This window comes from Salmo salar, chromosome 19 (genome assembly GCF_965601325.2).
Source record: "Salmo salar chromosome 19, fSalSal1, whole genome shotgun sequence".
NCBI classification, from domain to species: domain Eukaryota; kingdom Metazoa; phylum Chordata; class Actinopteri; order Salmoniformes; family Salmonidae; genus Salmo; species Salmo salar.
In genome coordinates, this window is record NC_138309.1 from 70,020,416 (window position 1) to 70,164,594 (window position 144,179).

Consider the following 144,179-nt stretch of genomic DNA (forward strand, 5'->3'; position numbering starts at 1 on the left):
CACACTGAACTTTACTACACTGTTCATGCTATATTATTTTTGTATGTTACTTTTACCATAACATTTTTGTTGAACACCCAGTTGTCTTGAACTAGCATTAAATAGTGTAAACACCCCTGTATTTTAGATTGACAAATTGGATATCTGAATGTCTAGCATCTGTTTGATGCTACAGAGCCCTCTACAGCATATATAAATATATTCTGTGAATCCCTCAAGGCAGACACATTTAATTTAAGATTGATATACAGTGCATTCAGAAAGTATTCATACCCCTTGACTTTTTCCACTTTCATTACAGCCTTATTCTAAAATTGATTAAATCCCCCCCTCCAATCTACACACTACCCAATAAAGACAAAGCAAAAACAGGTTTAGGAAATTTTAGCAAATGTATTCATAATAAAAACTGGAAATATTACATTTACATAAGTATTCAGACCCTTTACTCAGTACTTTGTTGAAGCACCTCTGGCAGTGATTACAGTCTTGAGTCTTCTTGGGTATGACGCTACAAGCTTGCCACACCTGTATTTGGGGAGTTTCCCATTCTTCTCTGCAGATCCTTTCAAGCTCTGACAGGTTGGATGGGGAGCGTCGCTACACAGCTATTTATAAGTCTCTCCAGAGATTTTAGATCGGGTTCAAGTCTGGGCTCTGGCTGGGCCACTCAAGAACATTCAGAGACTTGTCCCAAAGCCACTCCTGCGTTGTCATGGCTGTGTGCTTAGGTTCGTTGTCCTGTTGGAAGGTGAACCTTCGCCCCAGTCTGAGGTCCTGAGCACTTTGGACCAAGTTTTCATCAAGGATCTCTCTGTACTTTGCTCCGTTCATCTTTCCCTTGATCCTGACTAGTCTCCCAGTTCCTGCCGCTGAAAAACATCCCCACAGCAAGATGCTGCCACCACCATGCTTCACCGTAGGGATGGTGCCAGGTTTCTTCTAGGCGTGACGCTGACTTCAGTCTTGGTTTCATCAGACGAGAGGATCTTTTTTCTCATGGTCTGAGAGTCTTTAGGTGCCTTTTGTCTAACTACAAGCGGGCTGTCATGTGCCTTTCACTGAGGAGTGGATTCCATCAGGCCACTACAATAAAGGCCTGATTGGTGGAGTGCTGCAGGGATGGTTGTCCTTCTGGAAGGTTCTCCCATCTCCACAGAGGAACTCTTGAGCTCAGTCAGAGTGACCATCTGGTTCTTGGTCACCTCCCTGACCAAGGCCCTTCTCCCCCGATTGCTCAGTTTGGCTGGGCGGCCAGCTCTAGGAAGAGTCTTGGTGGTTCCAAACTTCTTCCATTGAAGAATGATGGCCAGTGTGTAGTTGGGGACCTTCAATGCTGCAGAATTTGTTTGGCAACCTTCCCCAGATCTTTTTTTTAGTTAACCTTTATTTAACTAGGCAAGTCAGTTAAGAACTAATTCTTATTTTACAATGACGGTCTGCCCCGGACAGATAAAAAAAAAAAAAAAGGGAATATCTACATAGGTGTACAAAAGGTACAAATGCCCATTATCAGCAACCATCACTCCTGTGTTCCAATGGCACATTGTGTTAGCTAATCCAAGTTTATCATTTTAAAAGGCTAATTGATCATTAGAAAACACTTTTGCAATTATGTTAGCACAGCTGGAAACTGTTCTGATTAAAGAAGCAATAAAACTGGCCTTCTTTAGACTAGTTGAGTATCTGGAGCATCAGCATTTGTAGGTTCAATTACTGGCTTAAAATGGCCAGAAACAAAGAACTTTATTTTGAAACTCGTCTGTTTATTCTTGTTCTGAAAAATGAAGGCTATTCCATGTGAGAAATTGCCAAGAAACTGAACTTGTTCAACGCTGTGTACTACTCCCTTCACAGAACAGCGCAAACTGGCGCTAACCAGAATAGAAAGGGGAGTGGGAGGCCCGGTGCACAACTGAGCAAGAGGACAAGTACATTAGAGTGTCTAGTTTGAGAAACAGATGCCTCACAAGTCCTCAACTGGCAGCTTCATAAAATAGTACCCGCTAAACACCAGTCTCAACGTCAGCAGTGAAGAGGCGACTCCGGGATTCTGAAAGTGCTTTGTTTCTGGCCATTTTGAGCCTGTAATTGAACCCACAAATGCTTATGCTCCATACACTCAACTAGTCTAAAGAAGGCAAGTTTTATTGCTTCTTTAATAAGCACAAATTTCCAGCAGTGCTAACTAAAATTATAAACTTGGATTAGCTAACACAACGTGCCATTGGAACACAGGAATGATAGTTGCTGATAATGGGCCTCTGTATGCCCAAGTGACCCCAAACTTTTGAACGGTAGTGTGTGTGTGTGTATATATATATAATATAATATATATATATATATATATATATATATATATATATTATTATTATTTTTATTTTTTATAATGTATTTTATGTAGGTTCTACATCAGGGCTCTCGAACCCTGTTCCTGTAGAGCTACAGTCCTGTAGGTTTTCACTCCAGCCCTAATCTAGCACATCTGATTCTAATAATTAGCTGGTTGATAACCTGGTTCAGTTTATTTACAAAACCCTTGTTCTACATGGTCTTATGCTGAGCTACACTGGCTGTGTTTACACAGACAGCCAGCCCCATTCTGATATTTTTTCCACTAACTGGTCTTAATCACAAGATTTCTTCACATCAGATCTTATTCAGAACTGATCTGATTGGTCAAAAGACCAATTAGTGAGAAAAAAAAATTCAGAATTGGGCTGTCTGTGTAAACACAGCCATAGTCCTTTATCTGGCTTTGGTACACTGGAAATGGTGTTTGGCATGGCGAGCTGGGGAAGCTGAGATTCTTTGTGCTTATGGCGAATGGTCTTGTCCTGTCTGTGATGAACAGCCAGCTGGATAAGACTCTGCTGAAAGTGGTGTAGGGCTTCATAACCACCAACTGTTTGGTTCTCTTGCAGAAGATTTGCTGGTACTGCATGTCTCCTGGAAAGACATGGCTGTGGTGTTAGCGTTTTATACTTTTTGTGGAAGGGATGTAGGGTAGCACGCCTTTGTTGGTAAAGGTGTTAACCGAATGGGACAGGCTAGGGTATTGTTTTGGGACTTTGGGAGCTGCTTTTGAGAGAAAAGATCAGTCAACAAAGTGAATAGGCTGGGCTGGGGGGGGGGGGGGGGGGGGGCTCAAAAAGTTGTGAAAAGTCTTACACAGTATGAATTGCTGTGAATGGGAGATTTAAGAAATGGCACTTTCAATCGGTCTGATACACAATACATGTACTGTCTAAGCACAACCCTGCACTACCAAAACCCTCTTCCTCATCTCAAAGTACTGTCTGTAAACCTCTCCCAACCCATTGACTTTGACAGATCATTCTTGTCAATAGTAGCTTTTTTGCAGGGGATTTTTGTAGACATGTCTTTTGTATTTCGTTTTGAGAATTCACAGAGAGAAGAATGAGGTGATTGTGTCATTACTGTTGTAGTCTTGTATATTTGAACATGTTGGGTGGGACAGACATTCAAAAATGAAATGTAGCTATTTATTTCCTACCTATAACATTTTTTTGCCATTTTGTATTATCAGAGTGGAAGAGGGGCCCAACTCGATGGGAAATATGTCTCCCTCCAACAGGTGGCGGTTTTTCTTTGTTTTGCCCACCAAGCAAGGCGTTTTTGTATGGAGGTCAATGAGTGTTGAATTTAGTCAACAAAAACATATGGCTAATTTTCTGAGTGAGGTTTATTTGATCGAATAGAAGTTTAGTAATGCTACAGTTGTTACGAGTATGCTGATATAAGTAGGCCACGTGACATTGACACTTTATATCAACATTGTCTCGAGATGGCATATTCATGTAATGAAGTAAGTAGCATAGCGTCACTCTCCATTGAATACCGGCAGTTGATGTCAACAACCCTTATCGATATAAAAAAATATATATATTACAATAATTAGATGTATTACTAATCCAGAGAAATGATAGGCACAGCCCGCCGTGCCGCTTTGTGGACAACTACTACCATTGTTAGGACACGGTCTTTCGTATCATTTAATCAGTTGTCCTATGTCGCATGGCATTTCTGAGTGTGTTTGTAAATTCAATCTGGAGTGCCAGAGTGCGCTCTGGGCGTTCGTAAATTCAGTGTTGTCAGATTGTCGTTTCATAAATTCAGAGCGTTTCGCGTTCAGCGCGCACACGCGACGCTCTTGCAGAGAGTAGAGTTGATTCGAGCGTTCTGACCTCACAACGACAGTCAAGCACCCAAGTTAATTGGCTAGCTACTTCCAGATACAAATGAGAGTCCACCTCACTCTGAACATTTTACCCACCCTGCCTAGTAGAGCTGATTAGGCTGTTTTCATGTTATCCAGAGCGTTGGTGACTGTAACTGTGCTGTTGGCAACAATATAATTACGTTTTTTGCCAATGTTTACTGACACCGGCCATATTCAACTGGTGTTGAGCATTCGTAAATTCAGCAGTTATTCTGCGGTCTGGCACACTCAGGCGAGAGTGCTCTGAAATCGGAGTAGATAGCTAGAGTGAATTTATGAACGCATCCTATGTGTCCCATTGTTCCAACTATAGGGTTCCAACAAATTTAGAGTACCATCTGCTGGTCTCATGTCAAAATGCAGGGAAGCTATTGTACAATATTAAAATGGTAAAAAAAGTATATATTTAAATTTGATTTCCAGGGCTATCTGACATGTAGGCTATTCAATTAATTAAATACGTATCTATTTTCACAGGGGTAGTAGAGGAATTGGACATAACATTTTGCTGACAAGGTAAAAATCTGTCATTCTGCCCCTGAACAAGGCAGTTAACCCACTGTTCCTAGGCTGTCATTGAAAATAAGAAGTTGTTCTTAATTCTTAACTGGCTTGGCTAGTTAAATAAAGGTAAAATAAATAAAATACAAATTGAATGTACAACACTGATGAGGCCTGGTAAAAAATGACTTAATACATTTTAAGTTTGAGTAATAATATTATTGTTTACCTACAAAACAAAGGTTTTGAACAATATCTGCCCAACAGTCTGGATGAATAGGTATCTGGATTTTTAGACTATACAAATATTAAATTGTAGAGTTTGAATGGCAAATATCCATCTTAAATCTATGAGCTTTGTTTTTTGTTTGTTATATGTTCATTTGTAACAAACAAAACAAAAACAATATTGTTTGCGAGACCTAAACAACCGGTGAATGGAGGACAGAAAAAAAAACAGATTGCGCGTGTGCTTGAGCGATGTGAGTGAGGGGAGGGAGGGAGAAAAGAGAGCGAGCCAGCCGCCTTCAAACATGGCGTCTTCATAGGAAAATAACAAAAAACATAAAAAAGAGGCCTACTTCTACCGTCTTCATTGATTTTCGGAATTTAGATTATGGTTTCCAGACCTCGCGATATCGTCGTTATCACTATTTTCTAATGTAAAAAGAGAAGGAAGCGTAGTAGGCTTTATAAATAGTAAATCCGTTTTATTTTGATGCGTCGACAGGGCTAGCTAGCATCTGCTAATGTAGCCCACAACAATTTTAGGGTGGGAAGGTATTTTGCATGCTAAAGAAAATCACGATAATATGATATCTTATCGTTTGATACATTTTGCAACAATCGTGAGATATCGATGGTAGTTTTATAAATCTCGGAATTTGTTCAGTAGATAAAATAAAGGGGATGAGATACGGCAGGAAAGGACGCGTTTGATCAAATGTTTCTGTGCAACTTATCGATGATTGACAAATACAAAAGTGTTATCATGATCATGCATAACTTCGTTGCAAATTGGCAATTGTGGAAATGATATTTGGAGAAAGTGTAGGAAAGGACAGACTGATTTGAGGTGGTTAGAGTACACCCCCAGACCCCCCTTTTTTTCATCCAGATTTCTTCTCCCCTTCATTTCTCTTTCAATATGCTGTTTTCCATGGCCAAGGACTTGTTTATGACAAGGGGGGAATAGTCTAAAATCGATCACGGGGAAGACGGTTACCCCACTTCTGTCATAATTGCGTTCGTCCTTGTCACACACCTCGTAAATTCAAAATGGATAGAAATTACCCGGGAACAGGGTTCGGTGATTTGGGCGCAGGATGGAGTTACGAAAGATCCGCGAAAGCAAGGTAAGCAACTGATTCAGTCCATATAATGTTTACACACTAGCTAATATATTACATTCTCTTAGCTTTTTTTGTAATCGATTGGGCGTTAATTTGGTACATTGACGTCGATCTGTATGCTGCTTATTGGCAGCATCGCGATGTTGTTACTATTATAAACAGCAGGGAATGGAACAAGCGGTGTGGAAGGACTACTAGCAAGCAGAACTCTTGACAATGCGATTGACAGACAAGATGCGTGGTTTTAGGTATACAGACAGGAAGGGAGCGAAAGGGGATGGGTTGGAGCTAGCTGCTCTTAGCAACGCAGGTGTATTTACATACACTAGTGTTGCTTTCAATTATATTGGGTTGCACAAAACAGTCCGCGGGAAGGCAGAAATGTAATACAATTCCATTTCAATTTACTGTGCCGGTGGGCAGGACATTTCTTCATTATGACGGGGAAATCTGAGAAAAATATCTTTGATCGTATTATTAAATAGTATTTCCAAACGTGGGTCTGTTGTAGGGTCACTTCCTATCTGATTACCTCATGTCAAAATAAGTCCTGTATGTGCGCCATGTGTACAAAAAAAATATAACTTGTGTGGGACGTTTATTTAGAATAGCTTGATGCCCAATTTGTATCTGACCAGTTTTCTCATGTGACATTGCATGATACATTTGTTTCACATAGTAAGAGAGATCCCTCAGCCTGTGAAGTATCAAAAGTTTACAATGTAACATTTTTAAGTGGCAAGTGATTACCATTAGGTCGATTACCTAAAAACACACCACTTCGACACAGTTATGACCGGAAGTGACTTTTTCGTTGCAGGTCAGGAGAATTAGGAAAGGTTAAGGTTAGCGAAAATGCTCTTCTAATCTGCTATGAAAAGTCACTTCTGGTCGTAGCTTGCCTTTAGGGAGTCACAGCACGAGGTGCCAGTGGTCAAATGTTGGCAACTCTTATGCTATGAAGAATGATAATGATAGTCAACACATTGACTCCTTAAATAACATCACAACATTAGGTTATTGTGGTTAAGTAAATTACAATGCATTACACCCAGTCTTGCTAGTGACCAAAATACTTTAGTTAAGTATTTATTTCAATTTCTCTTATCAGTGTTTTCAACATATTGCCATCAATCCAATAGACCATATGACTGGACAGGAAAAAGCATCAACTGAATGTTAAATGTGTTTCCTCTCAGGTATTTTAATTGTCTGTATTGTCTACTTGTTGAATGTTTGTGAAGACTTGATTTGTGGTTGTTTGTAATGTCATGTTAATTGGTGTTGGACCCCAGGAAGATTAGCTAGAGTTACAGCGTTATCTAATGTGGATCCTAATAGAAATTACCAGAAAATTACAATAATCCATAGGGATCTACTATGATTTGGATTGCTAGCTAGGCTACCTAATGACTAGGGCTGACCCCATTTAGTGGACTGGTCAATTGTTTGGTCGATAGGTTGTTGGTCAACAGATTTCTTTAGTCGAGCAGTAGCATAAAAGACACCTGTACAAGACATCTGTCTGATTTACGCCTGTCTAAGTGGACTGATCCATTGTGGAGACCTTGGGGATGGCACAGTCCATCAGTTTAAGACATGTGCTACTGAAATTGTATATTGTTATATTATGTAAGAACAATGGAGCAACACAAATACAAATATTATTTTATAACAAATGCGCTTTCTCCAGCGTTGGATAGTGGTCGCAGTTCTGAAACATCAATGCGCTGTTGAATTGGTGCCTTTTTCTAGACCATGTTGCTATGTGCATAGTAGCAAAGTTAACCAGCATGTTGGTGTTGAGAACAATGTGGTGGAGGCGGCAGCAGCAGAGTTAGGCAACGAGAAAACAGCCCTTTGCTTAATTTCTAAGAAAAGTGAGAAGAGAGGAAACCACAATTTAGTTAGGCTATTGATTATAGACCTAACTGTTAAATGTGCCTGACTTCATAAATCATCCATATACACTACCGTTCAAAAGTTTGGGGTCACTTAGAAATGTCCTTGTTTTTTAAAGAAAAAACATTTTTGTTCATTTAAAAGGACATCAAATTGATTAGAAAAGATGATTGTCATCACGAGGGCTGTTGCGTTGCCCATATTACTGGCAGTCATGACTGCAGTAAAATTCTACATGACTGCTGAGTCATGGTAGTCTCCTCTTATGCACTCTGGACATACATTAGTAGTACCCAACTCGCCTGGTACTCAGGCCTCTATTGTCTTTCTAACCAGTCTGACATCAATGCAATCAAAAATCACATCAAACACTTATCATCAAAACAGTATGTGTTTTTAAAACTCACCTCACTGTGATTGATCAATTTTAAAGAAAGAAGTTATACAACAGGTTGCAACTGAGTGGAAAACATGGTCGTTATGGATGTTGTTTCAAAGCCTAACACACGAAATGGACAGCACTTTCTACGGTGATGGTTAATTCAAAACACCCATATGTATGCATATTAGAGCAGTTCTGAACAAAAATAGTAAAAACTCAGGGACAACTAGAAAAAGCTCAAACCAAGTTTATTCACCCACTTGGTCATACAGCTAGAAAGACAGTTTTACACAAGCACATATATTTATACCCTCCTACTAGGTACAGTCAACTCCTTACACATCTAGACAGCCAATACATCTTTGTTGTTAGTCAGGGACTTAATTGGTTCCTCTCACTAGCGACGTTAGTGCTGACTAGTTTCTATGGAGTGAAGCTGGCCCCTTTTCCCAACGAGGTTTTATGTGAAATGTTACATGCATAACTGGACACAGCGACAGTGTGCACCGAGGAAGAGGCCACGACATGAGCATGGTGGTGGCAGCATCATGCTGTTGGGATGTTTTTCAGTGGCAGGAACTGGGAGACCAGTCAGGATTGAGGGAAAGATTAACGGAGAAAATTATAGAGAGATACTTGATAAACATCTGCTCAGGACCTCAGACTGGGGCGAAGGTTCACCTTCCAACAGGACAACGACCCTAAGCACACAGCCAAGACAACACAGGAGTGGCTTCGGGACAAGTCTCTGAATGTCCTTGAGTGCCCCAGCTATAGCCTGGAATTGAACCCGATTTGAACATCTCTTGTGAGACCTCAAAATAACTGTGCAGTGACACTCCCCATCCAACCTGACGGAGCTTGAGGATCTGCTGAGAAGAATGGGAGAAACTCCCCAAATACAGGTGTGCAAAGCTTGTAGTGTCATACCCAAGAAGACTCAAGATTGTAAACGCTGTCAAAGGTTTTTAAACAAAGTACTGACTAAAGGGTCTGAATACTTATGCAAATGTGATATTTCAGTTTTCATTTTAATATATTAACAAAAATGGTTAAACTTTTTTTTGCTTGGTGATTTTGTGTGGAGACTGATGAGAGGGGGGGAAGTCAAGGGGTCTGAGTTTTTTCCCAATGCACTGTAGGTGTTAAGATTTCAGGTGGATAGGTGATTTTGTATAAAACCTGTTTGGTCCAATGATGTTATCTGTTGAATAATTGTCTCGAAACGTTGGGTTAGGACTTTACATAAAGTCTTTGCGTCCATATTATTTAAGGATATGGGGCGATAGGAACTACATTCACATGAGTCTTTTTATTTGGTTTTAACAGTAATGAGATGCATGCTTGGTTCATTGATGGAGGAAGTAATTTGTTTTCAAAAGATTCATAGTAAACTGCATGCAAAGTAGGAGCAAGTTGGACATCACTTTTTGTTGTTGTTATTAAAGTCAGATTGGAAGCCGTCAGGTCCAGGTTACTTTTTAGTTTGCATTGACTTAATTATAAAAAATATATATATTTCATTGACAGTTAGCTCGTTGTTCAGTACACTACATGACCAAAAGTATGTGGACACCTGCTCGTCAAACATCTCATTGCAAAATCATTGGCATGAATATTTGTGATGCACCGATATGCATTTTTGGCTGATACTATTTTCCTTGCCAAAACCCCCCCGATATTTAACATTTTCGGGCCTTTTAACCGTTCTAGTACAGTTAAATAGTTAACACACACACATGGACGCAGCGGACTAAGGCACTGCATCTCAGTGCAAGAGGCGTCACTACAGTCCCTGGTTCGAATCCAGGTTGTATCACATCCGGTCGTGATTGGGAGTCCCATAGGGCAGCGCACAATTGGCCCAGCGTCGTCCGGGGTAGGCCGTCATTGTAAATAAGAAGAATTTGTTCTTAACTGACTTGGCTAGTTAAAGGTTACAAACACACACTGAGCAAAAAGTTATTTTGTTGGCATTTACGCATGTCCCCATTACCAGTAAAACATAAGTGAAAGAAATAGGTTTTGATTACTTGCTGTGCTGTTTCGTTGTTCATTTGTTCAGTCGTTTCATTCTCATCCAGGATTTCTCATACTATGGAACGCCGTTTGGGTCTTTGTGTATTTCTTTTGACACACAGTCAAATAGTGTTATTTGCCGAGTATCTTTTTTGACACTCAAATAAGCTTGTTGACCAATCAGGACCTGAATATGACTGCACGTCACATAATTGAACACGTTCATAAATTTTTTACATAGTTATTACACATTGATTACACCGTCTCTCGTATTTCATATGTCACAACGATTCATCGATACATATGCTATGATGCTGGTAAGGTTGTCTCGTGCACCTACAGTGCTGGTCATAAAAAAAGCTAGCTAGCTCATGGATGCAAACAATGTTCTTCCCCAAAACCAGCAAAATGACATCTGTTTCACGAGCTATATAGTTAGCTAGCTAATGTGTCATCAAAAATAACCCTAATTTATAAGACACTTATTATTTGATTAATTGTGGTTGGAGCCATCTGTGAAGCTAGCCACACTAAGGATGAGCCACAATAGTGGACTTTGCGGTTAGCCTTCAAAATAAAAGTATGTCATTGACAGTGATACAAATAGTATAATTATGCCATAATTGAATAGAGCATGCTAAACAAGGTTGGAATGTTTTATATAAAATCAACAAAATACTATAATTCGTTTTTGACAATCTGTTGAAATCACACTGGATGTATTATACTTTAGAATTGCGTTGGGGGCATACTTATTTCGCTGTACAGCCTTACCTACGGATTGTGGATCAATTACATGGGGTATCAGTCTACTCAGTGACACCCAGAGAACATTAGCGTCATAGCTCTTATTGCGAGGACTCTGAAACAACTGTGAATTGAGCCACATTTGTCAACCTATATGTATTGAACACTATTCCTGAGGAAAAACAATACTGTGTGGATGTTTTGGAGTCTGATAACTCTGAGGAGGACTTTGGGAAAAGATATCTTGGTTATTGATTAGACCGATACCACATTTCATTGATCCCCAATCCTTAGGTAAAGCTGTACAGTGCAATATGAATGTCAATACACAATAGGCTGACTGGGGAGGTGATTTCACACTGTCACAGTCCCGCGATAAGAGCAACAACGCTAATATTTGTGTACATTTCATCAGTTGTTTTCTGTGTGTATCACCGAGTAGACTGATACCCCATTTCATTGCTTCACATTCCAACCTTTTTTAACATGATCTAGTCTAAATATGGCATGATTTCACCAATTGTAACTTTCTGCATCACTTTTAAAGAGGTACTTTTATTTTGAAGGCAAACCGCAAATTCCACTATTGTGCCTAATCCTTATTGTGGCTAGCTTCACAACACACAACCCGGTCCGGTCGAGCGTCACTAGCCAGATGAAGCTAGCTGGCTGCTTATAATGTTAGCTTTGGGCAACATCGTTAAGTAGCTGGCTAGCTAATTATTTTGCATAAACTGAAGTTCAATTTCAATAGGCGAACAACAAGTGACTACCTAGCTAATACTTATTCACAAGGATTGCTAAGAATGAGAATGACAGCAGTTTCTACTGGTCATTATTTTCAGGCTCGTTGTATTGGTGCTAGCTAGGTACTAAGCTAAAGCTAGCTACCCCAGAAGTTGCGGTAGAACAAATAGTGCTGTATTACCAACGCAATAATGTAAACACATCGTTCGTGGCCAGTGTTTGCTTGTTTGCAGACTTTTTCTGTACAGCTTTGACAGTGCTACTGATTAGTAGTGGTGGCGCTTGGCTTGCAGGTTCAAATTCAGAACACACAGCATTCTATAATATAACTGTTATTTGATGTGTCAAATTAAAAGCTTATTTAACGCATCAAATAGTGTTATTTAACTTGTATCTTTTTTGACACGCAAAGACCAAAACGGTGTTCCATAGTATGTTGTGAAGCTAATAGCGGTGATGCTATAACTGTAACTCCGGTAGGGCAACATCTGAAAAATAGCGCACTTGGTAGTGTGTACCGGTGCTCGACCAGTCGGCGAAAGCCAACATCACCCATGACAGAGAACGGTTGATTGTCAAGGGCAATGAATTCCATTATCTTGGCGTTAATGTATTTCGCCTTTTGAGTTCTCGCTGAAAGGCTCTTACGCTTTCAAATGACTGCTCGACTTGTTGACTGCTCGATCCACACGGCAGACATTGTGGGATAGGTTAGGAATGCTGTGTTGCACGTGCAGCTCAATTTTAAATGGCGTCATTACGTCATGTACCTATGCTACCGTTCAAAAGTTTTGGGTCAATTTGAAATTTCCTTGTTTTGTCCATTTTGAAATAACATCAAATTGATCAGAAATACAGTGTAGACATTGTTAATGTTGTAAATGACTGTTGAAGCTGGAAACAGCAGATTAAAAAAATTAAAAATGATGGAATATATACAGTCGTACAGAGGCCCATTATCAGCAACCATCACCCCTGTGTTCCAATGGCACGTTGTGTTAGCTAATCCAAGTTTATAATTTTAAAAGGCTAATTGATCATTAGAAACCCTTTTTGCAATTATGTTAGCACAGCTGAAAACTGTTGTTCTGATTATAGAAGCAATAAACCTGGCCTTCTTTCAACTAGTTGAGTATCTGGAGCATCAGCATTTGTGGTTTCGATTACAGGCTCAAAATGGCTGGAAACAAAGACCTTTTTTCTGAAACTCGTCAGTTTATTCTTGTGCTGAGAAATGAAGGCTATTCCAGGCGAGAAATTGCCAAGAAACTGAAGATCTCGTACAACGCTGTGTACTACTCCCTTCACAGAACAGCACAAACTGGCTCTAAACAGAATAGAAAGAGGAGTGGGAGGCCCCGGTGCACAACTGAGCAAGAGGACAAGTACATTAGAGTGTGTAGTTTGAGAGAGACTCCTCACAAGTCCTCAACAGGCAGCTTCATTAAATAGTACCTGCAAAACATCAGTCTCAACGTCAGCAGTGAAGAGGCGACTCTGGGATGCTGGCCTTCTAGGCAGAGTTGCAAAGAAAAAGCTATATCTCAGACTGGCCAATAAAAAGAAAAGATTAAGATGGGCAAAAGAACACAGGCACTGGACAGAGGAATATTGGAAAAAAAGTGTTATGGACAGACAAATCTAAGTTTTGAGGTGTTCGGATCATAAAGAAGAACATTCGTGAGACGCAGAACAAATTAAAAGATGCTGGAGGAGTGCTTGATGCCATCTGTCATGCTTGGTGGAGGCAATGTAATGGTCTGGGGGTGCTTTGGTGGTGGTAAAGTGGGAGATTTGTACAGGGTAAAAGGGATCTTGAAGAAGGGAGTCAATCACTCCATTTTGCAACACCATGCCATACCCTGTGGACGGCGCTTAATTGCAGCCAATTTCCTCTTACAACAGGACAATGACCCAAATCACAACTCCAAACTATGCAACAACTCTTTAGGGAAGAAGCAGTCAGCTGGTATTCTGTTTATAATGGAGTGGCCAGCACAGTCACCGGATCTCAACCCTATTGAGCTGTTGTGGGAGCAGCTTGACCCTATGGTACATAAGAAGTGCCCATCAATCCAACTTGTGGGAGGTGCTTCAGGAAGCATCGGGTGAAATCTCTTCAGATTACCTCAACAAATGGACAACGAGAATGCCAAAGGTCTGCAAGGCTGTAATTGCTGCAAATGGAGGATTCTTTGATGAAAAGTTTGAAGGACACTTATTTCAGTTAAAAATCATTATTTATAACCTTGTCAACGTCTTGACTATATTTCCTATTGATTTTGCAACTAATTTCATGTATGGTTTCATGGAAAACAAGGACATTTAAGTGACCCCAAACCTTTTAATGGTAGTGGATGTCATTATGTCATGTACCTGTGTTTTATATCGGTATGCACGTCAGTTTTGACAGTGATTTTGCACATAGGCATTAAACTAGACATCGGGCCGATTCCGAAATGTTCACAGATATGGTGTATCCCTAATTAATATGGAGTTGGTCCCCCCCTTGCTCCTATAACAGCCTCCACTATTCTTGGAAGACTTTCCACTAGATGTTGGAAGATTGCTGAAGGGACTTGCTTCTGATGTTAAGCGACTTAGGCCTGGCTCGCAGTCGGTGTAACAATTCATCCCTAAGGTGTTTGATGGTGTAGATGTCAGGGCTCTGTGCAGGCCAGTCAAGATCTTCCACACCGATCCCTACCAACCATTTATGTATAGACCTCGATTTGTGCACAGGGGCATTATCGTGCTGAAACAGGAAAGGGCCTTCTCCCAACTCTTGCCACAAAGTTGGAAGCACAGAATCGTCATTGTATGATGTAGTGTTAATATTTCCCTTCACTGGAACTAAGGGGCCTAGCCGAACCATGAAAAACAGCGCCAGACCATTATTCCTCCTCCAAACTTTACAGTTGGCACTATGCATTGGCGAATGTAACGTTCTCCTGGCATCTGCCAAACCCAGATTCGTCAGTCAGACTGCCAGTTGGTGAAGCATGATTCATCACTCCAGAGAAGGCGTTTCCACTGCTCCAGAGTTCAATGGCGGCGAGCTTTACACCACTCCAGCCGATGATTAGCGTTGCGCATGGTGATCTTAAGCTTGTGTGCAGCTGCTCAGCCATGGAAACCCATTTCATGAAGCTCCCAACAAACCGTTGTGTTGACTTTGCTTCCAGAGGCAGTTTTGAACTCGGTAGTGAGTGTTGCAATCAAGGAGAGACGATTTTTAGGTGCTACACGCATCAGCACTCTGTGGTCCCATTCTGTGAGCTTGTGTGTGCCTACCACTTCGCGGCTGAGCAGTTGTTGCTCCTAGATATTTCCACTTCACAATAACAGCACTTACAGTTGACCGGGGCAGCTCTAGCAGGGCGGAAATTTGACCAACTGACTTGTTGGAAAGGTGTCATCCTATGATGGTTCCATGTTGAAAGTCACTGTTCTCTTCAGTAAAGCCCTGGAGATTGCATGGCAGTGTGCTCGATTCTATACACCTGACAGCAACAGGTGTGCTGAAATAGCCAAATCCACTAATTTGAAGGGGTGTCCACATACGTTTGTGTTAATATATAGTGTACATTTTATACACCAGACTCCAATATTGCTTGTTCTAATATTTCTTAATTCCATTCTTTTACTTTTAGATTTGTGTATATTAGATATTACTGCACTGTTGGAGCTTGGAACAAGTGTTTCACCACACCCGCAATAACATCTGCTAAATATGTGTATGGGTCCAATAAAATTTGATTTGAATGCACAGAGATACCGTGACGTGCCATTCATTACCTAATGTTTCAGCATGACAATGCTCAGCCCCATGTCGCAAGGATCTGTATACAATTCCTGTAAGCTGAAAATGTCCAATTCTTCCATGGCTTGCATACTCACCAGACATGTCACCCATTGAGCATGTTTGGGATGCTCTGGATCGACGTGTACGATGGCGTGTTCCTGCCAATATCCATCGACTTCGCACAGCCATTGAAGAGGAGTGGGCCAACATTCCACATGCCACAGCCCCCAAGTCCAGAACAGACTATGGGAGGCACACAGTACTACATAGAGGTCGACCGATTAATTGGAATGACCGATTAATTAGGGCCGATTTCAAGTTTTCCTAACAATCGGAAATCGGTATTTTTGGACACCGATTTGGCCGATTTTTATTTCTTAAAAAAAAAAAAAATAATAATTACACCTTTATTTAACTAGGCAAGTCAGTTAAGAACACATTTATTTTCAATGACGGCCTAAGAACGGTGGGTTAACTGCCAGGGGCAGAACGACAGATTTTTACCTTGTCAGCTCGGGGATTTGTTTTTGCAACCTCCGGTTACTAGTCCAACGCTCTAACCACCTGCCTTACATTGCACTCCACGAGGAGCCTGCGTGGCAGGCTGACTACCTGTTACGCGAGGGCAGCAAGAAGCCAAGGTAAGTTGCTAGCTAGCATTAAACTTATAAAAAACAATCAATCTTCACATAATCACTTAACTAAACATGGTTGATGATATTACTAGTTTATCTAGCGTGTCCTGTGTTGCATATAATCGATGCGGTGCCTGTTAATTTATCATCGAATCACAGCCTACTTCGCCAAACGGGTGGTGATTTAGCACTGTCGTGGCACCAAACCTAACCATAAACATCAATGCCTTTCTTTAAAATCAATACACAAGTATATATTTTTAAACCTGCATATTTAGTTAATATTGCCTGCTAACGTGAATTTCTTATAATTAGGGAAATTGTGTCACTTCTCTTGCGTTCCGTGCAAGCAGTCAGGGTATATGCAGCAGTTTGGGCCGCCTGGCTTGTTATGAACTGTGTGAAGTCCATTTATTCCTAACAAAGACCGTAATTAATTTGCCAGAATTGTACATAATTATGACATAACATTGAAGGTTGTACAATGTAACAGCAATATTTAGACTTAGGGATGCCACCCATTAGATAAAATACGGAACAATTCCGTATTTCACTGAAAGAATAAACGTTTTGTTTTCGAAATTATAGTTTCCGGATTCGACCATATTAATGACCAAAGCCTCGTATTTGTGTGTTATGTTATAATTAAGTCTATGATTTGATATTTGATAGAGCAGTCTGACTGAGAGATGGTAGGCAGCAGCAGGCTCGTAAGCATTCATTCAAACAGCACTTTCGTGCGTTTGCCAGCAGCTCTTCGTAATGCTTCAAGCATTGAGCTGTTTATGACTTCAAGTCTATCAACTCCCGAGATTAGGCTGGTGTAACCGATGTGAAATGGCTAGCTAGTTAGCGGGGTGCGCGCTAATAGCGTTTCAATCAGTGACGTCACTCGCTCTGAGACTTGGAGTTGTTGTTCCAATTGCTCTGCAAGGGCCGCGGCTTTTGTGGAGCGATGGGTAACGATGCTTCGAGGGTGGCTGTTGTCGATGTGTTCCTGGTTCGAGCCCAGGTAGGGGCGAGGAGAGGGACGGAAGCTATACTGTTACACTGGCAATACTAAAGTGCCTATAAGAACATCCAATAGTCAAAGATGTATGAAATACAAATGGTATAGAGAGAAATAGTCCTATAATAACTACAACCTAAAACTTCTTACCTGGGAATATTGAAGACTCATGTTAAAAGGAACCACCAGCTTTCATATGTTCTCATGTTCTGAGCAAGGAACTTAAACGTTAGCTTTTTTACATGGCACATATTGCACTTTTACTTTCTTCTCCAACACTTTGTTTTTGCATTATTTAAACCAAATTGAACATGTTTCATTATTTATTTGAGGCTAAATTGATTTTATTGATGTATTATATTAAGTTAAAATAAGTGTTCATTCAGTATTGTTGTAATTGTCATTTTTACAAATTAAAAAAATAGCGAGAAAAAAAGAAAAGAAAATGTTAAAAGAAAAACCCACCAAAAAACGGCCGATTAATCGGCAGCGGCTTGTTTTGGTCCTCCAATAATCGGTATCGGCGTTGAAAAATCATAATCGGTCGACCTCTACTACATGGAACTCTATTCCACATCAGGTAACTGATGCAAGCAGTAGAATCAGATTTAAAAAGCAGGTAAAAACACACCTTATGGAACAGCGGGGTCTGGGAAGTAACACAAACAGACACATGCATACACACACATAACATGCGTACTATACACACACGTACACATGGATTTTGTGTTGTAGAGTACTATGGGCCTAAGTCACACACTTGTGTTATGAATTCTGTAATGAATGTATTGTAATGTTTTTGAAATTGTATAACTGGCTTAATTCTGCCGGATCCCAGGAAGAGTAGCTGTTGCCTTGGCAACAGCTAATGGGGATCCATAACAAATACAAATCAACAGCCTGATCAACTCTATGCGAAGGAGATGTGTCACTCTGCATGAGGCAAATGGTGGTAACACCAGATACTGACTGGTTTAATGATCCACGTGCCTACCTTTTTTTTTTTTTAAGGCATCTTTGACCAACAGATGCATATCTGTATTCCCAGTCTTGTGAAATCCATAGATTATGGCCTAATGAATTTATTTCAACTGACTGATTTTCTTCTATGAATAGTAACACAGTAAACATTTTGAAATTGTGGCATGTTGCGTTTTTATGTTTGTTCTAGCTTATAGGCTGGATGTTTTAACAAGAATGCGCCATTCTATCAATCTACTTTAATTCTTGAAATTTGCTTGTTTAGCCCACACTTAATGAGGTATTATGCATCATAATAATAATAATAATAATAATAACATCCCTAGGAGGGGGTACAGGCATAAAGTAGTGTTGGTAAAATATCACAGATAAGAATTCTGGATAAAGAAGTCTACAACAGGCTTTAAGATCTTTTTGTTGTTGTTGATAATGCTAATTGATTATCTTGTTACTGATTTTGTGTAATCCATAGCCACGTTTTTTACAATGTCAAGAATGGTGACCTACAGTAATTATGCCATGTTCCTTTTTATTAGGATGGAGATGCACTCTAAGTTGACTGTATCTGAATAACTTTTAATACGATTGCAGTTTTCTGAACAGAGTGTTGTACTTTGTCATGACAAACAATCCACTTAGTATTTACATAGTCGTTGAATACATTTCAATTTCACAGCCTCTCCCAAAGGTCACCCATTGGACATTTTTTATATGAAAATGGACTTGAACAGTTAAATTAATTACCTCTTCTCCTCCTCCCCAGTCTCGTCTATGGGAGCTCCAGATCATCACACCCTGAGTCAGAGCTTCTCCATCGACAAGCCTACGGCACTCCTCACCCTCTGCAGGGCTATGCCACCAATCACCACCCGGGCAGCTCTGGCCAAGGAGGTGCTTGGGGAGCAGGACGGAGTTTGGGTGAGAGACATGTCACACACCTTATTACTTTGTCCCCACTTGCCACAGTACAGGGCTTTCGGACTGATATATGACGGGCCATGCTTTTAGTAGTAAGGTTGCAGCCACTGACAAATGCATTTCACAGAATTATATTGAAGGCAGTTTCTATGGAAGCCACTTGTGTGGGGGGTTAAAACTATTTGTTTTTACCGAATAACATATAGGGCCACATTTTATTTATAACGTCTGTTAGGCCCACGTATTATGGTGTAATGGACACTCCTTGACCTATTCAGTACAGTTATACAATTCTATAACAGGTATAGCTGTCTTTTGTTAATGCCCTGTGCCCGGTTTCCTGAAAGAGGTGGAACTTAGGCTTACAAGTGTTTTTAACGATGCATTGTTCCTACAATGTCTGAAGATGTAACATGCATTTCCCAAAACACCCCGCAGAGAGAATGTTCGCTAAGTACGTTGCTGGAGCATGTGTCGATACTGATAGGATCGAAAGAAGGCAGCGCTGCTCTCGGATCAGCTTTCTCCATTCAAATCTTACCTTAAAGTGGCAGTGTGTTTAATGAGATTTTCCTGTTTTTTTTTAATGGTATTTCCACACTGAGGTCAAAAACACTGAAATTGTGAAAATTATGATAATACCCTTTTTGTGTAAGAGCTGTTTGCAAAAATGGCTTGGAATTTCCGTCTGTTCAGGTGGGATGTAGTTTTTGGGCCGCCGCATATTACACAGCGATCTGATTCTAATAGACCAATTCATTTGTTATTTGCATATCCTCCTACACTGCTGTTGGCCACGCCCGGTCATATTGACATTCCATTCCTCAATGTTGGCAGCGTGCAGTGATAATTCCTACTTCAAAGCAATGAGCAAAAGGAAGAGAAATTGTGTAGTATCTGGCTGCAAGGCAGCAAATGTTTCTTTGTACTGTCTTCCACCTGAAAAGTCACTTTGTCTGATTTGGCCAGAGAAGTTCAGTCCATTGTTATGAGCACACTTTACATTGGACTGCATTGCAAATCAGGCTATGTACAGTGCATTGGGAAAGTATTCAGACCCCATGACTTTTTCCACATTTTGTTACGTTACAGCCGTATTCCTTAAATGAATTAAAAAAAATTCCCTCAATCTCCTCACAAAACCCCATAATGACAAAACAAATACAGGTTTTTAGAAAATAAATACAATTTCATTTACATAAGTATTCAGACTTGGGGCTCCAGAGTGGCGCAGTGGTCTAAGATATTGCATCTCAGTGCTAGAGGCATCACTACAGACAACCTGGTTCGAATCCAGGCTGTATCACAACCGGCCGTGATTGGTAATTCCATAGGGCGCCGCACAATTGGCCCAGCGTCGTCCGAGTTTGGCCGGTGTAGGCCATCATTGTAAATAAAGACCTTTTACTCTACTTGGTTGAAGCAATTTGACCAGTGATTAGACCCTCAAGTTTTCTTTGGCACACCTGTATTTAGGGAGTTTCTCCCATTCTCTGCAGATCCTTTCAAGCTGTCAGGTTGGATGGGGAGTGTCGCTGCACAGCTAATTTTAGGCCTCTCCAGAGATGTTCAATTGGATTCAACTCCGGGCTTTGGCTGGGCCACTCAAGAACACTCCTGTGTTGTTTTGGCTGTGTGCTTAGGGTCGTTGTCCTGTTGGAAGGTGAACGTTCACCCCAGTCTTAGTTCCTGAGTGCTCTGGACCAGGTTTTCATGAAGGATCTCTGTACTTTGCTCCGTTCATCTTTGCCTCGATCCTGCCTAGTCTCTGAGTCCCTGCCGATGAAAACAATCCACACAGCATGATGCTGCTGCCACCATGCTTCACCATAGGGATGATGCCAGGTTTCCTCCAGATGCAACACTTGGCATTCAGGCCAAAGAGTTCTATCTTGGTTTCATCACACCAGAGAAGCTTGTTTCTCATGGTCAGAATCCTTTAGGTGCCTTTTGGCAAACTCCAAGCGGGCTGTCATGCGTCTTTTACTGAGGAGTGGCTTCCGTCTGGCCACTCCAAATCGTGTCCAATCAATTGAATTTACCACAGGTGGACTCCAATCAAGTTGTAGAAACAGCTCAAGGATGATCAATGGAAACAGGATGCACCTGAGCTCAATTTCGAGTCTCATAGCAAAGGGTCTGAATACTTGTGTAAATAATGTATTTCTGTCTGCAAAAATGTCTAAAAACCTGTTTTCGCTTTGTCATTATGGGGTATTGAGTGTTGATTGAGGTGAACAATTAATTTAATACATTTTACAATAATGCTATAACAATGTGGGAAAGGTCAAGGGGTCTGAATACTTTTCGATTGCACTCTACACACGTGGATTTGCCAGCAGCTTGTTCCTCCACTCCCATGCATCTTGCACCTGGCAGCGGCAGCAACCATTCAAGAAGTGTCTAGATAGAAGACTAACTATTATTAAAAGGACATGCTATTCATGGATTGCACGTTTCGTTTTGAATGTTCTTTTGAAGACTGAAAGCTAACTTTAGCATCGCTAACCTCAGCTTTTTCTGACAAACTTGGCTAGCTAATGGTAACATTGTCATCTCTCAAGTAAATTTGATGACATAATGGTGGCATAGTTGTTTCCTACTAATTATGACTACTTTAGCAATCTCATCCTGTTTCCAGGTCACTATAGTGTAATTTAGATGAAGCAGTCATTAGCTAGCAGCAGCAAAACTGGCTAGTTAGCTAGCTATGTTTTAGCAGCAGCATTATCAATGCTAAATTGATAACTTGATGAAAAGTTCATTTACAGTTGCTGTAACTTAGTTATAACTTGTTTACTACTTACAGTACCAGTCAGAAGTTTGACATACCTACTCATTCTGGGGGTTCTCTTATATATATTTTTTTACTGTTTTCTACATTGTAGAATAATAGTGAAGACATCAAAACTATGAAGTAACACATTGAATCATGTAGTAACCAGGTAAGTGTTAACCTGTTAGGGCTAGGGGGCAGTATTGACACGGCTGGATAAAAAACGTACCCGATTTAATCTGGTTACTACTCCTGCCCAGTAACTAGAATATGCATATAATTATTGGCTTTGGATAGAAAACACTCCAAAGTTTCTAAAACTGTTTGAATGGTGTCTGTGAGTATAACAGAACTCATATGGCAGGCAAAAACCTGAGAAGATTCTGTACAGGAAGTACCCTGTCTGACCATTTCTTCCCCTTCTTGATTATCTCTATCCATTACAAAGGATCTCTGCTGTTACGTGACACTTCCTACGGCTGCCATAGGCTCTCAGAAGGCGGCAAAAAGCTGAATCGTGGCTTTGCAGGCTCTGGCTGAAACAAAGTAGCGCGTTTGGATAGTGGCTGGTTACAGTACTGTGAGACTCAGGCTCGTGCCCACGTCGACCGAAAGCTTTGTTTTCTTTCCTCTGTTTACCTAAAAGGAGATTCCCGGTCGGAATATTATCGCTTTTTTACGAGAAAAATGGCATAAAAATGGATTTTAAACAGCGGTTGACATGCTTCGAAGTACGGAAATGGAATATTTACAATTTTTTTGTCACGAAATGCGCCATGCTCGTAACCCTTATTTACCCTTTCAGATAGTGTCTTGAACGCACGAACAAAACGCCGCTAGTTGGATATAACTATGGATTATTTTGAACCAAACCAACATTTGTTATTGAAGTAGAAGTCTTGGGAGTGCATTCTGACGAAGACAGCAAAGGTAATAACATTTTTCTTATAGTAAATCTGACTTTGGTGAGTGCTAAACTTGCTGGGTGTCTAAATAGCTAGCCCTGTGATGCCGGGCTATCTACTGAGAATATTGCAAAATGTGCTTTCACCGAAAAGCTATTTTAAAATCGGACATATCGAGTGCATAGAGGAGTTCTGTATCTATAATTCTTAAAATAATTGTTATGCTTTTTGTGAACGTTTATCGTGAGTAATTTAGTAAATTCACCGGAAGTTTGCCCCCCGTATGCTAGTTCTGAACATCACATGCTAATGTAAAAAGCTGTTTTTTTTAATATAAATATGAACTTGATTGAACAAAACATGCATGTATTGTATAACATAATGTCCTAGGTGTGTCATCTGATGAAGATCAAAGGTTAGTGCTGCATTTAGCTGTCTTCTGGGTTTTTGACATTATATGCTAGCTTGAAAAATGGGTGTCTGATTATTTCTGGCTGGGTACTCTGCTGACATAATCTGTTTTGCTTTGGTTGTAAAGCCTTTTTGAAAATCGGACAGTGTGGTTAGATTAACGAGACACTTGTCTTTAAAATGCTGTAAAATAGTCATATGTTTGAGAAATTGAAGTAATAGCATTTCTAAGGTATTTGAATAACGCGCCACTGGATTCCACTGGCTGTTACGTAGGTGGGACGATTTGGTGCCACCTACCCTAGAGAGGTTAACAAACTATAGTTTTGGCAAGTCGGTTAGGACATCTACTTTGCACGACACAAGTAATTGTTCCAACAACTGTTTACAGACAGATTATTTCACTTATAATTCACTGTATCACATTTCCAGTGGGTCAGAAGTTTACATACACTAAGTTGACTGTGCCTAAACAGCTGGGAAAATTCCAGAAAAGGGTGTCATGGCTTTAGAAGCTTCTGATAGGCTAATTAACATCATTAGAGTCAATTGGAGGTGTAACTTAATGTATTTGAAGGCCTACCTTGACCTTGCTTGACATCATGGGAAAATCAAAAGAAATCAGCCAAGACCTCAGAAAAATAATTTTAGACCTTCACAAGTCTGGTTCATCCTTGGGAGCAATTTTCAAACGCCTGAAGGTACCACGTTCATCTGTACAAACAATAGTACGCAAGTATAAACGCCATTGGACCACGCACCCGTCATACCGCTCAGGAAGGAGACGTGTTCTGTCTCCTCGAGATGAGCGTACTTTGGTGCGAAAAGTGCAAATCAATCCCAGAACAACAGCAAAGGACCTTGTCAAGATGCTGGAGGAAACCTGTACAAAAGTATCTATATCCACAGTAAAACGTGTCCTATATCAACATAACTTGAAAGGCCACTCGGTAAGGATGCTGTACTGTACTCGGTTCACTGCTCCAAAACCGCCATAAAAAAGCCAGACTACGGTTTGCAACTGCACATGGGGAGAAAGATCTTACTTTTTGGAGAAATGTCTGATGAAACAAAAATAGAACTGTTTGGCCATAATGACCATCGTTATGTTTGGAGGAAAAAGGTGGAGGCTTGCAAGCCGAAGAACACCATCCCAACCGCGAAGCACGGGGGCGGCAGCATCATGTTGTGGGGGTGCTTTGCTGAAGGAGGGACTGGTGCACTTCACAAAATAGATGGCATCATGAGGTAGGAAATTATGTGGATATATTGAAGCAACATCTCAAGACATCAGTCAGGAAGTTAAAGCTTGGTCGCAAATGGGTCTTCCAAATGGACAATGGCCCCAAGCATACTTCCAAAGTTGTGGCAAAATGGCTTAAGGACAACAAAGTCAAGGTATTGGAGTGGCCATCACAAAGCCCTGACCTCAGTCCTATAGAAAATTTGTGGGCAGAACTGAAAAAGCGTGTGTGAGCAAGGAGGCCTACAAACCTGACTCGGTTACACCAGCTCTGTCAGGAGGAATGGGACAAAATTCACCCAACTTATTGTGGGAAGCTTGTGGAAGGCTACCTGAAACGTTTGACCCAAGTTAAACAATTTAAAGGCAATGCTACCAAATACTAATTGAGTGTATGAAAACTTCTGACCGACTGGGAATGTGATGAAAGAAATAAAAGCTGAAATAAACAATTCTCTGTTATTTTAACATTTCACTTAAAATAAGACAGAATTTTTACAAGGATTAAATGTCAGGAATTGTGAAACACTGAGTTTAAATGTGTATGTAGGTTTATTTAAAGTTTCGACTTCAACTATAATCAATGAGAAACGATACTCCATCATTACTTTAATACAAAGGTCACTCAATACGGAACATTTCAATAACTTTGAATGTTTCTTCAAGTGCAGACGCAAAAAACATCAAGCGCTATGATGAAGCTGGCTCTCATGGGGACCGCTACAGGAAAGGAATACCCAGAGTTACCTCTGCTGCAGAGGATAAGTTCATTAGACTTACCAACCTCAGAAATTGCAGCCCAAATAAATGCTTCACATAGTTCAAGTAACAGACACATCCCAACATCAACTGTTCTGTGGAGACTGCATGAATCAGGCCTTCATGGTCGATTTGCTGCAAAGAAACCACTACTAAAGGACACCAATAATAAGAAGAGACTTGCTTTTGCCAAGAAACACGAGCAATGGACATTAGACCTGTGGAAATCTGTCCTCTGGTCTGATGAGTCCAAATTTGCGATTTTTGGTTCCAACAGCTGTTTTTGTGAAAAGGTGAACAGATGGTCTCCGCTCGTGTCGTTCCCACCGTGAAGCATGGTGGAGGTGCTTTGCTGGTGACACTGTCAGTGTTTTATTTAGAATTCAAGGCACACTTAACCAGCATTGCTACCACATCATTCTGTAGTGATATGGCATCCCATCTGGTTTGCGCTTAGTGGGACTATAAATTGTTTTTCAACAAGACATTGACCCAACACACATCCAGGCTGTGTAAGGGCTATTTGACAAAGAAGGAGAGTGATGGAGTGCTGCATCAGATGACCTGCCCTCCACAATCACCCGACCTCACCCCAGTTGAGATGGTTTGGGATGAGTTGGACCGCAGAGTGAAGGAAAAGCAGCCAACAAGCTGCTTAACATATGTGGGAGCTCCTTCAAGACTTGAAAAAGTGTTCCAAGTGAAGCTGGTTGAGAGAATGCCAAGAGTGTGCAAAGCTGTCAAGACAAAGGGTGGATACTTTTTTGGGGGGGTTACTACATGATTCCATATGTGCTTTTTCAGTTTTGATGTCTTTACTATTATTCTACAATTGACTAAATAACAATTTCTTATTTCACCACATTCTATAAGTCAATAGGTGTTGTCTAAGAGGGCAGTGAATATGTAAAAGGTTGTGGATTATAACCTTTTATGGATATAAAAGGGATTTGGATGTATTGCATCTCGTTCTTTGTCCATTTCTTTCTGCAGTCAATGCACCAAATTCACACTAAAAGTTGGCAACTTCACCATATGATGACACCATTGTCTCTCCCTCCCCCCACGCATCCAACCTTGGCGTCATCCTGGATTCCACATTCTGCTTCGACCACCACACCTGTCAAAACCTAATTATTCCTCCTCCGCAAAATCTCCAGAGTCAGGTCTTTCTCTCCAGTCCTGCTGCTAAAAAAACGTATTCATGCATTCATCTCCCCCCGACTAGACTACTGTAACTCACTACTCTCTGGCATCAACACAAGGTCCCAAATAGTTAAACTCTGCAGCCCGACTTCTCACCCACACCAAGTCATAGCGGCACATCACCCCTGTCCTTTTTTTCAGAGATGAGTGGTTTTTAATCATGCCCTATAACCAATTACTAGGAATTGTCAATGGGTAGGTGCTAGGGGTGGGAATTGCCAGGGACCTCACGATATTATCATGATACGTAGTGTGGCAATCCTCTTCAAAGTTAGGAGCGTTTGTCACAAATTAAGTGGGAAACTGTCACCAAAATCAGCCCAGAATGAAAGTTCTTTCGAACATGACAGTACCTGTGTTTTTCTTTCTCTGTCCTGGTCCACCCAGGCCGCAGGCAAGGTCAAGGATAGCAGGGTTTGTTACACAAATCTGGTTCTCGGTAGGTCCAGGTCTAAACGCCAACAGGTAAGTCCAAAACAGTCCAGCTCGTACACGGTAAATCCAGCCAATGTAGATTGTATCTTTCTCTATGGTTCATAGATCCTTCCCGCCCTCTCTCTCCCTCTTCCTGGTTTTTCTTGACCCTTTATCTGTGGGTCGGCTCCACCTTCTGAGGTCCCCCTTGCTTCTGGGAATTGTAGTTTTGGCAGTCGGCCATTTTGTGATCTGTAGTTCTGTTCAGGGTGGCCATTTTAGTGATTGGGCAGAGCCCGTTTATTAGTTCTGACCTCACATATCTGCCATTGATCACTCGACCCCCTTCTTTGCCACAGTAGGTGCCGATACGATATGTATTGCGATTCGATACTGTGGTTTTATTGCGATTCAATGTTCCGAACGTATTGTTCACTAAATATCTGCTGCAGATACAGGAGCCATGAGAAAACTAGTTTTGATCAGTCATGGAAATAAAAGTGCTGAAAACAAGTTGGCTCTCTATTTAAAAAGAAGATGAAGAACAAGCTATGAGGGAAATACTGGAGTTGTTGCAGGTACAGCTGACTAGTGCAAAATTAATATTGCGATATTGTCAATATGATATACAGTTGAAGTCGGAAGTTTACATACACCTTAGCAAAATACATTTAAACTCAGTTTTTCACAATTCCTGATGTTTAATCCTAGTAGAAATTCCCTGTCTTAGGTCAGTTAGTTATTTTAAGAATGTGAAATTTCAGAATAATAATAGAAAGAATGATTTATTTCAGCTTTTATTTCTTTCAACACATTCCCATTGGGTCAACTCTTACACTCAATTAGTATTTGGTAGCATTGCCTCCACCCAATAAATTGGGTGAATTTTGGCCCATTGCTCACACACGCTTTTTCAGTAATGCCCACACATTTTCAATACCTTGACTTTGTTGTCCTTAAGGCATTTTGCCACAACTTTGGAAGCACAACTTTTTAGGCCTTTCAGGTTATGTCGATATAGGACTCGTTTTACTGTGGATATAGATACTTTTGTACCTGTTTCCTCCAGCATCTTCACAAGGTCCTTTTGCTGTTGTTCTGGGATTGATTTGCACTTTTCGCACCAAAGTACGTTAATCTCTAGGAGGCAGAACGCCTCTTGCAATTTTTTTTCTGACGTCTTGGCTGATTTCTTTTGATTTTCCCATGAGGCCAAGCAAAGAGGCACTGAGTTTGAAGGTAGGCCTTGAAATACATCCACAGGTACACCTCCAATTGACTCAAATGATGTAAATTAGCCTATCATAAGCTTCTAAAGCCATGACATCATTTTCTGGAATTTTTAAGCTGTTTAAAGGCACAGTCAACTTAGTGTATGTAAACTTCTGACCCACTGGAATTGTGATACAGTGAATTTATAAGTGAAATAATCTGTCTGTAAACAATTGTTGGAAAAATGACTCCGACCTAAGTGAATGTAAACTTCTGACTTCAACTGTATCTTCAAAAGTCATATGTAACCGTATCGATTCCCCCACCACCACACACACATCACTTGTTGGGACTATGTCTCTCTGTGACTATTACTATTTGAAGACACATTTGTAGTTGGGGGGGGGGGGGGGGGGGGGGCAGTGGACACCAACCATCCTCCTGGAGTTCTAATCTCTGGTAGTTTTTTACTCCAACCATCAAATATCACATCAGCTTCCGCCAAACACGTTCTTGATGAGAAGCTAAGTGTAGGTGTGTGTGTGTGTGTGTGTGTGTGTGTGCAATAATACAACTCTTCCAACTTTCTTGTTGGTATGAGATTGTAGTTCTCTAGTTGTGTATAGTATGTTAGTCTCCGAGAAAGCTTGTGCTGACAATGTAAAAAAAAATATATATCGTTTTTTTTACTTCATACCATCGATGATTTACGCTGTTGCTGCAATATAACTCCTATCTGATTATGTTTAGCGAACACCCTCTTTCTTTCACCGTGATCTGTTTTCCTCTCACAGGAACACTTTCCATAACTTGAGCACATGTAAAACAATAACTTAACATATCATCAGTTTATTTAGCAAAATTATGAATAAGACTTTGTGATTATACTGAAAATTATACCATGGGCTGCTGCATCTCATAGGCCTAAAACAGTAAGTTTCTCTTATGCTACTGTGTTTGGACTCTGAGAACCAGAGCCCTTTAGTCTGTCATGTAGACATTCATGATGTTCTGCAATGAATAGACGGCAGATGGGGTGTAGGCCAGGATGGTCCACCATGCAAACAGGCTGTTCTGGGACCTGTCTGCATCTTCTGGTGATCTATTGAAAACAGTACAACAATGATATAGCAAATTAAGATGCATGATGTATTTTCATGACAAAACAAAGTAGCCCACACACCTGTGGAAGTTTGTTGCTTTCAGGGTCCAACTCAGCTCCAACTGACAGGTTGAATACCATGTGCCTTTTCTTTAACCTCTTACATCTAGATGTTCCGCTAGCGGAACACCTGCTCCAATATCCAATGATAGGCGTGGCGCGAATTACAAATTTCTCAAAAATACAAAAACTTCAATTTTTCAAACATATGACTATTTCACAGCATTTTAAAGACAAGACTCTCCTTTATCTAACCACACTGTCCGATTTCAAAAAGGCTTTACAGCGAAAGCAAAACATTAGATTATGTCAGCAGAGTACCAAGCCAGAAATAATCAGACACCCATTTTTCAAGCTAGCATATAATGTCACAAAAAACAAAACCACAGCTAAATGCAGCACTAACCTTTGATGATCTTCATCAGATGACAACCCTAGGACATTATGTTATACAATGCATGTTTTGTTCAATCAAGTTCATATTTATATCAAAAACCAGCTTTTTACATTAGCATGTGACGTTCAGAACTAGCAGAACTAGCAGAACTCAGAATATTGCAAAATGTGCTTTCACCGAAAAGCTATTTTAAAATCGGACACCTCGATTGCACAAAGGAGTTCTGTATCTATAATTCTTAAAATAATTGTTTTTTGTGAACGTTTATCGTGAGTAATTTAGTAAATTCACCGGAGGTTTGCGAGAGGTATGCTAGTTCTGAACGTCACATGCTAATGTAAAAAGCTGTTTTTTGATATAAATATGAACTTGATTGAACAAAACATGCATGAATTGCATAATCTGATGAAGATCATCAAAGGTTAGTGCTGCATTTAGCTGTGGTTTTGTTTTTTGTGACATATGCTAGCTTGAAAAATGTGTGTCTGATTATTTCTGGCTGCGTACTCTGCTGACATAATCTAATGTTTTGCTTTCGCTGTAAAGCCTTTTTTTTAAATCGGACAGTGTGGTTAGATTAACGAGAGTCTTGTCTTTAAAATGCTGTGAAATAGTCATATGTTTGAAAAATGGAAGTTTTTGTATTTTTGAGGAATTTGTAATTAGCGCCACGCCTATCATTGGAGCAGGTGTTCCGCTAGCGGAACGTCTAGATGTAAGAGGTTAAAATCAATTTTTATGCCATTTTTCTCGTAAAAAAGCGATAATATTCCGACCGTGAAAGCGTGTTTACGTTCAAAGAGAGAGAAAATAAAAACATGGGATCCCCTCGTGCACGAGCCTCAGTCTGATGGTCCTCTAATAGACCACTTACCAAAGGCGCTAATGTTTTTCAGCCAGGGGCTGGAATTACATCATTCAACTTTTTCCCGGGTTCTGAGAGCCTATGGGAGCCGTAGGAAGTGTCACGTTACAGCAAAGATCCTCAGTTTTCAATAAAGAGAGTCAAGAAGAACAAGAACTTGTCAGACAGGCCACTTCCTGTAAGGAATCTTCTCAGGTTTTTGCCTGCTATATGAGTTCTGTTATACTCACAGACACCATTCAAACAGTTTTAGAAACATTAGGGTGTTTTCTATCCAAAGCCAATAATTATATGCATATTCTAGTTACTGGGCAGGAGTAGTAACCAGATTAAATCGGGTACGTTTTTTATCCGGCCGTGCAAATATTGCCCCCTATCCCCAACAGGTTAACATTTGAAGCCTCCTCCCTAAGTTTGTTTTATTCACTGCCTTAGCACACTCTGCCAACCCGGATGTCCTAGCCGTGTCTGAATCCTGGTTTAGGAAGACCACCAAAAACCCTGAAATTTCCATCCCTAACTATAACATTTTCCGACAAGATAGAACTGCCAAAGGGGGCGGAGTTCCAATCTACTGCAGAGAGAGCCTGCAAGGTTCTGTTATACTATCCAGGTCTGTGCCCAAACAATTTGAGCTCCTACTTTCAAAAATTCACCTTTCCAGAAACAAGTCTCTCATTCACCATTACCGCTTGCTATAGACCACCTTCTGCCCCTAGCTGTGCCCTGGACACCATATGTCAATTGATTGCCCCCCATCTTTCTTCAGAGCTCGTGCTGTTAGGGGACCTAAACTGGGACATGCTTAACACCCTGGCCGTCCTACAATCTAAGCTTGATGCCCTCAATCTCACTCAAATTATCAATGAACCTACCAGGTACAACCCCCAAATCCGTAAACACGGGCACCCTCATAAATATCATCCTAACCAACCTGCCCTCCAAATACCTCTGCTGTCTTCAGCCTGGATCTCAGCGATCACTGTCTCATTGCCTGCATCCGTAATGGGTCTGAGGTCAAATGACCACCGCTCATCACTGTCAAACGCTCCCTAAATCACTTCAGCGAGCAGGCCTTTCTAATCGACCTGGCCCGGGTATCCTGGAAGGACATTGACCTCATTCCGTCAGTAGAGGATGCCTGGTTATTCTTTAAAAGTACTTTCCTCACCATCTTAAATAAGCATGCCCCGTTCAAAAAATGTTGAACCAGGAACAGATATAGCCCCTGGTTCACTCCAGACCTGACTGTCCTTGACCAGCACAAAAACATCTTGTGGCGTACTGCATTAGCTTCGAATAGCCCCCGCAATATACACCTTTTCAGGGAAGTTAGGAACCAATATACACAGGCAGTTAGGATCGTAAAGGCTAGCTTTTTCAAACAGACATTTGTATCCTGTAGCACAAACTCCTATAAGTTCTGGGACACTAAAGTCCATGGAGAATAAGAGCACCTCCTCCCAGCTGCCCACTGCACTGAGGCTAGGAAACACTGTCACCAAGGATAAATCTGCAATAATTGAGAATTTCAATAGGCATTTTTCTACGGCTGGCCATGCTTTCCACCTGGCTACCCCTACCCCAGTCAACAGCCCTGCACCCCCCACAGCAACTTGCCCAAGCCTCCCCCATTTTTCCTTCACCCGTATCTAGATAGCTGATGTTCTGAAAGAGATGTAAAACCTGGACCCCCAACAAATCAGACGGGCTAGATAATCTGGACCCTCTCTTTCTAAAATTATCCGCCGAAATTGTTGCAGGCCCTATTACTAGCCTGTTCAACCTCTTTCGTATCATCTGAGATCCCCAAAGATAGGAAAGCTGCCATGGTTATCCCTCTCTTCAAAGGGGGAGACGCTCTAGACCCAAACTGCTGCTGACCTATATTTATCCTACCCTGCCTTTCTAAGGTCCTCGAAAGAAAAGTTAACCTCTTGGGGCTAGGTGGGACGCTAGCGTGCCACCTGTGGTGCACTCCATCAACAGCAGGTGCATTTCAAGAGCGGCAAATTTGAATCCAAATAAATGTCAAAATTCAAATTTTTCAAAAATACAACTATGTTACACCATTTGAAAGATAAACATCTCCTTAATCTAACCACGTTTTACGATTTCAAAAAGGTTTTACGGCGAAAGCATAAATTTAGAGTATGTTAGGACAGTACATTTACAAGAGTTGTGTGTAATGTTTTGTCAAGTCAAAGACAGGGTCACCAAAACCATAAAACCAGCTAAAATGATACACTAACCTTTTACAATCTCCATCAGATGACACTCCTAGGACATTATGTTAGACAATGCATGCATTTTTAGTTCTATCAAGTTCATATTTATATACAAAAACAGCGTTTTACTATGGCATTGATGTTGAGGAAATCGTTTCCCTCCAATAACCGGCAGTCAAGTCAGCGTCAGAAATTAAATAATTAAAATTAGAAAACATTGTTAAAATATTATATTGTCATTTAAAGAATTATAGATTTACATCTTTTGAACGCAATCAACTTGCCAGATTTAAAAATAACCTTACTGGGAAATCACACTTTGCAATAATCTGAGCACTGTGCCCAGAAAAATACGCGTTGCGATACAGACTAGACGTCATGTTGGGGAGATCTAAAATCGAAAATACTATGTAAATAATCCATTACCTTTGATTCTCTTCATCAGATGTCACTTCCAGGTATCACAGGTCCATAACGAATGTAGTTTTGTTCAAAAAAGCTCATCATTTATGTCCAAAAATCTCCGTCTCGTTAGCACATGATGTAAGCCAGCCGGACTTCTCGTCATGAACGAGGGGAAAAAATATATTTCCGTTCGTTCAAACATGTCAAACGTTGTATAGCATAAATCATTAGGGCCTTTTTTAACCAGAACATGAATAATATTCAAGGTGGACGAATGCATAGCCTTTTATAACGTATTGGAACGAGGGTACCCAACATGAAGTAGCGCGCCAGGTGTCTAATGGGACATCACCGTTCCATGGCTCTTGTTCGGTCAGATCTCCCTCCAGAAGACTCAAAACACTTTGTAAAGGCTGGTGACATCTAGTGGAAGCAATAGGAAGTGCCAAAATATTCCTAAACCCCTGTGTCTTTCAATGGGATAGCTTTAAAGTCAATACAACACATCAGGTATCCACTTCCTGTCAGAAAATGTCTCAGGGTTTTGCCTGCCAAATGAGTTCTGTTATACTCACAGACACCATTCAAACAGTTTTGGAAACTTTAGAGTGTTTTCTATCCATATATAATAAGTATATGCATATTCTAGTTACTGGGTAGGATTAGTAACCAGATTAAATCGGGTACATTTTTTTTATCCAGACGTGCAAATGCTGCCCCCTAGACCCAACAGGTTAACAAACAGATCACCGACCATTTCGAATCCCACCATACCTTCTCCGCTATGTAATCTGGTTTCCGAGCTGGTCATGGGTGCACCTCAGCCACGCTCAAGGTCCTAAACGATATCATAACCGCCATCGATAAAAGACAATACTGTGCAGCCGTCTTCATCGACCTGGCCAAGGCTTTCGACTCTGTCAATCACCACATTCTTATTGGTAGACTCAACAGCCTTGGTTTCTCAAATGACTGCCTCGCCTGGTTCACCAACTACTTCTCAGACAGAGTTCAGTGTGTCAAATCGGAGGGCCTGTTGTCCGGACCTCTGGCAGTCTCAATGGGGCTGCCACAGGGTTCAATTCTCGGGCCAACTCTTTTCTATGTATACATCAATGATGTCGCTCTTACTGCTGGTGATTCTCTGATCCACCTCAACGCAGACGACACCATTCTGTATACTTGTGTCCCTTCTTTGGACACTGTGTTAACTAACCTCCAGACGAGCTTCAATGCCATACAACTCTCCTTCCGTGGCCTCCAACTGCTCTTAAATGCATGTAAAACTAAATGCATGCTCTGCAACCGATCCCTGCCCGCCCAGTATCACTACTCTGAATGGTTCTGACTTAGAATATGTGGACAACTACAAATACCTAGGTGTCTGTTTAGACTGTAAACTCTCCTTCCAGACTCACATTAACCTGTTAGGGCTAGGGGGCAGTGTTGACACGGCCGGATAAAAAACGTACCCGATTTAATCTGGTTACTACTCCTGCCCAGTAACTAGAATATGCATATAATTATTGGCTTTGGATAGAAAACACCCTAAAGTTTCTAAAACTGTTTGAATGGTGTCTGTGAGTATAACAGAACTCATATGGCAGGCCAAAACCTGAGAAGATTCCATGCAGGAAGTGGCCTGTCTGACAAGTTGTGTTTCATCTTGGCTCTTTTTATTGAAGACTGAGGATCTTTGCTATAACGTGACACTTCCTACGGCTCCCATAGGCTCTCAGAGCCCGGGACAAAGCTGAACGATATCGAGGCAGCCTCTGGCTGAAACACTTTATCGCGTTTGGCAAGTGGCCGATCAGAGTACTATCGGCTTAGGCGCGTGCCCGAGTCGACCCCATGCTTTATTTTCTTTCGTCTGTTTACCTAAACGCAGATTCCCGGTCGGAATATTATCGCTTTTTTATGAGAAAAATTGCATTAAAAATTGATTTTAAACAGCGGTTGACATGCTTCGAAGTACGGTAATAGAATATTTAGAATTTTTTTGTCACGAATTGCGCCATGCTCGTCACCCTTATTTACCCTTTCGGATAGTGTCTTGAACGCACGAACAAAACGCCGCTATTTGGATATAACTATGGATTATTTTGAACCAAACCAACATTTGTTATTGAAGTAGAAGTCCTGGGAGTGCATTCTGACGAAGACAGCAAAGGTAATAACATTTTTCTTATAGTAAATCTGACTTTGGTGAGTGCTAAACTTGCTGGGTGTCTAAATAGCTAGCCCTGTGATGCCGGGCTATCTACTGAGAATATTGCAAAATGTGCTTTCACCGAAAAGCTATTTTAAAATCGGACATATCGAGTGCATAGAGGAGTTCTGTATCTATAATTCTTTAAATAATTGTTATGCTTTTTGTGAACGTTTATCGTGAGTAATTTAGTATATTCACCGGCAGTGTTCGGTGGGAATGCTAGTCACATGCTAATGTAAAAAGCTGGTTTTTGATATAAATATGAACTTGATTGAACAAAACATGCATGTATTGTATAACATAATGTCCTAGGAGTGTCATCTGATGAAGATCATCAAAGGTTAGTGCTGCATTTAGCTGTGGTTTGGGTTTATGTGACATTATATGCTAGCTTGAAAAATGGGTGTCTGATTATTTCTGGCTGGGTACTCTGCTGACATAATCTAATGTTTTGCTTTCGTTGTAAAGCCTTTTTGAAATCGGACAGTGTGGTTAGATTAACGAGAGTCTTGTCTTTAAAATGGTGTAAAATAGTCATATGTTTGAAAAATTGAAGTTTTTGCATTCTTTAGGTATATATCGCGCCACGGGATTACACTGGCTGTTGAGTAGGCGTCCCACCTAGCCCATAGAGGTTAAGATGCTTTTGAGAAAGCGGGTCCTGTTGAGTTTGCTGTCAAATAAGGACATGGTCGTCACGGTTTACCCATGGTTGTATTTGTCTCATCAGGTCTCTCTGGACTATTTGACACAGGTCTGCACCACGCCAGCCCCTCTGGGCCAGACGCCTCAGTCATGAATCTGATCTCTGCTCTTGAGTCCCAGCGGGGTCCCCAGCCTCAACCCTCCGCCTCCTCCCTGCTTTCCCAGTTCCGCACGCCGTCCTGGCAGACAGGTAGGCATGTGACCAGACCTGTCTTGTTAATGTGTTGACATTCAAAACGGGGTCGCAAAAGTCAATATGACATTTCCAACGCCATACAATGTCGAATTGTTATTCCTCTCTTTTGTCGGCATTGTTGCGCCTCGCCATATTCTGAACGGTGATTACTGTCAGTGTCAGTGATTTGCATTGAGGTTATGTTGGTGTCATTTGGATATTGGATTGACTTTTTACATTTTACGGGGGGGTGGGTTACAATTTATTTAGTCATGCTTGTCAGTTCTTTCAGTTGACGGGTGTTGAATAATCGTCCTCTTGTCTCTTTATCTGACCCTGACAGCGATGCACACCCCTGCCCCTGCCGAGCTCTTCATCTCCGGCTCGGGCTCCTTCCCCTCTTCCTCTGCCCTCTCGGCCTATCAGCACCCGGCCTCCTTCTCCAGCCGCTCCTTCCCCACCCTTCAGGACACTCCCACGTTCAGCCCTACCTCCAACGGACTCCTCTCCCCCCACGACCCTCTGCTGCACATCAAGGGTCCCTCCCAGTCCAGCCTGGGCTTCGACCGCCTCCTGTCCTCTCAGGGCGCCGCCGCAGCCTACCGGGGTGCCCAGGACTCCACAGGCGCCGCCTCCTCGGCCCAGGCCTCATCGGCACTACACATCCAGTCCCACCAGTTCAACCTGCTGTCCTCCCAGCTGCAGGACCAGTCCTCCCAGTTGTACAACGCCTCAGTGTTCTCCTCAGCCCAAGCTCAGGCTCAGGCCCAATCTAACTCGGTTCAGGAGAGGGCTGTGCCCCGGCAGGACAGCGTAATCAAGCACTACCAGCGTCCCACGCCGTCCCAGTCACAGCTCTCCTCCTCGGCAGCCCACTCCCTGCAGCAGTACCTCAGCTGCGGAGGAGCCGGGTACCAGCAGATAGCCCACCCCCGGCATGCCGGCCTCTCCTGCAGCCCCCTAGGTGACCAGAGTCCCTCCTCGGACCACAAGGCCTCTTCCCGGACAGAACAGGTTTATCGGCCCATCATCCAGCCCCCTTACTCGTCCTCCACCTCTTCAGCAGTGGGGAAGGGCGCCAAGAGCAACTCTAGCAGCGGCTACTCCTCGGCCAGCTCGGTGTCCTCCTCCCGCACCCCTCACACGCCCCCTTCTGCGTCCTCCACTTCTTCGACCTCCTCTTCTTCTTCCTCATCTGCCTCGGGAGCCCACCCCTCCAACTCCATCCCCCCCTCCAGCTCTAGCTCGGGCCCCCCTAGACAGCAGCCTCCCACCCAGAGTGCTCCCCCAGCTCCCCAGCAGCAACAGCCCCCTCCAACCTCATCCACGTCTGCCCAGCAGCCCTTACCCAAGCACAGGCTCTCGAGCTACAGCTCACCCGCATCCCTTGTGAAAACCCCCACCACTGCCCTCGCAGGCCAAACCCCGCCGCAACCGCAGACCCAGTCATACTCACCCAGTCAGCCCCCTCTCTCCCACCTCCCCCAGTCCTATGGCGGCTTCAGCTCCCCTCAGGCCCAAGACCTGAGCTCAGCCGGGGTAAGAAAAGGCTATGGGAGCCTGGGAGGGCAAAGCCAGTCGTATTCGGCGGATGTGGTATACGGGACTGACTCTGCTTATGGGTCCCTCCCCTCCTCTCTAGGCGGAGAGGGAAGTCCGTCAATAGGTTACGGCCCAGGCCACTCCCCTGCCCTTTTACGGTCGGGTGGGCCGTCTGGGGGTGGAACCTCAGGAGGCGGTGGTAGTAGCAGCTCAGGAGGTGGGACTTCTGGCTCAGGAGGAGGAGGAGCCACGAGCAGTATGGCAAATGAGAGAGGAGGTGGCGGAGGAGGGTCTTACCATATCCCTGAGTCGATCCCCTCCCCGTCGGCCAACTCTGGGATCAACCGTCCAGGGTTGCACTCCCCCGCCCCTGCCTGCCCCACCAAGACCCCAGGAGGAACGGGCTCTAACAAATATATCTCCTCTGTCCTTTCCCCCACCTTCATGTCCTCCCCTCAGGGCTACCCTGACACCAGAGGCCCTCGGCCCCAGTCCTACCACCCCAACTCCAACAAGACCAAATCTGACCCCAGCAGCATGCTAGGTGTGGGCTCTCAGAGGTCTCAAGAGGATGTGGATGACGACTTCTTGATCCAGCACCTTTTCCAAGCCCAGGCCAGTCCAGTGCCCCAGGCGTCCCACCACCACTCCCAGCAGCAACAATCTCAACAGACGGCCCAACAGCAGGCACCTCCCCAGCCCGTCTCCTCTACCACAGATGGCGGCAAAGGGCTGTCGTCCTATGAGCTGGGAAAGAGCTCTGAGGAGAGGTGCCACCTCCAGAGCGTTATCCGCACTCACAGCGCCATCTCCAGCACCGAATCAGGCGGGGGGGTTACTGGCCTAGACAGACAGCTGGAGATGTCTCTCAAGAAACAGCAGCAACAACAACAGAGGAATGACAGACGAGGCGGTGGCAGGATTGGAGGAAGAGGAAGTGCTGAGCAAAGCCACCCCCTCCTCCACCACTCTCTGGGATCAGTGGTGCACTATGGCCGGGGCGACCCATACTCCCAGCACTCCCTGGGCCCCCAACACTCCTCCCACCCGCAGCAACAGCACACCGCCTCCCATGCCCACCTTCAATCCCTCGCTCACATGGACCCGCAAAAGAAGCCACAAGAGCGCTCGGAGCTGGTGTACCCACGCAAGACCCCCGAGGTCCAGCAGCAACAGCACTCTCAGTCTCAAGCCTCAGCCTCCCTCATGGATTCCCCCACACACCAGTCCCGCCAAACGCCCCACCTGCTCCAGTCTGTGCTGTCCCACACCACCCGCAACAAAATGGAGCCCCATCAACAGCAGCAGCATTCGGTGAGCCAACAACAAGCTATGATGGATGGAGCCGGAGGGCGAATGGGCCCAAATAAACACCAGACTCCGACCCAGCAGGCTTCCCAGCTTCAGCTACAACTCCAGTCCCAGGCTTTGGAGGCCGCAGTGGCGGCCACTCACTACAGCCACGGACCTCCTCAACAGGACCAGAGCCAGTCCAAGCAACAACAGCAGAGCTCGGTGGTGTCCTCCCTGGACATGCTGGAGTGCTCGCTCTCCCAGACCTCCAGTACGGATGGAGGGGGAGTGGAGGAGAGGAGAGGAGGTGGTGGTGGAGGGAGCGGAGAGTGCCGCATGCAACAAGAGCAGCAAAGGCTCGCGTCCCACCACCCTCAACATTCAGAAGTCCACTCATTACTCTCTGAGCCCGACATGGGCTTATCCGCCTCCTCGCAAGTGCACCACCTCCCCCAGCACCATCAACAACAGCAACACCCCAACTCACACCACCAGCAAAGCCACTCAGGGCACCACTCCCAAGGCCATGCTCACCCCCTGTCCAACCACTTGCCCCCTCCCTCAGCTTCCACCCACTCACAGCAACAGAAGTCCCAGTCCCACCCTTCCCAGCTCACCCTGGGCCAGCAGGTCCAATTGGACCAGCAACAGCGCTCTGAGCAGCACCCGTTTGACACGGTCAGCCCCGTGGAGAAAAGCGGCGGCCAGAGCCAGAATCACTTCGTCCCGCTCACCTCCATCTGCTTCCCGGACTCGCTCCTGCAAGACGAGGACCGCTCCTTCTTCCCCGGCATGGAGGACATGTTCTGCTCGGACGACTACTCCAAGTCGAGCTGCGCCGGAGAAAGCGCAGGCCCAATGCAGGGGGAGATGAACAAAGAGGGACCAGGAGATGGCCATGAGGAGGCCATGAAGGCTAATTCAGGTAGAGGAAGTGGAGGGGGAAGCGGAAGAGCCAGCTATGACATGCATGGCCACCACGGCGGCGACCAGGGCTACGTGCAGTACTGCCACGGTCTCTCCGAGTCAGGCAGCAGCACCATGGACCTGGAATCCCTCAAGACCCATGAGCTGCCCTCCACCGTCAATACGGAGCAGCTGGGCCTGATCCAGTTGCAAGGCCCCGGAGGCATGGGCGTCACTGGCCCGGGGAAATTGTCCTCGAGTCCAGGCGGGTGCGCTGGCGGTACTGGTGTCAGTTCTGGAGGCCTCACCTCACCCATCTTCTGCTCATCGCGCCCCAAGAAGCTACTCAAGTCAAGCTCGTTCCATCTGCTCAAGGAGCGCCGGGACCCCAACACGCTGCCCAAGAAGAGCTACGCGCAGGAGTACGAGTTCGAGGATGACGAGGACAAGGACAACCAGCCGGCAGACATCCGCCTGAACAGCCGCCGGCTCCCCGACCTCCTCCCCGACCTGGTCTCCAGTTGCCGTAAGACAGGAGGTGGGGCTGGAGGAGGAGGCACGCTCAGCCCCCTCATGGGAGACCTTAACTTCTACCACTCGACAGGTTATCCCCCCCTCGGCCCCCCTCCCCAGCTCATGTCGCAGGACGTGGTCAAGAAAAGGGGACGTAAGCCCACCAAGCAAAAGAGAGAGGGGCCTCCCAGGCCCAGGGGTAGGCCTCGCATTCGCCCGCAGCCAGAGCAGCACACGCCCTGTGGAATGTTGACCGGTGAGATGGGAGGAGGAACCGGATTAGGAGGGGGGAATGGAGGAGGAATGGATGGTAAACTGGGCAGGGACCGTGGTAGTGGATGCCGGGTGAGGAGAAATGACATGTTTATGGAGATGACTAGGAAGGACCAGACGCAGCAACACCACCTTCAGCAACAACAGCATCAGCTCCACCACCAGGCTCCACAGCATCAGGAGCCCATACCACCTCTCAAGGTGAGTGATTGAATTGAACTTCATTAATCCCCAGGGGGAAATATAGATGTCATAGCAGGCCTGTACTTAAAGGGACGTTACACTTTCAAATCAAAGTTTGTCAAACGGTTTCAGATCTCTAAAGTAGTCTGTCAAGATTTAACCACTTCCCATAAATCTGGATCTATACAACTGATGACATGGGATTCGAATGCATCATGACATCGGACAGCTTTTCATTTTGGAGTGGAATGTTCCTTTAAGGTGGCAGGAATAGCAAAGTTTACTGTACTCTGTACTCTATTGGCATTTTAGCAAAACCTTTCCCGTTTTTTTCCTGTCGTAGATCAAACTGCCCATCGGCTCCATGTCCTCTTCCGACGACCTGCTGAGGATAGACTCTCTGTCTGGTACAGACCCCGCTCTGTCGGACGGCTCGGTGGGCTCGGCTCCCTCCCTTGGCCTGAGTCCCGGACCCCCGTGCGGAGGGACAGACTCCAACAGGACCCAGAACAAGAGCAAGCAGAACAGCCAGATGCTGAGTGATGGAGTGGATGGAGAGGGGATGGATGGAAGGGTAAAGGACTATTACATTTGTTTGTCCAATGAATCAGTTTAAAATGTTTTATCCTGTGTGTTGTATGTTACAATGTTACCCTTCTCAGTCGGTAAAATGAAGAGTGGAAACCAGTATTTCCCCACTAGTGAACCTGAGTCTATTTTTTCTCTCTATTCCCGACCCGCTCCCTCTCTGTCTCTCTCTCAGGTGGATGAGAAGGATTCGGAATCCAAGGCGGGCTTCATGGCCTCCTTCATGGACTTCCTCAAGTCGGGAAAGAGACCTCAGGGCTTGGAAATGCCTGTGGGAATGGAATCAGGACATGGTGACGCTTCACCGCTCAAATGTGGAGGGCTCTGTCCCTTGTCCTCAGTGCCGCCTCCATTCGGGGAGGGTGAGGGCAACGGCGGCCTGGCCCTGGTTGGCTGCCCCAGCCCCTGCAAGCGCACCCTGGACGACGAGCTGAAGAGGAACCTGGAGACGCTGCCCTCGTTCTCCTCGGATGAGGAGGATTCGGTGGGCAAGAACCAGGACCTGCAGAAGAGCATCTCCTCAGCCATCTCGGCTCTCTACGATACACCGCAGCTGGCCTTCCAGCCGCCCCCACCTCCTCCCCCACCCCAGTCCCAACCCCAACCTAGGCAGGCCCAGCTCACATCGACCCCGCTGCAGCCCCCCACCCTCAGCCCCCAGACCCCCTCACACACCCCTCACACCCAGCTCCAGGCGGCCGAGCCGGCTGTACTACAGCGAGAGGACCGGGAGATGGAGAATGATGATGATGATGAGGAGGAGAGGAAGATGGGAGGAGTGGGTAATGAGAGTGAAGTGAAGGTTATGGAAGAGGAGGCGCCAGAGTTTGAAACACTTGGTGCACCCAAATTAGAAGGTAAGGGAAATACCGGGCCGATACAGATCATATTGATGATATTTTGTTGTCGATGATTGCCAATACCAGTATGGCAAAAGGAGGGGGAAAAAAACATTATGTCCTTGCGAGGTGAGGGGGATCAACTGAGATTGCAAACGAAAACTTTGTCATATTTGGATGACAAGTTTTTAATGAAAGTTGCACAGTGCAGCATAAAATGTGGCAAGCGACCACTTAGTAGTTGTTTCCCACATATTTACTATTTTGGCTCAGATGTAATAGTTTAAAATATTGTATCATAGTATCGGAGCCCCTTGACTTTTTCCATATTTTGTTGTGTTCTAAATTGGATTAAATTGTTGTTTTTATCAGCGTTCTATACACAATACCCCATAATGACAAAGCCCCAGAATACCCCAGACATTTTTGCAAATGTATTGAAAATAAAAAAACTATCACATTTACGTAATTATTCAGACCCTTTACTCAGTACCGTAAATTCCGGACTATAAGCCGCAACTTTTTTCCCAGGCTTTGAACCTCGCAGCTTAAACAATGACGCGGCTAATATATGGATTTTTCCCGCTTTCCAAAAAAACACATTCTGTGACGTGCTCAGTTTGACGGCATGAAGCTTTCATTAGACCAATAAAATTGCAGAACGGGTTACGGTCAAACAACTTTTTTGTTTACTGTTTAGATTAAATCGAGCGCTCTCAAACTTCCCATCATTCTGATTACGGTAGTCATTTTGTCACCCTCATCATGGCAAAGACACGGAGAAATGCATATGATGCAGCTTTCAAGTTGAAGGCGATTGATCTGGCTGTTGGAAAAGGAAATAGAGCTGCTGCACGGGAGCTTGGTCTTAATGAGTCGATGATAAGACGTTGGAAACAGCAGCGTGAGGAATTGACTCAGTGCAAAAAGATTACTAAAGCTTACTGCTAATTTTTTATTTTTTGTTACAAGCCGTGTTTCGTTAAAGCCTATTTATTTTTGTTACAAGCCGTGTTTCGTTAAAGCCTATTTATTTTTGTTACAAGCCGTGTTTCGTTAAAGCCTGTGTAATGTTATAGACATGTGAGGCTTATTTATGTTCAAAATAATTTTTCTTTTTTTTATTCAGTGGCTTATATTCAGGTGCGCTTAATAGTCCGGAAATTACGGTACTTTGTTGAAACACCTTTGGCATCGATTACAGCCTTGAGTCTTCTTGGGTATGATGCTACAAGCTTGGCACACCTGTATTTGGAGAGTTTCTCCCATTGTTCTCTGCAGATCCACTCAAGCTCTGACAGGTTGGATGGGGAGCGTCGCTGCACAGCTATGTTCAGGTCTCTCCAGAGATGTTCGATTGGGTTTAAGTCCGGGCTCTGGGTGGGCCACTCAAGTACATTCAGTGACTTGTTCCGTAGCTACTCCTGCATTGTCTGTGCTTAGGGTTGTTGTCCTTTTGGAAGGTGAACCTTCGCCCCCAGTCTGAGGTCCTGAGTGATTTGGAGCAAGTTTTCATCAAGGATCTTTCTGTACTTTCCTCCGTTCATCTTTCCCTCAATCCTGACTAGTCTCCCAGTCCCTGCTGCTGAAAAACATCCCGACAGCATGATGCTGCCACCACCACGCTTCACCGTAGGGATGTCACGCCTGGCATTCAGGCCAAAGAGTTCAATCTTGGTTTCATCAGACCAGAGAATGTGGTTTCTCATGGTTTGAGAGTCCTTTAGGTGCCTTTTGGAAAACTCCAATCAGGCTGTCATGTGCTTCTTACTGAGGAGTGGCTTCCGTCTGGCCACTCTACCATAACGGCCTGATTGGTGTTCTGCAGCGATGGTTGTCCTTCTGGAAGGTTCTCCCATCTCCACAGAGGACATCTGGAGCTCTGATAGTGGGACAATTGGGTCTTGGTGACCTCCCTGACCAAGGCCCTTCTCTCCCGATTGCTTAGTTTGGCCAGGCGGCCAGCTCTAGAAAGAGTTGGTTGTTCCAAACTTCTTCCATTTATGAATGATGGAGACCACTGTGTTCTTGGGGACCTTCAATGCTGCAGAATTTTTTTGGTGCCCTTCCCCAGATCTATGCCTCGACACAATCCAGTCTCGGAGTGCAACAGACAATTCCTTTGACCTCGTGGCTTGGTTTTTGCTCTGACATGCACTGTCAACTGTTTGACCTTTATATAGACGGGTGTGCCTTTCCAAATCATGTCCAATCAATTGAATTTCCCACAGGTGGACTCCAATCAAGTTGTAGAAATGGAACAGGACATACTTGAGCTCAATTTCAGTCTCATAGTAAAGGGTCTGAATACCCTACAGTTGAAGTCGGAAGTTTACATACACCTTAGCCAAATACATTTAAACTCAGTTTTTCCACATTTCCTGACATTTAATCCAAGTAAAAATTCCCTGTCTTAGGTCAGTTTGGATCACCACTTTATTTTAATAATGTGAAATGTCAGAATAATACTAGAGAGAATGATTTATTTCTGCTTTCATTACTTACATCACATTCCCAGTGGGTCAGAAGTTTACATACACTCAATTAGTATTTGGTAGCATTGCCTTTAAAATGTTTAACTTGGGTCAAATGTTTCGGGTAGCCTTCCACAAGCTTCCCACAATAACTTGGGTGAATTTTGGCCCATTCCTCCTGACAGAGCTGGTGTAACTGAGTCAGGTTTGTAGGCCTCCTTGCTCGCACATGCTTTTTCAGTTCTTCCCAAAAATGTTCTATGGGATTGAGGTCAGGGCTTTGTGATGGCCACTCAATACCTTGACTTTGTTGTCCTTAACCTCTTGGGGCTAGGTGGGACGCTAGCGTGCCACCTGTGGTGCACTCCATCAACAGCAGGTGCATTTCAAGAGCGGCAAATTTGAATCCAAATAAATGTCAAAATTCAAATTTTTCAAAAATACAACTATGTTACACCATTTGAAAGATAAACATCTCCTTAATCTAACCACGTTTTACGATTTCAAAAAGGTTTTACGGCGAAAGCATAAATTTAGAGTATGTTAGGACAGTACATTTACAAGAGTTGTGTGTAATGTTTTGTCAAGTCAAAGACAGGGTCACCAAAACCATAAAACCAGCTAAAATGATACACTAACCTTTTACAATCTCCATCAGATGACACTCCTAGGACATTATGTTAGACAATGCATGCATTTTTAGTTCTATCAAGTTCATATTTATATACAAAAACAGCGTTTTACTATGGCATTGATGTTGAGGAAATCGTTTCCCTCCAATAACCGGCAGTCAAGTCAGCGTCAGAAATTAAATAATTAAAATTAGAAAACATTGTTAAAATATTATATTGTCATTTAAAGAATTATAGATTTACATCTTTTGAACGCAATCAACTTGCCAGATTTAAAAATAACCTTACTGGGAAATCACACTTTGCAATAATCTGAGCACTGTGCCCAGAAAAATACGCGTTGCGATACAGACTAGACGTCATGTTGGGGAGATCTAAAATCGAAAATACTATGTAAATAATCCATTACCTTTGATTCTCTTCATCAGATGTCACTTCCAGGTATCACAGGTCCATAACGAATGTAGTTTTGTTCAAAAAAGCTCATCATTTATGTCCAAAAATCTCCGTCTCGTTAGCACATGATGTAAGCCAGCCGGACTTCTCGTCATGAACGAGGGGAAAAAATATATTTCCGTTCGTTCAAACATGTCAAACGTTGTATAGCATAAATCATTAGGGCCTTTTTTAACCAGAACATGAATAATATTCAAGGTGGACGAATGCATAGCCTTTTATAACGTATTGGAACGAGGGTACCCAACATGAAGTAGCGCGCCAGGTGTCTAATGGGACATCACCGTTCCATGGCTCTTGTTCGGTCAGATCTCCCTCCAGAAGACTCAAAACACTTTGTAAAGGCTGGTGACATCTAGTGGAAGCAATAGGAAGTGCCAAAATATTCCTAAACCCCTGTGTCTTTCAATGGGATAGCTTTAAAGTCAATACAACACATCAGGTATCCACTTCCTGTCAGAAAATGTCTCAGGGTTTTGCCTGCCAAATGAGTTCTGTTATACTCACAGACACCATTCAAACAGTTTTGGAAACTTTAGAGTGTTTTCTATCCATATATAATAAGTATATGCATATTCTAGTTACTGGGTAGGATTAGTAACCAGATTAAATCGGGTACATTTTTTTTATCCAGACGTGCAAATGCTGCCCCCTAGACCCAACAGGTTAAGCCATTTTGCCACAACTTTGGAAGTATGCTTGGGGTCATTTTCCATTTGGAAAACCCATTTGTGACCAAGCTTTAACTTCCTGACTGATGTCTTGAGATGTTGCTTCAATATATCCACATAATTTTCCTTCCTCATGTGCCATCTATTTTGTGAAGTACACCAGTCCCTCCTGCAGCAAAGCACCCCCACAACATAATGCTGCCACCCCCGTAGTTCACAGTTGGGATGGTGTTCTTCGGCTTGCAAGCGTCCCCCTTTTTCCTCCAAACATAACGATGCTCATTATGGCCAAATAGTTCTATTTTTGTTTCATCAGACCAGAGGACATTTCTCCAAAAGAACAATCTTTGTCCCCATGTGCAGTTGCAAACCATAGTCAGGCTTTTTTATGGCGGTTTTGAAGCAGTGGCTTCTTCCTTGCTGAGCGGCATTTCAGGTTATGTCGATATAGGACTCGTTTTACTGTGGATATAGATACTTTTGTACCGGTTTCCTCCAGCATCTTTACAAAGGTCTACATTTTTTTTCTGAGGTCTTGGCTGATTTCTTTTGATTTTCCCATGATGTCAAGCAAAGAGGCACTGAGTTTGAAGGTAGGCCTTGAAATACATCCACAGGTACACCTCCAATTGACTCAAATGATGTCAATTAGCCTATGAGAAGCTTCTAAAGCCATGACATAATTTTCTGGAATTTTCCAAGCTGTTTAAAGGCAGTCAACTTAGTGTATGTAAACTTCTGACCCACTGGAATTGTGATACAGTGAAATAATCTGTCTGTAAACAATTGTTGGAAAAATGACTTGTGTCATGGACAAAGTAGATGTCCTAACCGACTTGCCAAAGCTATAGTTTGTTAACAAGACATTTGTGGAGTAGTTGAAAAACGAGTTTTAATGATTCCAACCTAAGTCTATGTAAACTTCCGACTTCAACTGTATGTATATAAGGTATTTGTTTTTTAAAATATTTAATAGATTTGCAAACACTTCTAAGAACCTGTTTTCACAGTGTCATTAAGGGTGTAGTGTGTAGATTGAGGAATAATAAAAAATATATATTTTTCAGAATAAGGCTGTAACGTAACAAAATGAGGAAAATGTCAAGGGGTCGGAATATTTTTCGAATGCACTGTATATAGTGAATAAAAATATAAATGCAACTATTTCAAAGATTATACTGAGTTACAATTCATCATCAGTCAATCAAAATGAATTCCTTAGTCCTTAACCTATGGATTTCACATGACTGCAAGTACAGATACGCATCTGTTGGTCACAGATACCTTAAAAAGGTCGGCGTGTGTGTGGATCAGAAAACCAGTCAGTATCTGGTGTGACCACCATTTGCCTCATGCAGCACGACACATCTCCTTCGGATAGAGTTAATCAGGCTGTTGATTGTGGCTTGTGGAATGTTGTCCCACTCCTCTTCAATTGCTGTGCGAAGTTGCTGGATATTGGCAGGAACTGGAATACGCTGTCGTACACGTCGATCCAGAGCATCCCAAACGTGCTCAATGGGTGACATGTCTGGTGAGTATGCAGTTCATGGAAGAACTGGGAATTTTTCAGCTTCCAGGAATTGTGTACAGATCCTTGTGACACGGGGCCGCGCATTATCATGCTGAAAAATGAGGTGATGGTGGCGGGTGAATGGCAGGATCTCATCATGGTATCTCTGTGCGTTGAAATTGCCAATGATAAACTTCAATTGTGTTCGTTGTCCGTAGCTTATGCCCGCCCATACCATAACCCCACCACCGCCATGGGCACTCTGTTCACAACGTTGACATCAGCAAACCGCTTGCCCACATGACGCCATACACATGGTCTGCAGTTTGAGGCCGGTTGGACGTACTGCTAAATTCCAAACGGCTTATGGTAGAGAAATGAACATTCAATACTCTGGCAACAGGTCTGGTGGACATTCCTGCAGTCAGCATGCCAATTGCACTCTCCATCAAAACTTGACATGTGGTGTTGTGTGACAAAATTGCACATTTTAGAGTGGCCTTTTATTGTCCCCAGCACAAGGTGCATCTGTATAATTATCATGCTGTTTAATCAGATTCTTGAAATGCCACACGTTTCAGCTGAATGGATTATCTTGACAAAGGAGAAATGCTCACTAACAGGGATGTAAACAAATTTGGGCACACTTTACATCTTGCATTTGTTTTTGTTCAGTGTAGATAATATATCTATTTTTGGAACCAGAAAAAAAATTCCCCTTCTCATATCTTACAAGACTTTTCTTCATATTCTTGTTGTTTCTGCTCATGCCCCATTTTTTTCTTCAAATTTATTTTCACGAGTTAGCTCATGACAAATAATTATTTTAGCTTGTGGCTGTGCTCTTGCTAAAATTCTGTCATTGAATCGATTTCATATTGCACACAAAGTAAAGAACTGATTAAAAGAAACGATAGTCCCATTGTTATGATGATAGTTCTAAAAGTTTGAACTGAATGATATTAAAGGCCCACAACTGTGATCTTTACAGCTGTTTGGTTAATTTAAACGATACCTTATATACCTATTGATTCTTGAAGAAAATTACATTAGCACTTCTCTCCATATTCCAGCTTCCCTCCCGGAGTCCCAGGAAGCACCAGTCGCCCCCCCACCTCCCTCCGCCTCCCCCGCTCAATCCTTCTCTCCCTCTCCCCCGCCTTCCCCCTTACCTCCCCTCTCTCTCCCTTCATCACCCTTGCCGCCACAAGAAGCAGCACAACAGCAGAAGTCCCAACCTCTGAGCCCCCTCCCTCCTTTCAATCCCTCCCCTCTTCATCCTGCTCCCGCAACCCTCCCTCTCTATCCCTCCCCTCTTCATCCTGCTTCTGCCACCCTCCCTCTCTCCTCCCCGCTTCCTCAGTCATCCCCGGCCACAGAGTTCCCTAAGTACTCACCGGAGCCCCGCGCGTCTCCGGAAGAAGCCCCTGGCTCTCAGGTCACCTCGCTGCACGTGGCTCAGAAGCAGGAGGATGCCGCCATCGCCGGAGAGAGCGAGGAGGACGAGAGCGAGAGCGGAGGTGAAGGCATTTTCCGAGAGAGGGACGAGTTTGTGGTGCGTGTGGAAGACATTGCAACTATGAAGGTATTTGTGTGTTTGCGTGTATGTGTGAGTAAAAAATACATCACTAATCAACAGTTCAACAGTCGCTAGGTTTGATGGTTTGTCAAAATATTCCATCTGTTCTGTTAAGTGTGTGAGAGAATGTGTGTGTTCATATATGGTAGTTGTGTGTTCAGTATGTGATGTATTGACTCCCTCACCCCTCAAACCCTAGCTGGCCCTGAAGACCGGTCGAGAGCCTCCCCCCATCTGGAGGGTGCAGAAAGCCCTGCTGCAGAAGTTCAGCCCTGAGATCAAGGACGGAGAGAGGCAGTTCTGTGCCACCAGCAACGTGAGTCAGTCTGTCTGTCCACCAAACACATGACTGTCGCTGCTCAATGTCAACACAGAATGCATGTTTCTGTCTATCAACAGGGCACGCAACTGAAAATGTTTTAAAACATTTTGTAAAATTTAAAATGAAATTCAAATTCTCTACCTGATTCAGTACCTTTTCCTCCATTTAGTGCCTAATGAACACGACCCTGATGATGTCTGTCTGTGTGGTTGTTTGTTGCGTTACAGGTCGTCTTAGTTCTCAGAAGAGTGCTTATATCATATTAATGTGATTCCTGAGATCTAAAATGCCCAAACTGTTTCTAGATCAGCACTCGTACTATTTTGCCTTTTTAGATTCTAACAAATGGACAGTGTGGTCCTGGTCCTAGATCAACACTCCTACTCTGAGACACTTTATGACTGCGGAACCTGATAAACTGTGCAGCACATCTGCAATAAAGATGACCTGGAACAGGCCCATTGATTTGTGTGGATCCCAAGATAGGTACTTATTGAACAGCTACTCATCAGGTATCCATATAAACAAAATGGCTACTCTTTCTCTTCCTCAGTATCTGGGCTATTTTGGAGATGCCAAGAGGCGGTACCAGCGCCTGTACGTCAAGTTCCTGGAGAACGTTAACAAGAAGGACTATGTGAGAGTGTGCTCTCGACGACCCTGGCACAGACCATCTGGACTGAGGTACCCATTAGTGGTTTTTATGCCTTCACTTCTCAAAGTTTTTCTTCCACCTTGTCATTGAACAATCCATAAGACAGTACTGTTCGAAATATATGCTTGGAAGGTTTATTACTTGCACCTCTCAAATATACATTTCGGAGAGTGCTGTCCTGTTGAATGTCCATGGACAATGTTTAAGAGGAAAATACTAGCCTAAAGAGCTAACATGGTGTTTGCACTTTGATCTAGCCATCCAGTGTGTTCCATAAAATCTGAAGTAGCCAGCATACTGAAAAATGTAGCCAGCTAGAGGGTGCGAGAGCATAACCCCGCACAAAATGAGGGTTAGTTGTCAGCTATTTTGCTGGCAGAGGGCGTTTATGGAACTGGCCATCTGAAATACTGTTTCCTTCTCTTTATTCAAATCTCCACTCGTCTTCAACAGGCGACAGGCCCTCCCCAAAATAGCGTCCCCGCCTCCCACCACCCTGACCCCGCCTCGAGCCGAGAGGGAGCAGCGAGTGGCACCGCCACGTGAGCCAGTGCAGCATGAACCGAGGGAGAGAACAAGGGCAAAGAACGAACAGCGAGAAAAGGCGACTGCGGGGTTGAAAGAGAAGCAGAGGGAGAAAGAGAAGAGGGTACAGCCATCTCAGGAGAAGCCTGAGAAACGGGCCGCCTCGGTGGCAACGATGGAACGAGGGAAGGGGAAAGAGGAGAAGAAAGGAGGAGTGGAGAAAGAGAAGATGGAGTGCCCTCCCAAGTCGAAGCCAGCCAAGGTCAAGGCAGAGCCTCCTCTGAAAAAGAGGAAGAAGTGGCTGAAGGTCCCCTCGTCATCTGATTCAGACTCGTCCGAGGAGGCAGCCAGTGAGGATGAGAGTAAGAAGCCATTTTGTACCTACAGGGCCAGTTTCCCAGACACGGATTAAGCCAAGTCCAGGACTAAAAAGCATTCTCAATGGAGATTCTCATTTGAAATCGCTTTTTAGTCCAAGACTAGGCATAAACTGTGTCCGTGAAAGTAGCCCATAATGTTTTTGATACTTTGTGAACCCATTTTGTACCGCTTTATTGATAGCTACACCATACATACTTTATAGTGCACTACTTTTGACCAGAGCCCCGTGGGCCCTGGTAAAAAGTAGTGCACTGTAAAGGGAATAGGGTGCCAGTTGGAATGTAGACCATATCTGTTTAGCCTATAAGTATGTGTTTGTGCATTCAAACTGGGTGGAGGGATTATGAGATGGTCGGGGGAATAATAGGTGTCTGTGTCTGCCCTCAATGAATGGAATAGAATGACTCAGGAGGGGAGACAAAAAGAAAATCTGTCAGGAATGTATTTGGCAATTAGGTATAGATGCTGTGTATGTGTGTAGCGTTGTCACGATAGGAACACACAATGCAGACTACACTATTTTGTCCTTTATGAATTGTACTGTATGTTACATATTGTGTGCTATAGCTTGGAAATCCATTTTTTTTTTTTTTACTTTGTTACAACATAAGATAACATTATGCCCGTCTTCCTCAGTTTCCATACCATAATACGCCTGAGTGTTTTGATACAGTTGTTGTGCCAACCCTATGTTTGTGTGTGTGTGTTGTCTAAACCCTGTATGTGTCTCTGTAACCTATGTGCAGTGCCAGTGCGAGGCGGGGTGAACAACCGGGCCATGCGCGAGATGTTCAGGAGCTATGTGGAGATGCTGGTCAGCACGGCACTGGACCCCGACATGATCCAAGCCCTGGAGGATACAGACGGTGAGAGCCCAGCACACACACACACACACACACACACACACACACACACACACACACACACACACACACACACACGGCCCTGGACCTCGACATGATCTAAACCTTGGAGGACAGACAGTGAGAGCAGAACACACACACACACATGACTCTGGACCTCGACATGATCCAAACCCTGGAGGCCAGACATTGAGAGCAGAACACAGTCAATTTCAAGGAATATAACTTTTGTATTTTATTTTGATTTCGGAATAAATTAAAATGTGGCACTGACTCACCCATTGATTGATGATTTACCATTGTCTCAATGAAGAGTTCAGCGTTCGACGAGCTTGTGCGACATGCACGTACAGATACAATTCTGCTAGTTAGCGGCAGGTGGACAAGAAATATCCACCTCGTAGTACGGATGAAGCCTGAGCTGTAATGTACACCTAACTGAAGCTGGTTAGCTTTAGAAAACCCTGAGTAGATCTAGCTTCCTTCATAGTACTGCCCCTTCCCATTTAAGCCATTGAAGTTCAAGGCCGACCGCAGTACTACAGGCATTGTTTGCAGAAAACAGGATCCCCTTCGTGGTCAATCTTCGTGTAAATAAAAAAAATGTTTTGAAGATGATTTTTATACCAAAAATTGCTTCTAGTACACAAGATGTGTGTCCTTGAACCGATTTTATAAAAAAATGGCACACAGAAGAAGTTAATAATAGTTGCTAATGGAAGCCCTCAGTACCCCAGTCAGCCTTCAACTTGAGTTACTCAATGAGAAGGGGCAGCACTGAGCTAGCCTGCAACGTCACTTCCTGGAGTAGCTCAAACTGCGCATGTTATGTGTCCATGAGACGCCATCTTAACCGACTTCATTTGGCTTCAATGCGCTATTGAGTCTTCAAATAGGAATGAATGGTGTCACGTGATCGATGGCTTTGTCCATTCATATACTGAACAAAAATATAAATGCAACATGCAACAATTTCAACAATTTTACTGAGTTACAGTTCATATAAGGAAATCAGTTAATTGAAATAAATAAATGAGTTACTTATCTATGGATTTCACATGACTGGGCAGGGGCGCAGCCATGAGTGAGCCTGGGAGGGCATAGACCCACCCACTTGGGAGCCAGGCCCACCAACTGGGGAGCCAGTTGGGCTTTATTACAGACAGAAATACTCCACCGTTTCATCAGTATTCCGGGTGGCTGGTCTTAAATGATCCTGCAGTTGAAGAACCCGGATGTGGAGGTCCTGGACTGGCATGGTTAGACGTGGTCTGTGTTTGTGAGGCCGTTTGGACGTACTGCAAAAATGGTCTAAAACGATGTAATGCAATTCTCTGGCAACAACTCTGGTGGACATTCCTGCAGTCAGCATGCCAATTGCACGCTCCCTCAACTTGAGACATCTGTGGCGTTGTGCAGTTTTGTCACACAACACATTTTAGAGTGGCCTTTTATTGTCCCCAGCACAAGGTGCACCTGTGTAATGATCATGCTGTTTACTCTGCTTCTTAATATGCCACACCTGTCAGGTGGATGGATTATCTTGGCAAAGGAGAAATGCTCACTAAAAGGGATGTAAACAAATTTGTGCACAAAATTTGAGAGAAATAACCATTTTTTGCATACGCACATTTCTGGGATCTTCTATTTCAGCTCATGAAACATGGGATCAACATTTTACATATTTTTGTTCAGTGTGTGTGTGTATATATGTAGTCATTGCAAGAGATGGCCCATCTTTTGTTGACCAATAATAAGGCTGCACCATTAGAATTGTGTGGGCCCAATAAGCATTTTGGAGAAACGGTGTTTCACAGTACTATCATTCCACTATTACCGTAGAAATTACAATGCAAAAATATTACATAGCTCCTTTAATCAAATGTAATTTTGTGTTAAATAGTAATATTCAAACGCATATCACAGTACACATTTAGTAATGACAGGATGCATTTTAAACTTCACAAGCAGTAAAACGTTTCTGTGACTTAATGCGTTTTTATTTTTTGGATAGGAGTGGGGGAAAATGGCTTGTGCATTGATAAGCACACCAAAGACGACGTTAATATGATTAATAAAAGAAAGAAGGCATTTCTAATAGCCTAGTTCCCACCAAAGCCAGCTGTATTTGCAGGATAACCTATAATTTTGATTTCGGCAAAAATTTAAATGTGGCATGGATTACTATTTCAGCGTTATCTCAATGAAGACTTTGGCGTTCGACTATCCACGTTCAACACGAATGCGCAGTTACAAGCTGGCTCTAGTTAATGGTGGTTGTATGATACATTTCCACCTTCGTAACATGGATGAAGGCGGAGCTGGAATTTTGAAGCTAACTGAAGCTGGCTAGGTTTAGAAAATCATGAAAAGATCTAACTAGCGTCGTAGTGTACCCCTCTGGACCGGACATGACACAACACACACGTACTCGGCCCTGGAGGACACTGACAGTGAGAGCAGAACACACTCACTCACACGGCCCTGGACCCCGACATGATCCAAACCCTGGAGGACACAGAAGTTGAGTGCAGAACACACTCATTCACAAACATATACACTACCAATATTTTGTAAGAACAGCTGTATCTAACATACAATGCACACCATTTGGCCTGGGTCATATTCATTAGGCAGCAAATGGAAGAAATTGGACTGAAACAGGGTGGGACTCTTTGTAAGTTGTTCAACAGGAAATGCTGATTTGCGTTTTCTGTTACAAAACATTAAACTTTTTCCATGATGTGTCCTAATGAACAGGGCCCTGTTCAGGAGTGTGAAAAGTTACAGAATGTCCAGATAGACATATATTGTGTAGAACAGATATGATTATCTATCATGATAAAATTGGGAATCATGTCTGATCTATTCATAACATTCAGAATGTTTACCTCACTGAATTATACCCCAGTAGCATCTAGGGAGTTGGAGTTAGTCTTTCTGCCTCCCTTAGGGACGAATCCTAACTTACCCGTCATTCTTTGGGACGAATCCTAACTTTGCGATGCACCTTGGGGCAGAGAAATGTTTGCAAATCTGAAGGAATGGACATGCAGTTGAAGTCGGAAGTTTACATACACCTTAGCCAAATACATTTAAATTCAGTTTTTCCAGAATTCCTGATATTTATTCCTAGTAAATATTCCCTGTCTTAGGTCAGTTAGGATCACCACTTTATTTTAATAATGTGAAACGTCAGAATAATAGTAGAGAGAATGATTTATTTCAGCTTTTATTTCTTTCATCACATTCCCAGTGGGTCAGAAGTTTACATACACTCAATTAGTATTTGGTAGCGTTGCCTTTAAATTGTTTAACTTGGGTCAAATGTTCCGGGTAGCCTTCCACAAGCTTCCCACAATAAGTTGGGTGAATTCTGGCCCATTCCTGCTGACAGAGCTGGTGTAACTGAGTCAGGTTTGTAGGCCTCCTTACTCACACATGCTTTTTCAGTTCTGCCCACAGATTTTCTATAGGACTGAGGTCAGGGCTTTGTGATGGCCGCTCCAGTACCTTGACTTTGTTGTCCTTAAGCCATTTTGCCACAACTTTGGAAGTATGCTTGGGGTCAATGTCCATTTGGAAGACCCATTTGCGACCAAGCTTTAACTTCCTGACTGATGTCTTGAGATGTTGCTTCAATATATCCACATAATTTTCCTACCTCATGATGCCATCTATTTTGTGAAGTTCACCAGTCCCTCCTACATCAAAGCACCCCCACAACATGAGGCTGCCACCCCCGTGCTTCACAGTTTGGATGGTGTTCTTCGGCTTGCAAGTGTCCCCCTTTTTCCTCCAAACATAACGATTGTCATGGCCAAACAGTTCTATTTTTGTTTCATCAGACCAGAGAACATTTCTCCAAAAAGTACGATCTTTGTCCCCATGCTTCCGCAGAGGTAGGGGGGCCAGCAGGCCAGAGGTGGATGAACGCAGTGCCCTTGTTTGGGTGTAGGGCCTGATCAGAGCCTGAAGGTACGGAGGTGCCGTTCCCCTCACAGCTCCAAAGGCAAGCACCATGGTCTTGTAGCAGATGCGAGCTTCAACTGGAAGCCAGTGGAGTGTGCGGAGGAGCGGGGTGACGTGAGAGAACTTGGGAAGGTTGAACACCAGACGGGCTGCGGCGTTCTGGATGAGTTGTAGGGGTTTAATGGCACAGGCAGGGAGCCTCGCCAACAGGGAGTTGCAGTAATCCAGACGGGAGATGACAAGTGCCTGGATTAGGACCTGTGCCGCTTCCTGTGTAAGGCAGGGTCGTACTCTGCGAATGTTGTATAGCATGAACCTACAGGATCGGGTCACCGCCTTGATGTTAGCTGAGAACGACAGGGTGTTGTCCAGGGTCACGCCGAGGCTCTTAGCACTCTGGGAGGAGGACACAATGGAGTTCTCCACCGTGATGGCAAGATCATGGAAAGGGCAGTCCTTCCCCGGGAGGAAGAGCAGCTCCGTCTTGCCGAGGTTCAGCTTGAGGTGGTGATCCGTCATCCACACTGATATGTCTGCCAGACATGCAGAGATGCGATTTGCCACTTGTGTCATGCACAAAGTAGATGTCCTAACCGACTTGCCAAAACTATAGTTTGTTAACAAGAACTTTGTGGAGTAGTTGAAAAATGGGTTTTAAGGACTCCAACTTAAGTGTATGTGAACTTCCGACTTCAACTGTAGGTCTTGCAATATGCCAATGATTTGTGAGAAAGTACAAGTTGCCTCATGCGTATCCCAAGTGGAGGACTTGGCCCTAAATCATTCTGATTAGGAGTTAGCTGTATTTGATAGAAAGGGATACTGTTGTATGATTTACACAATCGGTCCAGGCCGCGTTGGACTTGGTTGGCCTGGTTACGCATTCACCTTAATTGCTGGAACAAGGTTATTTGAAACTGTCTGATTCAGCAGTTGCTTTGTGGTCATTTGAGAAAAGCATGTCTGATCAGTTGTTTGGTGTTTTGAGATTTCAAATGGTCAAACCCCTATTGATCAGGCTTCACCACGCCACACACACCAAACAAGAGCAAACATACCTTGAGGAATGTTGAAGAGCAGTGTACATTGTTGTAGGAAAGTGTGTCGTTCAGTACAAACCGTTGCGCAGTGTATTAAAATATTTCATCAACTGAATATGCCCCTGGTTAGCCTCCCCAAGGTTTGGAATGATTGACAGCCTTGTGAAACATATCCATTTAATAATGTTTTGCTCTCCATCTCCATTGGTTCCCTCAGATGAGCTGTACCTCCCCGGGATGAGGAAGATTGACAGCATCATTGTGGAACAGAAGAGGAGGCTGATGAGGAGAGTTAACATGGGTACTCAGCACCAGGTAACCTGCTCTGAATATACTCTGTGTGTGTATATACAGTACCAGTCAAAAATGTGGAGACACTTTCTCATTTCAAGGTTTTTCTTTATTTTTACTATTTTCTACATTGTAGAATAATATTGAAGACATCAAAACTATGAAATATCACATATGGAATCATGTAATCAAAAAAGTGTTCAACATATCAAAATATGTTATTTTGGATTCTTCAAAGTAGCCACCCTTTGCCTTGATGACAGCTTTGTACACTCTTGGCATTCTTTCAACCAGCTTCACCTGGAATGTTTTTCCAACATTCTTGAAGGAGTTCCCACATATGCTGAGCACTTGCTGGCTGCTTTTCCTTCACTCTGCGGTCCAACTCGTTCCAAACCATCTCAATTGGGGTGAGGTCGGGTGATTGTGGATGCCAGGTCATCTGTTGTAGCACTCCATCACTCTCCTTATTGTTCAAATTGCCCTAACACAACCTGGAGGTGTGTTAAGTCATTGTGCTGTTGAAAAACAAATTATAGTTCCACTCAGCACAAACCAGATGGGTTGGCGTGTCGCTGCAGAATACTGTGGTAGCCATGCTGGTTAAGTGTGCCTTGAATTCTAAATAAATCAGACTAAGCACCATCACACCACCACCTCCATGCTTCAGGGTGGGAACGACACATGTGGAGGTCATCCGTTCACCTACTCCGCATCTCAAAGACAAGTCGGTTGGAACCAAAAAATTCAAATTTGGACTCATCAGACCAAAAGACAGATTTCCGCTAGTCTTATGTCCATTGCTCGTGTTTCTTGGCCCAAGCAAGTCTCTTCTTATTATTGGTGTCCTTTAGTATTGGCTTCTTTGCAGAAATTTCACCATGAAGGCCTAATTCATGCAGTCTCCTCTGAACAGTTGATGTTGAGATGTGTCTGAACTCTGTGGAGCATTTATTTGGGCTGCAATCTGAGGTGCAGTTAACTCCAATTAACTTCTCCTCTGCAGCAGAGGTAACTCTGGGTCTTCCTTTCCTGTAGCGGTCCTCATGGGAGCCAATTTCATCATAGCACTTGGTTTTTCCGACTGCACTTGAAGAAACTTTAAAAGTTCTTGAAATTTTCCAGATTGACTGACCTTCATGTCTTAAAGTAATAATGGACTATCGTTTCTCTTTGCTTATTTCAGCTGTTCTTGCTATAGTATGGACTTAGACCTATTTGGTAAAAGACCATCTTCTGTATTAGAGGTCGACCGATTAATCAGCATGGCCGATTAATTAGGGTCAATTTCAAGTTTTCATAACAATTGGTAATCGGCATTTTTGGACGACGATTACATTGCATTCCACGAGGAAACTGCGTGGCAGGCTGACCACCTGTTACGCGAGTGCAGCAAGGAGCCAAGGTAAGTTGCTAGCTAGCATTAAACTTGTCTTATAAAAAACAATCAATCTTCACATAATCACTAGTTAACTACACATGGTTGATGATATTACTAGGTTAACAAGTTTGTCCTGCGTTGCATATAATCAATGCGGTGCCTGTTTATTTATCATCGAATCACAGCCTACTTCGCCAAACGGGTGATGATTTAACAAAAGCACAATCGTTGCACGAATGTACCTAACCATAAACATCAATGCCTTTCTTAAAATCAATACCCAAGTATATTTATTTAACCTGCATATTTAGTTAAAATAAATTCATGTTAGCAGGCAATATTAACTAGAGAAATTATGTTACTTCTCTTGCGTTCATTTCATGCAGAGTCAGGGTATATGCAACAGTTTGGGCCGTCTGGCTCGTTGCGAACTAATTTGCCAGAATGTTACATAATTATGACCTAACATTGAAGGTTGTGCAATGTAACAGCAATATTTAGACTTAGGCTTGCCACCCGTTCGATAAAATACGGAACGGTTCCGTATTTCACTGAAAGAATAAACGTTTTGTTTTCAAAATTATAGTTTCCGGATTTGACCATATTAATGACCTAAGGCTCGTATTTCTGTGTTTATTATATTATAATTAAGTCTATGATTTGATAGAGCAGTCTGCCTGAGCGGTGGTAGGCAGCTGCAGGCTCGTAAGCATTCATTCAAATTTACTGCGTTTGCCAGCCGCACTTAGCAATGCTTGAAGCACAGCGCTGTTAATGACATCAAGCCTATCAACTCCTGAGATTAGGCTCGCAATACTAAAGTGCCTATAAGAACGTCCAATAGTCAAAGGTATATGAAATACAAATGGTATAGAGAGAAATAGTCGACGCGTCATGATTCCTTTAATAACTACAACCTAAAACTTCTTAACTGGGAATATTGAACCAACAGCTTTCATATGTTCTGAGCAAGGAACTTAAACTTTAGCTTCCTTACATGGCACATATTGCACTTTTACTTTCTTCTCCAACACTGTGTTTTTGCATTATTTAAACCAAGTTGAGCATGTTTCATTATTTGAGACTAAATAGATTTTATTTATTATATTAAGTTAAAATAAGTGTATTCAGTATTGTTGTAAATTACAAATATATACAGTTGAAGTCGGAAGTTTACATACGCCAAATACATTTAAACTCAGTTTTTCAAAATTCCTGACATTTAATCAGAGAAAAAATTCCCTGTCTTAGGTCAGTTAGGATCACCACTTTATTTTAAGAATGTGAAATGTCAGAATAATAGTAGAGAGAAGGATTTATTTGAGCTTTTATTTATTTCATCACATTCTCAGTGGGTCAGAAGTTTACATACACTCAATTAGTATTTGGTAGCATTGCTTTTAAATTGTTTAACTTGGGTCAAAACATTTCGGGTAGCTTCCCACAATAAATTGGGTGAATTTTGGCCCATTCCTCCCGACAGCTGGTGTAACTGAGTCAGGTTTGTAGGCGTCCTTGCTCACGCATGCTTTTTCAGTTCTCCCCACACATTTTCTATAGGATTGAGGTCAGGGCTTTGTGATGGCCACTCCAATACCTTGACTTTGTTGTCCTTAAGCCATTTTGCCACATCTTTGGAAGTATGCTTGGGGTCATTGTCCATTTGGAAAACCCATTTGTGACCAAGCTTTAACTTCCTAACTTCTTGAGATGTTGCTTCAATATATCCACATAACTTTCCTACCTCATGATGCCATCTATTTTGTGAAGTGCACCAGTCCCTCCTGCAGCAAAGTACCCCCACAACATGATGCTGCCACCCCCGTGCTTCACAGTTGGGATGGTGTTCTACGGCTTGCAAGCCTCCCCCTTTTTCCTCCAAACATAACGATGGTCATTATGGCCAAACAGTTCTATTTTTGTTTCATCAGACCAGAGGACATTTCTCCAAAAAGTACGATCTTTGTCCCCATGTGCAGTTGCAAACCGTAGTCTGGCCTTTTTATGGTGGTTTTGGAGCAGTGGCTTCTTCCTTGCTGAGCGGCCTTTCAGGTTATGTCGATATAAGACTCGTTTTACTGTGGATATAGATACTTTGTGAAGATGCTGGAGGAAACCGGTACAAGGTCCTTTGCTGCTGTTCTGGGATTGATTTGCACTTTTCGCACCAAAGTGCGTTCATCTCTAGGAGACAGAACTCGTCTCCTTCCTGAGCGGTATGACAGCTGCTTGGTCCCATGGTGTTTTTACTTGCGTACTATTGTTTGTACAGATGAACCTGGTACCTTCAAGCATTTGGAAATTTCTCCCAAGTACAAACCAGACTTGTGGAGGTCTACAATTTTTTTTGTGAGGTCTTGGCTGATTTCTTTTGATTTTCCCATGATGTCAAGCAAAGAGGCACTGAGTTTGAAGGTAGGCCTTGAAATACAGCCACAGGTACACATCCAATTGACTCAAATGATGTCAATTTGCCTATCAGAAGCTTCTAAAGCCATGACATCATTTTCTGGAATTTTCCAAGCTGTTTAAAGGAACAGTCAACTTTGTGTATGTAAACTTCTGACCCACTGGAATTGTGATACAGAGAATTATAAGTGAAATAATCTGTCTTTAAACAATTGTTGGAAACATTACTTGTGTCATGGACAAAGTAGATGTCCTAACCGACTTCCCAAAACAAACTATAGTTTGTTAACAGGAAATTTGTGGAGTGATTGAAAAATGAGTTTTAGTGACTCTAACCTAAGTGCATGTGAACTTCCGATTTCAACTGTATAAAAGTCGGCCGATTTAATCGGTATCGGCTTTTTTGGGTCCTCCAATAATCTGTATCGGCGTTGAAAAATCATAATCGGTCGACCTGTATTCTGTATACCCACCCCTACCTTGTCACAACACAACTTATTGGCTCAAACGCATTTAGAAGGAAAGAAATTCCACAAATTAACTTTTAACTAGGCACACCTGTTAATTGAAAAGCATTCCAGGTTACCTTATGAAGCTGGTTGAGAGAATGCCAAGTGTGCAAAGCTGTCATCCAGGCAAAAGGTGGCTACTTTGAAGAATCCCAAATATAAAATAAATTTTTATTTGTTTAACAATTTTTTGGTTACATGACTCCATATGTGTTATTTCATAGTTTTGATGTCTTCACTATTATTCTACAATGTAGAAAATAGTGAAAATAAAGAAAAACCCTGGAATGAGTTGGTTTCCAAACTTTTGACTGCTACTGTGTATATACAGTGCATTCGGAAAGTATTCAGGCCCCTTGACTTTTTCCACTTTTACGTTACAGCCTTCTTCTAAAATGTATTTAATCATTTTCCCCCTAATCAATCTACACACAATACCTCATAATGACAAAGCATGAACAGGTTACTCTATTTTTTATATATTTTTTAATTTATAAAAAAATAAAACTTAAATAACATTTACATAAGTATTCAGACCCTTTAGTCAGTACTTTGTTGAGGCACCTTTGGCAGCGATTACAGCCTTGAGTCTTTTTGGGTATGACAGTACAAGCTTGGCACACCTGTATTTGGGTAGTTTCTCCCATTCTTCTCTACAGATCCTCGCAATCTCTGTCAGGTTGGATGGGGAGCGTCCCTGCACACCTATTTTCAGGTCTCTCCAGAGATGTTTGATGGGGTTCAAGTCCTGACTCTGGCTGGGCCACTCAAGTACATGCAGGGACTTTCCCGAAGACACTTCTGCGTGTGTGCTTAAGGTTGTTGTCCTGTTGGAAGCTAAACCTTCGCCCCAGTCTGAGATCCTGAGCTCTCTGGAGCAGGTTTTCGTCAAGGATCTATCTGTACTTTGCTCCGTTCATCTTTCCCTCTATCCTGATTAGTCTCCCAGTCCCTGCCACTGAAAAACATTGGGCTGTCGTGCCTTTTTCTGAGCAGTGGTTTCCGTCTGGCCGCTCTACCAAGGCCTGATTGGTTGAGTGCTGCAGAGATGGTTGTCCTTCTGGAAGGTTCTCCCATCTCCACATAGGAACTCTGTCAGAGTGACCATTGGGTTCTTGGTCACCTCCCTGACCAAGGCCCTTCTCCCCCGATTGCTCAGTTTGGCCGGGCGGCCAGCTGTAGGGAGTGTCTTGATGGTTCCGAATCTCTTCCATTTTAGAATGATGGAGGCTACTGTGTTCTTGAGACCTTCAATGCTGCAGAAGTGTTTTGGTACCCTTCCCCAGATCTGTGCCTCTACACAATCCTGTCTCTGAGCTCTATGGACAATCCCTTCAACCTCATGGCTTGGTTGTTGCTCTGACATGCACTCTCAACTATGGGACCTTTATATAGACAGGTGTGTGCCTTTCCAAATCATGTCCAATCAATTTAATTTACCACAGGTAAATCAAGTTGTAGAAACATCTCAAGGATGATCAATGGAAACAGGATGCACCTGAGCTCAATTTCGAGTCTCATAGCTGAATACTTATGAAAATAAGATATTTCAGTTTGGGATTTTTTTGTAAATTGAAAACATTGTTTTCGCTTTGTCTTTATGGGGTGTTGTGTGTAGATTGATGAGGAAAAACATTTTATTCATTTTAGAATAGTGTTTTTGTAAAATGGTTAAATTAAAATGTCAATCTACACACAACCCATAAAGACAAAGCGAAAACAGTTTTTTGAAATGTTTACAAATGTATTAACAATCAAAAACAGATACGTTATTTACATAAGTATTCAGACCTTTTTCTATGAGATTAGGTGTGTGTGTGTGTGTCTTTTTATATATGCGTACGCACACTGAGTGTACAAAACATTAGGAACACCTTCCTAATATTGAGTTGCACCCCAATTTCCCCTCAGAACAGCCTCAATTCGTCAGGGCATGGACTACAAGGTGTCGAAAGCATTCCGCAGGGATGCTGGCCCATGTTGACTCCAATGCTTTCCACAGTTGTCAAGTTGGCTGGATGTCTTTTTTGAGTGTGAAAAACCCAGCAGTGTTGCAGTTCTTGACACACCTTTATACCGGGTGTGCCTGGCACCTACTACCATACCCCGTTCAAAGGCACTTAAATCGTTTCGCTTGCCCATTCACCCTCAATGGCACACATACACAATCAATGTCTCAATGCTTAACTATTATTCTTTAACCTGTCTCCTCCCTTTCATCAACACTGATTTTAAAGTAGATTCATTAAGTGACACCAATAAGGGATCATAGCTTTCACCTGGTCAGTCTGTCATGGCAAGAGCATGTGTTCCTAATGTATTCTTCACTCTGTGTATGCGTCTCTGTCCATCTGTTGTATGTATTTGTTTGCAGGATTCTCATGAATTTATATTAATTTTATATTTGTTTTATGTTTCTATTTAACCTCAAAAGACAAGTGATACAAGGATTGGGCACCTAAAAGTTTAGCCTTTCAATATTCAAGGTCTACCTTCTTTCATTCTGTCCTTCCTATTTCTCTCTCTCTCCCCCCTTTTAGGAGGCCCTGCACACGTACCCTCAGATGGCGGGAGACCCCCTGGACTCAGGAGCTGTGAGGGTGCGGTTCAGTGGGGAGGGCTACAACCGCAAGACTCTCAACAGAGTCAAGAAGAGCCTACCCAAACCACAGGTGTGTGTGTGTGTGTGTGTGTGTGTGTGTGTGTGTGTGTGTGTGTGTGTGTGTGTGTGTGTGTGTGTGTGTGTGTGTGTGTGTGTGTGTGTGTGTGTGTGTGTGTGTGTGTGTGTGTTGGTAATTCTCTGTGTGTGTTTGGGGGGGGGGGGTTTGGTTGTCCATCTCTTATAAGTTGATAAAGTGTGTGTGTGTTGTGTGTGTATTCCCATGTTGTGCTGTTGAACCTTGATTAGATGTGTTGTTGTTTTTTTCATATATTGTTTTTATACTATTAGTTTAACCTCTCTGTCTTCCGCCAGGACCTTAAACTGTCAACAGAGTCATGTCGGATCTACAGCCTCTATCACTCCCTGCATCATTATAAATATCATACTTTCTTACATTGTAAGAAAGAGGTAAGGACATCCGACCTGTATTTTATACTATTGTAATAGATATTTAAATATGTTGCGATATTTAAATAGTATCAAGAACAGTTCTTTTTTTATTTATTTTTTATTTACCCAGCAGAAATATTAGTCCATGTTTAATTCCCGTACCATTGCTTAAAGACACAAGCTTATATATTTCAAATAAACACACAAGTCGTAATATTTAGTGTTTTATATGTCCCATGCTGACATAGTCAACTAAATTAAATTCATACTTTGTGTCCAATCAACAGTGGTTGATAGGAATTCTAAATATTTTGTTTATATTAATATTGTGTTTCCCCAGCATACATCAAATATTGTTTATACCTTGTGTAGATACACCATAGCCTAGACATGAACTTCTATTTTTCAAAAGACATACTATTACCATAGTCAAAACCATATATTTTGCTTATATTTGTTTCCCTGGCAGACATCATATATTGTGTTTTATATTCTGTCTTCCCCGGCAGACCAACACTATAGAACAGGCAGCTGAGGACCCTGGGCAGGAGGAGGTGGTGCAGCAGTGTATGGCCAACCATGGCTGGCTGGACACCCTCTTCAACTCCTTCATCGAGCTGCTCACACTCAGCACCAAGGCCTGAGAGACAGACCAAGGGGAAAGAATACAGAAAGAAAGAAGGAAAGCCAAAGAACATAAGGCACAGAAACTAGGGCCCCAGAAACAGAGGTTGGTGAACGAGTGGAAACGAGGGAATAGAGTTGTATAGAGGCCCCATCCCACCTGGAGTCGTGTGGGTCTGAGGGACAACTTGAAAGGCCACTCTAGGAACAAGAGGGTTGGTAGGTGTGACCTTGGAGAGTGACCTCTCCTTAGTTGCTCAATTACTAAAATATAGAATTACTTGACCTTGAGAATGGACGATGACCCCACAGGTGCTGGAGTCGTTCCTGATGGGCCAAGAGAGGAGACTCACCAATCAGGAGACAAAGACCGACGTTAGGGTCACAGAGAAAAGACAAGGCAGATGGATGAGGTATTGCACCAAGTCACAGAGGATTGTCATACTGACATTGTAAAACTGTGTCAGTCCCAAACAGTTCAGAGAGAATCTATTACTCTTTCGTTTTTACATAAATTATCTTTTAAAGACTCTAACGGCTTTTAATGAGTGGACGTGGGCGAGAATGCTTTTTAAAACATTGTTAGAGGAGTGCAGTGAGCAGTGTGACTATATGGGAACGGATGCAACATAAAGGTGTTAATTCTCGCTCGCTCTATGCGACAGTAGTCGGCAGTACCGGTGCGCTATGTGGTAGTATATAAACACATTTGTATTATTTATGAGGTTTTTAATATAAACTCTCACAAGCGCTGGGATGCCGCCTTAGCATTTTAAGTAACATTTTTCACAGGTTATACATAAAATCGTACACCCACATATCCAAGCTGTCTTCCTTTTTTTTCTATACAAATGATTTGAGGACGAGACGAAAACGTGTTATCAACTATGTCTGTAAAAGGGGAAAATGGGAGAGTATATTTGAAATGTAGACATTGTAGTGCTTTAGTTCATTCAGCAGAAACATGCAGGTTAAAAATGAAAGAAACTAATAACCGTATCCAGTTCCCTTACACACGAGTGGTTATAAATAAGTAATATTTAAAAAGGAAATAGTCATTTCATTTTTATCAGTTTGATGTTTCCAAAAAAAAGTCTATCAAATTTTCCTTCGAAAGAAAGTCTGTGTAAATATTGTACAGTTCTTGACACATTGTTTTCTTCTGTACATTAACCCTGTATTTGAAAAACAAATAAAACCGGCAAAGAACAATTTGTTGTTGAAATCCATGTATATGAAATGCAACAACTCCTCCGCTACGCTGATCCTCAACACTGGAGCATAACAAGGGTGCCTGCTCAGCCCCCTCCTGTACTCCCTGTTCGCCCATGGCTGCGTGTCCACGCATGTCTCCAATTCAATCATCAAGATTGCAGACGACAACAGTGGTAGGCCTGTTTACCAACAACGATGAGACAGCCTACAGGGAGGAGGTGAAGGCCCTGCCAGAGTGGTGCCAGGAAAGTAACCTCTCCATCAATGTCAACAAAACGAAGGAGCTGATTGTGGACTTCAGGAGACCGCAGGTGAAAAGGTTAAGTTCCTCGGCATGCACGTCACTGACAACCTGAAATAGTCCATCCACACACAGTGTGGTGAAGAAGTTTTAACAACAGCACCTCTTCAACCTCAGGAGGCCTGTTCTACCCACTACCATCTAGATAGAACACAGGTGTCAAACTCATTCCACGGAGGGCAGAGTGTCTGCAGGTTTTTGCTCCCTTGTACTTGATTGATTTAATTAAGTTCACTGATTAGTAAGGGAACTCCTTACCTGGTTGTCTAGGTCTTAATTGAAAGTAAAATGCAAAAACCAGCAGACATTAAGCCCTGATCTAGAAGGCAGAGATAGTATAGGTGCATCAAAGCTGGGACCGAGAGACTGAAAAACAGCTTCTATGCTCTAAGACTCAGACATCAGTTACAAACAAAGCATGTGTTGAGTGAGTCCACCAGATCAGAGGCAGTAGGGATGACCAGGGATGTTCTCTTGATAACTGTGAATTAGACATTTTTCCTGTCCTGCTAAGCATTCCAAATGTAACGAGTACTTTTGGGTGTCAGGGAAAATGTATGGAGTAAAAAGTACATGATTGTCTTTTAGAAATGTAGTGAAGTAAAAGTTGTCAAAAATATAAATAGTAAAGTACAGATACCCCCCAAAAAATTAAGTAAAAATACTTGAAAGTACTACTTGAAAATACTTTACACCACGGTAAATAGTCACCAATAGCCAGCCTACGCCCAGTACCCTGCCCTGAACTGCGTCACTGTTACTAGCCAGTTACAACCTGGTACTCTACCCTGCACCTTTAGAGACTCCTGACCAATGTACTGCACATAGTCATTGAGCACTGGTTACTTTAATGTTTACAAACTGTTGTTTTACCCACTTCACATGTATATTACTGTATTCTAGTCATGGCTCATCCTGTACAACTACTGCTGTACACACCTTTTAAATTCCTATACTGTCCATATACTCTATATACACACACCATCATATATATTTATATTCCGGAATCATTGCTCGTTCAGGTATTTGCTTAATTTCTGAATTATTTTGGGGGATTTGTGTGTATTGTTCGGTATTACTGCACCTACGATAACATCTGCAAAATATGTTTAGGCGACCAATAAAATGTGATTTGATTTTGAAATAGTGTACATACGCCACCTAGTGGTATTGGATACATCACAAAAAGGAAGTTACCTCAGAGCTGTTTGTGACGTGTAAACTGGAAAACGAAACTAAAGACACTGGATTTCCCAAGAAAGCATTCGCTTGACAGGACATACAGATACCTCGGTTTGAATTTGATGGCAGTTTCTGTAGTCACGGTCGACACACTTCACATTTTCTGCATAATATATCTAAGGAAAATTACCAGACTGAGCGTTACTTTAATCCAGACAATAACTGATTCGTGAACGTCGGCACACTGTTCGAAGACGAGGTAAAATGACCTTTAAATGTGCAATTCTTTGCTAGCACTGTTGCGTTACTCAATCTAATGCAAATGTCAATTACGTGTGTGTGTGTGGTAAAGTGACAAATGAATCAAATCGAAGTCTGTTATTACACCTCTCTACAATCTCTGGGAATGATTTATTGCGGTCCTGAACTAGCAAAGAGTAGCTAGGATTGCCCATAACATGCACAATGAATACATTTATGATACAGATACAGTGGAGTTGCTTTTTTTTTTTTTTAAATCCATAATCTATGATGATACACAGCCTAAACCAGAATCCTAGCAGTTTTAAAATACATAGATAGATCCATAGATGTGTAATTTGTGTTGCATTTGTCAAATTATTTTTACACAAAGTATACTCAACCCCTGTTTTATAATTTCCAATGTTTATGTACCGTCTAATCTGAATGCTAGGCTATATTTTGATTATCTCTGATTTTAAAACGCGTGCATTTTTGTAATATGATGACCCCCTATTACTGTTACTTGAACTTTTATTCATTCTACCACTTCTATCATTTGCAGTTTGTGAATGTAAACGCATGTCTGGCTTTTTCATATTTAAAAAAAAAAAAAACTTTTGTTAATCTGTGATTTACAGAAAGATACTGACTAATACTGACCACAATTTATTTTATACATATTGTTCCCAGTGGACACAGGCTGTCACAAATTAACAATGCTCTTCTTTAACTCTTTTAGATTAACAAATGTCTCAATCCAAACCGCTCCTAATCCCTTGGCTGCGCGAACAGATAAATAGTGGCCAGTATCCAGGGGTTACCTGGACCAATCAGGAGCGAACAGAGTTCTGCATCCCTTGGAAACATGCTTTGAGGCAGGATTCCTGCAGCGATGATGTACTTATTTTCAAGGTAAAGTCAATATCTCGCTCCTCACTTAAAAAATAAATAATAACAGTGTTACTCACCATTTACTGCTCTCAAAACTTAAAGCAAAGTTCCTCCCAAAAACTATATTTTGGTACAGTATTTGTTTCGTTAGTCCATTGTTTATAGTCCCAAAATATGTTGCATGTCAGCAATCAAGTTTTCAAGATAAATAACTTTCAAAAATACAGAAGGTATGATGCAGCCCCCACTTCTCCTTAGGCGTGGGCTGAGGTTAGCAATGGTAGGGTTCAAGGTGACCCCTCCATTTGGAAGAGAAACTTCCGTTCTGCCCTCCGAGCCAAGGGGTTCAAAATGCTCCTTGACAATAAAAATGATGCAGCCAACCCCAACAAACTGTTCCAGTGGCCAGATGAGGCACCCACGGGAGGTAAGGCTTGCTTGATAAATCAATGCTTGATTTATTATTAAAACAATGACATATGGGTGTGACATAGGAGTGAAATATGAGTCAAATAGAACAGGTTCTCTTTAATATACAGTAAATAGCCAAAAGGTAAACATTTACTGAAAGTTGCAACAATATTACATATCTAAATGGAGACATAAGTTAGTAGCAGAACTTCAGTTCTGAAACAACATAAAATGACACTCAATCATTTTGTTTTCAAACTTGTACATCTCTAAAGGATCTCAGCACCCAGAACATGATCTGTATCAAGATCCCAGTCCATTACAAGAAGTGAGTGTGCTTATAAGAATTGTCACTTGTGAATGGAATGCAGTACCTGTACTGTAAAATCATTTTTAAACACCACTTCTTTTTCCCCAACTCTGCTCTTTTAGAGTGATGGTCTACCATGTTTGAATGACCTTTACCATGCAGCAGAAGAAACTGTATACACAGGTAATGCAGATAAAAGTTTAACGTGACAATTTAACGACAAGCTTTCAGGAAATGGATGATATTTAATGCAATCTAAAAGTAGTACATTTCATAAATGTAAATGTACCCTATGTCTCTTTTGTTATCTCATGTTATGTCTTCACTCATCTTTCCCACAACTACTCACCAGCAGAGGGGATCTCAACCACTTTCAACCAGGATATACTTCAGAAATGTCTGCAAGGGTTGAACATTGAACAAACAGCTGGGAACCAACCGTTCCAATGTGGCACTCTAGACCAGGGGTCTCCAACAGGTCAATCGCGAGCTACCAGTAGTTATAAAAAATGTATTTCACAGTGGTTGCGATGGTACAATGATTCTATACACTATACTTGATTGTTTTGTCACCTTAACTGAAATTAGGTGAACTATTAGAATTTTATCAACCAGGAAATAACGGAGTGATTTCAGCATAGTGCATCTTTTAAGCCTTTTTCTGGACTAGGAAGCCCTAGGACTAGGCTTAATCTGTGTCCGGGAAACTGGCCCATAATGATTATCATAATATAGGCTTTATCCAAGTCTTTCTTTTCACTCTTCCAACCTCTTCTGCAGAGGCTATTCAGGGTTATGAACTCACCGTCGAGCAACGGCAATATCCAATGGAGGGTGCGATTGGAGGGCATGTTTTGCAAGGGCAACAGCAGTATCCGGTTGTAATGGAGGATGCTGTGGGAGGAGCCGTGTTGCCCCCGCAACCGGTGTATCCAATGGATGGACCCGTAGGTGGTGCCCATGAACAGCAGGTGGTGGAGCAGTTCACAAATGAATTGTCCAGAACCATGGTGGGCGAAAATTTTAGTAAGTTATGAATATTATCGGATTACTACTTGTGGGTGTTAGAATTGAAGTTAATGCCAATTGGCTTCTCTTCACACAGTAGTTGGTGTCAATACAGTCTATATCTTAGAAAAACATATAATTATAAATTGTAATGTGGGCGTGCCAATGTTATTAGTTTCAATGCTTATAGGGCTGCTCAAGATTGTTCAGCAGGTATTGTTCATGTAGAACACAATCTGTGTTCTACATGAACAAGTTGAACCTCCTTCCCTCCATTTCAAAATGTTTTTTTTGCTACTGAAACAACCCTGTTTTGTTATGGGAGTGCCACTCCCGTGGGTTTACCCATAGTTTCAATGCTGTATCTAGACAGTATATGGTCATGCACAGAACACTATCTTTCCCCAGGTTTAGTTGTTCCTCCTCTCATCTTGACAACAATCTATTATTTTCCTTTCTTCCCCTAGAGACTCACTTCAGGGTTTCTGTGTACTACCGGGGATTGAAGATGCTTGAGCAGCTGGTTGAGAACGAGGCAGGGTTCAGATTAGTCTACAGGTAAAATGGCATATAGCACGTTTGTAATTTTTGTTGTTGTCTATTGTGTGTTTGGTTATGAACCCAGGACAATTAGCCCTGTTGGACTAATAGGTAGCTCTGTCTCTACTAGACCTGAACTTACACAACCGCTTCTGGACCCAGACTCTGGCCTGAATCTGGTCTCTCTGCCCAGTCCACCGCCTGTTCGGGATGAAACTCAGGCCAAACTGACCCAAGATATCCTGGCTCTCCTGGGAGAGGGCCTGGAGGTGGGTGCCTCCGGGCCCATCATCTACGGACTCCGTAAGGGTGGAATTAAGGCCTTCTGGAGCCTTGACAAGTTTGACAAGAGCAGGAGGCCCCAGGCAGTGTCCAAATTCCCGGAACCACTATATCAGGCCAAGGACTTCTATGGAGGTGAAAGAGGAAAAAATATACTGAGACTGATAGATTTTTTTTAGAAAAGAGTCATGATAAAAATGTAAAATAATCATTTCAGAGAAACTTATTAAAGGGGAAGTTCAGTATTTACTAAATGTAAGATGGTTCCTCAACCTTAAAGTAGTCTATGGGCCAGGAGAAAGTGTAGTCCGTGTTTCGGGTTCACCCACTACAAACTTCAGCTAACTTTAGCCACCGCTAGCTAAAGATCAATGGGAGTGATAGGAGCGACCTTGCAATTTTCTAAACGGATTGGCTGCGTGACCAGATTATCTGGACACCTCTTCCCGATAGCTAAACAGCCGTCCGTACCTTCTGCGCATATGCTACTTCACACACAATTTTTCTACGTAGCTCCCCTCCTTCTGGCGCTCTTCCTGTTCTCATCCAGTTCTTTTGTCTGCTGTAACTATAAACGACATGTTGTAAAAACTCAACAGCGCACGCCACTAGGCAAAATATGTGCTTTGTTTGAAACAAAACACAGATAGGCAACAGTGTAACACCATCTGCTAAAAAAATAGGTCACGAAACAACACTGCGTAATTCAAGAAGATCTAAATGCATATTCCCATGAAACTGAATGAGATTATATGGTTGCCATGCAGATGCTGCATGGAGATTTCACCGGTAAAACTTAAATAATTATCGCTCACGATTGACAGTGAGAAAATGGAAGGGGGAGCAGAATGGGATACGGTTGTTTAGCTTTGGAAAATTCCCCCCCCGGGCGGGAAACCTTTCTGGGTTGCCGCTATACATCGATCTTAAGATAGCAGAAGTTTTTAGTGAAGAAAACCCAACCACGGATTAAGTCCAAATCACACGGGTAGTGTTTAATTTAATTTTTTTATGCGCATGAATGAGTGTGTTTACGCTGGAAATAGAATGGATGGGAGTGAATAAGAGAAAACGAATGGCCGTGAGCATCAACTGCGTCACGAGCTGAATTGTGTTTCGGAATTATATATCACATTGTCAATGTCATTCCTTGTCGGTATCACTGTTGCTGACAGACAATTTGATTGATACATTTCAAACGGCATGGTTATTGAGTGCCTTGGTTCAAATTAATCAAATCTGGTCTAGAGTTTGTGTGGGTCAATTCAATTGTAGAAAGGGAATTCAAGGAATTGTTCTTACTTAGCTACAGTTGAAGTCAGAAGTTTACATACACTTAGGTTGGAGTCATTAAAACTCACTTTTCAACCACTCCACACATTTCTTGTTAACAAACTATAGTTTTGGCTATTCGGTTAGGACATCTACTTTGTTCATGACACAAGTCATTTTTCCAACAATTGTTTACAGACAGAGTATTTCACTTATAATTCACTGTATCACAATTCCAGTGGGTCAGAAGTTTACATACACTAAGTTGAATGTGCCTTTTAAACAGTTTGGAAAATTCCAGAAAATGATGTCATGGCTTTATAAAGTTCTGATAGGCTAATTGACATCATTTGAGTCAATTGGCGGTGTACCTGTGGATATATTTCAAGGCCTACCTTCAAACTCAGTGCCTCTTTGCTTGACATCATGGGAAAATCAAAAGAAATCAGCCAAGACCTCACAAAAAAAATTGTAGACCTCCACAAGTCTGGTTCATCCTTGGGAGCAATTTCCAAATGCCTGTACAAACAATAGTACGCAAGTATAAACACCATGGGACCACGCAGCCATCATACCACTTAGGAAAGAGACATGTTCTCTCTCCTAGAGATGAATGTACTTTGGTGCGAAAAGTGCAAATCAATCCCAGAACAACAGCAAAGGACCTTGTGAAGATTCTGGAGGAAATGGGTACAAAAGCATCTATATCCACAGTAAAATGAGTCTTATATCGACATAACCTGAAAGACCGCTCAGCAAGGAAGAAGTCACTGCTCCAAAACCGCCATAAAAAAGCCAGACTACGGTTTGCAACTGCACATGGGGACAAAGATCGTACTTTTTGGGGAAATGTCCTTTGGTCTGATGAAACAAAAATAGAACTGTTTGGCAATAATGACCATCGTTATGTTTGGAGGAAAAAGGGGGAGGCTTGCAAGCCAAAGAACACCATCCCAACCGTGAAGCACGGGGGTGGCAGCATCATGTTGTGGGGGTGCTTTGCTGCAGGAGGGACTGGTGCACTTCACAAAATAGATGGCATCATGAGGATGGAAAATGATGTGGATATATTGAAGCAACATCTCAAGACATCAGTCAGGAAGTTAAAGCTTTGTCTCAAATGGGTCTTCCAAATGGACATTGACCCCAAGCATACTTCCAAAGTTGTGGCAAAATGGCTTATGGACAACAAAGTCAAGGTATTGGAGTGGCCATCACAAAGCCCTGACCTCAATCCCTTTAGAACATTTTTGGGAAGAACTGAAAAAGCATGTGCGAGCAAGGAGGCCTTCACACCTGACTCAGTTACACCAGCTCTGTCAGTAGGAAGGGGCCAAAATTCACCCAACTTATTGTGGGAAGTTTGTGGAAGTCTACCCACTGTAGACTTCCCACTGTAGCTCAGTTGGTAGAGCATGGCGCTTGCAATGCCAGGGTTGTGGGTTCGTTTCCCACGGGGGGCCAGTATGTAAAAAAATGTTATAAAAATGTATGTACTCTACTGTAAGTCGCTCTGGATAAGAGTGTCTGCTGAATGACTAAAATGTAAAATGTATCCAAAACGTTTGACCCAAGTTAAACTATTTAATGTCAATGCTACCGAATACTAATTGAGTGTATGTAAACTTCTGACCTACTGGGAATGTGATGAAAGAAATAAAAGCTGAAATAAATCATTCTCTACTATTATTCTGACATTTCACATTCTTAAAATAAAGTGGTGGGCCTAACTTACCTGAGACAGGGAATTTTTACTAGGATTAAATTGTGAAATACTGAGTTACAATGTATTTGGCTAAGGTGTATGTAAACTTCTGACTTCAACGTTAAGTAAAGTTCTATGGTTATAAAATATTTTGGTCTGTAGGCTATGGTTTAGGCCTATCTGACAAATAGGCTACCGATTTGAAAACAATGCAGCAGCCTTCCTATGTTAATTTTGATCATGGGGATGTAGCCCAGGCTACGGCTGGAAAACTTGAGGAATGTGGTTGCTCCGAGTTTCAAGAGAGAGTACAACTTTTTAGAATTACTTTTCATGACAACGCAAGTGTACACAATGCTGTGTATGTGAATTAATGCTTGTTATTCTCTCACTTGCAAATTCACGCCATTGACGGACGTCCCCTGTGTGATTTTTAGCTTTACAGTTTCTCCTGGCGCATAGACAACTTTCAGGTTTGCTAACTTTTATTTGTTTAATTTTTTTAACCTTTAATTAGCTAGGCAAGTCAGTTAAGAACACATTCTTATTTACAATGACGGCCTAACCCGGACGACTCTGCCAATTGTGCACCGCCCAATGGGATTCCCAATCACGGCCAGTTGTGATACAGCCTGGAATCGACCCAGGGTCTGTAGTGACGCCTCTAGCACTGAGATGCAGTGCCTTAGACTGCTGCGTCACTCGGGAGCCCTGTTAGGAACATCTAACAATAAGTTGTAAAATACTGAACTTCCCCTTTTATAGGTTTGAGAGGGAGTGATTCAGTCTTTCAGGTAGATGTGTAGTTCTCTGGCACTGACCTTCGAATCCCTTCACCCTCTTCCCTTCTTTCTCCAGGGCTGTTGAAGTTCATGGACAGTCATAGAGGAGAATGTCCCCCCTTTTCTCTATTCTTCTGTCTGGGAGAGAAGTGGCCAGACCCGGACAACAGACCCTGGGAGAAGAAACTGGTCATGGTCGAGGTGAGACACACGCACAGCCATAAGCAGGCCTCGTGAACTTGGCATAATTTTGTTTAATAATACATCATTTCTGTTATCTTGCCTTCCTCCTCCGCTCGAGGTCCACCTATGGTTGTTAGTAACCTACGATGTGCACTATTAGCGGTTGTGACAAGCGGAGCGGTTTCTGTTTTCTTCCTCCGAAATCGGCTCTACGGTTGGGGCTATTTAGCTATTATGACCCCATTCCTGAAAGTTGAAACTCTCAGGAAATATATGTCTGCTATTTCCCTATATGACGTTTCCAAGCCATGCAGGACACGTTAGAAGGGACTGACAAAACCGCAATTGAAAACAATGCACATCTTTTTTTTCTACACAATTATAATTGTTTTATTTTATTGAATATCCAAAACATACAATATACTTGCAGTGAAGCCGCTCAACAACTACACCACACCAGTCATCCAACAGACTCCCATTCAGAGCGACACACAGAAGCATCCAGGGTCAACGCCCTGCACAAGTGCACGTCGACAGATCTCCCACAAGGCCAAAAACGGGGACCCGAACCCTCCAAGATCCCCCCCACAGTTCCACAAGAGCTGTCCCTCAACCATCTGAGACCCCTCCCACAGTCTCGACCCCCCCCCCCCCCCCCAAAAAAAAATGTTTTTAATATATTTTTTTTAAAGAATTCCACTCCCCCCAAGAACCCTCCCAATGCACCAACAACCAAGAAAAATGAACTAAAGAGAAAAAAGACAGGACTACAGAAAATAACAATGCAAAAAACAAAGGAGATCAAGGACAACTAAAATCATAACAGCAAGGCCAATTGTGTATGTTTGAGTGCATGTCTGGCACTATTTACATGTGTGTGTATCCGTGTATGTGTGCATTTGAATGAGAGTGTGTGTATATGCATGTGTACAAACACCTGCACGGCATCAGCCTCAGGCAAACCGGCATTAGCTGTAAAAACACTGCCCCTCAGTGTCATTCAAACGTACTTTTTATTATGTTTTATTTTGACATTATTTTTTATAATTTTATCTTTGACCATCATTTTATCCCCTGCCCAGCAACTCCACTCCCACTTGTCTCCAATTCCACATCCCAACCCTCAGCCCATCCCACCTATCTCTGTTGGCCATCCTCTTCGGATTTCTACGCGACATACAGTTTGAAGTCGGGAAGTTTACATCGACCTTAGCCAAATATATTCAAACTCAGTTTTTTCACAATTCCTGACATTTAATCCTAGTAAAAATTCCCTGTCAGGTTAATTAGGATCACCACTTTATTTTAAGAATGTGAAATGTCAGAATAATATTAGAGGGAATTATTTATTTCAGCTTTTATTTCTTTCATCAAATTCCAAGTGGGTCAGAAGATAACATGCACTCAATTAGTATTCGGTAGCATTGCCATTAAATTGTTTAACTTGGGTCAAACGTTTTGGGTAGACTTCCACAAGCTTCCCACAATAAGTTGGGAGAATTTTGGCCCTTTCCTACTGGCAGAGCTGGTGTAACTGCTCCAAAACCGCCATAAAAAAAGTCAGTCGGGTTTGTATCGCTCCTTGCTCGCACATGCTTTTTCAGTTCTTCCCAAAAATGTTCTATGGGATTGAGGTCAGGGCTTTGTGATGGCCGCTCCAATACCTTGACTTTGTTGTCCTTAAGCCATTTTGCCACAACTTTGGAAGTATGCTTGGGGTCATTGTCCATTTGGAAGACCCATTTGCGTCCAAGCTTTAACTTCCTGACTGATGTCTCGAGATGTTGCTTCAATATATCCTCACAATTTTCCAACCTCATGATGCCATCTATTTTGTGAAGTGCACCAGTCCCTCCTGCAGCAAAGCACCCCCACAACATGATGCTGCCACCCCCGTGCTTCACGGTTGGGATGGTGTTCTTTGGCTTGCAAGCCTCCCCCTTTTTCCTCCAAACATAACGATGGTCATTATGGCCAAACAGTTCTATTTTTGTTTCATCAGACCAGAGGACATTTCTCCAAAAAGAACGATCTTAGTCCCCATGTGGAGTTGCAAACCGTAGTCTGGCTTTTTATGGCGGTTTTGGAGCAGTGGCTTCTTCCTTGCTGAGCGGTCTTTCAGGTTATGTCGATATAGCACTCAATTTACTGTGGATATAGATGCTTTTGTACCCGTTTCCTCCAGCATCTTCACAAGGTCCTTTGCTGTTGTTCTGGGATTGATTTGCACTATTCACACCAAAGTACGTTCATCTCTAGGAGACAGAACGCATCTCCTTCCTGAGCGGTATGCCGGCTGCGTGGTCCCACGTTGTTTATACTTGCGTACTATTGTTTGTACATATGAACGTGGTACCTTCAGGCATTTGGAAATTGCTCCCAAGGATAAACCAGACTTGTGGAGGTCTACAGATGTTTTCTGAGGTCTTGGATGATTTCTTTTGATTTTCCCATGATGTCAAGCAAAGAGGCACTGAGTTTGAAGGTAGGCCTTGAAATACATCCACAGGTACACCTCCAATTGACTCAAATGATGTCAACTAGCCTATCAGAAGCTTCTAAAGCCATGACATAATTTTCTGGAATTCTTCAAGCTGTTTAAAGGCACAGTCAACTTAGTGTATTTAACCTCTCTGGGCTAGGCGGGACGAAATCGTCCCACCTACGCTACAGCCAGTGTAATCCCGTGGTGCGATTTTCAAATACCTTAGAAATGCTATTACTTCAATTTCTCAAACATATGACTATTTTACACCATTTTAAAGACAAGACTCTCGTTAATCTAACCACACTGTCCGATTTCAAAAAGGCTTTACAACGAAAGCAAAACATTAGATTATGTCAGCTGAGTACCCAGCCAGAAATAATCAGACACCCATTTTTCAAGCTAGCATATAATGTCACAAAAACCCAGAAGACAGCTAAATGCAGCACTAACCTTTGATGATCTTCATCAGATGACACACCTAGGACATTATGTTATACAATACATGCATGTTTTGTTCAATCAAGTTCATATTTATATCAAAAACCAGCTTTTTACATTAGCATGTGACGTTCAGAACTAGCATACCCCCCGCAAACCTCCGGTGAATTTACTAAATTACTCACGATAAACGTTCACAAAAAACATAACAATTATTTTAAGAATTGTAGATACAGAACTCCTTTGTGCAATCGAGGTTTCCGATTTTAAAGTAGCTTTTCGGTGAAAGCACATTTTGCAATATTCTGAGTAGATAGCCCAGCCATCACGGCTAGCCATTTAGACACCCACCAAGTTTAGCCCTGACCAAAGTCAGATTTACTATTACAAACGTTTGATTACCTTTGATGTTCTTCGTCAGAATGCACTCCCAGGACTGCTACTTCAATAACAAATGTTGGTTTGGTCCAAAATAATCCATCGTTATATCCAAATAGCGGCGTTTTGTTCGTGCGTTCAAGACACTATCCGAAGTGTAAATAAGGGTCACGAGCATGGCGCAATTCGTGACAAAAAAATTCGAAATATTCCATTACCGTACTTCGAAGCATGTCAACCGCTGTTTAAAATCAATTTTTATGCCATTTTTCTCGTAAAAAAGCGATAATATTCCGACCGGGAATCTGCGTTTAGGTAAACAGAGGAAAGAAAACAAAGCATTCGGTCGACGCGGGCACGCGCCTGAGTCTCACAGTACTGTAACCAGCCACTACCCAAACGCGCTACTTTTTTTCAGCCAGAGCCTGCAAAGCCACGATTCAGCTTTTTCCCGGGCTCTGAGAACCTATGGGAGCCGTAGGAAGTGTCACGTTATAGCAGAGATCCTCAGTCTTCAATAAACAGAGGCAAGAAGAACGACACCTTGTCAGACAGGCCACTTCCTGCATGAAATCTTCTCAGGTTTTTGCCTGCCATATGAGTTCTGTTATACTCACAGACCCCATTCAAACAGTTTTAGAAACTTTAGGGTGTTTTCTATCCAAAGCCAATAATTATATGCATATTCTAGTTACTGGGCAGGAGTAGTAACCAGATTAAATCGGGTACGTTTTTTATCCAGCCGTGTCAATACTGCCCCCTAGCCCTAACAGGATAAACCTCACCCACTGGAATTGTGATACAGTGAATTATAAGTGAAATAATCTGCCTGTAAATAATTGTTGGAACATTTACTTGTGTCATGAACAAAGCAGATGTCCTAACCGACTTGCCAAAACTATAGTTTAGAAGACATTTGTAGAGTGTTTTAATGACTCCAACCTGAGTGTATGTAAACTTCCGATTTCAACTGTATATCTTTCAACTATGCTGTGATGTTTAACGTACAATTTCTATCTATCTAATCGAATACAATCCATAGATTGCGAGTTGAAGATAAATACTTTTAATGAGAGTATTAGTAATTGACTGAACCCAGTCTCTCCAGATCTCCCATCAGTACTAATTATTGGGTCAATTTTAGATCAATGTTATGCATTTTCAGCCATTCTTGAACTTGAGACCAGAAACAGGCTACCTGAGGGCAATACCAGAATAAATTGTCTATTGATTCTGTATCTTCACAATATAATCTGCAGAGCTTTGATGATTTTATGCCCCAAACATTCAACATTTTGTTGGTGGCAAGAATTCTATACAATAATTTTAGCTGAAAAGCATAAAGTGTCGAATGTTGTCGTTTTTATATATCAATTCGTACACCCTGTACCATGGAATCGGTACATCAACAATCTCTGACCAACTATTTTGCAATCTGTATGGCACAGTTGTCAACATCCTAGTCCTCAAATGAAACTGGTAAACTTTCCTATTTATGCTATTTGTATTCTTCCGCCAGTTTTGATCCTTTATATTTGGCAAAAGACCAGTTCCCTACCTCCTCCCACTGCCACCTGCCTCCTCCATTTTTGGGGTAATGCTGTAATCAATTGGTAGTACACATGGATTAAGCAGGAAGATATCTGATAACTCCATGAAAGACATAACTCTACCATTCCAATGTACAATATAATTTAAGAACAAAATACCCTTTTCAAACATTTTTCCCATAAATACAGGTAATTTATCAACCAGCACATTTGAGTTCAGCCATAATATTTGTTGTAATATTTGTCCATCTTTTCAGGGGGATGAAATTGAAGCCAGCTCTGCAATGCTTGTTTGAAAAAGTATAATTTTCAATTAATTGAAAATAAGACATGGCAATCTGCAGAAAGGCAAAAATGCAATTTTTAAACATTGGATGGGCTTTTCTTAGTAATCTACTTGAGAACCATTTAGGGTTCAAGTCAAAATTTTGATTAAGTGAAGCTTTTAGAGAGGCTTAGTACTTTTATATTTAATATTCTCAACCCACCCAATTTATATTCATTATACAGATTGGCACGCTTTATTTTGTATGGTTTAGCGTCCCAGATAAAGCAAAATATGTTTTGCTCATATGATTTGAAAAACGAATCCTCGGGAGTAGGCAGCGCCATAAGTAAGTGAGTAAACTGAGATATGAGGAGTTAATCGGGGCATTTTTTTTCATAAATAAACAGCCTCTCCATGGTTGCAGGATCTTGTCTATTTTTACACGTTTTCTATTGAAATTCATTGTGGCGAGCTCATTCATATAAACTCAGCAAAAAAAAGAAACGTCCCTTTTTCAGGACCCTGTCTTTCAAAGATATTTTTAAAAATCCAAATAACTTCACAGATCTTAATTGTAAAGGGTTTAAACACTGTTTCCCATGCTAGTTCAATGAACCATAAGCAATTAATGAACATGCACCTGTGGAGCGATCGTTAAGACACTAACAGCTTACAGACGGTAGGCAATTAAGGTCACAGTTATGAAAACTTAGGTTGTCTACTGACTCTGAAAAACACCAAAAGAAAGATGCCCGGGGTCCCTGCTCATCTGCGTGAACGTGCCTTAGGCATGCTGCAAGGATGTATGAGGACTGCAGATGTGGCCAGGGCAATAAATTGCGATGTCCGTACTGTGAGACGCCTAAGACAGCGCTACAGGGAGACAGGATGGACAGCTGATCGTCCTCGCAGTGGCAGACCACGTGTAACACCTGCACAGGATCGGTACATCCGAACATCACACCTGCTGAACAGGTGCAGGATGGCAACAACAACTGCCCGAGTTACACCAGGAACGCACAATCCCTCCATCAGTCCTCAGACTGTCCGCAATAGGCTGAGAGAGGCTGGACTGAGGGCTTGTAGGCCTGTTGTAAGACAGGTCCTCACCAGACATCACCGGCAACAACGGTGCCTATGAGCACAAACCCAATGTCGCTGGGCCAGACAGGACTGTCAAAAAGTGCTCTTCAGTGACAAGTTGCGGTTTTGTCTCACCAGGGGTGATCGGATTTGCGTTTATCGTCCAAGGAATGAGGGTTACACCGAGGCCTGTACTCTGGAGCGGGATCGATTTGGAGGAGGTGGGTCCGTCATGGTTTGGGGAGGTGTGTCACAGCATCATCGGACTGAGCTTGTTGTCATTGCCTGCAATCTCATCACTATACGTTACAAGGAAGACATCCTCCTCCCTCATGTGGTACCCTTCCTGTGGGCTTATCCTGACATGACCCTCCAGCATGGCAATGCCACCAGCCATACTGTGCATGATTTCCTGCAAGACAGGAATGTCAGTGTTCTGCCATGGCCAGTGAAGAGCCCGGATCTCAATACCATTGAGCACGTCTGGGACCTGTTGGATTGGAGGGTGAGGGCTAGGGCCATTCCCCCCAGAAATGTCCGGGAACTTAAAGGTGCCTTGGTGGAAGAGTGGGGTAACATCTCACAGCAAGAACTGGCAAATCTGGTGCAGTCCATGAGGAGGAGATGCACTGCTGTACTTAATGCAGCTGGTGGCCACACCAGATACTGACTGTCACTTTTGATTTTGGCCCCCCCTTTGTTCAGGGACACATTATTCAAATTTCTGTTAGTCACATGTCTGTGGAACTTGTTCAGTTTATGTCTCAGTTATTGAGTCTTGTTATGTTCATACAAATACTTACACATGTTACGTTTGCTGAAAATAAACACAGTTGACAATGCGAGGACATTTTCTTTTTTTCCTGAGTTTATTTTGTGATATGAATACCAAGTATGTCTACTTCACCGTCAGACCATTTTAGAGGTAAACTGTAGGGTAATGTAAAAGTTGTGTTTTTTTAAAGATCCAATATGTAATATTGTGCACTTATCATAATTCGTTTTTAGTCCAGAGAGTCCAGAAAAGTTATCTAGATCTTCAATAAGACATTGCAGTGATCTAGCTTGCGGACTTAATATAATTTGCATACATGGACACCTTTGTTTTTAAGCCATGGATTTCTAATCCCCTAATGTTGTTATTGAATCTGATTTTAATAGCTAGCATTTCGATGGTCAAACTGAGTAGATATGGTAACAGCGGACACCCTTGTTTAACTCCTCTTGAGAATTCAGAACCCTCTGAGAAGTAGCCGCTATGCACTATTTTACATCTGGGGTTGCTATACATTACTTTTACCCATTTTATAAGAGAATCACCTAAATTGAAAAAATCCAGGCATTTATAAATAAGATCCAGTCTTACCAGGCTTGGCTTCTTAGATGTTTCATGATATTCTATTATTTCTGGTAGTTGTCGTATATTATCTCCAATGTATCGTCCATATAAAAAACCTGTCTGATCAGGATGAACAATACCTGGTAAAACCTTTTTTATTCGGAGTACTATGCATTTCGCTAGTATTTTTGCATCACAACATTGAAGTGTAAGGGGCCTCCAGTTTTTTAGATAGACTGGATCTTTATATTTCCCATTTTAATAATAGTGAAATCAGACCTTCCTACTGAGTACCTGACAGACTACCATTTCTATAGGAGTTGTTAAAACAGTCTAACAATGGAGCTTTTAGTTTACCAAAAAAAGGCTTGATATAAAAAATCGAATCAAATTTTATTTGTCACATGCTCTGAATACAACCGGTGTAGACCTTACAGTGAAATGCTTACTCACAAGCCCTTAACCAACAATGCAGTTTCAAGAAAATACCTCTACCGGTATGCCATCAAACCCTGGGGTTTTTCCAGACTGAAAGGATTTAATAGCCTCAAAAAGTTATTCCTCTAATTTGGCCTTGGCACTGATCTTTCTGTACATTTGTTAATTTATTACCGTAGTCTTCATTCAGTGGGAGAGGATGAGACGGAAAAGAGAACAGCTGCTTAAAATATTTAGCTTCCTCTTTTAAAATATAATTCGGAGAATCATAGATGACCAAAAAAAAATGTTAGCGTTCCTGTGTTGGCGATATAGGAAGAATTTTGTGCATTTTTCGCCATATTCCATCTAGTTTGCTTTATTTTTGTAATAGATTACATTAGATCGTTCTTGAATAAGTTCAAGTTCTTTTTGTTTTTCCTCTAACTTATTTTGTATCTCTGTAGTATCGTTTTTATTTTGCTATCTACCTGTACTATAAGTTCATGTATTTCCTTTGTTAGTCTTGTCTCTTTAGCCAGAAAGTGCTTTTTTTATTATTGATTAATATTGAATTGAATGACCTCTGAAGGTACATTTTAAAGGTATCCCAAACAATAAGGGGATTTGCCGAACCTATATTATACTGGAAAAATTCAGTTCTAAATGATTTTGTCTTAGTTAAAAATAAGTTGTCCTCCAGTAAACTTTGATTTAAATTTCCAGTATCCCTGTCCACTTGGAAATTCTATAGGAGTTATGTGAAGACCAGTTAGATTATGATCCGATCGCATTCTGTCTCCTATTAAAACTTTTTTTTAACCTTTTGATGCAAGAGAGACGGAGACAAATAGTCAAGACGACTACCTTGGTTAAGTCTCCTCCATGTATATCTCACTAGGTTGGGGTTTTTTAGTCTCCAAACATCCACTATTTCTAATGTGTCCATAATATTTGTGATTTCATTAAGGGCACGGTGATGATAGTTTTTAGTGATTTCCTTTACTGTCCTTTGAGTACTTAGCACTGTAATGATTTGATAATTTGTTGCCTGTAAGTTCAATAAATTGGTATGAAGTATGGATCATCCTGATTTGGACCATATAGATTAATGAGCTAAATCAATTTTTCGTCCACTTTCGTATTCAAAAAGATCCACCTTCCTTGCGAATCATTCCTAATTATTTGTACATTCAGATCGACATTTTTGTTAAGTAATATCATCACACCTTTTGAGTTCCTTTGTCCATGACAGAAAATTATTTCTCCACACAACTTCATCTAAGGATGTGGAGTGAGTTTCCTGTAAACAGTATATGTTATATTCCTTTTCCTTTAGCCACGTAAAGACTGATCTTCTTTTTTTTATAATCTGCTAAACCATTACAATTATAACTGGCTATACTTATTTCACCCCTTACCATAACTCAATACTATTCTCAGTCTAAATTGACCATAATTAGTCCTTGTGAAAGTTACTGCCTATAAGAGGTATTTTGACGGTCAAAATTAGAGCTTTCAAATGTCCGATATTTAGAATTCAAGAAATAGGTTCTAGCAATATTTGTTTTATTCCCTTGCCTGATGCCTTGCCCAAACAATTATTGCCTGATGATCTTCCCTGATGTTTTCCCGAACTTTCCAGTACCTTTCTGATGCATTTCACTCACTTTTTGATGCAATGTTTTTTAGTTTTTTTTACACCTTTTAAAATATTCAAGACATTTGATGCCTTTTCTTATTAGCCATATAAACATTGAAACCTGGTTGCTGTTTGTATCTGTGCTAGAAAGGTTAAAAAGGCAAAAAATATATCGGTATTGGTCGATATCGCAAATTGTTTTACTGAAATACACTACATGACCAAAAGTTATGTGGACACTTGCTCGTCGGACATCTCATTCCAAAATCATGGGCATTAATACGGTGTTGGTCCCCCCTTTGCTGCTATAACAGCCTCTACTCTTCTGGGAAGGCTAACCACTAGATGTTGGAACATTGCGCAGGGACTTGCTTCCATTCAGCCAAAAGAGCATTACTGAGGTCGGGGCACTGATGTTGGGCGATTAGGCCTGGCTCGTGGCCGGCGTTCCAATTCATCCCAAAAGTATTCAGTGGGGTTGAGGTCAGTGCTCTGTGCATGCCAGTCAAGTTCTTCCACGCTAATCACGACAAACCATTTCTGTATGGGCCTCGCTTTGTGCATGGGGGCATTGTCATGCTGAACAGAAAAGGGCCTTCCCCAAACTGTTGCCACAAATTTGGAACACAGAATCGTCTACAATGTTATTGTATGCTGTATCGTTAAGATTTCCCTTCACTGGAACTAAGGGGCCCAGCCCCAGACCATTATTCCTCCTCCATCAAACTTTACCGTTGGCACTATGCATTCGGGCAGGTAGTGTTCTCCTGGCATCTACCAAACCCAGATTCATCAGTCGGACTGCCAGATGGTGAAGTGTGATTCATCACTCCAGAGAATGCTTTTCCACTGCTCCGGAGTCCAATGGCGGCGAGCTTTACACCACTACAGCCGACGCTTGGCATTGCGCATGGTGGTCTTAGGCTTGTGTGCGGCTGCTCGGCCGTGGAAACCCATTTCATGAAGCTCTGCCGACGAACAGTTATTGTGATGAAGTTGCTTCCAGAGGCAGTTTGGAACTCGGTAGTGAGTGTTGCAACCGAGGACAGACTATTTTTACGCTGTTAGGTTCTAGTTATTGTAGTAAGAACTCAACGGACACTGTGAAAGCTTAAACCAAGCTTATTCTTCCCAGAGATAAAAGAGCTGAATCGACAAAGACATGATTCCACCCGTGGTAGTATACGCACCCCACTTTGGGTGGAGTCTCCTCCTTATTGCTAAACATTGCATCATTATTGCTAGGCAGGGAGCTGAGTGATATGGGCAATAAACGGTTCCTCCCCTTATCAGTACTGCCAACTGTGACCGTTTTCCCTGCACCCATCCCCTCCAAAGCTTAAGTACAGCACCTGTCATGTCTCTATTATAACTAATGATTAATAATATAACTAATGATGATTAATAGTTAAATCTCAGAAATCCAAACCCATCAACGTGCTACACGTTTCAGCACTCGGCGGTCCCGTACTGTGAGTCCGCCCCTGCACACACTCCTTTAGAAGTGAGACTCTGTTTTGTTTTCTCTGCATGTTTTTTTTTTTTTTAACTCATACGCTTTCTCTCTATCAGGTGGTGTTAACCGCTCTGGAGCTACTGAAGTCAATAGCGGTGGAAGGTGGTGCCTCCTCTCTGCAGTCTGTGGAACTGCAGCTGTCCTTGCAGGAGTCCCTGCAGGAGATGATGGACTTGTGCTAAAGAGGGACTGATCCACCTACTGTATAAGGTTTCGCTGTGGAAAATGTACAAATTCTGATTATCCCTTCTATCATAAAGTTTACTATTTTGTATGACCATATTTGATCAACTGTTCGGTACCAAAACAACAGTATGTGAGGGGGAATGGGTTAAATAAGCATTTAAGTTGAATGTCTAATAGGGAACCTCACTCTGTTTTTTTTTTTTTTTTTCAATGATACTGTAATCAACAAGGCATGCAGGGTTCTAAATTGTAACTATTTTGGTCACATATGCGCCTTAATATTTTGCTGTGCGACCTGGATGTTTTATTTGAGAGCACCAGTGTGCCGAGAAAAAGAATCACGCAGATAATTGTTGTAATGATTAGACTTCATTGTTTCCTAGTGCCTTAGAGAAAAAAGCCTGCACATATTAGTTAGCGTTATGGTTGCAACTTGCACCATTACTAGGCTAAATCGAAAACGGATAGTTTCTAGCCCAAACAGTTCAAAAGATTAATTAATTTACCTATGTATACCATAAGACATGAACAGAATGCATCAGTGATTCGTATGTGGTTTGCGCGTATGTCTTCCACCTTGTGTAGCCATTAGCGATGCTAATGATAACTGCCTTCTGGTAGATGGAAAGGCTTTCCCAAAAACTTTTTCAATTAATATTAACGACTACAAAGTAGCCTATGCCTACCTGGCAGAAACATATTATGATGATTTCCATCAATCCGTTAAGAAAAGGAAAGGAGGCTACCTAGTCAGTTGTACTGAATGCATTCAACTGAAATGTGTCTTCTGCATTTAACCCAACCCCTCTGAATCAGAGGTGCGGGGGGCTGCCTTAATCGACATCCACATCATCGGTTGGGGGTTAACTGCCTTGCTCAGGGGCAGAACGACAGATTTTTATGTTGTCAGCTTAGGTATTTGATCCAGCAACCTTTTGGTTACTGGCCCAGTGCTCCTACGCCAGGCTACCTGCAATTATTTTGTTTTGCTGATTGCACACGTAGACTACAGAAACACCGCTAACCAAACAACAGTCTATGTATTGCTATAGGTGCATGTTGCTACACTCAAAATGTACATTTATTCGATTTTTCCTGACCTCAAAAGTGCCCTCATGACGTGGTTTCATTTGGGACAAAACGGAATTAGGCAAAAGAAATGCCCAAACTATGTTGAAACCTAATATTCTACTCATGTAATTTCAATGACAGGTATTTGTATCAATTTTAACTTTTTATAATAAACAAATGTGTTTACAGGGTTACCTATTAGTTTCTAGGGCACAACATGTGCTTCAGAAGTAGTTTGAATTCATATAGGCAATATCCACTTTTCTGGTGCTCTTAAATGTTATGTTGTGCTCCTAACTTTTTAAAGTTGTGAGCACCAGTTCAGGATTATTAATTGAGGATAAATATCAAATCAAGCACAGTTATTATCATCCATCTAAACTGGAGAGGTAGTGCATAGGCATGGCATCTATTTCACTTAAGTCTTAATAAATAATAACTGTAATATGGTACTGGCCGCATGTATGTATGAGATTGAATGCATCACTCATCATAACTATCTCATCTCGTTTTCAAAACCACTCTTTCATAAGACTAGACTTAACTGTATGCTGCGATGAGACTAAGTCAGACTACAATAAATATAAATACCTTTAAAATGTGTTTTAATCTACATCACTTTCTTCACTCTGTATTGTCATTGTAGCTGACCAAAAATACAATTTATGGAATATTGATATATTTCCACACAGCTTCCCTTTAGCATTCACTCCCTGCCTGGATAATGTTGTCCCTGTGGACCAATGAGAAGAAACCATGATCAAAAACAGTAGTGCTGACAGTAGGCACTTGTAGATTTGAGAGGATTGCTAAAGCATTATGATAAAAGGCTGGGTTGAGATGTCGCTATATTGCTTCCACATATCCAATCCTCTCAGATCTATAAGCGTGGTAGGGAGGAGGGTCAAGGGATCGATTTTGGGATTCAGAAAGTATGTCCAAGAAAAATGTGGCTGACTTGACTGAAAGGTGGACAAAATGAAGGTTCTGGGTGGGGTATAGACCTGTATAATGGTGTACTACAGTGCCTTCAGAAAGTATTCACACCCATTGATTTTTTTTTCACATTTTGTTGTTAGAAAGTGGGATTATAAAGTATGTAATTTTCTTGTCAACGATCTACAGAAAATATTCTGTCAAAGTGCAAGAAAATTCAAACATTTAAAAATGGAAAATACTATCTTGATTTAGATAAGTGTTCAACCCCCTGAGTCAATACATGTTTGAATCACTCTGGCAGCGATTACAGCTGTGGGTCTTTCTGTGTAAGTTTCTTCAAACTTTTGAACACCTAGAATGTTCAATATTTGGTTGTTGATCGTTGCTAGACAGCCATTTTCATGTCTTGCCATATATTTTCAAGCCGAATTTAAGTCAACTGTAGCCAGGCCACTCATGAACATTCAATGTTGTCTTGGTAAGGAACTCCAGTGTATATTAGGCCTTGTGTTTTAAGACAAAAATGTGTTTCTTTGCAAATGTTTTGCAGTATTACTTTAGTGCCTTATCGTAAACGGAATGTATTTTTTTGAATATTTTTATTTACAGGCTTCCTTTTCACTCTGTCAATTAGGTTTGTATTGTGGAGTAACTACAATGTTGTTGATCCATCTTCAGTTTTCTCTTATCACAGCCATTAACCCTCTAGAGATGCTACTCCTCTTACACTGTTTAAACAAGAAAGGCCATTCAAACTTTAAAATGTGTGAACTGATCTGGATTAGATTTCTTGCATACAACTTTTTGATACTATTTAAAGTTTTCAAAAGTATAAATACTTTCTGAAGGGATGTAAAAACTATTATTGCAAGCAGTGAGTCCATGCAACTTATTATTAGGTCCCGTGTAGCTCAGTTGGTAGAGCATGGTGTTTGCAACGCCAGGGTTGTGGGTTTGATTCCCACGGGGGACCAGTATGGGGATTTTTTTTTTAATGAAATGTATGCATTCACACACAGTAAGTCGCTCTGGATAAGAGCGTCTGCTAAATGACTAAAATGTAAATGTAAAAATTGTGACTTATTAAGCACTCCTGAACTGATTTAGGCTTGCCATAACAAAAGGGTTGAATACTTATTGAGTCAAGACATTTCAGCGTTTCATTTTAAATTCATTTGTGAACATTTCTAAAAACATCATTCCACTTTTACATTATTGGGTACTGTGTGTAGATCAGTGACACAAAATCTCAATAATAAATGTTAAATTCAGGCTGTTACACAACAAAATGTGGAAAAAGTCAACGGGTGTGAATACTTTCTGAAGGCAATGTATATAACATCTCTATACTGTATCCAGTGAACCGTATATCTCTATGGGCCCATTCCTATTCTGTTCAGAATGCTTTGCTTATATGTGGAGCCAAGGGATGGTATTGGCCGTGTGATGAGCGGTGCATGGTTTCCTCCAGACGTGATGCTTGGTGTCCAGGCCAGTTAAATCTTTCATCATTCCAGAAAATCTTGTTTTTCATGGTCTGAGAGAGAGGTGCCTTTTGGCAAACTCCAATTGGACTGTCGTGCCCTTTACTGAGGCGTGGCTTCCGCCTGGTCACTCTACCATAAAGGCCTGATTGATGGAGTGCTGCAGAGATGGTTGTCCTTCTCGAACAGGCCTGGGCAATTATTTTCCATGGAGGGCCACATTAGAATATATTTTTGCCATCGCTGGCCAGAATCATATTACAGGATTATACATCATATCTGTTGACAGATATATCTACCGTAAATCACGTTCCGATATGCTACTTATTGAACTTTTTTAACATGCACAGAAAAAAACACATCCATGTTCTCCTTTTGGTAGGTATTTTCATTATTAAACATGCAATGAACTACACGAAGGGAAATGTACACTGTGCATTCAGCACCATGGACTGAACTCTTGTTAACGGATATGCACAAGAAAGAGAGAGCTCAACATTACATTTAAACTACTCAATCAATGGAGGACTGAAGTCTCATGTTATATTTCATCACTGAAAATGTCTGTTCACATACATAGGTTGACCCAAACCGTACAAACATCTTCTGAGCATGTCTCCTAATCTTTGGAAATCCTCAAAACGACGAGAAAACGAACCGTTCATGGCACGCAGCAAATTTAATAAAATCAAATGTTATTTGTCTCGTGCTGAATACAACAACCTTACAGTGAAATGCTTACTTACAAGCCCTTAACCAACAATGCAGTTATTAAGAAAAATACAAAAATAAAATAAGAAATAAAAGTAACAAATAATTAAAGAGCAGCAGTAAGATAACAATAGCGAAGTTATATACTGGGGGTACCGCTACAGAGTTAATGTGTTGAGGTAATATGTACATGTAGGTAGAGTTATTAAAGTGACTATGCATAGATAATAACAGAGTAGCAGCAGCATAAAAGAGGTGGTGGTGAGGGGGCAATGCAAATGCAAATAATTTGAATAGATGTTCAGGAGTCTTATGGCTTGGGGGTAGAAGCTGTTTAGAAGCCTCTTGGACCTAGACTTGGCACTCCGGTACCATTTGCCGTGCGGTAGCAGAGAGAACAGTCTATGACTAGGGGGGCTGGAGTCTTTGACAATTTTTAGAGCCTTCCTCTGACGGCGCCTGGTATAGAGGTCCTGGATGGCAGGAAGCTTGGCCCCGGTGATGTACTGGGCTGTACGCACTACCCTCTGTAGTGCCTTGCGGTCGGAGGCTGAGCAGTTGCCATACCAGGCAGTGATGCCAGGATGCTCTCTGGTGCAATTCAGTTCATTCATGAGGGCCATGATGTCCATGGTGAAGGCAAAATCAGCCAACCATTCTTTATCTTGCAGTTGAGGGAAATTCACACATTTTCCTTTCATTTGCAAAAACTCAGCAATCTCTGACTTCAGGTCCCACACCCTTTTAAGCACCTTCCCCAAACTCAGCCATCTCACATTTGTGTGGTAGGGGAGATCTGTATGATCCGACTGCCTCTTCCACCAGTGAGACAAACTGCCTGTGGTTTAAAGAGTTTGCTCTTATGAAGTTTACCAGTTCAGTGACTGTATCCACAACATGGCTCATTTTCAGAACACATTTACAGAGCACCTCTTGATGAATAATGCAATGCAGGAAAATCATTTTCTGATCTGGGTTCAGCTCAGCTACTTGATCTTGTATCCTTTTCAAAAGGCCAATGTTTTTTCCTGTCAATTTTGGGAACCCATCAGTGGTCACACTGGATAACTTCAAAACTCACTCCCAGCTTTGCCACACATGTATTAACCTCCTCCAATAAATATTTCCCTGTGGTTGTGTTCATCATTGACTGCACTGAAGCAAGCTCCTCTGTAATTTAAAAGTCTGGTGTATGCCTTGTAAGAATATCAACAACTGCGCCGTGTCATGTGCATCACTGCTCTCATCCAGGGCCAAGGAGAAATAGGTGAAATCCTTTACCTTGTCTTTCAACTGTTGTTCCATATTCTCTGCAATGTCCTCAACACGCTGTGTCACTGTTCGTCTTGACAGGGAAACATTTTCAAACAGATCTTTCTTGTCGGGGCAAAGTATTGCTGAAGAATCAGTTAAACATTCTTTAATGAATTCGCCCTCAGTGAATGGCTTGCTAAGTTTAGCAATTTTGTTGGACAGTACATAGCTAGCTCTTACAATTCCGTAGTTTGCTGAATGCAGTTTTGTGAAAAGTCCTTGCTGCGTTTGCAACTGAGAAAAAACTCTTTTGATGCACTTGCCCTCTTCTCAGAAGACATATTCCTATATTTTTCTGCATGCTTCGTCTGGAAGTGTCTGGACAAGTTTTAGTCTTTCAAGACAGCGATGCTCCCTTTGCACACTAAGCACACAGCTTTCCCTGATACCTCAATAAAGAAATATTTTGATGTCCACTCTTGCTGGAACACCCTATATTCGTTGTCTACTTTTCTTTGAAAAATGTATTTTTGCGCAATTTCTAGCTAGCTACTATTTGTGACTGTGACGTGTGTCAGCCTGTCAGTCATTGTCTGTCCTCGTGCAGTTGTTATTTATACGTCCCTTCAAAATAAATGTTGCTCAAGCAGTGGGAGTTAAGTCATTACACAAAGGCAAGTATTCATTGGGCTTTTAACTTGAATAACAAACACGTTTTTCAAAGTTTTATCATGAGTTCTTTATGTGATCTGAGCATGATTCCACGGGCCATATTGAATCAGGTCGTGGGCTGCATACTGCCTCCGGGCCAGCCTTTGCCCATGCCTGTTCTGGAAGGTTCTCCCATCTCAACAGAGGAACTCTGGAGCTCTGTCAGAGTGACCATCGGGTTCTTGCTCACCTCACCTCCCTGACCAAGGCCCTTCTCCCCGTATTGCTCTGTTTGGCCGGGTGGCCAGCTCTAGCAAGAGTAACTAACTGTAACACTGTTTTGTTTTTCATTTCAGGGGTCAAGCAATGGCGACAAGGTTGTCAAGGCATATCTTGAAACTTAATAACAAAATCAGGGCATCAATAAAACTGAATAACCTGAAGAGGCGTGCAGTACCATTCTCCAATCTCCCTCAACTGCTGACTTTCAAGGTGACAATCAATCTGGAGGGTGCTGTCTGGAGCCAATGTGGGGAGAGTTTCTGTTTAACCTCAAACAAAATCAAGCTTTTCTTGGTATGAGAAAGCTTGAATGTAGACCTTACCACATTGCTCATTAATGTTTATTTAAATGATCAGACTGTTCTTCCTTGTCTTTGTCATGGAAAAATGTTTGGATTTCAAGGTCTTTATACTGTAATTGTAAATAACATTTATCAAATGAATGTTATCACTCTCTCCTTGGTGAGGATCACAGGACAACAGATAGCCCAAACCCCCTCTCTCCCAGAGGAGAGGGGGAGTTGGGCCAGTTTTATGACTTAACAACCAGTCATAAACTTTCTCTCTCTTGCACTGCAGTATGGAGAAGTTAAAAATCCCTTTGTTACAACAGAGAGAGACTTTGCCTAAACTTCAAACAATGAACATTGGGAAAATATATTTCACTATCCAAATGTTGAGAATTATGACAGATATGGAAAATGTATGTCTATTTGTGATGTTATTAAAATTATCAGAAAGACTGTATGACAAGATAAGTGTACACGTCCTAATTAACCCATTTACATCTACATTTTGTAAAACTTGTATGATTAAATATGAAACTATTTGTGAAAAGATAGCAATGTGATTTTATCCTTTTAAATGAGAATTGGTTTTCTTGCAAAACTTGTGCCAGTCAGTAGCCACACCCAAGTGAGCTCAGAGTTCGTGTCAACATGATGTGCTTAAAAGGACTCATAACGAAATGTACATCAGACCAGTCCGCGTGGAGCGGTGGCTACACGGCTGGAAATGGTTAAAACTACAAGACCAGAAAATGGTAAGACCCTCTGAAACTCTCGACGAGTGATAACGGTGAAAACTAGACTAAAACATGCACCACCTGCAGCTCTGCATGTAACGTGGTCTAGGACAATTGACCAAGACGAGAGGGAAGGAAACATTCCTCTCACCATCAAAGATTCCTCTGAAGTACCTGTTCTAACGAACATAGGGAAATACAGATCCCTAAGGACACAGCGTGGTACACCCCTGATGTATACATTCTAATGAACACACCAGAACAAAAGAATCCTACAACTAAGAAGGACATTATGACCTCTGGTGGACAACCAGAGACTTACACAACCAGAGACCTACATCGAACCAGATCCCATAGACGGATCGAGTTCAACAGAGAGACAAAGACATCCACGCGTAAATATATACATTGCAAATATTTTCCAATGAGTGGTCGTTCATCTGCAAAGTATTCATATTCCCATGAGCATAGCTTTCCATGTATGTACGATAAGTCCACTCTCTTTGTCTCTCCCGCTCTTTATCTTTCCCCACCCCCTTTCCATTGTGTAACAAGCCGTCATATCGGGTTAGTCCACCAGGGGATTTTCATTGCATTATATTAGTAATCAATATAACCTATACCGTGTGTTTATGTAATTCTGTGTGATTATTTAGTTAGTAAATAAACAATTAAACCAATTTGTGTATCGCTGATTCATCACTTAGGCTAGGGTTCGTGCAGATATCCAAGGATTATGCGACGTTTCTGAATAAGACCGGTATGAGGAAATTATTGATTGATCACTGGTATGATATCGATAAATTCTTGCGTTAATTCGGGAAACGGTAACTCATTAATAAACTTTTCCTGTGATGCCCCAAATTACTAATGAATTAATTGTTACATAATTCATTTAATTGAGTAATAATAATCCTCTCTGCACAGGCCACACAAACGCTTCACACCGCATGGCCGCTGCCACTCTAACCTGGTGGTCCCAGCGCGCACGACCCACGTGGAGTTCCAGGTCTCCGGCAGCCTCTGGAACTGCCGGTCTGCGGCCAACAAGGCAGAGTTCATCTCAGTCTATGCTACCCTCCAGTCCCTCGACTTCTTGGCGCTGCCGGAAACATGGATTACCACAGAAAACACTGCTACTCCTACTGCTCTCTCCTCATCTGACCACGTGTTCTCGCATACCCCGAGAGCATCTAGTCAGCGGGGTGGTGGCACTGGAATCCTCATCTCTCCCAAGTGGACATTCTCTCTTTCTCCCCTGACCCATCTGTCTATCTCCTCCTTTGAATTCCATGCTGTCACAGTCACTAGCCAATTCAAGCTTAACATCCTTATCATTTATCACCCTCCAGGTTCCCTTGGAGAGTTCATCAATGAGCTTGACACCATGATAAGTTCCTTTCCTGAGGATGGCTCACCCCTCACAATTCTGGGTGACTGTAACCTCCCTACGTCCACCTTTGACTCATTTCTCTCTGCCTCCTTCTTTCCACTCCTCTCCTCTTTTGACCTCACCCCCTCACCGTCCCCCCCTACTCACAAGGCAGGCAATACGCTTGACCTCATCTTTACTAGATGCTGTTCTTCTACTAATCTCACTGCAACTCCCCTCCAAGTCTCCGACCACTACCTTGCATCCTTTTCCCTCTTGCTCTCCTATCTGGGAGCCCCGCCAACTCGCTGTTGGCGGGGCTCCCTGCCTGTGTCATTAAACCCCTACAACTCATCCAGAACGCCGCAGCCCGTCTGGTGTTCAACCTTCCCAAGTTCTCTCACGTCACCCCGCTCCTCCGCACACTCCACTGGCTTCCAGTTGAAGCTCGCATCTGCTACAAGACCATGGTGCTTGCCTATGGAGCAGTGAGGGGAACGGCACCTCCGTATCTTCAGGCTCTTATCAGTCCCAACACCCAAAGAAGAGCACTGCGTTCATCCACCTCTGGCCTGCTCGCCTCCCTACCTCTGCGGAAGCACAGTTCCCGCTCAGCCCAGTCAAAACTGTTCGCTGCTCTGGCACCCCAATGGTGGAACAAGCTCCCTCACGACGTCAGGACAGCGGAGTCAATCACCACCTGCCGGAGACACCTGAAACCCCACCTCTTTAAGGAATACCTGGGATAGGATAAAGTAATCCTTCTAACCCTCCCCCCCTACCCTCCCCCCCCAAAAAAGATATAAATGTACTATTGTAAAGTGGTTGTTCCACTGGATATCATAAGGTGAATGCACCAATTTGTAAGTCGCTCTGGATAAGAGCGTCTTCTAAATGACGTAAATGTAAATGTAAAATAATTAAATGTAGGAGATATTTATTCAATGAATAGCAGTCATCACATTAATGATAGTCAGGTCATGACAATGTCTCAACAACTAATGTGTCTGGTTGGTTATGTTTTTCACTTTGGATGTACAGTGGGGGGAAAAAGTATTTGATCCCCTGCTGATTTTGTACGTTTGCCCACTTACAAAGAAATGATCAGTCTATAATTTGAATGGTATGTTTATTTGAACAGTGAGAGATAGAATAACAACAAAAAAATCCAGAAAACCGCCTGTCAAAAATGTTATAAAATTATCTGCATTTTAATGAGGGAAATAAGTATTTGACCCCTCTGCAAAACATGACTTAGTACTTGGTGGAAAAACCCTTGTTGGCAATCACAGAGGTCAGACGTTTCTTGTAGTTGGCCACCAGGTTTGCACACATTTCAGGAGGGATTTTGTCCCACTCCTCTTTGCAGATCTTCTCCAAGTCATTAAGGTTTCGAGGCTGACGTTTGACAACTCGAACCTTCAGCTCTCTCCACAGATTTTCTATGGGATTCAGGTCTGGAGACTGGCTAGGCCACTCCAGGAACTTAATGTGCTTCTTCCTGAGCCACTCCTTTGTTGCCTTGGCCGTGTGTTTTGGGTCATTGTCATGCTGGAATACCCATCCACGACCCATTTTCAATGCCCTGGCTGAGGAAAGGAGGTTCTCACCCAAGATTTGACAGTACATGGCCCCGTCAAATGATGCGGTGAAGTTGTCCTGTCCCCTTAGCAGAAAAACACCCCCAAAGCATAATGTTTCCACCTCCATGTTTGACGGTGGAGATGGTGTTCTTGGGGTCATAGGCAGCATTCCTCCTCCTCCAAACACGGCAAGTTGAGTTGATGCCAAAGTGCTCCATTTTGGTCTCATCTGACCACAACACTTTCACCAGTTGTCCTCTGAATCATTCAGATGTTCATTGGCAAACTTCAGACGGGCATGTATATGAATTCTTGAGCAGGGGGACCTTGCGGGTGCTGCAGGGTTTCAGTCCTTCACGGCGTAGTGTGTGACCAATTGTTTTCTTGGTGACTATGGTACCAGCTGCCTTGAGATCATTGACAAGATCCTCCTGTGTAGTTCTGGGCTGATTCCTCACCGTTCTCATGATCATTGCAACCCCATGAGGTGAGATCTTGCATGGAGCCCCAGGCCGAGGGATTTTGACAGTTCTTTTGTGTTTCTTCCATTTGCGAATCATCGCACCAAATGTTGTCACCTTCTCACCAAGCTGCTTGGCGATGGTCTTGTAGCCCATTCCAGCCTTGTGTAGGTCTACAATCTTGTCCCTGACATCCTTGGAGAGCTCTTTGGTCTTGGCTATGGTGGAGAGTTTGGAATCTGATTGATTGATTGCTTCTGCGGACAGGTGTCTTTTTTACAGGTAACAAGCTGCGGTTAGGAGCACTCCCTTTAAGAGTGTGTACCTAATCGCAGCTCGTTGCCTGTATAAAAGACACCTGGGAGCCAGAAATCTTTCTGATTGAGAGGGGGTCAAATACTTATTTCCCTCATTAAAATGCAGATGAATTTATAACATTTTTAACATGAGTTTTTCTGGATATTTTTGTTGTTATTCTGTCTCTCACTGTTCAAATAAACCTTCCATTAAAATTATAGACTGATCCTTTCTTTATCAGTGGGCAAACATACAAAATCAGCAGGGGATCAAATATTTTTTTCCCCCACTGTACCAGAGTAAAAAGTATTATCAATGTGATGGATATGAATCAACAAGCATTTGTCTATGGTGTTTACCAAAGTAATGTATTTGCGTTGCCACATTTTATTGACAGAATGAATCCATTAAAATGTGTAGACTTTTACTGAACTAAATATAGAACCCCAGGTGTTCTTCAATTAACCAAAATTGGATCCATATCGAACCCTATATGGTGCCATTCATTAATTATTGCTACTACTACAAAATAATATTTATAGCATACTATAAACCGGGTGGTTCAAGCCTTGAGTGCTGATTGGCTGAAAGCCGTGGTATATCAGACCATATGCCATGAGTATGAACAAAAATGTATTTTTACTGTTCTAATTATTTACATTTACATTTAAGTCATTTAGCAGACGCTCTTATCCAGAGCGACTTACAAAATGGTGCATTCACCTTATGATATCCAGTGGAACAACCAATTTACAATAGTGCATCTAAATATTTTAAGGGGGGGGGGGGGTTAGAAGGATTACTTTATCCTATCCTAGGTATTCCTTAAAGAGGTGGGGTTTCAGGTGTCTCCGGAAGGTGGTGATTGACTCCGCTGTCCTGGTGTCGTGAGGGAGCTTGTTCCACCATTGGGGTGCCAGAGCAGCGAACAGTTTTGACTGGGCTGAGCGGGAACTGTGCTTCCTCAGAGGTAGGGGGGCCAGCAGGCCAGTGGTGGATGAACGCAGTGCCCTTGTTTGGGTGTAGGGCCTGATCAGAGCCTGAAGGTATGGAGGTGCCGTTCCCTTCACAGCTCCGTAGGCAATCACCATGGTCTTGTAGCGGATGCGAGCTTCAACTGGAAGCCAGTGGAGAGAGCGGAGGAGCGGGGTGACGTGAGAGAACTTGGGAAGGTTGAACACCAGACGGGCTGCGGCGTTCTGGATGAGTTGTAGGGGTTTAATGGCACAGGCAGGGAGCCCAGCCAACAGCGAGTTGCAGTAATCCAGACGGGAGATGACAAGTGCCTGGATTAGGACCTGCGCCGCTTCCTGTGTGAGGCAGGGTCGTACTCTGCGAATGTTGTAGAGCATGAACCTACAGGATCGGGTCACCGCCTTGATGTTAGTGGAGAACGACAGGGTGTTGTCCAGGATCACGCCAAGGTTCTTAGCACTCTGGGAGGAGGACACAAGGGAGTTGTCAACCGTGATGGCGAGATCATGGAACGGGCAGTCCTTCCCTGGGAGGAAGAGCAGCTCCGTCTTGCCGAGGTTCAGCTTGAGCTGGTGATCCGTCATCCACACTGATATGTCTGACAGACATGCAGAGATGCGATTCGCCGCCTGGTTATCAGAAGGGGGAAAGGAGAAGATTAATTGTGTGTCGTCTGCATAGCAATGATAGGAGAGACCATGTGAGGATATGACAGAGCCAAGTGACTTGGTGTATAGCGAGAATAGGAGAGGGCCTAGAACAGAGCCCTGGGGGACACCAGTGGTGAGAGCGCATGGTGCGGAGACAGATTCTCGCCACGCCACCTGGTAGGAGCGACCTGTCAGGTAGGACGCAATCCAAGCGTGGGCCGCGCCGGAGATGCCCAACTCGGAGAGGGTGGAGAGGAGGATCTGATGGTTCACAGTATCAAAGGCAGCAGATAGGTCTAGAAGTATGAGAGCAGAGGAGAGAGAGTTAGCTTTAGCAGTGCAGAGAGCCTCCGTGACACAGAGAAGAGCAGTCTCAGTTGAATGCCCAGTCTTGAAACCTGACTGATTAGGATCAAGAAGGTCATTCTGAGAGCGATAGCAGGAGAGCTGGCCAAGGACGGCACGTTCAAGAGTTTTGGAGAGAAAAGAAAGAAGGGATACTGGTCTGTAGTTGTTGACATCGGAGGGATCGAGTGTAGGTTTTTTCAGAAGGGGTGCAACTCTCGCTCTCTTGAAGACAGAAGGGACGTAGCCAGCGGTCAAGGATGAGTTGATGAGCGAGGTGAGGAAGGGGAGAAGGTCTCCGGAAATGGTCTGGAGAAGAGAGGAGGGGATAGGGTCAAGTGGGCAGGTTGTTGGGTGGCCGGCCGTCACAAGACGCGAGATTTCATCTGGAGAGAGAGGGGAGAAAGAGGTCAAAGCACAGGGTAGGGCAGTGTGAGCAGGACCAGCGGTGTCGTTTGACTTAGCAAACGAGGATCGGATATCGTCAACCTTCTTTTCAAAATGGTTGACGAAGTCATCCGCAGAGAGGGAGGGGGGGGGGGGGGGGGGGGGGGAGGAGGATTCAGGAGGGAGGAGAAGGTAGCAAAGAGCTTCCTAGGGTTAGAGGCAGATGCTTGGAATTTAGAGTGGTAGAAAGTGGCTTTAGCAGCAGAGACAGAAGAGGAGAATGTAGAGAGGAGTGAGTGAAAGGATGCCAGGTCCGCAGGGAGGCGAGTTTTCCTCCATTTCCGCTCGGCTGCCCGGAGCCCTGTTCTGTGAGCTCGTAGTGAGTCGTCGAGCCAAGGAGCAGGAGGGGAGGACCGAGCCGGCCTGGAGGATAGGGGACAGAGAAAATCAAAGGATGCAGAAAGGGAGGAGAGGAGGGTTGAGGAGGCAGAATCAGGAGATAGGTTGGAGAAGGTTTGAGCAGAGGGAAGAGATGATAGGATGGAAGAGGAGAGAGTAGCGGGAGAGAGAGAGCGAAGGTTGGGACGGCGCAATACCATCCGAGTAGGGGCAGAGTGAGAAGTGTTGGATGAGAGCAAGAGGGAAAAGGATACAAGGTAGTGGTCGGAGATTTGGAGGGGAGTTGCAATGAGATTAGTGGAAGAACAGCATCTAGTAAAGATGAGGTCAAACGATTTGCCTGCCTTGTGAGTAGGGGGGGAAGGTGAGAGGGTGAGGTCAAAAGAGGAGAGGAGTGGAAAGAAGGAGGCAGAGAGGAATGAGTCAAAGGTAGACGTGGGGAGGTTAAAGTCACCCAGAACTGTGAGAGGTGAGCCATTCTCAGGAAAGGAACTTATCAAGGCGTCAAGCTCATTGATGAACTCTCCAAGGGAACCTGGAGGGCGATAAATGATAAGGATGTTAAGCTTGAAAGGGCTGGTAACTGTGACAGCATGGAATTCAAATGAGGAGATAGACAGATGGGTCAGGGGAGAAAGAGAGAATGTCCACTTGGGAGAGATGAGGATTCCAGTGCCACCACCCCGCTGGCTCGATGCTCTAGGGGTATGCGAGAACACGTGGGCAGACGAAGAGAGAGCAGTAGGAGTAGCAGTGTTATCTGTGGTAATCTATGTTTCCGTCAGCGCCAGGAAGTCTAGGGACTGGAGGGTAGCATAGGCTGAGATGAACTCAGCCTTGTTGGCTGCAGACCGGCAGTTCCAGAGGCTGCCGGAGACCTGGAACTCCACGTGGGTCGTGCGCGCTGGGACCACCAGGTTGGAGTGGCAGCGGCCACGCGGTGTGAAGCGTTTGTGTGGCCTGTGCAGAGAGGAGAGAACAGGGATAGACAGACACATAGTTGACAAGCTACAGAAGTGTTGTTTCTTGTATTATTGTCTCCTGTGTCTTTAGACAACTGTTTCACTTTGATATCCTTTTTCTTCTGTCCTGATTTTCTCTTTCTTTTCTTCTGTTAACTAGATATTCTTTGTTGTTCTTCGTTAGCTAGCTAGCTTCTTCCAAAAGAGTCCCTAGCAACTGCTTAGCAACTGGTAAACAATTCAGCTAGCTAAGATAACTACAATTTTATGAAAAATAGTTATTTTTCAAAAGCCTATCTTCTTTGTTTGTTGCTTGTTTTTTCTCCTATTCAGTCTTGCAGTTTTCTTTAGCTTTTTTCCGATGTACTTCACTCTAAAAACCATGTAAATTTCAATATTTGTAGGAGCTCATTTTTCAGCTGCTGCTGCTCAAATTGGAGTTCCGGAACTATAATAAAATAATGGTATAATAATTATATTGGTAACCAGTTTATAAGAGCAATAGGGTACTTGGGATTTGTAGTATATGGCCAATATACCACACCCCCTCGTGCCTTATTGCTTAATTATAGCATAAACATATTTAATAATTAACAAAAGAATACCTGTATAGTTTCAAGATTGTCATTATATGAAAACATTTAATCAGCAGCAGCCGAAAGAGTAGATCCTCTGCCTGATATAGTTGCTGTCAGACTCTGAGCGAAACAAATAGTGTTGACTTAAAATGATTAACTATTGAATCACCAAAACTTATTGTAAGATAATTGATCTGTTTGGGGTAATTGTTAATTGGGGGGGGGGGGGGGGGGGGAAACGGTGAATTGAAGCGGCTGCACAATGTTGCACCAAGTTCGATGTATTAGTAGTCAGTTAACGTTAGGTAACTAGCTAACATACTGGTACATAATGCTGTAATGCTATGCTGTTCGTAAGGATAGCGTAGCCAACAAAATGTCAGCCAACATAACGTGTAAGGTAACTTATTTGAAAAGTCATTATTTTATTACATTGCTCAACATTTTCTTAACATTTGTCATAATTAGTTAAAGCAATGAATTTGTATCCGCTCTCGTCGGACTTCGGCTGCAAATTTTCCGCCATTTTCTTCAAATCTGAGAACTTTGAAGCCACACCCATTTTCTGAAGAATTGCATTATGGGACCTAAAAAGAACGGAATTAGTTTCCACTGCTTGTATACTTCATATTTTGGTGAATTTAGAATGACATCCGGGAACCTTTGGCATACTAACTATATCCATACTATGACCAATAAGCATACGATATACTCAATTCACGTCACAAATAGTGCAGTTAGTATGAGTATTCGAACACAGCTAAAGACATAATCGAAATGCCAAACACTGAGACAGCACAGAGGTGTCTGTTCAAAGTGCCTGTTGAACGTTCTCCGTCTTAATGTTGCTTTGGTTACATGCACAAGTGCCATTTGTTTACTCTAATTGTAATACAAACAAATTAAAACAGGATCTACTGCTGCTAACAGACAGTCACATTAAATGTACATAATTGTTCTGTAAATGACTGACCTGGGACCGGGACCTGTTCAGGAGGGGACAACGTTACAGAACGTTCATATGAAAATTTTTTGTCTAGAGTGAATCGTGTCAGGTTTACTTATTACATAGGATTATTATTTTCCCCCTAATAATAATAATACTAAGATTTCCAAATTTGCAGCATATAGTTTTTTCAATATGATGTTATGGGTCATTTTGAGGTCAGAATAATAAAAGAATGATCATAATGCAATAATCAATTCAATAATCCTGTGTCAATTATTTCGTTGATGAAGTGTGAGTGATTGCTGAAGGTAGGCAATGTTATTTTTCAACTAACATTTCATCTGCAGCAAATGGGGGCGAGACACTGGACGCGTTCCTCTGCCCAAGCGTTGCTGACGCCTGAGTATGTATTTTACCTATCAGCTAGCCACGTCATATGTTATAGCAATCTGTCAGTTGGTGGCACAGTCAATGACGTGGCACACATCGATTGGTTGATGCATGCAATGTCTGATGCGCTCAAGACAACTGGGAACTCCGAGAAAATACGAGATCCGACTGAGAAAATTTTGAATGGGCATCCAACTCTAAATTCTAAGTTGGAAACTCTGGCATCTTTCTAGCGCTCAAATTTTCCAACCTGAAGATCACTAACGTCATGATTTGAACTTGTTTTTTCCCCAAGTTCCCAGTTGTCTTGAAAGCACCATTACCAGGGGAACACGACCAAAATCAAATCATATACATGTTTATTGGTCGCATACACATATTTTGCAGAGGTTATTGTGGGTGTAGCTAAATGCTTGTGTTCCTAGCTCCAACAGTGCAGTAATATCTAACAATACACAACAATACACACAAATCTAAAAGTAAAAGACTGGAATTAAGAAATATATACATTTTGGGACGAGCAGTGTAGGAGTCTGGAGTTTATACATGTGTAAATATGATCCTTAACGATCCTCAAAGCACTTAATGATGACAGAAGTGAGTGCTACGGGGCGATAGTCATTTAGTTCAGTTACCTTCGCTTTCTTGGGTACAGGAACAATGGTGGACATTTGAAGCAAGTGGGGACAGCAGACTGGGATAGGGAGAGATTGAATATGTTTGTAAACACTCCGGCCAGCTGGTTTGCGCATGCTCTGAGGACGTGGCTAAGGATGCCGTCTGGGATGGCAGCTTTGCGAGGGTTAACACGCTTAAATGTCTAACTCACGTCGGCCATGGATAACGAGAGCTCACAGTCCTTGGGAGTGGCCAGTGACTTTTGCACTGTGTTATCCTCAAAGCGGGCAAAGAAGGTGTTACGTCTTGCTCCCAGACAAGCTTCAGTGTACGCGACGTGGCTGGTTTTCCCTTTGTAATCCATGAATGTCTGGAGTCACTACCTTCTGAGTGGTCAGGCTGGGGACAGTGACACTGGAGATGCGCGTTCATGAGAATTCTCTTTTTTTTTCAGCCTTTGAATGAATACAACGTCACCCGGTTGGAATATTATCGCTATTTTATGAGAAAAATAGCATAAAAATAGATTTTAAACACCGTTTGACATGCTTCGAAGTACAGTAATAGAATATTTCGACATTTTTTGTCACGAAATGCGCTTGCGCGTCACCCTTCGGATAGTGACCTGAACGCACGAACAAAACGGAGCTATTTGAATATAAACTATGGATTATTTGGAACCAAAACAACATTTGTTGTTGAAGTAGAAGTCCTGGGAGTGCATTCTGACGAAGAACAGCAAAGGTAATCCAATTTTTCTAATATAAATTCTGAGTTTAGTGAGCACCAAACTTGGTGGGTGTCAAATTAGCTAGCCGTGATGGCCGAGCTATCTACTCAGAATATAGCAAAATGTCTTTCTTTCGCCGAAAAGCTATTTTAAAATCTGACACCGCAATTGCATAAAGGAGTTCTGTATCTATAATTCTTAAAATAATTGTCACGTTTATCGTGAGTAATTTAGTAAATTCACCGGAAGTTTGCCTTGGGTATGCTAGTTCTGAACATCACATGCTAATGTAAAAGCTGTTTTTTGATATAAATATGAACTTGATTGAACAAAACATGCATGTATTGTATAACAATGTCCTAGGAGTGTCATCTGATGAAGATCATCAAAGGTTAGTGCTGCATTTAGCAGTGGTTTTGGTTTTTGTGACATATATGCTTGCTTTGAAAATGGCTGTGTGATTATTTTTGGCAGGGTACTCTCCTGACATAATCTAATGTTTTGCTTTCGCTGTAAAGCCTTTTTGAAATCAGACAATGTGGTTAGATTAACGAGAGTCTTGTCTTTAAAATGGTGTAAAATAGTCATATGTTTGAGAAATTGAAGTTATAGCATTTTTGAGGTATTTGTATTTCGCGCCACGCGATTCCACTGGCTGTTGACTAGGGTGGGACGCAAGCGTCCCACCTAGCCCATAGAAGTTAATAGGCTTGAGCAGTGCTTGCCACACTCCAAGCCTTTTATGCTGGTCCAAAGGCAACTCCATGACAGATCTCAGCCAGTGTTTCTTGGCTGTGCTCTCCTCTTCGGTCACACTTTATTTAGATAGTCCCGATTTTCCATCAGTAAATGCTCTACAGATGGTCATACTATCAACAAAAGAATACAGTATATGGCATTTGTCCAAAAGTGATTGATTATCTATTTTTTGTGTCACATGTTTATGCCCTTTTATGGACATCCTGTCTGGATGTTCTCACGCTATCGAGTGAGTGCTTTTGGGCAAAGCAAATGTTTGCAATAAAAATGTCCTGGTGATTATGTGTAGTGACCTTGTTGAACTGAAATAAAATGTGAAACAGTTGGGAAATGGTGTACTGAACTTATGGATCTGCTGTTTAGGGAGCTTGTATATGAAAATGTAATTTCCGGGTTAGATCTGCGTGAGTATAATTCATCTTACCTGTCCTGTGCCATGTCTAACACAGATAAACTACAGAAGACCTGTATCCTAGACCAATTCTAGGTGTATGGTGTCCTTCATGTCTGGGACACAATGACAAAACCATCTTAAGCCATTTTCTCCTGCGTTTCGCTTGGCTTAAGATAAGACTTGCCCTGAGTGGAACATCCCTGCCTGGGTACACATTGGAAGAGGAAGTCTGTGGGCGAGATGATTTGAAAGCCATAAGAATTTCTTCAGTGGTATATAGTCCAGACTCCAAAGTGACAATTTTAGGTTGTGCCAAATTCAATAGCTCAAATGCAACCAAAACTGTTTGTGCATGCTTTGGAAAATACAAACGAACTGAGGTCAACTATTTTGTGCCTGTCTTTAGCTTTAGGAGGGTAGATTATTTTAAAGTGCTTGATATGATGAAACAAGTACAGCAGTTTTTCCACCATCGTGAACATTTACAACGATGGGCTCTTCTGTCCTCAAGACATAACTTGGGTTTAAAGGCAAGAAGGAAAAGAAAACATGCGAAACCTGGAAAGCCCTGGAGATCCAGCGTGGAAGAGACATTGTCTGACTCACTGACAGCTTGTAGATGGGGATTTATAGACTGATGGGGGTGTTGGTTTACAATAGATCCTTCCCAAGGCCTTTTTCTTTAAGAAAGGAATTAAAGAATAATAATTTAAAAAATAAACTTAACCTCTATGGGCTAGGTGGGACGCTACTCAACAGCCAGTGTAATCCCATGGCGCGTTATTCAAATTCCTCAAAAATGCAAAAACTTCAATTTTTCAAACATATGATTTTTTACACCATTTTAAAGATAAGACTCTCGTTAATCTAACCACACTGTCCGATTTCAAAAAGGCTTTACAACGAAAGCAAAACATTAGATTATGTCAGCAGAGTACCCAGCCAGAAATAATCAGACACCCATTTTTCAAGCTAGCATATAATGTCACATAAACCCAAACCACAGCTAAATGTAGCACTAACCTTTGATGATCTTCATCAGATGACAACCCTAGGACATTATGTTATACAATACATGAATGTTTTGTTCAATCAAGTTCATATTTATATCAAAAACCAGCTTTTTACATTAGCATGTGACTAGCATGTGACTAGCATTCCCACCGAACACTGCCGGTGAATTTACTAAATTACTCACGATAAACGTTCACAAAAAGCATAACAATTATTTTAAGAATTATAGATACAGAACTCCTCTATGCACTCGATATGTCCGATTTTAAAATAGCTTTTCGGTGAAAGCACATTTTGCAATATTCTCAGTAGATAGCCCGGCATCACAGGGCTAGCTATTTAGACACCCAGCAAGTTTAGCACTCATCAAAGTCAGATTTACTATAAGAAAAATGTTATTACCTTTGCTGTCTTCGTCAGAATGCACTCCCAGGACTTCTACTTCAATAACAAATGTTGGTTTGGTTCAAAATAATCCATAGTTATATCCAAACAGCGGCGTTTTGTTCGTGCGTTCAAGACACTATCCGAAACGGTAAATAAGGGTGACGAGCATGGTGCAATTCGTGACAAAAAAAATCTAAATATTCCATTACCGTACTTCGAAGCATGTCAACCGCTGTTTAAAATCAATTTTTATGCCATTTTTCTCATAAAAAAGCGATAATATTCCGACCGGGAATCTGCATTTAGGTAAACAGACGAAAGAAAATAAAGCATTCGGTCGACTCAGGCACGCGCCTAAGCTGATAGTACTCTGATCGGCCACTTGCCAAAAGCGATAATGTGTTTCTGCCAGAGCCTGCCTCGATATCGTTCAGCTTTTTCCCGGGCTCTGAGAGCCTATGGGAGCCGTAGGAAGTGTCACGTTATTGCAAAGATCCTCAGTCTTCAATAAAAAGAGCCAAGATGAAAGACAATTTGTCAGACAGGCCACTTCCTGCATGGAATCTTCTCAGGTTTTGGCCTGCCATATGAGTTCTGTTATACTCACAGACACCATTCAAACAGTTTTAGAATCTTTAGGGTGTTTTCTATCCAAAGCCAATAATTATATGCATATTCTAGTTTCTGGGCAGGAGTAGTAACCAGATTAAATCGGGTACGTTTTTTATCCGGCCGTGTCAATACTGCCCCCTAGCCCTAACAGGATAAGGTATAGTTTCATAATGCATAGTACACTTTTTGATAATTGTAACATGTAGGCATTTATGTATTAACATTTTAGACGAAAATAAAAGGGTTTTAAAAAGAAAATTGTATTTACCTTCAATGAAATATCAGGCTCTCTCTGTCTCTCCCCAAGGTTGTGTGTGTGTGCGTGCGTGCGTGCGTGCGTGCGTGCGTGCGTGAGGCAAGGTGTTAGGTCACAAGCTATGGGTTTACACACAGAGGAAAATACTCAAGGACTTTCGTCGTAATATTTTGAAGGAAAAAATAAAGGGTTTTAAAAAGAAGCATGTATTTACATTCATGGAATTATATATCTCTTCCTCTGGCCTTCTGTCTCTTGTCCTCGGGCCCTCTGGCTGCATGGTAGGTGTCAAGTTACGAGCTGTGGGTTGACACAGAGAGAGAGAGAACCCTGATCAAGGAGCAAAAGCCTTATTTTCAATGAATACATAATACCAGTCTTTCCTACAACAAAATGACTATACATATAATAATATCTATGATTTATATACATTTTTTGTAAAAAAAAACAGAGGTATAGTTTAATATTGTATAGTAAACTTTTAATAATATGTATATGTTTAAAGGTCTGTACTAAATATTTAGAATTCAATTAAGGGGTTTAAAAATGTATTTACCTTCATAGAATTAAATCTTTGTCTGTCTTCCCGATCTGTTTCTCTCTACACAGGAGAAAGTAGTTCGTAGGGATGTGTGTGTCTTTCAAAACAACTGTCCAGGGGACCTCCGAGGATGTCCGGACCTCCGGCCCCCCAAACAGTTGTGACCATCCGGGGCGTCCAGATCTCTGTCTCTCACCACAGCAGGTTGGCCCTTACACAGTAGGTTATGTACATAAGGGTACCCCCAAATAACTTGTTTTTTTCCCCTGAGGATGTCCGTTGCGGATGTCCGGGGTGTCCAAGAATGGAATGTACTTTGTATGTCTCTGTCAATCACACCCTCCTCTTTGAAATGGTTATTGTATTATTATTTTTAAAGATGGGCCCATTTCAATGCTGACCTAAACAGATCCCCTGAATAACCTTTTACTGCAGTGGGTTAAATCAGGGGCACACAGTGTTTCTTGATGGTCTAAACCAAATATATTGTGAAACAAAAGTATACACCTCACACAAATGTTCAGGGGCTTAAAAAAGAAGACAACAGTAACATGTCATATATAGTTTAAATTATTCATTTTTGAGTTTTCATCACAATATGACACTTTAAATACTTCACAGAAGACTGAAATGTAACAAAACACATATTGTGTTTATTGAGATGTTCACTAAGATGCTCAGTTGGTCAATATTCCCCTCCAGTGATTCCCCAAAATCATGTCAACATGGGCCCCAAAAATGGAGCAGATATACCAAACTATCTTTATAGACATTTATCCAGAACAAGGCCTAGGAGGCCCCTATTCTGTCCAAAAATCTTTACAAAATGTCACATTTTAAGCATCTTTATTTTTATGCATATTTTTTGGACCAAATTCACATTCTTTAGTGTAGACAATAATGTTTTTCATGAGTGTTTGAGATTAGGTCCTGAATGGTCAAAAACCTCTTCAAATAGAAGTATGTTTGTAGCACAAAATATCTTACAGGTAGGCCTTATTTCACACTCTCATCTCACAAGCTGACAGGCTCCCAGAGGCAGGGCCATAAAAAGGCCCCAGCTCACTCAACTGCCCCTCCCCTCTCAACAGCCATCAGCCCAGAAAAGCATGAAGACAGAACATCTTAAAGATAATCTAGGAATCCATTCTTCCTCATGGAACATTTTGAAGGTGAGTTGAAAATTCTATATGGTGTGTGTGTGTGTATATAGATATTATTTAAGAATGATATGTATTAAAAATTAAGGCTATTTATCCATTGAGCAGTAGCCATTGTTTTTGTTCACACTGTTTGCAGACAATAGCTTCTACCCTCTTAGATTCTATTTGAGCCTCTTATTATATCAAAACCTCTCCGACTAGAAACTATGATTGGAAAGTATGATTAGAAACTATGGCCAGCTACAGTTGAAGTCAGAAGTTTACATACACCTTAGCCAAATACATTTAAACTCAGTTTTTCACAATTCCTGACATTTAATCTTAGTAAAAATTCCTTGCCTTAAGTCAGTTAGGATCACCACTTTAATTTAAGAATGTGAAATTTCAGAATAATAGTAGAGAGAATGATTTATTTCAGCTTTTATTTCTTTCATCACATTCCCAGTGGGTCAGAAGATTACATACACTCAATTAGTATTTGGTAGCATCGCCTTCAAATTTTTTAACTTGGGTCAAATGTTTCAGGTAGCCTTCCACAAGCTTCCTACACTAAGTTGGGTGAATTTTGGCCCATTCCTCCTCACAGAGCTGGTGTAACTGAGTCAGGTTTGTAGGCCTCCTTGCTCGTACATGCACCGAGCTTCCAATGGCTGGAGCCAATCAACATGGTAAATTAAAAAGACCCAAATAAAACGTATGTGAAAAGATGTGGTCAAAATAAAGCTTTACTGTTTTTTCCTTGTTGTTTTTTTGTTACAACAACCATGTCTTCCTAACATTTGCCATAACTAGTAAGGCTTACATCCTGAATGTATATGGGCTACCAAATATGCACCTGGGCACACATGGGAAGGGTGGGACCACATGCACTTCTAAGTAATTGAGCCAAGAACATAATTTCTATATTGTAATTAAAATCATTGACCCTTGAGAGAACACATGACCAAAGCAAGGCATGACCCATATAGAATTAAAACATTTTTAATACGAAATATAATCTAATAAACCAAAGACATGAAAATTGTCTCCAACATTGTATATAGCTATGTATAAAACTTTCATATTGGCAGTAAGGTCATTTGAGAATAACAATAGACAATAGTTATTGTGGGAGGTTTAGGGATAAATATAGTGAAGGATCATGAATGTTAAAGATTTGTTCACAGTATGGATTTTGAAAGAGGGGGATTAGAACCACAAAGTAATAGTGGTAAGAAAGATCATAAAGATAATTTCATATTTTTTATTAAATTATTTATTTAACCGTTATTTAACCAGGTAGGCCAGTTGAGAACAAGTTCTCATTTACAACTGCGACCTGGCCAAGATAAAGCAAAGCAGTGCGACAAAAACAACACAGAGTTACACATAAACAAACGCACAGTCAATAACACAATAGTGTGCAAATGTAGAAGAGTAGGGAGGTAAGGCAATAAATAGGCCATAGAGGTGAAATAATTACAATTTAGCATTAATACTGGAGTGATAGATGTGCAGATGATGATGTGCAAGTAGAGATACTGGGGTGGAAAAGAGCAATAGGGTAAGTAATAATATGGGGATGATGTAGTTGGGTGTGCTATTTACAGATTGGCTGTGTACAGTGATCGGTAAGCTGCTCCGAGGAGATATAAGGCTTCAGTGATTTTTTTTGTTTGTTTTGCAATTCGTTCCAGTCATTGGTAGCAGAGAGGAAGTTTGGGATTTGGGGATGACCAGTGAAATATACCTGCTGGAGCGCGTGCTACGGGTGGGTGTTGCTATGGTGACCAGTGAGCTAAGATAAGGCGGGGCTTTACCTAGCAAACACTTATAGATGACCTGGAGCCAGTGGGTTTGGCGACGAATATGTATTGAGGGCCAGCCAACGAGAGCATACAGGTCGCAGTGGTGGGTAGTATATGAGGCTTTGGTGACAAAACGGATGGCAATGTGATAGACTACATCCAGTTTGCTGAGTAGAGTGTTGGAGGCTATTTTGTAAATGATATCACCAAAGTCAAAGATCAGTTGGATAGTCAGTTTTACAAGGGTATGTTTGGCAGCATGAGTGAAGGAGGCTTTGTTGCGACATAGGAAGCCGATTCTAGATTTAATTTTGGATTGGAGATGCTTAATGTGAGTCTGGAAGGAGAGTTTACAGTCGTCCACATATTCTAAGTCAGAACCGTCCAGAGTAGTGATGCTAGTCAGACGGGAGGGTGTGGGCAGCAATCAGTTGAAGAGCATGCACTTAGTTTTAATAGCATTTAAAAGCAGTTGGAGGCCACGGAAAGAGGGTTGTATGGCATTGAAGCTCGTTTGGAGGTTTGTTAGCACAGTGTCCAAAGAAGGACAAGATGTATACAGAATGGTGTTGTCTGCGTAGAGGTGGATCAGAGAATCACCAGCAGCAAGAGCGACATCATTGATATATACAGAGAAAAGAGTCGGCCTGAGAATTGAACCCTGTGGCACACCCATAGAGACTGCCAGAGGTCCGGACAACAGGCCCTCCGATTTGACACACTGAACTCTGTCTGAGAAGTAGTTGGTGAAACAGGCGAGGCAGTCATTTGAGAAGCCAAGGCTATTGAGTCTGCCGATAAGAATGCGGTGATTGACAGAGTCGAAAGCCTTGGCCAGGTCGATGAAGATGGCTGCACAGTACTGTCTTTTATCGATGGCGGTTATGATATCGTTTAGGACCTTGAGCGTGGCTGAGGTGCACCCATGACCAGCTCAGAAACCAGATTGCATAGTGGAGAAGGTACGGTGGGATTCAAAATGGTCGGTGATCTGTTTGTTAACTTGGCTTTCAAAGATTTTAGAAAGGCAGGGCAGGATGGATATAGGTCTATAACAGTTTGGGTCTAGAGTGTCTCCCCCTTTGAAGAGGGGGATAAACGCAGCAGCTTTCCAATATTTGGGGATCTCAGACGATATGAAAGAGAGGTGAACAGGCTAGTAATAGTGGTTGCAACAATTTTGGTGGATAATTTTAGAAAGAGAGGGTCCAGATTGTCTAGCCCAGCTGATTTGTAGGGATCCAGATTTTGCAGCTCTTTCAGAACATCAGCTGTTTGTATTTGGGTGAAGGAGAAGTGGGGGGGGGCGGGGGGGGGGGGGGCTTGGGCAAATTGCTGCAGGGGGTGCTGAGATGTTGGCCGGGGTAGAGGTAGCCAGGTGGAAAGCATGGCCAGCCGTAGAAAAATGCTTATTGAAACTATCGGTTATCATATATTTGTCGGTGGTGACAGTGTTTCCTATCCTCAGTGCAGTGGGCAGCTGGGAGGAGGTGCTCTTATTATCCATGGACTTTACAGTGTCCCAAAACTTCTTGGAATTAGTGCTACAGGATGCAAATTTCTGTTTGAAAAAGCAAGCCTTAGCTTTCCTAACTGATATTGGTTCCTGACTTTCCTGAAAAGTTGCATGGCGCGGGGGCTATTCAATGATAATGCAGGACGCCACTTTTCATTTTCCATTTGTTTTGTCTTGTCTTCCATCACACCTGGTTCCAATTCCATCAATTACATGTGTATTTAACCCTCTGCCCCCCCCCCCCCCTCCCCATGTCCTTGTCCGTAATTGTTTCTTGTAGTGCTTGTGCACGGTATGCTGGTTTACCGGGTTTTGTTTGACCCATTTCATGTATTGTTCTGTTGACGGTGGTTTATGTTTATTAAACGACACCTTTGTAAATCTGTTTTCGCTCTCCTGCGCCTGACTTCTGTGCTGCCAGTACGCACCTCATTACATTAGTTCTACATTTTTGGAACGGGGCATGCTTATTTAAGATGGTGAGGAAAGCACTTTTGAAGAGCAACCAGGCATCCTCTACTGACGGGATGAGGTCAATATCCTTCCAGGATACCCGGGCCAAGTCGATTAGAAAGGCCTGCTCGCTGAAGTGTTTTCGGGAACGTTTGACAGTGATTAGGGGTGGCCGTTTGACCGCGGATCCATTATGCACGGAGGCAATAAGGCAGTGATCGCTGAGATCCTGGTTGAAGACAGCAGAGGTGTATTTAGAGGGCAAGTTGGTCAGGATGATATCTAAGAGTGTGCCCATGGTTACGGATTTAGGGTTGTACCTGGTAGGTTCCTTGATAATTTGTGTGAGATTGAGGGCATCTAGCTTAGATTGTAGGACGGCCGGGGTGTTAAGCATGTCCCAGTTTAGGTCACCTAACAGTACGAACTCTGAAGATGGATGGGGGGGGCAATCAATTCACATATGGTGTCCAGTGCACAGCTGGGGGCTGCGGGGGGTCTATAACAAACAGCAACAGTGAGAGACTTGTTTCTGGAAAGGTGGATTTTTAAAAGTAGAAGCTTGAATTGTTTGGGCACAGACCTGGATAGTATGACAGAACTCTGCAGGCTATCTCTGCAGTACATTGCAACTCCACCCCCTTTGGCAGTTCTATCTTGTCGGAACATTTTATAGACTTAATTAGAATTCAAGGTAAGTTCACTGTTATGGGTTAACTTTGTGTTCAAATTAGAACTGTTGCACAACATTACAGCTAGCTAGCATTGCAGTGTTGGCGTACTGTTACTGCACAATTTGCTTAGTCAGATGCTAATGTGAGCACCTAGCTAGAGCTAATTAGCTAGCTAGCTACAGTAATATTACGTTTTACCACTTTTAGTGGTTTATGGACAGTATGTACGCCCGGTAGATCGGTGCATCGCCTGTTTTACATTTTCAACCGAGCAGTATTAGCTATTATCAGTAGCTAACGGACTTTACTGACTACTGCCAGCAGGTTAGTCAGTGCAACATATATTTTACTCTGAAAAGCGAGCTGTTAGCAGACAGTTAGCGGCAGTTGGTCTGTGCTACATGTGTGTTTCACTCAAGTTTAGAGCTATTAGACAGTTTTTAGCTGCAGTTTGGTCGGTGCGACATGGGCATTTTACTCTGAACAGAGCTGATGGACAGTTTTAGCGCAGTTTGGTCGGTGCAACACGTGCGTTTTACTCTGAACTTCAGAGCTTGACAATTTTTAGCTGCTGTTTGATCGGTAAGACGCATGCGTTTTACTCTGAAAAGAGAGCTGTTAGCAGACAGTTAGTGGCAGTTGGTCTGTGCTACATGTGTGTTTCACTCAAGTTTTGAGCTATTAGACAGTTTTTAGCTGCAGTTTGGTCAGTGCAACACCTGCGTTTTACTCTGAACTTTAGAGCGAGACAATTTTTAGGTGCTGTTTGGTCGGTAAGACGTATGCGTTTTACTCTGAAAAGAGAGCTGTTAGTAGACAGTATTTAGTGGCAGGCAGATCGATACAACACGTGTTTTACTCTAAACAGAGCACTGCTCTCTTGTAATTTGTGAATATTTGTGTTAATGTGATTTAAATTAACTTTTTCTTGTCATCAAGGATGCAGGCTGTACACGTGAAATACAGGGATTGTCAGAAGTACATTTGTTATGAGGGGCAACTGACCTTCAAATCCTTTTTGGATTATGGTGAGTGAAAAGTTTCCAATTTCATACAATATCCTATGGAACAACATACTTATACTGACACACTTTAAATATACTTACTTTATATTTACTGTCAAATTGATTTTTGATTTCCATGCTGATAATGAATACAAAGCAAACTTGCGCCTCCCCAAATCACAGATCAGTCAAAGATTGGTTTATGTTTTGGGAGTTGCCTAATTATGCTCATCTGTAGCTGCGCTCATTGTCTTTGCCGGTCATTAATGGTTTTAAAGAATAAGTGATACTAACATTTGTATGCCGCTACAATCTCAGTGTTGATAGCTATCTGTGGTGTAATGCTGTAATACTCAGACTGCTGTTATAATAATTCAGTACGTGGCAGTAGTTGACAGGCTGTAGACTGCATATCATTGGAATTGACGTGGAAAGGAGCACTAAGTTCATTTTGGGGTTACGATTTTCACGTAAAGATGACCTCTTGATTTCTGTCTTCTGTTCTGGTTTTTCTCAAAAAAATACACAACATATTTAATCAATAAGGTTGTGCAATCTTATTTTGTCTTCACAGTTGCCAATAAATTTGACATTCCAACCTTGGACTTAAAAGTCTATGATGAATCTAAGACTGAAGTTGATGAGGTGTTTGAGAAACAAGACCTTGGTGTGCTGGGAGATTTGTTTACCCCAAGACACAAATCCTGATGGTGAGTTGCTTATTAGCTTAGAGCTTCACTTCCCCCATACAGTCCAGGCTAGCCTAACACATGTTCTGAATATGTGAGACAAGCAGATATATCTGCTGATTTCTTTTCTCATTTTAATATTTTAAAATGATCTTTGTTTCTGTGCTCACCTCTCCCACCCCTTTTAGGACAGTAGTGGGCCCAATCAATTCAAAATGTTACATTTTTGCATTCCGCTTGTCATTAACAAAAGTCCTCTAATCATGATAATGGATGTTTCCACTTAATTGTGTTATAATTACAGTGTTAATCACACCAGTTAAATGTTAACATGATTGCTAGATTCGTTGAGCTCCTCTGCAATCAGCTCCTTATCAAAATACAGTAGAGACAATGAGGGGGACTCCAATGACACCATTATATTGCAGCCGAGTCCTGCTACAAGAAAGACAGCTGAGGATAATTGTCTATCTCATGTAAGTACTGCAAATTTCCAGTTTAAACAAATGCCACACTTGAAGATTGAGTGATAAAGGACATCAATGAAAGTTGTGAAAGGGTGAACATGGTGTGTTTTATTATACTTGCTATTTCATTGCTGTTTTAAAAGTGTTAGTGTGTTCCTTTTTTAAATTACTCCAACTTAGATGATTGAAGACATTCTGAAGAACAAACCTGGAGGAGAGAGGATCATGAATGAGTATGCTCGGACAAAAATCCTAACAGATAGCAGAAGACGTGATATGGTCAAGATATTGGTTGCACAAATGACAAGTGAACATGGGTATATGTTATATACTCATTACATACCTTACCACCTAACACAATTTTTTAGCAGAAGTTGTGATTTACACATCAATACTTTTGTTTGGATCTCAAACAGTAAAGTGTGTGTGTGTGTGTCTAGGACAAGTCCTTCAAGGCATGTTAAAGAGGACTACGCAAAGGGCATCATTGCCTTGTTCCCATACCTGGCCGATCCTAGGAGCAAGTTTGGTTATGTAAGTACATTAAAACGAAGTCTAACCTTTTTAACTCTCTGGGACTCTTACACCTTACAATTTTTCCAGAATGACAATTTTTCCAGAATGTCAATATTTAAATTGTTGTTTTACTGTTGGGTGATGTTTTTATTTAAACTATAGATCTGTTAACATGTCTGTATGCCCACCATCTCTGCCATCTATCCTAAGCTCAACTCTGGTGGTATAAAAGCCCAGTTAACTTTTGCACTGCGAGGGTCAGACCTGTTGAATGAGCAAATCTTCATCTATGGGCGCATCTGTAGTTTTAAGGATAAAAATGAATTTGAAGATATTTTAACCTGCTCACTCAAACTGAATTATACTTTACTTTAGGAGCATTATTACAATGCAGAAGATGGGAGTGGATATCTAGCATGGAGACTGAAATCAGAGGGACGACAGAAGACCATTTGATTGTAGTTAGTCTCATTCATGACACATGACCAGAGAATAATTGTACGTGAACAATTGTATAAGCAAGTGTTTCTTAGTCTCTTTTACTCTTTCAGTATTTCTTAGTATTAATTATGTTTCTGAGTCAAATAAATCCTACTTTTCATCTGGTGACATAACTGCATGCATGGTCATCCTTGCAGAGTTTCCGAACCTTGTTTTTTATATCTTATGACGCAATATTGTATACTTGTATAGAGCAGACAAACCCAGTAATCTGTAAAAGTTTCACCGTGTTACAGGTGGTCCAAAAGCTGATAGAGACCCCTTCAGAGAGGAAAACTGTCCAACAACAGAAAGCCTGTGTTGTGAGGCCATTGCACTGAAGAATACAGCTGGTGAAGCAATTGTAAAGGAGAAGATGAAGCAGACGTTCGCCTATCGCCAAAAGATGGTTCATGACCCGGTGAAGTCCTCTGAAATATTCACAGCTGTTCCAAGACATAGCAGGAATGGTATGTGGATCTTCGACTGCCTTGCCTTGAAACTGTCAGGACAATTGTTTTCTGTTCTACAACAGTCTGATTAGGGCTGTGATATATTACATGACGATAGTGCCATACCATAATGTTTACTGTTCTGTCTTGACTTATTCCATCTTGTCTGCAGATTGAGCAAGATTTTAGTCTGATGTTTGGTGATGCAACCTCTGCAAAGTTCCTGGAGAAGTGGCCTACTCTCTACAAGCAGAAAGTCATTGACCAAAGCCGGGGCTTTACATAGACAGATGACCTGCAAGACCTGGTTCAAAATGCTGAATCCACAACAGAAGTGGAAAATGGTATGCTGGAATAAAATGATTATACTAATGGAAGGGAGCATTGTTTCTGAAAGCAAAAGGGAATGATGTAACTTTCAGTGAAAATGTGTACTTTCAGGATGGGACAGTGACATGTCCCCCACTTTGGTCTTTGTCCACCTTCTGCCACCGTCACCTCATGGCCGCAAGACACCAGGAAAAATCTCAGCCAGACATGCCAGTGACCACATTGTGAAGTTTATCAAGGTGAGGTTACAGTTGACTGTTCTGTTCCCATTCCTAATCCTAATAACTACTTTTAAGATTATGGACAAATCATGGTAAGATCATGTGTAGCTGTAATTTACATTTTCACAAACTGTTTGCGAACCTTGATTCATTTTAATAGCACACTAATGAAGTTCTTGTGGCACAGACTGGGACCAGCATCCAGGGGCATCTGGAAAGCGTCATGGAAAGCCTTCAACCCTATCAGCTTGCTGTGGGGACCCAGAGGAGTGGGATTCACAAGTACTTCATTGTGATTGACAAACATGCAATACCTTGTAAGTCACCAGACCCTCTTGCCTGTTTTGATGAGCTAATTTTGTCTTTGTTACCTCATACAACCAGGATCTGGTTAATGTGTACAACTTCTTGCAAACCACAATTTATGAAATTGATGTTGATACCACTAAGGTTAATCCTATGGTTGCAGAGTTGAGGGCTCGGATGCTGCATTGAGTTACTAAAAGTTTTGAAGTTGCAAAGGGTTAAAACGCAGCATAGGAAATAACCTTTTTCATTTCACACAAACCTTTTCATATCATTCATCTAAAATGTTGTATTTTGCTTGCAAAAGCCCCCAGGCAAATGCTAATTCCTTGACAAAACACTTTGTCCACAGACTTTGTCCAGGAAAGACATTTCGTCTTAAATGCGGTTAGGCTGGTTGTTCACAAGTTTATGGCACTTTTTCTGGGTTCAGAAAGCATCTTATAAAGCACATGAACCTTGTTCTGATCATGAAGGCCCCTCTACAGCTGAATATAGCAGTCATTTTGATGACTTGCCATCAACAAGTTCCCCTTCTGACTCAGTCCTTGTCAATAAGAGTCTTGCGCTGCAACCATAGCTGAATTTAAAGTGCCAGGTGTAGGTGAAACAACCAGTAACTCTTTGGTAATTTCCATGCAAGAGATAATTGATGATATTCATAGTCAAGCTAAAGAATCTGTGAAGAAGTGTGTCTATACAGGAGCCTATTAAAAGTGACATTGAGTGTAAAATTGATCAGTGTTTTCAAAAAATTGAAAATCCTTTTGGTGTATTAAATTCTGAAAGTAAGAGAAGGCAGTATTTTATAGAAAAGTGGGGAAGGGTAGACCCAGTGAATACGTTCTTGGTACAAGATCTGATACTCAACGCAATCGGACTACTGGAGGCTATGATCCATTTTGTTGTTTCTAATACATTTGTTTACATGCCAATTTTGAAAACATTACAGTTTATTTTCAAACACCCTAATAAAAAGGAGATGATGCAGACCTGATTCCAGTTCAAGAAAACTTTGACTTATGTGATGGAGATCTGTTCAAGAGCCATGCTCTATTTTCAAAACAGAAGCATGCAATTCAGATACAGCTTTTCTATGATTTTGAAACTGCAAATCCTCTTGGATCAAAACAGGGAATACATAAGTTTCACCTTACGGAATTTTCCTCCAAAGTTCAAGTCATTTCTGCTTAATATTCATTTGGTTGCTTTATTTCATGCCCAATACGTTTAAACATATGGCTTTTCTAAAATACTTGATCCAATTGTGCAGGATATTAAAGTACTTGAGAGGGATGGAATTATGGTCCCCTTGTATGATCAACCAGTGTATGGAACTATTGTCCAAGTTACAGGTGACAACCTTGGTCTTCACTGTTTATTTGTTTTTGTTGAATCATTCAGTGCCAGATATTGTTGCCTCTTTTGCCTTGCTGAGAAAGAGGACTTTCAGACTGAATTTGATGAAGATTCACCCTAGATAGTTATGCCAACTCGAGCACTTCATGCAATGGCAGACATTTAACACCAACAGAGTAATGATCGGTCCGGGTAAAATGCTATCTTTAAATATGGTGGACTGGGGCTGTAAGATGGCTGAGATTCTTCAGGTACCAATTGACACCATGGTTTTAAATGTTAAATGGGCCAAACACCATGGAAATATGTATCGTTTAGTTTGTCTTAAAGTCATTGTGAGATGCCAGTTTTTCAGAAAATCCACCATGTTGTTACTGTTTACTTTTGCCCTACAAACAATATATATTGATGAGCATTTTAATGCATATAGAGTTGGGTGTACAACAGAGGGATCTTATGTAGTTGATGTTAAAGAGCTTTTCTGTCTCAAAGCATTTGATATACAGATGTCTTACAGTTATGATTCAAGTTTGTTTATTGTCCCATACTGTTTCCTGTGACTCTAAAAACTGCACAGTAAGCTCTTTAAAACCAAGATGTATTGTATTGCAATATTGGCTTTTTTATTTACTTCTAATAAAGGTGGGACAGATATCAAAATGTAATTTTACAGAGGCCACAATTTTATCATCAGTGTTTTTGATATGAGATGCCAGTTTCATAAAATCCTCCATGTCATTGTTAAATGATTGAATTGCAATATTGAGCCTTTTTATCTACATGTATTAAAGTGAACAGAGGCCAACATTTCATTTTAGTCCACATTTGTATTTTATCAGTATGTTGATGTATGTATTGCAAATGTCTTACATTTAAGAATAAAGTGATTTGTTAAATACTGACTTCTGATTTATTGATGTTGTACAAATGCAACTCTTGACTGATAATATTCAATTCTATATTGAGTGAATTGGCAGTAGAGTTGTTTCTATGTTACTCTAAATAGAGTAAATTACAGTTTGTAAAGTTAAATATAAACACTGAATAGAGTATAAATAACTCTGAAAATTGATCTCTGCAGCAAGAGTAATTTTTACACTATTTAGACTGGGACCAAATGTTATCTTTTGTAGAGTATAATTGTATTCTATTCGAGTAAAATGTACTCAGATAAATTTACTGTATGGAGGGGGTGGAGACAATCACAAAGACATGTGAAACAGATCAGGGTGTGACAGAATAGGCTAATGAGCCAGTCGGAAAAAACAGAGCTTGCATGTAAAAGTCACGAGTCAGTATGTTGTTACGCCAGTGCCACAGGGGAGAGGACACAGACAGAAGCATAGGCAGGCTGGCTGAGACAGTGTAATGGTGGATAGCGGACAGACAGGAAGACAGACTTTACAAGAAGAGGCAGGCTCTGTGATATGGGACCTCCACCAGAAATAGAGGGAGAGTGGTATTAGCTCCCTGTCAAGCTGATGCTGACGCAGTGTCAGTGTGCATCGGCTGTGAACTAGCCTTTGGTAGCTTCCAGAAGGTTAAATAACATTGGTCTGTGTTCATGACTGCCAGTCTCCAAGGCTATAGACTACAGGCATGTATAGGCTTGGCAGATAATAACTCATTTCTCTCTTACTTCATTATGACTTTTCAACAGCAATTTTAAAAGTCAGTTTCATTGTATTCAAAACAATACAGTTAGTTGGTCTTTGATTATTTAACTAGGCAAGTCAGTTAACAACAAATTCGCATTTACAACGACGGCCTATGACAGCCTACCGTCATACTGTTTTTGTTTTATTTCATGTTTTCGTTTTATTTCACTGCCATACTGTGTTCGATCTTGTCTAGCCATCTTGTCTCAAGAGGACCACAATGGAAATAAGTCCCAGACTTTGTGTGTTATCCTCGATGATTTTATTCATGTGCATGTATGGCTTTTTAAAGTTTTATGTGTGCTTGTTTTTTTAAATTGTCGAATTAATAAACTAAACAGTGGATCAACTGCCTTGTTCAGGGGCAGAACAACAGATTTTTACCTCGTCAGCTCGGGGATTCGATCCAGCAACCCTTTGTTTACTGGCCCAACGCTCTAACCACTAACCACCTGCCGCCCCATTTACAAGTTAATGGCAAGATAATTACAGAACATTGCTTACGGGTGTGAGCGTGACAAAATAAAAGCAGGGCATTCTACTGGAGAATTTTAGAACTTGTGCACTGTCTCATTGCTGTCTCAGTCAGGTAATCATGACAATGGACGCAGTGACAGGGTCAAAGTTAAAAAATGTTCCATCTGTCTGCCACAAGGAAACCCACAGTGGCAGCGACGGTCTACAGAAAATCCACCGGAGTATAAATGAAAATGGCATTTTGACCAGCGACACTTGTCGCATTCTAATTGTCTACAGACATGTCGATAGACAAAGTATAAACCAGCCTTAACCAGTAGAATATGCTTTTCAGTAGTGAGCTATTGACAATGGTCCAGATGTACAAAGTAGTAACTTGTGAGAACAATGGATATTTGTCATCAATGTACACTTTCCAGTCACTACAGAATAATTTATAGCATCAATTTGAAGTTTATCTTTTGTAATCAAGAACAATACATGAAACAGACAAAAGAGCACACATTTTCAACTGGAAACTTGATGCTGCTCTGTAGCCGCCATGTTGGGTGCAATACCTTTCCACTTAAAAAAAAGAAAACTTTGCAATTGGGCAAAGGTTATTGGATATGACATTCAGAAATGTCCACGTTTCCTAAGAAGGTTAATTTGCTAGTCCAATGTCCTAGTACCCCCTTGGAGGCCCTTTGACAGAGGGTAAGAAGTACAATTTGAAAATGTAATTATTGATCATCAGTTTTTGACCAAATCAGAAAATAAGTGCATTGAGCCTGCAACTCATTGATGGCCCTGCAACTTTGACATCACTGACTAAATACTGTCCATGTAAAGGTAATGAGAATAATCCTTGTCAGGGACAATTTTGTAGATCCATTTACTCCTTTGCAGTTCTTTAAAAGTACAGCCATGTACAAATACATGGTCGGACAGTAGGCTGCAGAGACTTTAAATATGTGTGACTTGTGTACTATCTTTCCATTTGTACGCGATTTAAAATGAATGGAGTGGTGTAAGGAAAATGGTGGAAAATTCCTTGAGATATTCTTGCGACAATCCAACACTTTTCAGATGCATGACTGGGAGTGAACATACATACTGCATATATTATAGTGTGTTGTGTTTGTGTATTTGTATGCTGACTTCATTAAATCAATTTCCATGTAAATGGACAACAAAGGATATTGCATTGTATATAAAACAATTTACCCCCCTAAACTGCTAACCTTTCTCTCTCTGATTTTGGAAAATTCCTCAATTGGTAAGTCCCCTGTCTCACCACAGACGCTACAATCAGTGGCATAATATCAAAGCAAATGATTAATATGTCTCATCATAGTATTAGCTGTAGTCTCTTATTTGCTGTAAACTGACATGGAATTTAGAAGATTAATATCACGCACTATCCACATATAAGCTGATGTACATGACAGTGGAGGCTCAGGTGAGGAAGGGGATTTTCGTAAAAATAGTGAAACATTAAAAAAGGTTATCCTTTTTAGATAAAACTATACTAAATATATTCACATCACCAAATAATTTATTAAAACACACTGTTTTGCAATGAATGTCTACAGTAGCCTAAACAGCATTCTGTAGGGTAGCACCTTGGTGTAGCCGGAGGACAGCTAGTTTCCGTCCTTCTCTGGGTACATTGACTTCAATACCAAACCTAGGATGATCGTGGGTATCATCCCCTTCCATAGACTTACACAGTAATTATGACAACTTCCGGAGGAAGTCCTCCAACCTATCAGAGCTCTTGCAGCATGAACTGACATGTTTTCCACCCAATCAAATTATCAGAGAATAAATCTAGTACTAAAAGCATAAGCTACAGCTAGTTAGCTGGCACTGCAGTGTATAACTGCAGAGTAGTTGACTCAAGTACATTTAAAAACTTTTGGAAAGAGGATGTATTTTGATCTGAGGAGCAAGAGCATCTCACAATAACAACTTCAAAATCTTTGCAATCACAACCAAGGGTACCACACCACTAATTTACAACGACACAGTATTGAATACTGAGACAGAGGTTGCTTTCCGATTCTCTACCCTTCTCCTGAGCTGTACACTCATATACTCCACCTTATGAATTTAAAAGGAATGGAGTGGTGTAAGGAAAATGGTGGAAAATTCCTTGAGATATTCTTGCGACAATCCAACACTTTTCAAATGCATGACGGGGAGTGAACATGTGCACACTTCTGGGGGAAGGGTAGAGAATCAGGACACGTATATATTTCATGTTCTGGTCACATAATACCTTGCTCCGTTTTCTTCTGATACCTCCTTCTTTTGGCCAACATAGTTACCGCTCTGCCATTCTCCCTCCTAGGTAACATTATGACAAAAGACGATACAGTACATCACTTGCCGACTCAGTGTTATGAAGTTGCCATGAGCAGCACTGCAGATATTTCGATGATTGTGATGCAAGACTTTGCACTTTCACAGTCACACAAAGTATCTCCGCATGTAAAACCGGTTCGCTTCATGCTGCTAAAACATGGCAGTGAAGAGACCAAAACTGCAGAGAAGTTAAGCTTCGCGCTTCAACGCTTTTAGTTGTGACAGAAATTGACCCACTTCTGGTGTTTACTTTTTACAGTACCAGTCAAAAGTTTGGACATAAAGCATAGTTGAAAGATATACAGTTGAAGTCGGAAGTTTACAAACACTTAGGTTGGAGTCATTAAAACTTGTTTTTCAACCACTCCACAAATGTATTGTTAATTAACAAATTATAGTTTCGGCAAGTCGGTTAGGACATCTTCTTTGAGCATGACAAGTCATTTTACCAACATGTGTTTACAGACAGATTATTTCACTTATAATTTACTGTATCACAATTCCAGTGGGTCAGAAGTTAACATACATAAAGTTGACTGTGCCATTAAACAGCTTGGAAAATTCCAGAAAATGATGTCATGGCTTTAGAAGCTTCTGATAGGCTAATTGACATAATTTGAGTCAATTGGAGGTGTACCTCTGGATGTATTTCAAGGCCAAACTTCAAACTCAATGCCTCTTTGCTTGACATCATGGGAAAATAAAAAAAAAATCAGCCAAGACCTCACAAAAAAATTTAGACCTCTACAAGTCTGGTTCATCCTTGGGAGCAATTTCTAAATGCCTGAAGGTACCACGTTCATCTGTACAAACAATAGTACGCAAGTATAAACACCATGGGACCACACAGCCATCATACCGCTCAGGAAGGAGACGCGTTCTGTCTCCTAGAGATGAACGTACTTTGGTGCGAAAAGTGCAAATCAATCCCAGAACAACAGCAAAGGACCTTGTGAAGATGCTAGAGGAAACAGGTACAAAAGTATCTATATCCACAGTAAAATGAGTCCCATATCAACATAACCTGAAAGACCGCTCAGCAAGGAAGAAGCCACTGCTCAAAAACCGCCATAAAAAAGCCAGACTATGGCTTGCAACTGCACATGGGGACAAAGATCGTACTTTTTGGAGAAATGTCCTCTGGTCTGATGAAACAAAAATAGAACTGTTTGACCATAATAACAATCGTTATGTTTGGAGGAAAAAGGGGGAGGCTTGCAAGCCAAAGAACACCATCCCAACCGTGAAGCACGGGGGTAGCAGCATCATGTTGTGGGGGTGCTTTGCTGCAGGAGGGACTGGTGCACTTCACAAAATAGATGGCATCATGAGGATGAAAAATTATGTGGATATATTGAAGCAACATCTCAAGACATCAGTCAGGAAGTTAAAGCTTGGTCCCTAATGGGTCTTCCAAATGGACAATGACCCCAAGCATACTTCCAAAGTTGTGGCAAAATGGCTTAAGGACAACAAAGTCAAGGTATTGGAGTGGCCATCACAAAGCCCTGACCTCAATCCCATAGAACATTTTTGGGAAGAACTGAAAAAGCATGTGCGAGCAAGGAGGCCTTCACACCTGACTCAGTTACACCAGCTCTGTCAGGAGGAATGGGCCAAAATTTTTATAAAAATGTATGTACTCTACTGTTAGTCGCTCTGGATAAGAGCGTCTGCTAAATGACTAAAATGTAAATGTAAAATGTACCCAAAACGTTTGACCCAAGTTAAACAATTGAATGTCAATGCTACCGAATACTAATTGAGTGTATGTAAACTTCTGACCTACTGGGAATGTGATGAAAGAAATAAAAGCTGAAATATATCATTTTCTACTATTATTCTGACATTTCACATTCTTAAAATAAAGTGGTCGGCCTAACTGACCTGAGCCAGGGAATTTTTACTAGCATCAGTCAGGAAGTTAAAGCTTGGTCGCAAATGGGTCTTCCAAATGGACATTTACTCCAGGCATACTTCCAAAGTTGTGGCAAAATGGCTTAAGGACAACAAAGTCAAGGTATTGGAGTGGCCATCACAAAGCTCTGACCTCAATCCTATAGAACATTTGTGGGCAGAACTGAAAAAGCTTGTGCGAGCCTGGAGGTCTACAAACCTGACTCAGTTACACCAACTCTGTCAGGAGGAATGGGCCAAAATTCACCCAACTTATTGTGGGAAGCTTGTGGAAGGCTACCCAAAATATTTTACCCAAGTTAAACAATTTAAAGGCAATGCTACCAAATACTAATTGAGTGTATGTAAACTTCTGACCCACTGGGAATGTGATGAAAGAAATAAAAGCTGAAATAAATAATTCCCTCTACTATTATTCTGACATTTCACATTCTTAAAATAAAGTGGTGATCCTAACTGACCTAAGACAGAGACTTTTTACTAGGCTTGAATGTCAGGAATTGTGAAAAACTGAGTTTAAATGTTTTTGGCTAAGGTGTATGTAAACTTCCGAGCATAAATCAAGTTGACAATCTACTGGCAAATCCTTTCTAATCCTTGTTATATGAAGAGAAATAATAAAGAGAAATTATTGATAAAATGTATTGGTGCTCATCCGCCATTGGACACAAACATTACACAACAAGTTGGAAATCGCAAATCAATGACAATGGCTTTTATCAAGCATTTATCGAGCCAGGCAAAGTGATCACTAGCTGAGTCACTAGTTGACATGACAATGTTTTCTAAAGTTATTGTGATCATCATCTCCTTATCTGACACACACACGCAGAGAACACACATACACACATTTACTATCATTAACAAAACAGGTATCAAAATGTCAAAATGTTAGCTAGCTTGCTACAACCAATGCGTCCAACAGGTAAAAATTGACACTTACCATGTCCATGGAGGATTAGCCATTGAGCTAACATTAGATACCTAGAATTAGCCAACTAAGTTAGCTGGCTAGCAAATTTTTCCTTTATGTTCTTCTCCCCAACAAACCACTGCTTAACTTACAAAAGTAAAACAAGAATGCAGGAGAACAGGGACTACCACTTAGGAGTCAATTATTTTCTAAGTTGTCTGTGTACATTTTTAGAATCTGTCATTGTTTCCCAGCTGTGTTGTTGTGTAGCCTACTGGGCCTCTGTCCAAACTGCTTTATGAAATCTTGACAGAGCAAGTAGGCTGCCTGCATGTAAAGATCTATTACTGCGCTATGCACAGATTCCATTCCAAGTTTTAGCTGAAACTGATATGCCTACCTCCTTATTTAGCTACTGAAATTAAAATAACATTATGTTAATTGTTTAAAAGCTTTAAGAGAATATAAAATAGTAATATTTTCAGTGTCAAATTCAGGTGGAATTTTTGAAAACTAATTATTCATATAAATAAATGTAATGAAAATAGAGTTTTGTAAATCCTGGTGGATTTTAGTATGATATTGAAGACAGTGTTATTTATTACATTCTGAAAATGGTTTAGTAATTCATAATAGAACTTCAGGCCCGTATCCCTCCCAGTCCACCAGGTACAGCCAGCCATGACGGCGCACGTCCAGAAGCCGCCGGACGGTATAGGCAGGATGGTCATCGATGAGCTGAGAGGGGGGAGGAGCTGCTGCAGTAGGAGACAGGGGACTGGAGCAGACAGGTTTAACCTGTTAGGGCTAGGGGGCAGCATTGACACGGCTGGATAAAAAACATACCCGATTTAATCTGGTTACCACTCCTACTCAGTAACTAGAATATGCATATACTTATTACATATGGATAGAAAACACCCTAAATTTTCTAAAACTGTTTGAATGGTGTCTGTGAGTATAACAGAACTCAAATGGCAGGTCAAAACCTGAGAGATTCCTTTACAGGAAGTGGCCTGTCTGACCATTTCTGGAACTTCTTTGCCATCTCTATCATTTACTAAGGATCTCTGCTCTAACGTGACACTTCCCACGTCTTCCATAGGCTCTCAGAGCCCGGGAAAAAACAGAATGTCGTCATTCCAGCCCCAGGCTGAAACACATTATCGCCTTTCTCAAGTGGCCCATCAAGAGACACTAGCTTATGCGCGTGACCCCGACCGCCCCCGCCTTTGGGATTTTTTCCTCTGTTTGCCGAAAAGGAGATTCCCTGTCGGAATATTATCGCTTTTCTACGAGAAAAATGACGTAAAAATTGATTTTAAACAGCGGTTGACATGCTTCGACGTACGGCAATGGAATACTTTGAATTTTATTGTCAGGAATTGCGCCAAGCGCGTGACACTTCTTTACTATTTCGGATAGTGTCTGGAACGCACGAACAAAACGCCGCTATTCGGATATAACGATGGATTATTTTGGACCAAACCAACATTTGTTATTGAAGTAGCTGTCCTGGGTGTGCATTCTGACGAAGACAACAAAAGGTAATGACATTTTTATAATAGTAAATATGATTATGGTGAGTGCTAAACTTGCCGGGTGTCTAAATAGCGAGCCCGTGATGCCTGGGCTATGTACTTAGAATATTGCAAAATGTGCTTTCACCAAAAAGCTATTTTAAAATCGGACATATCGAGTGCATAGAGGAGGTCTGTATCTATAATTCTTAAAATAATTGTTATGCTTTTTGTGAACGTTTATCGTGAGTAATTTAGTAAAATGTTAGCGAATTCCCCGGAAGTTTGCGGGGGGTATGCTAGTTCTGAACGTCACATGCTAATGTAAAAAGCTGGTTTTTGATATAAATATGAACTTGATTGAACAAAACATGCATGTATTGTATAACATAATGTCCTAGGGTTGTCATCTGATGAAGATCATCAAAGGTGAGTGCTGCATTTAGCTGTCTTCTGGGTTTTGGTGACATTATATGCTGGCTTGAAAAATGGGTGTCTGATTATTTCTGGCTTGGTACTCTGCTGACATAATCTAATGTTTTGCTTTCGTTGTAAAGCCTTTTTGAAATCGGACAGTGTGGTTAGATTAACGAGAGTCTTATCTTTAAATGGCTGTAAAATAGTCATATGTTTGAGAAATTGAAGTAATAGGATTTTTAAGATTTTGAAAATCGCGCCACAGGCTGCAAGTGGCTGTTACGTAGGTGGGACGAATTCGTCCCGCCTAGCCTAGACAGGTTAATCGGGGATGCATGGAAGGTAGGATGGATCCTGAGAGAAGCTGGGAGTTTCAGGCGCACCACAGAGGGGTTAATGACATGGTCAATTTCAAAGGGAGCAATGAATCGGGGGGGTAAAGTTTCTTCGATGCCACCTCCAATGGCAGGTCCTTCGATGAGAGCTATACCTTTTGACCTGGGGGTGTAGACTGGAGCTGAGGCCTGGCGAAGGATGGCTTGGGACTGGGTCCTGTCGGAGGCATAAAGAAGGGCAGCCCCGGCCATCCTCCAGGTACGGTGACAACGGCGCAGATGGTCCTGGACAGAGGGAACCGCAACCTCCCTCTTGGGCGGGTAACAAGGGGGGTTGGTAACCCAGAGCTCACTCGAAGGGTGACATACCTGATGGGGCGTTGGTGAGGGTGTTGTGGGCATATTCAGCCCAGGGTAGCTGAATGCTCCAGGAGGAAGGGTTAGCAGAAGTCACGTAGCGTAGGGCAGTCTCCATCTCTTGGTTGGCCCATTCAGTTTGGCCGTTGGTCTGGGGGTGATATCCAGAAGAAAGACTGACATTGATACCAAGAGCTGAACAGAAGGATCTCCATACCTGGGAGGTAAACTGGGGTCCTCTGTCAGAAACTATGTCAGTGGGGATGCCATGCAGACGAAACACATGGGATACTACATTTACATTACATTTACGTCATTTAGCAGACGCTCTTATCCAGAGCGACTTCCAAATTGGTGCATTCACCTTATGATATCCAGTGGAACAACCACTTTACAATAGTGCATCTAAATCTTTTAAGGGGGGGGGGGGGGTTAGAAGGATTACTTTATCCTACCCTAGGTATTCCTTAAAGAGGTGGGGTTTCAGGTGTCTCCGGAAGGTGGTGATTGACTCCGCTGTCCTGGCGTCGTGAGGGAGCTTGTCCCACCATTGGGGTGCCAGAGCAGCGAACAGTTTTGACTGGGCTGAGCGGGAACTGTGCTTCCTCAGAGGTAGGGAGGCGAGCAGGCCAGAGGTGGATGAACGCAGTGCCCTTGTTTGGGTGTAGGGCCTGATCAGAGCCTGAAGGTACGGAGGTGCCGTTCCCCTCACAGCTCCGTAGGCAAGCACCATGGTCTTGTAGCGGATGCGAGCTTCAACTGGAAGCCAGTGGAGAGAGCGTGGGAGCGGGGTGACGTGAGAGAACTTGGGAAGGTTGAACACCAGACGGGCTAAGGCGTTCTGGATGAGTTGTAGGGGTTTAATGGCACAGGCAGGGAGCCCAGCCAACAGCGAGTTGCAGTAATCCAGACGGGAGATGACAAGTGCCTGGATTAGGACCTGCGCCGCTTCCTGTGTGAGGCAGGGTCGTACTCTGCGAATGTTGTAGAGCATGAACCTACAGGATCGGGTCACCGCCTTGATGTTAGTGGAGAACGACAGGGTGTTGTCCAGGGTCACGCCAAGGTTCTTAGCACTCTGGGAGGAGGACACAAGGGAGTTGTCAACCGTGATGGCGAGATCATGGAACGAGCAGTCCTTCCCCGGGAGGAAGAGCAGCTCCGTCTTGCCGAGGTTCAGCTTGAGGTGGTGATCCGTCATCCACACTGATATGTCTGCCAGACATGCAGAGATGCGATTCGCCACCTGGTTATCAGAAGGGAGAAAGGAGAAGATGAATTGTGTGTCGTCTGCATAGCAATGATAGGAGAGACCATGTGAGGATATGACAGAGCCAAGTGACTTGGTGTATAGCGAGAATAGGAGAGGGCCTAGAACAGAGCCCTGGGGGACACCAGTGGTGAGAGCATGTGGTGCGGAGACAGATTCTCGCTACGCCACCTGGTAGGAGCAACCTGTCAGGTAGGACGCAATCCAAGCGTGGGCCGCGCCGGAGATGCCCAACTCGGAGAGGGTGGAGAGGAGGATCTGATGGTTCACAGTATCAAAGGCAGCAGATAGGTCTAGAAGGATGAGAGCAGAGGAGAGAGAGTTAGCTTTAGCAGTGCGGAGAGCCTCCGTGACACAGAGAAGAGCAGTCTCAGTTGAATGACCAGTCTTGAAACCTGACTGATTTGGATCAAGAAGGTCATTCTGAGATAGATAGCAGGAGAGCTGGCCAAGGACAGCACGTTCAAGAGTTTTGGAGAGAAAAGAAAGAAGGGATACTGGTCTGTAGTTGTTGACATCGGAGGGATCGAGTGTAGGTTTTTTCAGAAGGGGTGCAACTCTCGCTCTCTTGAAGACGGAAGGAACATAGCCAGCGGTCAAGGATGAGTTGATGAGCGAGGTGAGGTAAGGGAGAAGGGGGGTGAGGTGAGGGAGAAGGATACAAGGTAGTGGTCGGAGACTTGGAGGGGAGTTGCAATGAGATTAGTGGAAGAACAGCATCTAGTAAAGATGAGGTCAAGCGTATTGCCTGCCTTGTGAGTTAGGGGGAAGGTGAGAGGGTGAGGTCAAAAGAGGAGAGGAGTGGAAAGAAGGAGGCAGAGAGGAATGAGTCAAAGGTAGACGTGGGGAGGTTAAAGTCACCCAGAACTGTGAGAGGTGAGCCATCCTCAGGAAAGGAACTTATCAAGACGTCAAGCTCATTGATGAACTCTCCAAGGGAACCTGGAGGGCGATAAATGATAAGGATGTTAAGCTTGAAAGGGCTGGTAACTGTGACAGCATGGAATTCAAATGAGGAGATAGACAGATGGGTCAGGGGAGAAAGAGAGAATGTCCACTTGGGAAAGATCAGGATTCCAGTGCCACCACCCCGCTGGCCAGATGCTCTCGGGGTATGCGAGAACACGTGGGCAGACGAGGACAGAGCAGTAGGAGTAGCAGTGTTATCTGTGGTAATCCATGTTTCCGTCAGCGCCAAGAAGTCGAGGGACTGGAGGGCAGCATAGGCTGAGATGAACTCTGCCATGTTGGCCGCAGACCGGCAGTTCCAGAGGCTGCCGGAGACCTGGAACTCCACATGGGTTGTGCGCGCTGGGACCACCAGGTTAGAGTGGCAGCGGCCACGCGGTGTGAAGCGTTTGTGTGGCCTGTGCAGAGGGGAGAGAACAGGGATAGACAGACACATAGTTGACAGGCTACAGAAGAGGCTACGCTAATGCAAAGGAGGTTGGAATGACAAGTGGACTATACGTCTCGAATGTTCAGAAAGTTAAGCTTACGTTGCAAAAATCTTATTGACTAAAATGACAAATGATACAGTACTGCTGGCTGGTGAAGTAGGCTAGCTAGCAGTGGCTGCGTTGTTGACTTTGTTTGAACATGTAGCTGGCTAGGTAACCTCGATAGTTTCAGTACTACACCTTATCATGATACAAAAGCAACTATGTAGCTAGCTAACATAGCACTAATCAAGACGTTCCTTTGTAATGTATTTGGTTTCTACAATGCTGCTCGTCGGTAATAGTTGGCTAGGTTTGGAAAAATGGCGTCGCGGGGGACGAAAATAGCTGGCTAGCTAACCTCGATAATTACTCTAAACTACACAATTATCAAACTATGACCAAGACAACTATGTAGCTAGCTAACACTGCACTAGTCAAATTGTTCCGTTGTAATGTATTAGTTTCTACAGTGCTGCTAGTCAGTAAAGGTCGGCTAGCTAGCAGTGGGTTTGATGATGACTAGGTGTGTTGACTAAGTCTGGAGTCTGGACAACGGCGTCGCGGCGCGGCTGGCTAGCTAACCTCGATAATTACTCTAAACTACACAATTATCTTAGATACAAAGACAGCAAAGACAACTATGTAGCTAGCTAACACTGCACTAGTCAAATCGTTCCGTTGTAATGTATTAGTTTCTACAGTGCTGCTAGTCAGTAAAGGTCGGCTAGCTAGCAGTGGGTTTGATGATGACTAGGTGTGTTGACTAAGTCTGGAGTCTGGACAACGGCGTCGCGGCGCGGCTGGCTAGCTAACCTCGATAATTACTCTAAACTACACAATTATCTTAGATACAAAGACAGCAAAGACAACTACGTAGCTAGCTAACACTAAAATAATCAAGTCGTTCCGTTGTAATGTAGTAGTTTCTACAGTGCTGCTAGTCGGTAGAAGTTGGCTAGTTGGCTAGCTAGCAGTGTTGACTAAGTTAGGAGGACGAAAACAGCTGGCTAGCTAACCTCGATAATTACTGTAATTACTCTAAACTACACAATTATCTTTGATACAAAGACGGCTATGTAGCTAGCTAAGAAAAATTGCTCAGATCAAACAAAATTGCTCAGATCAAACAAATCAAACCGTTGTAATGTAATGAAATGTAATATTACCTGCGGAGCGAAGCGAAGTGTGTCTACTCGCTCCAAACGTGAGTCAGGTCCGCAGTCTCCCTGGAGGATGGGAGATTGGAGAGGGGAATGAAGTGAGCCATTTTGGAAAACCTGTCAATGGTGAGGATGACGGAGTTAACGTTAGATGCGGGAAGGCCAGTGACGAAGTCCAGAGTTATGTGTGACCAGGGGCGACTGGGTATGGGAAGAGGGCGGAGCAACCAGAAGTGGGTTTAGTAGAGGTTTTGTTCTGGGCACAAACCAAACAGGCTGAGACAAACTCCCGGACATCTCTCTCCATGGTGGGCCACCAAAAGCGCTGACGCAGGAAGGCGAGGGTCCGGTTCATACCAGGGTGACAGGTGAGGTGGGTAGAATGGCCCTACTGAAGAACATCAGTGCGAACAGAATATGGAACAAACAGAGCATTACTAGGACCGTTACCCGTTTATTAAAGCTGGTCGTACACCAGGGCACACCAATTCCCCACAACCTCTGTACTGTGCCACTGCACTTCTTCTGGTGTGCTGTGTATGGGGTCTTCTGTGAGGTCATCTGTGGGATTAAAGATGGAGCACTTTGTTTTTTGACAATCACACTTCAGATTCCCTGTTGCAGAATACACACAGCTGACGTCGCGGTAGAGAATTTTCCCAGGTGAAAGTGACCACCTGGTGGAGCCTCATTGTGGACGGTACGGCTGGAAGGTCAGCTAGCATTTCTTTCACTGCATCCTCCACAGTTTGCTCCTGAATGCAAAACAATTTCACCTTCGATTGTCCCTCACTCAGAGCTTGGTACAGGGACAATGCTGTGAGGATATCAACTCCTTGGCTGACAAGTCTGTCAGTCCTCCTCTTCAATGTGCCACCCACACCATCTGGGGCACCTTTGCCATGACTGGTTTCGAAGTAGTTCCAGGTTCCTCTTGTAAAGCCCTTCTTGAAAATGTCAGTACAAAATAGGTACAGATGTTATAGAGATGGCGCTTGAACTTCTGGAACAAAATGTTAAAGTTTCCACCAGCTCTTCTTGGGGACATTCAAATGATTTTTTCAAAGTGATCTTTGAGGCTGCTCCAGGAGTGTGTAGGTATTATTTGAGTGTGTAGGTATTATTGCTGCATTGCTCACATTCCCCATTCATACATTGTTTGCTTGTGGTGTCACACGTGATGGCATGTGTCAGGCTCTCCAAATTGGGTGTGTCGATGATGTGGTGAAGCTTTTTGGCACGAAAGCCTAGATTTTCATGTTGTTTGCACATGCATGTGTCACGATCTGCCAATGTTGGATGCACAACACAGTAGGGGCGAAGTGTGCAGAAGAGTGTGTATGATAGACGGAGGTTGGTATGCTCATCCAGGAACTTCAAATGGGGGTTCTTCATTGAATAAACCAGTACTCTTTTCTGCATTTTCTTATTTTCTTTTGTCACCGTTTGCTTTTTTCCAGTTATGATCCTGCTGACATCGTCACGTAAAAATAATAATCTCACCGTTGAACTCAGCGTGGCGGTAATCCTCTCGTGTTTCTTCCACTGGTACCTTTTTCCTGGCATTACTCCTCTGATGAGCCTCTCTCCACTTTTTTCGCTGGGCACGCTGCTCTCTAACACTGATGTCTTTTTGCCTTATCTTCTTCCCTGTTTCTGTCTTTCCTCCACTTCTCTTTCTCTAAGTACTGCTGTCTCCTCTGATCACGCAAGCGTCCCACCCCTGGTACACCCTATCAACAGCAGGTGAAATATCAAGAGCGCCAAATTTGAAAACAATTAAATGTCATAATTCAAATTTCTCAAACATACAACTATCTTACACCCTTTGAAAGATAAACATCTCCTTAATCTAACCACGTTATCCGATTTCAAAAAGGCTTTACGGCGAAAGCATAAAGTTAGATTATGTTAGGACAGTACATTGAAAATAGCTGTGTGTAATGTTTTGTCAATGCAAAGACAGGCGTCACCAAAAGCAAAAAAACAGCTAAAATTATGCACTAACCTTTGACAATCTTCATCAGATGACACTCCTAGGACATTATGTTAGACAATACATGCATTTTTTGTTCTATCAAGTTCATATTTATATCCAAAAACAGCATTTTACAATGGCGTTGATGTTGAGAAAATATTTTCCCTCCAATACCGTCAGTCAATCAGCACAACAAATTAAATAATTACTATTCGAAACCATTGGTAAAATATTATATTGTCATTCAAAGAATTATAGATTAACATCTCGTGAACGCAACCACATTGCCAGATTTAAAAATAACTTTACTGGGAAATCACACTTTGCAATAAACGAGGTCCTGTGCTCAGAAAAATAGGCTTGGCGATACAGACTAGGCGCCATGTTGGAGAGATCTAAAATCAAAAATACTATGTAAATATTCCCTTACCTTTGATTATCTTCATCAGAAGGCACTTCCAGGAATCCCAGGTCCATAACAAATGTAGTTTTGTTCGAAAAAGCTCATAATTTATGTCAAAAAAGCTCCGTGTTGTTAGCGCGTCCTGTAGGCTACTCAAAAACATGAACGTCGCCCGCCGGACTTGTCTTCACCAAAGAGGGAAAAAAAAGATTTACGTTCGTTCAAACATGTCAAACGTTGTATAGCATAAAACATTAGGGCCTTTTTCAATCAGAACTTCAATAATATTCAAGGCGGACGATTGCATTCTCTTTTAAAACGTATTGGAACGAGAGTACCCAAACATGCACTCACGCGCCAGAGTAGTATAGGCCATCCGCTTATGACCAACTTTCCAAGTCTCTCGTTCGGTCAGTTTTCACAGTAGAAGACTCAAACCACTTTGTAAAGATTGTTGACATCTAGTGGATGGCGTAGGAAGTGCTCAATGATTAATAAGTCCCTGTGTGTTTCAATGGCATAGGCTTAAAAGTAATTCAACACATCAGATATCCACTTCCTGCTAGAAGTTGTCTCAGGGTTTTGACTGCCATATGAGTTCTGTTATACTTACAGACACCATTCAAACAGTTTTAGAAAATTCAGAGTGTTTTCTATCCAAATCTGTTAATAATCTGCATATCCTAGCTTCTGAGTTGGTGTAGGAGGCAGTTAAAAATGGGCAGATATTCTTTTCAAAATTCTCAATACTGCCCCCTAGCCCCAACAGGTTTTAATGGTGTGCCAGAACTCTGTTGAATGACGTGGCAAATTGCGGTTCTAGTGTTAATTTTACTATAGATAATAGATTGTCCCTTCTGAGTGAACTGAAGGAGATACAACCATGTTACTGTAGTGCAACACTGTTACTTCAATTATAGTAACAGGGTTTCAAGTAACAGGGTTGTAAATCAATGCTAATGTTAGCTTTTTCTCAGGAATAGATGCTAGCTGTGGAATGTAGCGTTACTGTCAAGGTCAAGGACAAACTTAGTTATATAAATAAAAACAGAAAACGTTGAAATTAATTTATCTTATTCTGATAATATGAATAACAGGGTTAGAGTGATACACTCAATCAAGGCTGAAAAGATTGGAAAAATATGAAAAATAGAAGAGAGGACTTACCTTTGGTAGAGGACGGGCTCCAGGTGTTAGCAAATGGCTTGATGATGTCATTTCCTCTGTGTCATGTGACTCACTGTTTTTTCTCTTCCTCTGCCAGGCTAAATAGGTTTTGGTAACAGGGCTGCGTGCATGTTGTGGGACACAACTTCAGTGCATAATTGATATCATTTAAAATATGTTGATGATTAAACAAATTCTTTTAACAATTACAAGAGACATATATCAACAAAATCATACCAAAAAAGTAGATTTAAAACGTATTTTAACTGTTATATTTGATGTGCAACTTGGTCATCAAGAAGGTGGGGCAAGAGAAAAATGCCATTTTAGGGGGTGCTCAAGAGCTATTTGGTATTTAAAATAATTGTGGAACCATTTTTTTTCTACAACTATATTTACATTTTGTCTCAGGACAAGTATAATTTCATGGGTAGTATTTTGGGCATAGATTATTTCAAATTTCATGGGTGGGACAGAAAATGTCCTCCAATTCTGGAATGACCCAGGTGCTGGTGAGGAGTTTATGTAATGCATACACCAGACAATCTGGATATGGTGTACAATTATGAGAGAGGTTGTAATTTCATAACCACATAAGCCCTGACTTACTTCACTTCTACCGGGTAAGGGAAGTAGTCCTTTGTAAAGGTGGGTCTGTGCAAAAAACTCATCATCGCTGTGTCAGACCCAACCTATGGTTAATGACCACAAAACAAAATAAATGGTGTACATTTAACTCTGAAAGTGTTGATTGTACACTATTTTCAGTGAACATATGAGTCCCACTGAACTGGTGTTAAAATAACACGTTTGAAAGTGTTAGAGATTTAACTCTGTTGCAGTGTTCCCCATTTAACTTGGAATGTGTAAAATGTACACTATTTTCAGTGAACATACAGTATGAGTCCCACTGAACTGGTGTTAAAATAACAATTTTGAAAGTGTTAAAGATAACTGCTGCAGTGTTTACCATTCAAATGAACTTAATTGTGGTTGCATAGCTCTAGGGGAGAACTGGGACAAAAGTAACTCTTTCCCCCCCAATTGCTTCTGATTGATTGATAGAGCTAAAGAGACCAAATTTGATTCAAAAAAATGATGTGTCCTCTACCATTTGCAACTGTAATTTTATTTCTACACTGTTAAAATTAAGTGCTTTGTTACACAAAAACTAGTGGAAACTGAGCTACCACCAACTTGAAGTAGACAACACCTTTAACTATGCTGGAGTATTGAAACACATCATCCTGAGATATTTTGAAGCATGACATGGTGTGTTGTAACACAACTTAATCAAGAGTTTTGTAACACCTTGCCAGGGACTGGGTACACTAACGGAAAAGGTTGAAAACATTATTTTGGTGTTTTGAGTCCTGTGTTCTCTTTTGGTGTCTTTTCATCCCTCTTAAGCTTCTAAAAAACATTATAATGTTTTGAATCCTGTCTAGTGCAGAATTAGATTTCTTTTTCTGAAGTGCCTTAATGTTCAACATTGTTTTATGTATATGATCATTTGTCATTTTATACTGTTTTGGAAGGAACTGTCAAGCTGTGTTCAAACCACCAGCAATAACTTGTGGTTGACCAGCAAGAATTGAGGATTCTGCACTTGCCTTATCCATTGACAACCATGAATGTGGGAATAGGTGGTGTCCTTATTGAATGTAATTTTGCCTGACGGTTTTGATATCCGTTCAGCATGATTGATTACACAACACGCTTAATACTAATATAGAAATATGTTTCTTTCTTCAAACAACATTTTGTGAAAGAATCATGAAGTCAAACATTTTGAATGACCCACAATCCTCTAAAAACAGAGTCAAGTGGCAAGATAGGAAATGAAGGTGATTAAAAAGACTTCCAATGAGGTCAATCACAAAATGTTCCTTCTGTTTGGTTATCCTCATGAAAGATTCTTTCCTTTTGAGAAAACATAAGTTGGATTTATTCTTTCATTATTTTGTTTATGTGTAACTCTGTGTTGTTGTTTTTGTCGCACTGCTTTGCTTTATCTTGGCCAGGTCGCAGTTGTAAATCAGAACTTGTTCTCAACTGGCCTACCTGGTTAAGTAAAGGTGAAATAAAAATAATAAAAATAACATTTTGGTAAAAATGAAATTAACAAATTGTTGAAACGACTTGCATTAAATATATTTTTGGGGTATTTTGACACTTTATTGAGACAATTATGAAACGACAGAGGGGACACAGATAGATGGGAGAAACAGATTGAAGGGTTGGAGTGGGGAATTTAACCCCTCTCTTTGGTGGGGAGAGGGGAGACGTGTCTAAGCATGTGTTACCGCTAGACCACGTGATCTGCACGACATGCATTCATTTTTAATAAGTATATGTTGGTTATGGGTGCACTCGCTTCCATGCCTGCCCGCATTGGGTGGAGCTTGGTCCTCCCGGCCCTTGGTAAATTCCTTTGGGCCGGTGGCAGGGGCTTGTCCCTGCCGGCGTCTCGGGCGGGTGGGGGCGAGTGCACCCACTGACTGGAACACCCACTGATGGGAGCGGCCATTCTTATTTAATTGTTGTTATTTTAATAAAATATAAAATACATAATAATAATTCTCTTCACGAACGGCAAACTCATCATGCTTATCACATTTCCATGGCTTGACACAAGGTAATATACCCCCAGATTCATAAAGATATATATTTTTTTAACCACTAACCTGTCGATAAAAGCTTATGTGACAACCTGATACATCAAGTCAGTTGATTAAGGCATAATTCTAATGATGTCATATATAATTTTCAGACATTGTCACATATTTTGCTAACATTATAAAAGCAATATGAATTAGAGGAGACAATGGGCTGTGCTCAAAGTTTATTAAATTTTATTCCAGGTCATCAGTTAACATTGTGTTACTTTCGTCCCGCCCGTCTTTCCAGTAACTTCTCCCAGGCTAACACCCAAGACTAGCTAGCATAATACTTGAAACCTATTCTGTCATTTAGACACTAGATGGGTTAATTACATATATTTGGAACCACACCTAAACACAACTCTACAACCAAAAAACACCTCTGGGTCCGTTTATTTTACGTCGCTCAAAAGCACTTTTTGTTGATAACTCGGCGAAACATGGTCAGATTGGGCTGTTTTTTTCCGCAGTTTGCTCAACTTCTGTAATAGGAACATGCTAACTTCGCTGTGTCATTCTAGCTTCTGTTTTATCTGAGAAAATGGCCGTGTTACTTTCGCCCTGTGTTACTTTCGTCCCGGCTCTTCCCTACTTTAGAGTCTTTTTTAAAGGGGTTAAATCAGTTTATTCCCCCTAAATGGACTAAATGGACAAATAATACTTCTACTGCTAGGTACAGTTAAATAATTATACATTGTGTATATTCCTAATTTCCTCTTTCTTCAAGTACTGGATGTTTTATCTCATAGCAACCAATTCACCATTCATTCTGATTTTAATTCCAACTCTCCGACATCCAGAGATTAACCCATCTTTCCCAGTATAATGCCATTTTATAAGGATATTTCGCATTGACTGATCGTGGTTTTCCAGATCCCCTAACAATACAGTTTGCAGGTACATAGCCTTCCCTGTAGCTCAGTTGGTAGAGCATGGTGTTTGCAACGCCAGGGTTGTGGGTTCGATTCCCATGGGGGGCCAGCACAGAGGAAGAAAAAAAAATGTATGAAATGTATGCATTCACTGCTGTAAGTCTGCTAAATGACTAAAATGTAAATGTAACCCTAATATTATGACATAACCATTCCTGGACCTGACTCCAAAACCCAGACACTGATGGACAGTACCAGAAAATATGTTCTATTGATTCTGTTTCCTTGTAGCAGAGTCTGCACAAGGCTGACTGTTCAATGACCCATATATTGAGCATTCTTTTTGTAGCAAGTATTTTATATAATAGCTTAAATTGAAACGAACGGATTCATGTGTCAATTGTTGTTTTCTACTGTGTGGAGTGCTGGCTGAGGCTTAGAGCTGGGGCAGAATGCTGTCCTTCAGGGGTGCAAAGCAGGTTGGGTGATGGGGAATGGTTGACTGGGTGAGTGACTGTCCTTTTGGAGGGCAGAGCAGGGTCCCTGGGGTGGCCCCATTCCTCCCTGGCCCTTTCCCTGGGGCAGAGAGCTGGCTAGACTGAGTGGCGGCCCCTGGCAGCCGTGTAGTTGGTAATATTTGATATATACACCTCGTAATAAAACTATGCAATTAGCCCATTAAATTAATTATCTTACTCCATAGGATAAATGGATGCAGTGGCACCACCTGGAACCTCAGCCTTCACTGGCCCTCCGGAGCTCTCTCATTCAATTCAATAAAGTGCGGCTAAAGGGAGGGAGTAACTATAGATAGCCAAATGATGACACAGAGCTCTAAAATGGCCAGTGGAGCAAAAGCTGGACTCTGTAATTGTTTTATTCATATGGAAGTAATTGAAGTTAAGGAAGTATTTGTCATGTAAATACAATTACCATTGATAAAAAAAATGTAGAAGGTCAAAAAGCCAAAAAGCAATTGGAGGGAAGAGGTCCCTCAACCAATAGCAGTTGGTTGTATTCATGCAAGTCATATTGGGTTGAAGCTATTGAAGATTTAGGAAATCATTTTTCATGTAGTCAATAAAAATTCATAAAAAATAGACAAAGTCAAAAAATACAAAAGTAATTGCCGTAGATTGTACAGACAAGGTCCCTGAACCAATAACAGTTGATTGTATTAATTAAAGTCATATGGGGTTGAAGCTATTGAAGTTTTAAGCAAGTATTTGACATACAATCAATTGAAATTCATAGAAAATAGCCAAAGTAAAAAAATACAAAAGTAATTGCCGTAGATTCTACAGACAAGGTCCATGAACCAATAACGGTTGGTTGGATTCATGCAAGTGATATGGGGTGGAAGCTATTGAAGTTTTAAGCAAGTATTTTTTTACAGTTAAATGTAACTAAATGTAATCCAAAATGTAAGGTACATAACAAGCAAAAGTAATTATTTATCATAAGTGGGCCATAAACAATAACTAGTAATGAATACTCCAAGAAAGGTTAAAATCTCACCTTTCTGTTAAAAATATTTATAAATTGCTGAGGTGTAGTCCCTCCCACCCCCCTCCTGAGTGACGCAGCAGTCTAAGGCACTGCATCGCAGTGCTTGAGGTGTAACTACAGACCCGGGTTCATTCCCGGGCTTTGCCACAACCGGCTGTGGCTGGGAGTCCCATAGGACGGTGCACAACTGGCCCAGCGTCGTCCGGGTTAGGGGAGGGTTTGACCGGAGGGGGGCTTTACTTGGCTCATCGTGCCCTAGTGACTCCTTGTGGCGGTCCCGGCTGCTTGCAGGCTGACCCCGTTCGCCAGCTGAACGGTGTTTCCTCTTACACATTGGTGCTGCTGGCTTCTGGGTTAAGCTGGCAGGTGTTAAGGAGCGTGGTTAGGCGGGTCATGTTTCGGAGGAAGCATGACTCCACCATTGCCTTTCCCGAGCCCGTTAGGGAGTTGAAGTGATGAGACAAGACAGAAATTGTGGAGAAAAAGGGGGCTAAAATACAAAAAAAATGTATATAATCCTCCGCCCCCATTGCTGTGGACGTCACAGAGCTCTAGCTTGACTTCCTGAACTCCTTAGGAACTCGCCTTTCATCGCATGTTAATTTTGTCCATCTATGACCAAAAGAAAGAAAGTTTTCATTTAAATTGAATTATTTTAGACGAATGGGTATAAATCTGAATGTGGTAAAGTGATAAAACCATTCTCCTGCTGCGCTACGATGTAAGGATTGCAGGCATGTGCTTTATCAGTGGCTTTGACATAGGGTTCAGCCAGGAGTTTGACAGTCGAAAGCGCAAATTAAGTGGTAGGAGGGACATCCTGGCTTCAAGTGGTTACAGATTTC

The 144,179-nt window shown here is 42.1% G+C and overlaps 3 protein-coding genes across 6 annotated transcripts; 2 read left to right on the top strand and 1 right to left on the bottom strand.

Annotated features, from left to right (window-relative positions):
* The first annotated feature begins 5,232 nt into the window (after positions 1-5,232).
* Positions 5,233-67,017, top strand: LOC106579416 (proline-rich protein 12). Its single transcript, XM_082965924.1, has 15 exons — positions 5,233-6,099; positions 19,087-19,241; positions 36,170-36,334; positions 36,663-41,047; positions 41,373-41,603; positions 41,793-42,474; positions 49,276-49,787; positions 49,981-50,097; positions 50,657-50,787; positions 51,212-51,645; positions 52,411-52,530; positions 57,757-57,854; positions 64,670-64,801; positions 65,104-65,199; positions 65,691-67,017. The coding sequence occupies exons 1-15, from the start codon at positions 6,023-6,025 to the stop codon at positions 65,823-65,825; spliced, it is 7,470 nt and encodes a 2,489-aa protein (XP_082822050.1). The 5' UTR covers positions 5,233-6,022; the 3' UTR covers positions 65,826-67,017.
* Positions 67,018-68,551: 1,534 nt separating this feature from the next.
* Positions 68,552-94,206, top strand: irf3 (interferon regulatory factor 3). Of its 4 annotated transcripts, NM_001172282.1 has the most exon segments (12): positions 68,644-68,762; positions 69,486-69,658; positions 69,896-70,064; positions 70,324-70,376; positions 70,481-70,541; positions 70,711-70,836; positions 71,139-71,384; positions 71,834-71,924; positions 72,037-72,323; positions 76,024-76,148; positions 87,306-87,467; positions 87,548-89,105. In NM_001172282.1, coding segments are annotated over 10 exon segments (1,449 nt in total). In that variant the 5' UTR covers positions 68,644-68,762; positions 69,486-69,493; the 3' UTR covers positions 87,432-87,467; positions 87,548-89,105.
* A 5,108-nt stretch (positions 94,207-99,314) lies between these two features.
* On the bottom strand, positions 99,315-100,829 carry LOC145862327 (uncharacterized). Its single transcript, XM_082965925.1, has 2 exons — positions 100,364-100,829; positions 99,315-100,168 (listed from the first exon to the last, which is right to left on the bottom strand). The coding sequence occupies exon 2, from the start codon at positions 100,121-100,123 to the stop codon at positions 99,374-99,376; it is 750 nt and encodes a 249-aa protein (XP_082822051.1). The 5' UTR covers positions 100,124-100,168; positions 100,364-100,829; the 3' UTR covers positions 99,315-99,373.
* Between the last annotated feature and the right edge of the window lie 43,350 nt (positions 100,830-144,179).

Bases quoted from the DNA above. Each gene is read 5' to 3' on its own strand.
- LOC106579416 (XM_082965924.1), top strand. From the start codon at position 6,023: ATGGATAGAAATTACCCGGGAACAGGGTTCGGTGATTTGGGCGCAGGA. The intron at 36,335-36,662 runs GTAGGCATGTGA...TGACCCTGACAG, and splicing joins CACGCCGTCCTGGCAGACAG to CGATGCACACCCCTGCCCCT. The intron at 49,788-49,980 runs GTATTTGTGTGT...CTCAAACCCTAG, and splicing joins AAGACATTGCAACTATGAAG to CTGGCCCTGAAGACCGGTCG.
- irf3 (XM_082965496.1), top strand. From the start codon at position 69,494: ATGTCTCAATCCAAACCGCTCCTAATCCCTTGGCTGCGCGAACAGATA. The intron at 69,659-69,895 runs GTAAAGTCAATA...ACTTCTCCTTAG, and splicing joins ATGATGTACTTATTTTCAAG to GCGTGGGCTGAGGTTAGCAA. The intron at 70,837-71,138 runs GTCAATCGCGAG...CCTCTTCTGCAG, and splicing joins AGACCAGGGGTCTCCAACAG to AGGCTATTCAGGGTTATGAA.
- LOC145862327 (XM_082965925.1), bottom strand. From the start codon at position 100,123: ATGACGGATCACCAGCTCAAGCTGAACCTCGGCAAGACGGAGCTGCTC.